General features: G+C 55.4%; 11 protein-coding genes across 27 annotated transcripts in view; 6 read left to right on the top strand and 5 right to left on the bottom strand.

Annotated features, from left to right (window-relative positions):
- Positions 1 to 6110, top strand: part of TCOF1 (treacle ribosome biogenesis factor 1) — a 20202-nt gene extending 14092 nt beyond the window's left edge. Inside the window, exons 12-18 of one of the 3 annotated variants that reach the window (XM_021552113.2) lie at positions 1 to 105; positions 323 to 408; positions 1114 to 1342; positions 2342 to 2980; positions 4021 to 4115; positions 4615 to 4651; positions 5091 to 6110. The exon at positions 1 to 105 is cut by the window's left edge and continues 127 nt beyond it. In XM_021552113.2, coding sequence (XP_021407788.2) covers positions 1 to 105; positions 323 to 408; positions 1114 to 1342; positions 2342 to 2980; positions 4021 to 4115; positions 4615 to 4647 — 1187 coding nt within the window. In that variant the 3' untranslated portion in view covers positions 4648 to 4651; positions 5091 to 6110. Of the gene's footprint in view, positions 106 to 322; positions 409 to 1113; positions 1343 to 2341; positions 2981 to 4020; positions 4116 to 4614 lie in introns of all 3 variants that reach the window. The other 2 variants (XM_021552114.2, XM_021552112.2) reach the window with 2 other exon arrangements.
- On the bottom strand, positions 5920 to 9924 carry CD74 (CD74 molecule). Of its 2 annotated transcripts, XM_021552115.2 has the most exons (9): positions 9791 to 9924; positions 8449 to 8624; positions 8234 to 8325; positions 8091 to 8144; positions 7819 to 7914; positions 7509 to 7599; positions 6964 to 7152; positions 6563 to 6655; positions 5920 to 6448 (listed from the first exon to the last, which is right to left on the bottom strand). In XM_021552115.2, exons 1-9 carry the CDS (start codon positions 9859 to 9861, stop codon positions 6441 to 6443), a joined length of 870 nt encoding a protein of 289 aa, XP_021407790.1. In that variant the 5' UTR covers positions 9862 to 9924; the 3' UTR covers positions 5920 to 6440. The 2 variants fall into 2 exon arrangements, with proteins under 2 accessions (XP_021407790.1, XP_021407791.1); XM_021552116.2 differs by lacking the exon at positions 6964 to 7152.
- Positions 9925 to 14108: 4184 nt separating this feature from the next.
- RPS14 (ribosomal protein S14) lies at positions 14109 to 16958 on the bottom strand. The gene is made up of 5 exons (XM_021552139.3): positions 16838 to 16958; positions 15550 to 15700; positions 15119 to 15280; positions 14859 to 14935; positions 14109 to 14217 (listed from the first exon to the last, which is right to left on the bottom strand). Exons 2-5 carry the CDS (start codon positions 15696 to 15698, stop codon positions 14150 to 14152), a joined length of 456 nt encoding a protein of 151 aa, XP_021407814.1. The 5' UTR covers positions 15699 to 15700; positions 16838 to 16958; the 3' UTR covers positions 14109 to 14149.
- Positions 16959 to 21787: 4829 nt separating this feature from the next.
- NDST1 (N-deacetylase and N-sulfotransferase 1) lies at positions 21788 to 42567 on the top strand. The gene is made up of 15 exons (XM_021552172.2): positions 21788 to 21848; positions 33005 to 33911; positions 34451 to 34933; positions 35142 to 35229; positions 35452 to 35606; positions 36613 to 36798; positions 37165 to 37293; positions 37450 to 37632; positions 37963 to 38059; positions 38205 to 38328; positions 38466 to 38640; positions 38847 to 39017; positions 39852 to 39961; positions 40699 to 40801; positions 40907 to 42567. Exons 2-15 carry the CDS (start codon positions 33402 to 33404, stop codon positions 41024 to 41026), a joined length of 2634 nt encoding a protein of 877 aa, XP_021407847.1. The 5' UTR covers positions 21788 to 21848; positions 33005 to 33401; the 3' UTR covers positions 41027 to 42567.
- Positions 42568 to 61291: 18724 nt separating this feature from the next.
- Positions 61292 to 74330, top strand: SYNPO (synaptopodin). Its single transcript, XM_031506026.2, has 3 exons — positions 61292 to 61766; positions 70152 to 72070; positions 73366 to 74330. The coding sequence occupies exons 1-3, from the start codon at positions 61292 to 61294 to the stop codon at positions 74125 to 74127; spliced, it is 3156 nt and encodes a 1051-aa protein (XP_031361886.2). The 3' UTR covers positions 74128 to 74330.
- A 1238-nt stretch (positions 74331 to 75568) lies between these two features.
- Positions 75569 to 82250, top strand: MYOZ3 (myozenin 3). Of its 9 annotated transcripts, none has more exons than XM_021552232.3 (7): positions 75569 to 75828; positions 76728 to 76810; positions 77116 to 77279; positions 77508 to 77582; positions 77685 to 77832; positions 78121 to 78298; positions 80767 to 82250. In XM_021552232.3, the coding sequence occupies exons 1-7, from the start codon at positions 75581 to 75583 to the stop codon at positions 80927 to 80929; spliced, it is 1059 nt and encodes a 352-aa protein (XP_021407907.1). In that variant the 5' UTR covers positions 75569 to 75580; the 3' UTR covers positions 80930 to 82250. The 9 variants fall into 9 exon arrangements, with proteins under 9 accessions (XP_021407907.1, XP_021407906.1, XP_021407912.1 ...); XM_021552231.3 differs by having other exon boundaries at positions 75569 to 75843; XM_021552237.3 differs by having other exon boundaries at positions 75721 to 75828; positions 76724 to 76810.
- A 1118-nt stretch (positions 82251 to 83368) lies between these two features.
- On the bottom strand, positions 83369 to 90697 carry RBM22 (RNA binding motif protein 22). Its single transcript, XM_021552217.2, has 11 exons — positions 90567 to 90697; positions 89798 to 89851; positions 88838 to 88867; positions 87659 to 87791; positions 87283 to 87383; positions 86950 to 87122; positions 86222 to 86422; positions 85604 to 85768; positions 85105 to 85193; positions 84469 to 84600; positions 83369 to 83804 (listed from the first exon to the last, which is right to left on the bottom strand). The coding sequence occupies exons 1-11, from the start codon at positions 90618 to 90620 to the stop codon at positions 83674 to 83676; spliced, it is 1263 nt and encodes a 420-aa protein (XP_021407892.1). The 5' UTR covers positions 90621 to 90697; the 3' UTR covers positions 83369 to 83673.
- Positions 90698 to 90883: 186 nt separating this feature from the next.
- DCTN4 (dynactin subunit 4) lies at positions 90884 to 103006 on the bottom strand. 2 transcript variants are annotated; one of them, XM_021552193.2, is made up of 14 exons: positions 102828 to 103006; positions 101484 to 101554; positions 100914 to 101092; positions 100003 to 100046; positions 99149 to 99256; positions 98545 to 98565; positions 97548 to 97621; positions 97095 to 97207; positions 95679 to 95788; positions 94632 to 94705; positions 94225 to 94279; positions 93645 to 93752; positions 93143 to 93240; positions 90884 to 92972 (listed from the first exon to the last, which is right to left on the bottom strand). In XM_021552193.2, exons 1-14 carry the CDS (start codon positions 102960 to 102962, stop codon positions 92759 to 92761), a joined length of 1404 nt encoding a protein of 467 aa, XP_021407868.1. In that variant the 5' UTR covers positions 102963 to 103006; the 3' UTR covers positions 90884 to 92758. The 2 variants fall into 2 exon arrangements, with proteins under 2 accessions (XP_021407868.1, XP_021407869.1); XM_021552194.2 differs by lacking the exon at positions 98545 to 98565.
- Positions 103007 to 104739: 1733 nt separating this feature from the next.
- On the top strand, positions 104740 to 105931 carry SMIM3 (small integral membrane protein 3). The gene is made up of 2 exons (XM_021552218.2): positions 104740 to 105024; positions 105751 to 105931. The coding sequence occupies exon 2, from the start codon at positions 105752 to 105754 to the stop codon at positions 105929 to 105931; it is 180 nt and encodes a 59-aa protein (XP_021407893.1). The 5' UTR covers positions 104740 to 105024; position 105751.
- A 5330-nt stretch (positions 105932 to 111261) lies between these two features.
- GPX3 (glutathione peroxidase 3) lies at positions 111262 to 114029 on the top strand. The gene is made up of 5 exons (XM_021552106.2): positions 111262 to 111461; positions 112463 to 112616; positions 112827 to 112944; positions 113104 to 113203; positions 113294 to 114029. The coding sequence occupies exons 1-5, from the start codon at positions 111375 to 111377 to the stop codon at positions 113519 to 113521; spliced, it is 687 nt and encodes a 228-aa protein (XP_021407781.1). The 5' UTR covers positions 111262 to 111374; the 3' UTR covers positions 113522 to 114029.
- A 652-nt stretch (positions 114030 to 114681) lies between these two features.
- Positions 114682 to 128688, bottom strand: TNIP1 (TNFAIP3 interacting protein 1). Of its 5 annotated transcripts, none has more exons than XM_077786670.1 (18): positions 128571 to 128688; positions 122688 to 122858; positions 121550 to 121672; positions 121153 to 121235; positions 120858 to 120926; positions 118966 to 119157; positions 118697 to 118791; positions 118534 to 118618; positions 118215 to 118307; positions 117904 to 117969; positions 117614 to 117749; positions 117405 to 117529; positions 116977 to 117093; positions 116558 to 116683; positions 116173 to 116253; positions 115868 to 116062; positions 115530 to 115620; positions 114682 to 115173 (listed from the first exon to the last, which is right to left on the bottom strand). In XM_077786670.1, the coding sequence occupies exons 2-18, from the start codon at positions 122818 to 122820 to the stop codon at positions 115148 to 115150; spliced, it is 1836 nt and encodes a 611-aa protein (XP_077642796.1). In that variant the 5' UTR covers positions 122821 to 122858; positions 128571 to 128688; the 3' UTR covers positions 114682 to 115147. The 5 variants fall into 5 exon arrangements, with proteins under 5 accessions (XP_077642796.1, XP_077642797.1, XP_077642798.1 ...); XM_077786671.1 differs by having other exon boundaries at positions 118215 to 118304; XM_077786672.1 differs by having other exon boundaries at positions 118215 to 118310; positions 118543 to 118618.
- Positions 128689 to 134356: the final 5668 nt, after the last annotated feature.

Genomic DNA, 134356 nt, shown 5'->3' with positions numbered 1-134356 from the left:
AGCCAAACCAGGCCGTGCCACCCACTCATGCAGAGGACACCTCAGACAGCAGCAGTTCCTCCGACAGTGACGAGGAGGAGGCACCCAAGCAGCCTTCCAAACCTGGTCAGTTCTCTGCAGAAGATGCTACTGGGAAGGGGACAGCCTTTTGTTACCCCATGGCAGGTTTGCTGTGGTTGGAGAGGCATTCCTCCTCTCCAGCCTGGCAGAGCTCTCCCCTTTTTTTGGAGGCAGAAGGGCTTTTGGTGGCAGTGCCTGTGCTGGGAAGGTGAGCTCAGCCCCAGGCAGCAGTGGTTTAACAGGAGGAACTCTGCTCTTCCAGCAGGCTCCCTACAGAAACCAGGAGGGACCCAGCCAGCCCACAGCTCCTCCTCAGAGTCCAGTGAGGAGGAGGATGCAGCATCACAGGTATGGTGTTGAGCAGGCTGGATCCTCTCAGGTCTTGCAGCTGGCTCCTAAATAGGACTGAGAGACTCAATTCTCAGCCATAGCAGAGAGGGTGCTGGGTGGGTTTGCCAGCAGAGAAGTGTGGGTTCCCCATTGCAATGGTGGGAGCAAGACCTTTTGGCAGAGAGAAGCTTTTGATCTCAGAATGCTTCCCCAGGCAGCCAGGCCTTGGGTCCAGGGTTCATGGTGCCTTCCCTGGGAGAAGAGACAGGAAGATATGGTGCCTTGCAAGGGTTAAACCAGAACTTGTGTACAGTGCCAATAGCAGCAGGGATATTTTTCCCCCACTTTAGTTTGTAACTTAAGCCGTGTCCAAGACATGAAATTCCCTTTGTAAGAAACGTGCAGGGCGTGCAGCACATCTGCAGTGCATTAAGTGTGCGTGGGTGCACGCTGATGGCCAGGAGCCTCCCCCAAGCCTGCCTTGCTGGGCGAGAACAAAGGAGAACCTCTGGCCACCAGCTTTCAAGGCTGTCAGCTCAGCTGGTGTCTGTCAGTGCTGGCCCCTCTCCTAGTAGCCCTGGACTCTCAGACCTGGCTCCACAGGTGGCCAAAGGTGAGCCCTTCACTTGAAGTATGAGGACAATAGCAGCAGAGACAGAGCTGCATGTCTGGTGTGTGGGAGGCTGCCCTGCTGTGACTCCTCATGTGTCTGTGCTGTTTCAGTCCCTCCTCACAGGCTACCCAGTCCTCTCCAAGCCCCCAGTAACATCCCAGGCACCAAAGACGGTTCCCCCCCAGCCTGGAGGTGAGGTGGGGCCGGGGAAGGCACCTCAGAGTGCTGCAAACTCCCTCGCCAAGCACTCCCTGAAAGCAGCCCCGGCCAACAGCTCAAGCAGTGACAGCAGTGACTCCGACACAGATGACAACCAGGTGGCTGCAAACCACAAAGCAGGTGGGTGTCCTTTGGCAAGGCTGGGAATTGGCTTGGCCCGGGAGCAAAGCCGTGCTGGCACAGGAGGGTGGCACTGGGACAGGCCCCGTTCCCAGTGTGTCTCTGCCATGGAGCCACAGCGTGGAGCACTGCTGCCGTCTGCTGGCTTCCCTGGCCACAGCACAGCCTTCTCCTTCGACACCCTGCGTGTGCTGCCTGCCTCCAAGCTCAGTGCCTTTGCCTCTTCCAAGATGTGCTTTAACCACAGTAATTAATAGGAGCAGGTAGGGCTCTCCCTGGGGCCAGTGCACACTGCATTGCTGGCTTCTGTGGAAGACTCAAACACTGCCTGAAGAACATCTGCTGCACAGTGCTGCTATTCAAGCCTCCCCTTGGGCTGTGTGGGCTCTGCTGCATGTCTGGAGAGCAGAGGAGGGGAAGCAAGCAAGAAGACCTGTGAGGAAACAAAATGTCCCACCATTTCCCTGGTTTGTTGGCAAATTGTAAAACTTGGAGATGGAAGCTACTTCTGCTCTGGTGTGACCCTGGCACCTTCAGATGAACTCTGGCCTGCTGTAGAAGTTCAGATGGGTCTGTTGGTCCTTTGGGCACATCATGAAATTGTGCAAAGGGCTATTTAGGAAGTCAGAACTATCTGTATAGGGGCTCAAGAGGGTCCAGGGGCTCTGGGCTTGGCCATTGGTAGTGATTGCAGGAGGCAGTGTGGAGACCCCCACCACCTTGGGAAGTCCCCAGCTTACTGGGGATGCTGTCATGGGGAAGGACTGCTCATCTATGCTCACTCATCTTGTCAAACAGCCAAAGCTGTTCTGGCTGTTGTCACTTGCTTCAGGCTGAGGCATCTTACTCCAACTCTGCTTCAGATGCCAACAAGTTTAGCTTTTTTTCGGGAGAAGACCTGGATGCTTCTCTTCAAATGCATATTTCTATCCTCCTGTGATTAGTCTGTGTAATGAATGCTGCCTGAGTTTTCTTTTCTGTTTTTATCTGTTTCTGCAGAAAACAACCCCACTTCGGGGCAGGAAGCTACAGAAACCTCCAACAAAGAGAAGGTGGCAGAAAAACCAGAGCCAGGTCATGCCAGCCTCAAAGCTTCCTCACTGAAGAAAACCTTGGTGATGAAAGAGAACAATGTTGGGGCAACAGGGGTGCAAGTGACCCCAGCATCATCACATGCCCTGCTCTCCGTCCCACAGTCACAGGAGCCAAGCTCAGGGAGTGAAACTGAGGTCACCACTGCTGCTGAAGTCCCTGCAGTGGAGGGGTTGGAAGTGAAGAAGAAGAAGAAAAAGGAGAAAAAAGAAAAGGAGAAAAAGGAGAAAAAAGAAAAGGAGAAAAAGGAGAAAAAAGAAAAGGAGAAAAAAGAGAAAAAAGAAAAGGAGAAAAAGGAGAAAAAGAAACCATCCTCCACAGCAGACAAGGCTGTGAAAACGTCCAAGAGCAAAGACAAAGAGAACAAGAAGCAGAAAACGTCTCAGAAGCGGAAGCTGACAGGAGAGGATGGGGCTGTGGGGCAGCCCAAGGAGAAGAAACAGAAAGGGCAAGCTAATGAAGAAGTACCCAAAAAGAAAAAGAAGAAAGCAGATGGTGACCTGGAGAAGGAGGCAGGCAGCAAGGAAACAAAAAAAGCAGCTAAAAGTAAGCATTTGCACTTGATGCCTAGTTTGCAATAGGTTTTTGATTGCACTTTAAGCCTCTGGTGCAGGGCCTTGCAAATAGCACCCACTTCCCATTGGCTTCCTGCTTGGCTGCCGCCCTCATGGAGTCAGTCATGTGGCTTGAAAAAGGTCTCTTAAGATCAAGTCCAACCATTAACCCAGGCCCATCCCCAAACCATGTCCCCACATACAATATCTACACATCTTTGAAATGCCTCTGAGGTTGGTGACCACATTGCTGCCCTGGACAGCATGTTCCAGTGTTTTAACAACCCTTTTAGTGAAGAACTTTTCCCTGATATTCAACTTAAACTTGCCCTCGCTCATCTTGAGGCTTTTTCCTCTTACCCTGTCACTTTTGACCCTTCTACAGCTTGTTGTTCTGTAGTGGCCTTCTCTCTGCCCTAATCCAAAGGCCATTTTTTTTTCTTTACAGTGCAGCCTGTATTTGCAAATCAGAGCTGGTTTTGTGCTGGATCTGGTAGGCTTTAAAAAAAAATGGAGAGAGGGGATGTGGATTGGCTGGGCCAGGTCTGATGATGTTCTGCTGAAACACAGCCCTTACTTCTGGAGGAGACAGACTTGTCTGTTAGCCCCTATTGGTGTGAGGTGTTTAACAGGGATGAGTGGAGTCTCTTGAGCAGTTGTGCTGAGCTGAACCTCGTGTCCACCCTGTGCCAGCAGCTCCCCTGGCTCTCATTTCTGGCATGTGCCCATCTACTCCAGCCTTGAAGCAGTTCCTTGGAGCAGGTGGGCAGCAGCAGGTGGAAAGAAGGGAATTCTATGTAGTTCCACCCATGTGTGTGCACAGATGTTGGGATCAAGCTGCTCTGACTCAGGGGTATTAGGGAAACATCCCTGGGTGGAGCTGCCTGTGGGTAGAGCTCTACTTTCGACCAATTCCTGCTCTGGAAATCTTGCTCAGATTTGAATGTGATCAAAAACTTCCTGGAGATGCTTCTACCAGTCTATGCTCCCTTAGAGTTCCTCTCTTAGTTGGCTTTTCTTTCCCACTCCTAGAAAAGAAGACTGAAAAAGAAAAGAAGAGCAAAAAAGCATCTTTGGAAGTGGCAGCTGTAGCAGATGGCTCTGCTGAGGTGCACAAGAAGAAGAAGGTATGTGTCACACCCTGGGCTGTGGTGCTCATCCCAGCAGGAGATGTGAACAGAGCCATGTCCTGGCCTTGCTGGCAGTATAGGGAAGCCTGCAGTTCACTGTGGTCAGTCTTAAAACACCCTGACCTTTGGTTGGGATTAGAACGACTCAAGAGGGCTTGTTCCTGCATTGCTGCCCTAGGAGATTCCTTTCCCTGGAATGGTCAAACCCAAGGACCCTTTTGGTGGCAAAGGACTTAGTCCTGTCTAAGGAGTAAGTGCTGCTCTCCAGCTGTCTGCTCATCTCATTCTCAGCAGAAGCTGGAGCTCCTGAGGGCTTGGGAGGCTTCTGCATCCCATCCCAAGGGCTTGAAGTGGTGGCAGAGGGAGACTACAGGATGTTCCTTGTGGTGGCTGCCACCTCTACAAGGACATGTCAGTGAAGCCTCTCTGGCTCTGCTGGGTCCTTCATGTCTGTGGTGCAAATGATACTGATGTATTTTTCCCTTTTCCATTTTAGAAGAAGAAAGGAGCTGAGCCTGAAGGATTGTGAGAAGGTATATGGCCTGTGGGGACGGGCCATTGGTACCCTGGCAGCGTAACCTTGGCCACGTTCAGAACTCCTGGGCCAGTTTTGGGAAGACAATGTGACCTCTAAGAGCTCACTGGGCCAGCCTGGCCTTGGATCAGAGGGCCAGGGAGTGGAGCAGTGTGAGGAATGTCATGCAGCCATGTGCTGGCTTCTCTGGATGTGTCTGACCTCAACTCTTTAGCTGCTGAGATGTCCAGCCTGGGTGTTGCTGACCTCTGTCACCAGCAGAGATGAATGGCTTCTGGCAGTGTCTGTCTGTCCCTGCTGACCACAGGGAGCTTGGAAAAGTGATGGGGATGAGATGGTGATGTTGTAGCCACCTGGAAGTGGACCAGATGCCTTTGCACAGCTGCAAGGCTGCTCTCCTCCTCCCCATCCCTAACTTTTAACTCCTCTCCCCAAAGGTACCGCATTCCTGTGCTTAAAGATTTATGGGTGAAGATCAAAGAGAAGAGAGGAAAAGGAAGCTCACCTGGAGAATTCCCAACTTTTTTTAAAATAATAATTTATCATTTCTTTTAACTGTGACTTTTAGAACAGAGTTGTGTAACCTTCTGCCTCCTCCTGCCCTGCTGAGGCCCAGAGATGTGTTTATAATCCCTCCAGATGGAATGGAACTGGAGGAGGCAGATTGACCAGAGCATAAACTGCTTTTCCCTTTGTTGACACCCAGCCATCCCTTTCTCTTACCACAGAGCTATATTTTTGAGAAAATCTTTTACCTTTTCTCCCTCCTCCTGTGACTTGTGGTGTCAGTCCTTTTGCTACTACAAAGAAAGCTCTTGGGTTTCCTTTTTATTCTAACACTGACAGTGGTGATTATCATGTCCCTGGAGTTGCACTGAACAGTTGTGACCAGCAGCTGTTCTCAACCAAGGCAAGAGTCAGTTTTTGTGGGTTTTTTTTTTTTGTTGTCTTTTTTTGTTTGATTTTTTTTTTTATGAAGTATAAAATAAAAAACAACAAACAGATTTTACTTCAGCTGCTTTCAGGAGAGGCCAAGGCTGACTGGCTCTGGAGGATGTTACGGGTGGGAGAGCAGAGCCCAGTGTCTGCCTGTCTGGGGGACCCCAGAGTATCAATGAAATCAAACAAGGAATGGGACACAGAACACATGGGTGGAGATACAGCTGTCCAAGTGCCTGCAGAGGTTTTTCTTTATCTCTTTTCTCTTAAGGTTAATTCATTTATAACCTTGCACAGCTGCAAACAGCACACGAAGCTCTGCTGGAGTTGCTTACAAGGCTTTCTTATTTAAAAGTTTATTTGAGATTATTAGCTTGTGAGATCATTTATAAAGGAACAATCAGATATATTCAGGAAAATCAAAAGCCCCTCTGCCCATGGTTACCCACTGCTGAGGCTGTAGGCGAATCTATGTACAAATCCGAGCACTCTGCAATAAAAACCCATTACTCCAGTAACTAACAGGGCTCCAGCCTACAGGGATCAGTTAAGAAGCTGCTTTTAATGTTTGTTCAGTCTAAGAAAGCTTAAGGTCTTCAGCAGGGGTGAGCTGGAAGTAGAGCCAAACAGAACAGGATTTATGGATCTGAGGTGGTTGAAATAATTTTCCAGCCTGGTCTACCCACCCTCTGAGGGGACATTGATGGTGGTGGCAGCTCTGCAGCCAGGGAAGGGTGCCCAGGGATGCCCACTGTTAACTACCTTGGAAGAGCAATGTAAGAACAGAAAAGAGAAAATGCAGGAGCTAAAGGGGCAGGGATGCTGAAGGCAACTGCTGCCATCCTCTTCTACTCTCCTGTGGGAGAACAAGAGGAGGTAGTCAGACAGCTCAAAGACTTCCCAAAACCCCTCTCCTCACAACCTCCCCCTCCAGCAGTCCTCAAGACTCTGGGGACACTTGGACACTCACCTTTGCCTGGGCTCAGCTTAAGCATGTCCACCCCAGAGAAGATCATCTCCTCTGGATCTGGGGTGCCAGCAGCAGCACTGGGAGCAGCAGTGCCTGCAAAGGGAGGGCAGGATGTGTGTGCAGGACCCTGGGGCTGCCCCATCACCCACCCCCATCCCTCTGAGGGCAGCAGAGGAGAGCCTGCACCCACTGCTGAGCAGGGGGCTCATGGAAAACCCTGACTGCACACCTCAGCTCCAGCTACCTGCGGGGGCTGTGGATTTTTAAAGCCTTGACATACTGGCACTGGATGGGTGAGGGGTGCTCCCTGAAGCCTAGATGCCCTCTCCTAGCTCTCTTCCTACTCCCAAGCAGTCCATGCACACTGCTCCTTCCTCTCCATCCCCTCCCTGGCGACCTACCAGGGCAGTCCAGCTTTTCCCGAGTTTCAGTGTCCTTAATCTTGGTGCCATTTTTGTAGCAGCACCAGCAGAAGCCGGTGGTGAAATTGCACTGCTTGGGCATGTAGTCACCATTCTCATCGCACTGGGGGCGGAAGTGGCCCACCAGATCAGTCCCAAAAGTGGCCTCTGCTTGGCACTTAGTTAGCACTAGGGCAACAGAAACAGAGGGGACACTGTCAGCCCCCAGGCCCTTCTCAGCAGGAGATCCTATCCAGAAACAGTTAAAGGTGAATAAGCTCCTGCTCGGTGACCTTTCTGAAGCTCTTGGTCTAACCAGGGATGGAGGATTTGGGGTGGGGTTCCAGCCTTTTTTTCCACCCCAAATGCCCTACAGGCAGTGGGCAGAGATGCCCTGCGATGTTCTAACAGCCACAAAACAGGGGCTTCCCACAGAACAAATTGGTCCATGACTGGAGGGAGGGCTTGGTTCCCTGTGAGACGTCCCATGCCAACACCTCCCTGATTGCCTGAGCTCCCCAGCTCAGCAGCCCCATCCCCAATACCTTTTGCTGCTGGGATTGCCTTGTGGTCCTCCGACTGGGGGTTCTTGGCCATCTCAAACAGCAGCCACTTGTGCATCCAGGACTCGAAGGACTACAGTGACAGGGTTATGGGTTAATGGGCATGGGGGGAGTTCACCCCAGGGGAGCCACGTCATGAGCTCTGGCTTGGACAGGGAAGGTGGTGAAGACCATCCCTTTCCTTTGGGTAAGAGCAGCCAGACTTTGTTTATCCTGATAAACAGATGTCCTTTCCCAGAGCACTCCTGGACAGAAGGCAGGTGGGGACAGGATGACAGTGACAAGCACTGACCTTCCAGTCCACATGAGTCATGGTGCTCCTCAGGCGCTTCAGGTTGTCCATCAGGTTGTCCTTCAGCTCCGGGAACATCTTGCTGGGGTCTGCTTGCTGCAGAGCAACCACCACAGTGAGGGCAAAGAAAAATGAGGTGGAGGGGTGGGGGTTGGAGCTCTGCTGGTATCAGCCAGACAGGTGCTGCAGGAGGTCAGAGCTCCCAGCAGCTCTGAGCACCCCGAGAGACCCCAGACCAGTTCAGGAGGCAGCTGTGGGCTGGGGAATCTTACCAGCAGCACGTGCTTCACTAGGTCCTCAGTTTTGTTGCTAGCAGGGGCCTTGGCCTCAAGAGAAAAGGCAAAGGGGCAGTGTGAGCACGGCAGCAAGGCCTGAGGGCAGCAGGCAGTGCCAAGCAGCAGGGATCTTCTCTTACCGAAAAGTCTTCAAAGGGTGCAGGATGCAGGGCACTCATGACCAGAGGTGTGTTTGCCTTGGCCATCTTCATCTTATTCACTGGTTTGGCATCTGCCAAAGAAGGAGAAGTGTGAGGGGACCCAATCGGCTTGGGTGATCTGGGAGGGTCCCGGAGGGATTCATCCCTTCTCCCCCTCCACCTCCCAGCACTCTGGTGCTCATGGGGCTACTGACTGGCAGGCAGCTTCCTCTGCAGAGCCTCCAGCTGCAGGTTCTGCGAGGTCTTGGTCAGCTTGCTGATCTGCCCACTCTGCTGGTACACGTAGTAGACGGTGACAGCCTGGCCGACAATGAGCAGGGCCACCAGGATGGAGAGTGTGGAGAAGGCAGCTTTGCGCCCCAGCCCAGACCTGCGGGACACAGACAGGGAGCTCAGCCACCCACCGTGAGCAGGAGGTGACATCCTGCTGTCACCCCTCCCGGCCCCAGACACTCCTGTCACGGGGGTTTGCAGCCAGACAAATGCAAATTCCCCCATTGCAGAGAGCAGAAGTAAAACCTCAGTGCCCCTCCACACCAGGAACTGAAACCCACTGTGGGGCGGGGGAAGTGGGGACAGGGGAGGGGGGACGAAGGGCACGTGGGTGGGCGCTGCCAGGGGATTTTGAGGAGCAGCATCACTCTGGGCATCGCCTTTTGCGGGATGATGAAGCCCCTTGGAGTCTCGCTGGTCCATGGGGCAGAGGACACGACTCACGGGGTGCCGGACTGCACTTAATTTTTAAAATGTTGTGCCAGATGCCGCCCCGCCGCGCGGATGTGGCACCGTGGAGGTGCGGCGCTGTCCCGGCTCAGCGCTGCCCCGGGCCCGGGACGGGCGCGCGCTGCCGAGTCCCGCGCGGGACGCGCCGCTCGGGCGTCTGCCTGGTGACGGGTGACGTCACCGCTCCGGGGCTCCTGATTGGCTACAAGTTACGGGAGGGGTGTCCCCCTGCGGGGTCGGGACGCGGGGACGAGCTGGGACATGGCGGGGGGGGGGGGCAGCTCCACAAAGACTTTTGGGTCCAGGGTCCGCTCCCGCCCCACGGCCACGTCATCGGCCTGCCTGTCCCGCAGCCTCTTCCCACAAAGCTTCACGCCATGGCTCCATGCCCCACCCTGTGAGCCCGGCCACCCCACCGCCATGCCTTGTCCCCGGCGGCCCAGAGGTGCAGCGACCCTTTCATCCCGCTGCCACTCCGTGCCCTCCCAATCCCATAGCCACCCGATTCCCCCATCCCACAGCCGCCCCATGTCACCCTCCCCCTGCCGCCCCATGCCTCCCATCCTACAGCCACCCAATCGCCCCATCCCAGAGCCACCCCGTGCCTCTGCCTTGCCTCACAGACCCTTCCACGGCCCTCTTAGCTCCACAGTGCCCCATTCCCACAGCCTGCGCCCCATCTTCTGCCCCATAGTCACTCTGCGCCCCCTTGACCCGACTGTATCCTCTTCCATCCCACAACCACGCAATACCCCCTGCCCCACGTCCCCACCGTGCCCACTTCACCCAACCCCGTGTCCCCAGCAGTGGCACCTCTGGGTGTCCCCAACACTGAGCACACCGCTGGCGCGGTCAGAGATGAGGTCCCGCTGCTCCTCAGCCATGGCTCCGCTGGGCTCCCCGAAGGCAATGAGCACCCCGAGAGAGGCTTCTGGAAATACCCTCGGGTCCCCACCCCGCCCTGACACCCGGGGGGGGGGAGCCAAAAAAAAAGTCCTATTGGCTGCTGGCACTCGCATCACTCGTTGTCAGGCAGACCTCTGCTCCAGAGGTCTCCAGTTCAGAAATGGTGCTGGACACAGGCGTGAGCTCCCCGGCCGCTCAGTGGGGTTCACTGCCCACCCCACACCACCAGCAGGTCACCGTGCCCAGCTGGTGACACCGGTGCCATGGGCCCAGAGGCTCTGGTACCCCTGCGGGGGCAGGAGGTGAGAAAAGGTAGGTGGCTGTGGGGAGGGTGAGAGGAAACGTGTGAGGAAGGAAGTGGGGCACAGAGCTGGGACAGGGGGGTGGGACACCATGGAGGGGACCCCTCTCACCAGAAGCTGAGCAGGACTTTCTGTGGGGGCACAGTGCCAGGATACACCCCGCCTCTTCCCCTGCTGCAAAAAAAGCTGCACTTGGGCTCAAGCCCTTCTTGAGGGTCACTCTGGACTCTCCCTGTGTGGGGGTTCTTGGCCAGCACTTCTCAGGCTGAGAGGGCAGTGACTAAAGGATCAAGGGCTTTCAAACCCTCCTCCCCTCTAGCACTATCCTCTCTGCTTTGCCTGCAGCAGCTTCCAGGGCTGAACCCCAGAGTCAAGACAGGAGGAACAGCCCCTAGATGTGAGTGATCCCAAAGCACCAGTGGGAGAAGGGCAATGAGGGTCTCCAGCCCCCCCACAGCCCCACAAGTGCTACATGGGCAGGAGCAGCCATCCACCCCATAATGGTGGTTTCTGGTGGTGTTACACAATGTCCCAGAGCAGCCCTGGGGTGACAGACCCCGATGCCCACGCTGGGCCGAGGGTCACACTGAACCCAGCACCAAGCTGGCTCCAGTGTCAGGACTCAGCACAAACATGGCCAGAGCTCAGCCAAAAGTGAAACTGCGAATGTGGAGTTAAAAGTCCTACCTAACCCTGCCTAACCAGGCACCACCTGGCAAACCCACTGGGGCGAGCAGGGACACCTTGTTTCAGCAACTCCATTTCTTTTCTTGATTCAGTCCTGAGCCTCCCAGCGGGCAGGACAGCCCTGGGAGAGCAGACAAGGGATCATCTTACAGGGGGTAGGGCAGGGACTCCTGGCAGATGCTGTTCCTGGAGGAAATGTGGTGGCATGATGCTCCTGCTTTCCAGGTGGGAAATTGCAGTTCCACCCAGGGCAAGGGTTGTGGTGCCTGGAGCCTGGTCCTGACCCTGCAACCCAGCTGAGAATGGCCTGGGTGCCCAGGGGTTCACACAGCACTGCCCCAGAGCATCCATCAGCCTCAGCCCAGGCCCATAACAAAGTTGTGTTTAGAAACCATCAGAGGGGTTTGAAAAGAAAATAAAATGGGAGAGGGGATTGAGAGAAAAGGGAAGAAACAGAAGTAAGAAAATGGGAAGAAAAAAGGGGGGCAAAAGGAAAGAACACAAAAGTCTTCCATGCATTTTTTGCCTCTTCCCTCATGGGCACTGGGACTTTTGGGGGACACACAGGTTTTCCTCACAGCCCCAGATCCCACTCAGCTCCTCATTTTGGTGCCACAATCCCTGCCTCGAGGCCACGCTCCTGGTGCATTCCGTGACCAGCCTCAGCCATAAGGAGAACCAGAAAAAGTCTGAACAGGAACTTCATAAACAAAACCCCAGCAATTCCATGGAACTAGGCTGGCTGTGCAAACCACAAACGTGGGTGATAACTCGGGGGTGGGGAACTGCCCCTTCCCAGGCAGGCTGAGTCCCTTGAGTCCCAGCCTGGAAGTCTGTCTGCCCTAATTCAGCCCCTGCTCCACACACAGATGTCTCCAGTCAGCTCTTCAGTGCTTCATACACAACTTTCTGCCCAGGGCTGACACCCAGTGTGTTCTCAGTCTGCAAATTGACTTTCCAGGGAAGACAAAGACACTTTCAGAGAGCAACTTCCATCCTGTCTGACCCTCCTCACTCTCCCACTGCCTGAGGCTGGCAATGAATTGTCACTGCCCTGTTACCCCAAGGCTTTGTATTTGGTGTTGCCCATCAAAAACTTCACAAGTCTTTTTTGGGGAAAAAAAGCCATCTGGAGCAAGGAGTGATTTCAGGACTCTGATGAGGACCAGGCCAGCAGAGCAATTATTTCAGGCAGTGAGGTGGAATAACCCAGCAGACATTCACAGGAAGACATTCATCACCAGTTGGGCCTCATCTCACAGCCCTCAGCCCCCAGACCCTGCACAAAGGTTTGGAGAACAGACACATATTTCCCACAGACCCTGAGGTGATACCCTCAACAGCACAGGATCAGCCCTGGGCAAACCTGAGGGGAAATGCTGAGCCACAGAACTCACCAGTGACCACTGACTGTCTGGGGATTGAGCACAGCCCCCAAACAGTGCCATGCCCTCCACACGATGAGCATCCCTGCCAGGGTGAAACAGGGTGGGCAGGCAGAGTGTCCCACACCCACACAGCCCAGAAGGCATCAGCCAGCTACAGCTACAGGGTGGTGCAGGTGATTCAGTTCCTCACTGAATCACTAAAGACAAGCCAGCTGGATCAGGCCAGGGACTGTCAAGAGCCAGGAGCCCCATCCATGCCCCTCTGACAGGAGGGCCTTTCCCTCCAGAAAGCCCCAGAACATGGGCCAGGAAGCTGCCCTTTGCTGGGGCTTTGGTTTCTCTTCCTCATTCATCATTTCCTCTTTGGCATTGAGCATCAACACAGGAAGCTGCTTCAAAGACATCACGTCGGCTGAGAAATCAAAGCAACTTTTACCTTTAATTGTGCAGTGATCCCAGGCACCAGCTTGCCCATGGCACAGCACTGCCAGGGCAGCACGTGGCACAGGCTGGGTGTACAGTGACTCAGCTCAGCCAGCACTGTGTGCAATTGCACAGCTCCAGCTTCCAAGGATTAAGGGTTAATAGAGTAACTCCACCTTCCCATGGAGCAGACACCTTCCCCTTTCTACATCTGGTGTACAAACCAGCAGGGCTGAACCGGTCTGGACCAGGGTGGGCAGCAGCGGGAGCGAATGGAAACACCTCCCTCTGCACCGAGATGAGCAGAGTCTGCTGAGCGTCTGCCACAGCAAAGGTCCTGCGTTGGATTTGTGCTGTAGAGCTCTCCCCACATGTGCCCCATGAAACAGCCATGGTGACGTCCCCTGGGACAGAGTAACTCACACGTAACACAGAATCACTGCGTTGGAAGCGACCTTTAAGATCGAGTCCAACCCATGCCTTAACACCTCAACTAAACCATGGCACCCAGTGCCACATCCAATCTTGTACTAACTGTGGCTTTTCATCATGTAAAAATCATTACTAACAAAAAAAACCCCAAACCAACCAATCAACAAAATTACAACAAACCAAAAAACCCCACTAGCAGGAGAAAACTGCAACCCTGCCTACTTGCCCTGCCTGTGTGGACTAACGTGCAGTGCCCTCAGAAATGCCACACTCCCGCGGCACTCTCCAGAGCCCTCGTAGTCACTGCGGCTCCCTGGAGTAAAACCCCGCCCTGCACCTGTGTGGCTAACGAGAACAGCAACAGCTTTCACTGTATCCAGAGTATCAAAAGCCACAGTGGAGCTGTTGGTAACAGCACCCCACTCCCTTCTCTCTCTCCTCTGTCCTGCCCCCTTCCTCCTTCAGCTCCATGTCGTCTGAGCTGCTTCTGGTTTCATGCTTTTGACACCTTCTGCACAAGGGAATTCAACCACCACTTTAAGTACAGGAAAACAGTGATCCGAATGGCAAATGGGGCATGTTTAAGACAGTAAGGGAAGTTTATTCTAACATTTTCCATGGCTGCATATAAAATAACAAATAAAACACTATGGCTGTGCCAAGGGAAATGCTGGCTTAGGAACAGATGTCCAGGCAGAGAGGACTTTTTCCACAGAAAGGGGAAGTGATGCATTAAACAACATTTTGCAGAAAGCCCAGCAGTAGTTGCTCACTCCCAGCCCAGCTTTCTTTTCCAGGAGATGCAAAAGATCGTGACTCATTTTAAAAGTAGCTTTTACTGTATGAAGCCCAAGACCCCTGTGGCTTTGGATCAGCCAGCCTGGTTCCTCTCCAAGCAAGAGACCCTGCTCCAGAGTACAAGCCATCTGTGGATGGAATTAACTGAACCTTGGCTTCTGAGCACACCCCAGTAAGAAAACACAGAGTTGAACAGAGGTTTAAGAGAGCTTTAATAACAGAAGGTGCTGCACTGGTTACAGACGACGTCCACGGCGACCACCCTTCCTGCGAGTGCTGTCGGAGGGGATGGGGGTGACATCCTCTGCAGGGAAAAAATCCAGAACAGTTACCCCCCAGATACCCCCAGAAACCACCTGGACACAGCCATCAGCCAACACTTCAGCACCTGGACACCACAGGAGCCGCTTGTGCAGAAGGAACTCTCTGTGAAGGTATCTGGGAACGTGCCACAGGCTGTGTACCCAGGGCTTTAATGCTTTGCAAGCAGAAATTCCCATCTCCTATCCCACTTAAATCAAGCAACCAAAGCAGTTCAAAAGAAATGGGATGCTTGAAGAATTTTCAGCATAACCACCACCACTGCATCTTGTGACTTCCCCTGAAGTTCAGGACTCTCCCTACAACAGCTGGAGAACTCCATTATTACTGATTACTGAATCACCGAGACCAATAAGGTATTTTTAGATGACAGAAGAGCTGTGTGACACCAAAGGAGCAGCAGCATCCTGCTCCAAGCTGGGGCTTGCCCTGCACACAGAAGCCTGGGTTCTGAGTACTGCTCTCACCACCTACTGGTCAATTTGTCAATTTAAGGATCTGTTTATATGAAATCCTTTCATTGGTGCCATCTAAGCAGCCATGAATAAAGTCCCCAAGTTAAGATCAAGCAGCACAGATGCCTACAAAGCTCATTTCACTAAATAATCTCTTTTCCTCACTCACCAATGCGGCCGATCTTCATTCCAGAGCGGGCCAGAGCTCTCAGGGCTGACTGGGCACCAGGTCCAGGAGTCTTGGTCCTGGAGGAGAGTAAGAACCAACAACCCCTTTAATGACCCAGAAGCTGAACACAGTTTACAAACAGGCAGCAATATGAAAGCCACATTTTTCCCACGCCAAACCACTGCCCTTGTCTTCCACACCCATTCACCACCAGCCCCCACAGGCATATCCCCATCAGTGTCCCAACCTTCCTGCTGTACCTGTTGCCCCCAGTTGCACGCAGCTTGATGTGCAGGGCAGTGATGCCCAGCTCCTTGCACCTCTGGGCAACATCCTGGGCTGCCAGCATGGCTGCGTAGGGAGAGGACTCATCTCTGTCTGCCTTCACCTTCATCCCACCGGTCACACGGCAGATGGTTTCCCTACAGAAGGAAAAGATATTCAAAAGAAAGCCATCTTCCCCCAAACCAGAATATAGGCACAGTCAGAACCTATTATAAGCCACACAGTACTCTGAACACCATCTTGATCAGAAGAGCTCACCAAGCCACCCAGTTCATGTATATGCACCATGCATGAAGCTCAGCAGAAACTCAGGGATTTTGGTGGAACCTCTTGCCAAACCCAGTTTCTACTTTCACACCCGAAGGAGCTGGGTACTGCAGTGAGGTGACGCCTGTCTCATACTCACTTGCCAGAGAGATCAGTCACATGGACAAAAGTGTCATTGAAGGAGGCAAAGATGTGGCAGACGCCAAACACATTCTCTCCTTCAGCAACCTGGGGTCCCAAGCTGATGACCTGCTCTTCCTTCTTCTCCTTGCCCTTACGAGGTGCCATTTCTGAACAAAAATGAAAGAGATGTCTGAGCATTGGTAGTTTGTCACCATTTGTAAAGAATTTTATTAAATTCCTGCTAATTCAACATTTTACCAAGCAAGAAAAAATTATTTACCACTGGCAAAACACATGTACATTTCTTATAAACCCCATGATTCCCAGTTTTGCTGTATCCTGGCACACAGGTCATCATCTACAGCTGTTTAGTGGAGTCTGTTCTGCTGCACTTCATGGTAGCTGACATCCCCAAGTCTCACCACAGCAGTGCACAAGGGAGCTCATTTCCTTGATAACCAGCAATGCTGAGCATTTCCCCTTGTTTATGTGAGTTTATGGAAAGAAAACACCAAACCAAACAATTACACAGACTCGGTACTGCCAGTAAGCCGTGAATCTACAGACTTTTTAAGTACTAGCTTGGGTTCGTCCATATTATTGGCCTCCCAACCACATCCTTGGGACTAGCCCAGCTAAGTCTCCCGCCCCCGAAGCCCACACCCAGTGATGGGAGACAGCAGGGGCAGCGCCAGCTGTGCTTGGCTTCACGGCTGGGGATCCTGTGCATCCGCTGCCAAGCACAGAAAAACGGTTCCCTGTTGCCCTCTCCTGCCAAACTCCTGCTACAACCAGCGCCCCGCACACGGTAGATGTCCAGGCACTGCACGGAGGTACCCAACCCCAACACAACCCACGATCACGCTCGGTCGTGCGTCTCCGCCAACTGCCCTGAGCACTCTAACACCAATTTACGTCAGCGTCTGCGCGGCCACTTCGATAGCACCACATCCCCTTCTCGGCACATCCATGGCGCACGGGCCACACGGGCAGTGCTCTCTCCAGCCCAGCGAGGCCGGCACGGAACGCGCAGCGCACGCTGTACCGCCGGCATCGAGCTCCGAGCTCCGAACGCGCCTCGTTTCACCGCGGCCCCGAGCGCTCAGGGTCCGAGAGAGGCCCGGCCGGGCCCAGCAGCCCCAGCCGGGCGCTCCGCCACTCCAGCCCGCGGCTCGCCCGCGGCCCCCGCGCCGAGCGCGCTGCCCCGCGCAGCCCCGGTGCCGCGGGGGCGGGCGGCGGGCGCGGGGGCCGCGGCGAGGCGCGGGCGGGCGGATGGCGGCGGATGCGGCGCGGCCCGGACTCACCTGCCCGTCTGCTCCGGCGGCCGCCGCGGAAAGGAAGCGGCGGGGCAGGGGGCGGGGGTCACCGCCTCACCCGGAAGGGATGGCGGGAGGCGGCGTGTCCGCTGCCGCAGGCGCAGGGCTGTGTGCCGGTCCCAGTGCCGGTCGCAGTCCCGATCCTTCCGGGCCGGCCAACCCGTGCCCGTCTGTCCCGGGCCCGAGCCGCGCTGCCCGGGACGGCGCGGCCGCCTCTCCCCTCACTCAGCTCTCCCGCCGGCCCGACCGCCCCAAGATGGCGGCGGCCTCCCCCCGGCTCCCTCCCCAAGATGGCGGCGGCCTCCCCCCCGGCTTCCTCCCCAAGATGGCGGCGGGCTCGGGGGTGTTCGCGCTCCAGACGGAGGCGGCCCGGGAGAGCTTTGGAAACGAACCGGTTGAAAAAACAGCTGGAGGGAGATGGGTGTAATTCCAGAAACATCCTGCTTCCCCCCGGCTTTCCCTTTCACCCCGCTGTCAGGGCTGAGCATGGCGAGGAGTCCCGGGGGTCTCCAAGGCAGCTGCTTGTCCCTGCCCCTAGCTGAGGCCGGAGCCCTGACTGCGGGGAGGTGTTTGGGAATTCACCCACAAGAGAAAGCATGCGGTGGTTTAATATGTGTGAGTGGCATATTTTTGTCAAGGAGCTGATGGGAGAGGTTTCAGTTGTAGTGATTCTTGCAGGAGCTCTGGCAGCTGATGGGAGAAGCAGAGACTGCAGCTGTGAGCGATGGCACAGGAACACCTCCCTGCACTCTGGGGGAGGTTTGTTCTACCTCAACAAAGAGAACGCAAGTTTTTTTTACATAAAGGTGGTCCAACAAGGCAGTATTTTCTGTTTCCAAGTGATTTAAAATGTGCTCAGGAGAGAAGGATGGGGAACACCAAAAACCTTCGGAACAGAGGCACAATGAAATTGAATTTATAGTGCTGTGAAATGCTTCCTGGGCATGATCCTGCCCTGCTTCCAGCTGCTTCACCTGGTGCTGAGCTGCCTCTGGGACACAGAGAGCTCTGAGCCACATGGGCTGGGGTGTGAGTGACAGAGCAGGAGCACCTGTGGGTCTCTACATGGGAACGCCTGACAGACCTTCAGATCTGTGCCCAGAACTGTGCTCAGAGCTGGGCTGAAGGAGGAGAAGCAGCTGGAAAAGGGAGGCTCCTTGTAACAGCACTGCTAGTGAGGCTGCGCTGTCAAAGGCCTGGAAACATCTGCAGGGAGGGTCCAGCTCTTTTGCAGGACTGAGGGTGTTTGGTACTGGCCTGTCAGAAACTTCTGCCTCCCTTCTCGTGTCCATTTCCTCTGAAGCTGTGGGGTGCTATGTTTTTTTAGGGTAGCGTCCACTTGCCCATATTGCCCATCCAGAATTCCTATACCTTTTTATTTTCTCTGGCCAAGTATTCCAGGATGCAATCCTCTGGGCTGCCACCAAGGAAAAGAGGTTTGGTCCTTCAGGCTCCTTGTTCCCTTGCACCCCTCCCACCTGTGCTGGGATTTTTCCCTGGTAAAGCGCTCTGTGCTCAGGGATGCCATTGTAACCCCCATCTTGACCTTGTGGAACACCTTCACTTGCTCCTGTGTTCGATTTGCCACTGCATCAGGGATCTTCCTGTTTGAATATTGAAGGAGAGGCTTTTAAAAGACACATTGGCAGAGCTGCTGTAATTCCAGCCGGGAGCTTCAGTGACAGCGGCTGTGGCCTGATTTGGAGGAAAGGGGAAGGAAAGAGTCAGCAGCAGGGAGTGCTGCAGAGGTCAGCCTGTGTCAGGGCATCTGTGCCGGGGGTACTCTGTCTGAGGAGGAGCCTGGGGATGGTGAGGGGTGCACAGGCAGCCAGGCAGGGTGGGTTTGTCCCCTCGGAGCCACGTGTGCTGCTCTGCCTGTGACAATCCTCCAAGAGGATTGTATGAGCCTGTGGATATTCCCCTGGAATAAAAGCAAACTAGAGGCAAGGAAATGGACAGGCCTCCACTTATGGGCAACAGGCTGAAATAACCATATGAGCTGCTAAAAGAATTAACCCACTGGTTCAAAATCCTGTGCTGCCCTCAGCCCCAAAGTTGCTGGGAGACAGACTGCTCCTTATCCCTCCAGCCTCTGAGCAGGATGGAATTTTCTCCACTCCGTGGGACACATTCTTCCCTTTCACTTTGCCTTGCACTAGTTCTGGTGTGTCTGCAAGGGAGCTGCCTGCCCTGCAAAATGTTCCTGGGGCTTGAATGCCAGCTCCAGCCAGGCTGTCCTGCTGCTGAGGACAGCGCTGAGAGCGTTCCCTGGCTGGGAGGAGAAGGGAGGGGCTTCCAGCAGGGGCTGCAAGGATTGTGTCCTCCAGCCTGGCTGGGAAGGATGCTCAGGCCACTGTGGGGTTAGTGCCAGAAATGATGTGTATTTGCTTTGAGAAATCCCCCAGATTTAGTTCCTTAATGGGTAATTAACATTCCAGCTGCTCCTTGGTAATAGCTTCTCCAGCCCATGGGAAACCCACAGACACGGTGACGCTGCAGGCGGATTTCATAACTCAGCTGGTGACTAAACAAAAAGGGCAGGCAAATGAGAATGCTGCTCCTAACATCTTCTCCTGCAGGGCTTTGGCCTTGGAGTAAACTGGTTCAGGCTGAGAGGGGTCAGTGGGAAGTGACTGGCCTGACCTGCAAAGGCCCCAGCTCCAGACTTCCCACAAGAAGGAATTTTTGGTGCTCACATATCACTGTCTTCATGGCTGTGACTTGTTCCCACAAGCCATGGACCAGTGGCCTTACTGGTGGCCTTGAAATAGAGACTGGAACTGGAAGAGGCCAAAATTCCCCCTGTAGCAGGCTGAACGGAGCAGAGTCTGCAGTTGTGGCTCTCTAGCAGACCCCTCAAGATGGCATCTCTCCTCTAACAGCTATGCAAAGAGACATTCAGGGTCCCAATTGCACCATTCACAGGTAAAAAAAACCTGAAGCTTTTCTATTTGCTTTTAAGGCCATTTTTAGTTCCAAGAAGGGCAGTTGGTGTATGCACAAATGTAAAATGATGTGTCAGAAACAGGCGTAGGAAGATTAAAACAGAAATCTCCAATGCTGAAGTTAAAGCACTTAAGGAATTGGCAGAGACTTCAAGAGCGAGTTTCTGGTCCTAATGAAGTTGGTGGAAGTGCTGCCATGGACTTCAAGGGGACCATAATGTGGCTGTAACTCAGTAGGGAGCTGGAAGTGTTGATTAATAAATTGGAAACAATGCGGAGGAAAGCCGCTGAACTGCTTTCTGACAGATGTGCTGAAGAAGAGCCTGTAGCTTGAAGCATGCAGGAAAGGAATTGGTTTCCTTTGTGTTTGCAAACAGAAGACAGGCAATAAAAAAATCTACCTGATACTCATGTAAAATGGCAAAGCTGGTATTAATAAATCCCAGTGCCTTCCTGAGCAGATTTCTGTTTCCAGTGGGTTTTTTTTTTTTTTTTTTTAAAAAGTATTCACAAATGCCAGACCTAGAATTCAACAAATTCCTTTTTCTCAGAAGAAATTATTCAGTGGAAAACTTTACCGCTTGAGATTGTGGATTCTGCAGATTGTTCTTAGAGTTTGGTGCGTGCCTTTGATTACTCATTGTTGGCTTTTTGCTCAATGATTTGTGCATGAATCTCCTCTGGCGGAGGTTAGTATGGCCTTGGAATGCTGTTCCCAGGGGAGATATTTTTTTCAGGCTGAGTTTGCAAATCATTTAAGGCTGAAAAAAATAATCCCTTTAATACCCTTTACAGCAGTCCGCAGTTGAAAAACTTGCTGTTTGTCCCTTTTTGTTTTCTGAGCTTTCAAGTAACTTTGGCATTTGCAAAATAATTCAGGGATCTTCAGAGAAAATGCTTGTGAGGAAAGTGAAATGTTTAAGGATAAGAAGTCTTTGACTTCAATGAACACTTAGAAAATTTGCAGCCATAATAGTCTGCCATTCTTTGTCTCTCTTTCCCCTACAATTTCCTTTTTTGTTTTCCTTTTGTTTGTTTATCTGCTTGCTCCATTTGATTGAAATTGCTTCCTCGACTCTTGTTCAGTCGGAAGCTCTCCCAGGGTATGCTGCCTAAACCAAACCCAGCAGACCTTCTGCCACATCTCATCCCCACGGGCTGGACATGAAACTTGTCCCCACGGGCTGGAGACGAAACCTGACAGGGTTGTCTTAATGCACCACACCGCTTCTAACGTGGGCAGTGAGACAGACCTGGGCTGCTTGTGTGGGTGATTAACTCTGGACCGGAGCGTGTCTCCACATGCCGGCACAGTCCCCAGCAGCCTCCGAGGACAGGACAGGAGTGGAGCAGCTCCTTTTCCCCCCGTCTGAGGAATGAAGGGAATTTTGTGCGTGTTGGCTGGGGGCAGCCAGCCAGTGACTTGGATGTGGCCCTTGAGTTTATCTTGGAGCAGGGGAGGAAAAGCTGAAACGATGTGTACCAGCACCCTGAAATGACACCAGGGTTCTGCAGATGGGCAGGAGGCTGGGGACCTCAGGCTTGACCGGCTTTAGAAATCTGACACAAAGGGTGTGTGCACATTGGGGAAAGGATAAAAAGGCTCTGTGTAGGATCCTGACATCCCACTTGTACCAAACACACAGCCTGGGCCGTACCCTTTGGACACCCCACCGTGTTCATCCCAGGAAACAGTGGGAATGTGGGGGCCTGGTGAGAGCATCGCCGAGCACGGCGATCATCACAGCACCGCGGGCAGGGGATCTGAGCCCTCCCGCCGGGGACTACCGCTGGGCTCACGGTCACGCCGGGGCCGGAGGGGGCGAGGAGCGGGGGCTGCGCTGGCAGGGCACGTGGGGCGGGGGCAGCCCCGAGCCCCGCGCGGCCCCGGCCCAGCCCCGGCCCAGCCGAGCCGCGGAGCCCCGGGGCGGTGCTGGCGGGGGCGGCGCCTGCCCGGGCGGCGGGCGGGACGCGCCGAGCGGGGCCGGGCCGGCGGGGCGGGCGGCGGCGGCCTGGCGGAGCGGAGCGGAGCGGAGCGGGCCCGGCGGCGGCAGGTACGGCCCGAGCGGGGCGGCGGCGCGGACAAAGGGCGGGCGGGGGAGCGGCGGGCGGCAGCGCGGGCCGGGCCCGCCGGGCCTCGCACCGCCCCGGCCGGGCTGCGCCGGGGGCCGGCCCGCCGGGTCCTCCCGGCCCCCCGCCCGGCCCCGCGGCGGAACGGCCCGGTGCCCTCGGGAGGAGCCGCCCCGGGCGGAGCGGGGGTCCGGCGGGGAGCCTCCCCCCCGAGCCGCCCCGCGGCCCCGCCGGGCCGAGGGGGTCTCGCCGCGCGGGGCTCGGGGGAGGCGGCGAGGCCGCGCTCCGCCGCTCCCGGGCCCCGCCGAGGAGCAGTCGAGGCCAGGCTGCAGCACGGTGCCGGGCGCGGGCTGCTGGGCCTGGGGCGTCCCCGCTCGCGAGGAGTGCGAGTGGTGTACCTAAACCCGTGCAGGACCAGGGAGCCGGGGCAGCGCGGCCAGGACACCTGGAGGTGCACACCTTGCGCATGGCACGGCTTGCCCAGCCTGGCTGGCGTTCCTGTGCAGCGCCTCACCACCCCCTCTTGAAGAGGTCCTGGCATTTTCTCCCCCGCTGGTGAGCTCCTGGGCCTCTCATGCATAACTGTGTGTATTATCTCCCCAAGTCTTTTGGGTTTACCTCTACCACCGCACAGGCGGGCTGTCCCTTGCAGATGGGGTCACCCCTGATGCCCAGCGGCACAGAAGCCACACCAGCTTGGGCGACCTTTGGCATCACCTGGAAGACTTTGCTTCCCATCCAGGCTGGTGCTCCCTCCCAGCACTGCAGTCATATCCCAGCACCGGGACTCTTGCATCTCGTGATCGAAGCCAGCTGCTGCCACAGCACACCGTGGGGATGGCTGTCTTCCCACTAACGGTGCTTGCAGGGTTGGGAAACCGGCGCCTTGCAGTGCCCCTTTGTCACCGGCAGCCTTGGAACAGCAGCTCTTCCTGCAGCAAAGCAGCACCTTTGTTACTCACATCTCGACAGTGGTTTTTACTGGGCTGGGCTGGTGAAGATGGGGAGGTGAGCAGCCCTGTGCCTGCTCCCCTCAGCTGCACATGGGGACCACAGCTGAGGAAGCTGTCCTTTTCCAAATAAAACAAGCAGGACAAATTCAATAGGAAATAAGTTCCTCTCTTCTGAGTGAACTTGCCGTGGGTGGAGAAGAAGGAAATTGAACAATAGAAAAAACGTGAGGAACTTGATATGGAAGGAAAATAAACCCCAATGCTGGTGCCCTCTGGCAAAGTGGCCGAGCATCTTCCCTTTCCCTGTGTCAGTTTTCATTTTGGACAAGGATAGTGAAGGCAAAGCTCATGTTTCCCAGTGCCCCTCCAGGCCTGGGGCATCCATGTGTGGGTATGGGGAAGCCAGGACTACCCCATGCCACCCATTATGGTCACCTCACCCAGCCCCAGTACATGCCATGACACCCCATCAGGTGTAGCCACCCAGATTTGCCCCTTCCAACCTGGAGCTGCTGGTATAGGACACGGATGCTGGTGGGGAAGGTCACGCATGCAAAGCCCTTCCCGCTTCCTGTGCCTTTGGGAAGCTGGTGGGTCTGATATGATTTTGTATGGTTTTGGAAAATCCATGCCATCAGCATACTGACTTTTCCTGACAGATTGTTTTGGGTTTTTCCCCCCTTCCTGTGTTTCTCTGACAGTACTGTAGAACAGGACATATTTAATACGCTGTTGGTGGTAATTTAAACTGAAGGAAGACGACACCTCATAAGTCAAAACCCAGGCTGGAATGAAGAGGGAATGATTAATACTTTCTTCAATAGTGTGTCATGGTGAAGTATGGCATAGTCGAGTGTGTCCCTGCTGCAGAGTGTCACCATCAGCACCTGCTTTTATAAGCAGGTTTGATTTTGGGATATTTCTGAGTGCTGGGCTGAGGATGGAGGGCTGTGGTCTCACCAAGTTTCCCATCTTGGCCAGCTTCTGACTGCATGCTGGAGATGGAGCTGCTCTCTTGGCTCTTTGTACTCTGGGGCAGAGTCATGGATGGTTTTGCTTAAAAGGTTGGTTTTTTTGGTTTGTTTTTTTTTTTTTTTTTTTTTTTTTTTGTGTAATTCTGCCTTCTAGATGTACCTTAATGAGTTGTGGTTCTATTTTTGGCTGTTGAGGTAGAGCTTGCCAGAGTAAGGTTAGGACTCCAGACAAGAAAAGCAAGATACTGTGTTTCTATGTCTTGTATTTGCTTCATGGCCTCAGAGGACCGGGGCTTCCAGTCTGTCTCACTGATGTTTCCAGCCCTTCCAACTTCAGGAACTTGTGACATCCCTTGACTTCCCTGTGTGTTTTAGGCTGAGGTGGTGGCATTGCTTTGTGCCATGTCACATGTATGCTGGTGGTATTGGAGCTTGACACAGGGGCAGGAGGACCTGGGTGGAGGGAAAATGGGATGCTGCTTCCTTGGAGACCATCCTGCTTGCCTTGGGGGCTGTGCCTGGTCTGCAGGTGCCAGTGGGAGCTGGTGCCCCCTGTGCCCACTTTGTCCCCAGGTGTGGAGGAGTAGGACAGCCCTTGTGCTGACCCCTGGAAGGGCTGGATGAGTCACACCCTGCAGACACGGAGAGATGGTGGCCTGAGATTATGATTCATGTTGTTTTCCTGCAAAAGCCACCAGCTGTAATGGCAGAGCTTGCAGAAGGTTAATCAATATTGAGCTGTAAATCCCATATGTGACTGTGGCTGTCAGCAGGGGGCTGCACCTGGGGGCGCATTGGTTCCCATGTCCTCCCCAAAACCAGCAGGACCTTGCTGCAGCCTTTTGCCCCCAGAATGGGACACGATCCTTTGCACTATCTTCAGGTTGCATAAGCCTTCCTAAAGGGATCAAGTGATTCCTAAATGGGAGGTATCCCAAGAGGAATTGCCCTGATATTTATGTGTGGGCATGTCCTGAGCTCAGCCCTGCTACTGGTCTGGTCAGAGCAGTGGAATTGGAGATTGTCTTGGAGAGGTCAAGACTCTTTTCTAGGACCTCTGTCCTGTTGTCCTGCTTCTGCCAGGGAACCCAAAATATCTTGGAATTTACATTCACTGATGTAAAGCAGGGAAGAAATGTCTCCTGTCTCTGAGCTTGGGCATGTTGAGGGTTGGATGTACAGTGAGGATGTCCAGCTCAGCTCCCTCTGCCACACGGGGAGATGTGTGTCTCACCCCGAAGCTCTAGGTATGCTTAGGAAGGATGGCAGTCCCTAGAATATTGCTGCTCCTCAGGGAGCCTGCTGCCCTCCTGGCTCTGCTTCCCATGTATTGGCAAAACCCAGATTCCTGGGTGCAGGTATCCAGATACAAAGCTACAAGCAGTAGCCTTTTAGCTATTTGTCAGCACCCCACCAAGTATTCCCCTTCCTTCCCAACACTGTCTGCATCTTCACAGCCTTGTACAGCTCTGCAGCCCCAGGGCTTGGAGCTCTTAAAGAAAGAGGATGCATTAAAAAGTGTTAACCACAGTTCTGAAGTATGGCTGTGAGTGCTATCAATACCTGGACAGGTGGCTCAGGCCATTTTCAGTCTCCTCCATCGGCCTTGATCCATCCCTTGCTGTGCTGGTGCACTGCTGGTCTCATGGATTTGCGTCAGAGAGTGGGATTGAGGCCAGGAGGGAAGGAGCTGGTGCAGGTGGGGCATGACAGGTTGGTTCCCCAAGCATTTTCTTGCCTTGGAGCCCCTGCAGAGGAGAAGGAGAGCACAGGGCTGATGCTAGAGCAGAAACAAAACCAAAGCAACATACTTTCCCTGGACATACCATTATGTTCCTGCAGCCTCAGACCTGGATCTGGAAATGGGAGAGGCAAGAGGCAGCTCAGATGCCAGTTGCTGTGCTCGTTGGGGGCAAGTGTGGCCTTTGCCAGTGCTGTTCTAAAGGCTGAAAACAAAACAAATCTTGCAAGTGTCCCCTGTGTCTGTTCCTGCTCCCTGTATTTTCCCTGGGCTGCTGAGCCTTGCAGCCTCTGGTACATTTTAAGGGTGACAAAGTTTACATGCAGAGGTAATGTCTTTTATTAGCCTAACTAATACCTTTAGGAAAAAACAGATGCGCTCTTGGGCCTGAGAAATGCCTGCGCGGCCAAAATGTGTCGCTTTTTCCAACTGTGTCCATTGGTCTAATAAAAGATCTGACCTCCAGCCTGTCCCGGCCATGACCTTGGAGCATGCTGGCCCTGAAGCGTCCTGCCTGTGCGTCAGTGTGTGCTGCCCAGCCCTTCCCAAAGGATCTGCCACCCCGGGAGCCATGGCAGGAGCACACCCACGTCACACAGGGGCTGCTCTGACCTCCAGTTCAATACTGGCTGCCAGACCTGGCCCTGCGGGTGCTTTGGGCTCCTGGCAGACTGCAGGGAAGTGGAGGTCAGAGGCAGCTCAGCAAAGCACTGGGGCACCAGGCAGGATGGATGTGGTCTGACAGGAGCATCCCGGGGAGCCCCTGGGAGGAGGGAGCAGCTCCATCCTTGCAGGGATTTCTCTGGAATGTGGGCACTGGCAGGGCGGTCGGTTGCTCTGTGTGAGCTGGTTCATGCTGTGGTTTTATGGATTCTGCTTGCAAAACTGCTGGTTTGGGGCCAGGTTAGCACTCGCAGGGCAGCCTGTGCTCCCCAGAACAGCTGGCAGGATGGCTCTGCTCTCTACCAACTTGGGAAGCTGTCAAGAAAAGGAAGCAGCTGGCCCATCCCGTGGGGCTGGCAGTGCTGCCGTGGCTGAGCACAGGGAATCGCTGCTGCCTCAAGGCTCTCTGAGATCCAATGTCACCCTCACACTCATGGCAGGACCAGCATCTCTGCAGGAAAAGTCCGACCAAGACAAGTGTCAGAGGCAGCAAAAGGTGGCATCAAGGGGATTTCAGTCCGTGTTTTTTGGGTAGGAGTCCTCATGCGACCCGCTTGTGAGAGGGCAGGCTGCCACTCCAGTGAATATAAAAATGTGTGTGAGATTATTTTCCCCTCATCCTTTTCCTTTTTAAAATACTTGGGATTCAGACCCTGATTATCCAGAAAGGCTCTTGGGTGCTTGGAAAGCCACAGGAACCGACACGGCACATTTTGAAGCAGGAAAACCCAATTCATTGAGTGGATGTTTTCCCCCTGCGAACCCACTTAAAATTCATAGAGAGTTTTGTTGGTAAGAACCTGTTTCAATTAACAGACAAAAGAAACTCTCCTCGTTAAGCTCCTCTTTCAATTAGGGTTTGGGAGAATTCCCCAAGCTCTGCTCTGACTGTTCCCAAGGATTCAAGGACAAAAAATCCCCCTGACGAAGAGTCACCTGTGAAGGGCTTCAGCTTTTTTGGGGGACTGCAGTGGCACAACCCAAACCATAACCTGGCTGTGGGGTGTTGGGGTGTTTTGATGGTCTGGTGTTGGGGATCATCAGTGCTGAGAGATCAGCTGCCCAACCCTAGTGTCCCTGGGGCATAGGAAAACTAATGACTGCTGCTAATTGCTGGCCTAATTTGTGGAGGAGACTGATTTCATGTGGGTATTGGGAGATTGTGAGGTGCTCTTCCAGATCAGGATGCTGAGGACAAGGAGGGTGGGATCCTGGGTGCTCTGCAGAGGATTCCTCTACAGCCTCACTGATGGGGCTGGGGTACCCTGGGGCTGGAGAACGGGGTTGGGAGATGGGGATTAGCGGGGACAGGACCTTGGGATGTGGGTTTGAGATGTGGGGTTTGCTAGAAACCCACCAGTTGGGCTTACCAGCTGCTCTGCATGAGAAGTTTTAATCATAGGCTTTCAGAAATCTAACCCAGTTTTTAGGGATTTAGATTTTTTTAAAAAAATATTCAGGTTTTTTCTCCCCTAAAAATTCAGCATATACATGTCACACACACAGAACCTTGCTTTTTCATCCCTCTGCAGGCAATGAGCTGTTCTCATGATTGTTTTTTTGAAGAAAACCTGAGAAAAACATGACTTTTATCTTTTGCACTAAAACTGAAGTGCTAACAGGGCTTTGTGGGTGAAAAAATGCCTCTTCCAAGAGCTGGACACTTTGACTAAAAATAAATTTTTAAAAGTGAAAATTCTTACCCACTTTCACTGGTCTCATTGCTTATATTGGTTTCTTTCCCCCAGGAACAGGAAGGTGGTGGGCAGGCAAAGCCAGAGGTTTATTTCCAGAGCAGAGTGATGTGTCAAGGGAAGCTTGATTTAGCAATCCAGGTGAATGATCCAACTGCTCTTTTCTGACCAGGCTCTATAAATCAGATCTTAACAAAAAAGAGCTGAGAAAAAGGGAGGATTTTCCTGCTGAGGTCCTCCTGGGGTGGAAATTCTCCAGACTTTATAAATCATGGATGAGTTTTCCTGATACTCCCTTGTGTTTGGTCTGTGCATGAAGGGGAGAAGCCGAGCAGGTGGGTTTGCAGTGGGAGCAGCACCAGGGGCTGCCTGTCACTGCCTGTCCCAGGGTCAGCTGCTGGGGCTGCCCTTGTCCATTTTTAACTTGGCACCTCTTGGGCACTGGTGGGAGGCTGGTGTCCTCAGGAAAGGAGCACTGGGATTGTCCCTCTCCCAGAGCAGGGTGTTTTTCTCCCTGGTAGGTTATAACTACTGTTTGCAAAGCACTTAAGCAGCCTGTGTAATCTACTACTAAGATACTCCTTATCTGGCATTACAAAGCCTCTGGCAAGTGGGTGACTGGGACAAGCTCCTTTCTGCTCCTCTGTGTCCTTCTCTGTGTTTTCCCCTCTCTGTCTGCTCCACATGCCTCTCCCCTGCCCAGACACCCAGGCTTTGCAGCTTGGCAAGAGGCAAATGGATGTTCCTACAGCTGTCCAAGTCTCTTGGGCCCATCCTAAAGGCTCATCCAGGCTGTCAGGAAGTGGGGTTCACCAGGAAAAAACTCTTGGTTTAGCAGTGGCTGAAGTTTTTATGCTGAGTTTCTCTTTCTGTGCTGCTATGGCTTCATCTCCTGTGGCACAGGGATTATGCCCCAGCTCCAGGAGCATCCTGGTGGGATCATCACACCCCCATGCACCACAATAGAGGAGATCATCTCCTGCTTGTACCTTCTTTTGGTCAGTGGGTCCAGCTGTGGCTGGGGAGGAAGGAGGTAGGGACAGGGACAGACAGTGGTCCTTCACACCCTGAGATAGCTCTTTTCCTTTGCCAGTGTTCCCAGCTGTCTGCAGATATTTCCAGTCATAGCTGGGATCACTGTCATTTAGAGCTGATAAAGGCTGTGGTGCAGAGGTGGGTGTTTAAAGGCCATTTTTTCATGCCAGTTACTTTTTCATTTTCAAAGCAACCTCCCCTGTCTTGAGCTTGCAGTTGTCTCTTGAATAATGTGATGGCATTAATCTCCTCTCTAAGGACGTGCTTAGCTCAGTGGTTTTAGATCTGTAGCCCTCTAAATATTACCAGTGAGTGAAGGGGATTCCCTCTAGAGGGAACTTAAACCTATTAATAATAATTTGGCTGCCTTTTGTGCATTTTTTACAGGTAGTGCTGGTTCCCAGGGCTGCAGGGCACCACTTGGTCATTGCTGGGGATGCTGGTGAGGGTGTCTAAGGTGTGGGGGAGACAGAAGGTGGGGTTGGATGAGCACTATCCACATGCTTGGGGCCTGAGTCCCAGCCTGGCCAAATTTAGACCTTCCAGTAGCCTTTTGCTTTCAAGTGGGAGGTACAGCAGATGTGTAGGTGGGGCTGATCCATCCACATTCCCTGCAGTGGTCAGAGAGGGGAAGGGAAGTGTTGGAGCAAGCAGGAGTGATTGCAAATCGCTGAGCTGTGCAATGCAATTTAGCATCCTGTCTCTAAATCCTCCTCCATCCATGCTTAACCCCCAGGGCTGGCTTGCATGGAGAAGTGGAGCTGGCATGGTGGTGAGGAGGTGATTAATCAGCAGTGGTGGGTCTGTCCCTGCAGTGATGAGGAGTAAGAAGCAGGGATGCCCACCCAAAGAGTGCCAACAGGAGAGAAGCAGGGTGACCCATCTGGCTGTGATGTTTTGGATGTGGCTTCATCTCTGTGGGTTGAATGGGGGAGATTTGGGAGCTATGAGAATTGGAGACCAAGGTTCTTGCACAAAATCTTGGAGTGTCTTCTGCATGACAGTGGATGACTGCTCCTCCCCTTCCACCCTTTTCAAAGTGGTACCAGGGAAATGTGTGAGCGATTTCTTTGCTCTGTCACACCCGTGGTTTTGAGCTCACCTCTTGTTTCTGAGCTGTGGGCTTGGGACAGTTGATTTATCCAACAGATGGGACTTGTGAACTGCCTGATCTTCACTGCTTGCACCTGCAGCCAGACATATTCCACCCCCCAATAAATCAAACCCTGTGGTGATTGTCTTTTGGGATCGCTGACCCTTCCCCATCCTCCGGATCTGTTTGCACTTCCTTGCTTATATTCAATCCTTCCATTGCATCCCTGCAAAATCTCACTAGTATTTAAAGGAAGAGTGCTGTAAGCCACTAATGGAGATGGTTTCATTCCCTCTCGTCCCTTCTGGTGCCTCCCTGCCTTTCTGGGGTGCAGTGGTACCCCAGACAGCATTTGTGGAAAATAACTCTGGGCAGGGGGAAACCACCATCCCCAAACTGCACCAGGGGGTGTGTTTTGAAAAGCTTTTCAAACATTTTTCCCTTCCTCCTGCAGCTGTCTTAGATTTGAAAAGTAAAGGGCTTCCCTGTCCCCTGGTTGCGCTCCCTGCCTGGCCTGGGGTCGGATCTGGCTCCGCAGGGCGCTCCGGGCTCCCAGCCACGCCGGGAAGCTGCTTGGATGCTGATTGTGTTTGTCAGGGCAGCCGGATTAAGAGCACAGTGGCTAAGCCTCCTCACTGAGCCTCCTCTCTAGAGGAGTCTGTGCCAGGGCATTGCTCAGAGACCCACGAGAAAAGAGCATTTTCCAGGGCTCTTTCTCCCGGGCTCCTTGGTGTGCAGCTGTGGCTGAGCACCTGCCCAGTGATGGGAGCCTGCCAGCACCAGTTTTGGGGGCTTGAGGTCTGTGTGTGAGACTCAGGCTGACATTTCCAGCTGGTGCCTTTTAAATAATCACTGTGGTTTTAAAAGGCACCTTAGCAGCATCTAAAAATCAGGTTAAAAGGAAGTTTGACCCCGGCTGTCACCTTGCCAGCTCTTGTGGTTTTTTAAATTTTACCATCTTATTTCCGTTTTTGTTTTAGAAAAGCTGTTGGTCTCAAGGACTTGTGTTGTGCTTTTGGGCATGAACATGCTTCCTTCTCTGGCAATGAGCTATCAGCTCTCCCACCACTGCCGGGGCTGTGCAGGGGTTTGCTGGGCAGGATGCAGCACCCACTTGCACAGGGAAAGCCCTGGGCAGGAGCATCCCCACCCTGCAGCATCGCGCCAAAGCCCTTGGCATCCTCCCCATGGAGGGTTTGCTCTGGCAGTGAACTGGCAGAGCAGGATTCCTGCCTGCTTCCTGCCACACTGGCAGTGCTTGGGGCGGGATGCTGCTTATCCCAGCCCCAGCTCACACCTGGCTGCTCCGTGGTCCAGCGCTGGCCCCCTGCCTGGGCAGGACTTGACGTGGCAGCCTGGGGAGACTCAGCCAGAGTCTGGCCCGAGATGCTGTCTCCAAAGCCTGGTCATTAAGTACCAGTAATTAAAAGCTCTTAGGAGAGAATGGACTAATGAAGCGCCCTTGAAAATGGCAGGTGATGTAGATGCAGAGCCCTCTTCCCTGTTTCATGGAGGGTGGAGCAAGGATGGATGCACAGTCCTGTCCATCAGCTGATGGCTCTGGCACTTGGCATCAAACCCACTGCTGCCATTTACCCCTTTCACTGTGGGAATGCAGCTGCCAGCACCTGCTGCTCCTGGCAGATGAAAGAAATGGAAAGGGAGTGGGAGCTGGATAATGAATTTCCAGCTCTCTGCGTCCCTAGGCAGGGAGATACAGGGAAGCCCTCCTCAGCACAAGCACATCCCTAAAGTCAACAGACCTAGAGAAGTGCCCTGTCCCAAAACTCCAGGGGGGCTGTTGTCTCAGGGATGCTGGAGGGTCAGAAGGAGTGAGGTGGAACGGAACAGACAAGACACCCCTCAGGGGGGCTAAGGAGAAAAGGTGCGTCTCTCTTGGTCGTGCCTGGAGATCATCCATGTGCACAAAGATAAATTACAAATCAGTAAACCCAGGTGTTCCACCATGCCCAGCACAGCCAACAAGGGGAGGTTGTTGGTGTGTCCTGGAGATGGTGAAGGAGGAGACAGTGATGGAGGCTAGAAGGAGACTGGCTGCCAGCAGCACCTACAGCGTCCTGGCTGAAGCAGTGCCATGTTGGCAGGGTTGGGAAGCACTGCCTGGAGCAGGAGTTGCTGCTGGGAAGGGCAGGGATGACAGGATTACCCTGCCAAGCCCCAGCCTATAATCCATAGTGCCGCTCAGCCAGCCACGTTTAATCCTGTTAGGAGCCCGGCTGGTGTTAGCAGCGAGGGTGCTCAGCCACAATGCTGGCAGGGCACGGGGAGCTCTCCCTGGGAGGAGCAGGGACTCCTGCCCTTGTCCCCAACACTGGTATTGAGTCTGAGGTCAGTGATGTGAGTCACTGCTTTTCCTTAGACACATTGGCCTCATCAGTCTGTTCCCTAGTTGGCTTCACCTTCTGGCAAACAGTGCTTATTGTTTTCTTTTTTCAGACGAGCCTTTCACAGGCAAGACAGAAATACTCCCAAGGTCCCTTTGGCTCCACGTGGACACTCCTGCATTCCCATCTCGGTGACCTTGGCTGGCAGCTCCTGGCTTGGCCTTGAGCCACCCAGCTGGCGGACTCCCCGTGTCCCTCCCGTGTCCCTCCCTGCCAGCCGAGCTGGGCCTTGGGGCTCAGACCACCCCTCATTCTCCTCAGCAGAGTGCAGCTCCTGCTGGGCATGGGGAAGAAAGGGGCTGCTTCTCCAGCTGCTTGAGGTACCAGAGATTCACAGGGGGCTGGGGGCTCCCCTCCATAGCACCTGGTGATGCACCTGCACTCCAGGCGCACCCACAGCTGGGATACCCTGGCACGGCTGCGTGCCGCACTCTGCTGCATCCCTGGTGCCACAGCATTCTTGTGGCAAGCCCTGGCACGCCAGCGAGCTTGTGAGGACTGTGCTGGGGCCGTCAGGCTGGCAGAAATAACAGCGGCAGGTTGGCACTGTCCCTGCCCTCTCATCCCACCTCTGTCCCTCAGGGCACCGTGTGGAGCCGGGGAAGCAGAGATCCGCCATGCCCACATCCCCACCGCGATCCGCGCCGAGGCCGCCCGCCGCCCCCTCGCCCTGCTGAGGCCATGGAGCTGCTGCTGCTGCTGCTGCTGCCACCATCACCACAGGAATTTTGGCTCGGCGAGGGGACTCTTGGTGCCTCTGCCATGGTGACATGAAGCAGACGGCGAGGGACGTCGGACTGCTGGAGGGGAGAGAGCCTGCACAGGCAGCCTGCTAATATTTTAATTTATTAGTAGTTTTCAATTTGATTTTACCTGATTTTTTTGTTAGTTGGTTGCTTGCTTCTACCCCTCCCCGGGGCTTTTGAGGGGAGGGGGCGGGCAGGGGAGAGGGACCCCACCTCACCCAGCGGATGCAAGGATGACTGTGCTGGCCAGGGCCCGGCGGGGTATCTGGCAGCTCTCTCCGCAGGTGGTGTTGCTCCTGCTCTTTGCCTTCTGCCTGCTCAGTGTTTTCGTCTCTGCTTATTATTTATATGGGTGGAAAAGGGGCTTGGAGCCCTCTGGGGACGTGGCAGCGCCGGACTGTGACGAGCCCAAGGTGGCCCCTTCCCGCTTGCTGCCACTGAAGACCCTCAAGGTGGCTGACTCCTCCCGCACGGACCCTTTGGTGCTGGTCTTCGTGGAGAGCCTCTACTCCCAGCTGGGCCAGGAGATTGTGGCCATTTTGGAGTCGAGTCGCTTCAAATACAGGACAGAGATTGCCCCAGGGAAGGGGGACATGCCTACGCTGACCGACAAGGACCGGGGACGCTTTGCGCTCATCATCTACGAGAACATCCTCAAGTATGTCAACCTGGATGCCTGGAACCGGGAGCTGCTGGACAAGTACTGCGTGGAGTATGGCGTGGGCATCATCGGCTTCTTCAAGGTAAGGGGGTACCTGGGGCAAACCAAGATCCAGATGTGAGCCCTGGTGTCCTGCTGCCCCACCGAGATTTTGCTCTCCCCATGCTTTCTACAAGCAGTGTGAGTTGGTGTGGGGCACAGGCTTCTAGCAGAGGACACCATCTTAGCTCTCTCCCTTTGGAAGGGCTGTGTGGCCTTTGGAGATTTTGAGGCAAAATAAGCCCACTTCTGAGATTAGTCCAGCTGTTTTTAGGACTTGTTTTCCAGCAGTGACCCTTGCTGGGGTTTGCCAAAAGCATGAACAGATATTTTGCTCAGCAGCCCTTTTCCTGCCCAGGGCTTCTAGCCTTGGGGCCCTTTGCACATAGGACATGAGCAGGACTGGATGTGTGAGGGGGATGGGAGCACCCCATCCTCCAGAGAGGAAGGGGAGAGCCCAGAACCTGGATCTCAAGGGGTGGTGAGCTACTGCCTCTGTTGCCGTGGCTGTTGGTATTCCTTGTGAGCCCCTGACTTGTCCCCAATGTCCCATCTCCTGTAGCTCCAATTTTCTCCATGCAGGCCAATGAGAACAGCCTTCTGAGTGCCCAGCTGAAGGGCTTCCCACTTTTCCTCCACTCCAACCTGGCGCTGAAGGACTGCAGCATCAACCCCAAGTCTCCCCTGCTCTACATCACACGGCCCAGTGAGGTGGAGAAGGGTGTGCTCCCTGGGGAGGACTGGACTGTCTTCCAGTCCAACCACTCCACCTACGAGCCCGTCCTCCTGGCCAAGACCAAGTCAGCTGAGTCCATCCCGCACATGAGCGTGGACGCTGCGCTGCACACCACTGTGATGCAGGACCTGGGCCTCCACGATGGCATCCAGAGGGTGCTTTTTGGCAACAACCTCAACTTCTGGCTGCACAAGTTGGTCTTTGTGGACTCTGTCTCCTTCCTGACGGGCAAGAGGTTGTCTCTGCCCCTTGACCGCTACATCCTTGTGGACATCGATGACATCTTTGTGGGCAAGGAGGGCACACGCATGAAGGTGGAAGATGTCAAGGTGTGTCTGTGCTCTCCTGGCTGGGTGGGCAGGGCTGGACACTTGTGCTTGCTCAGGGATGCTCCAGAGATGAGTTTCCTGCCCTCAGAGTCTCCCATGTCCCTCTGAGAGTGCTTTGCAGAGGGGCAGGGACATTGGTGCCCTGATGTGGCAGCTATCCCTGAGGCCACATGCTGAGGACACCTCGCTTTCTCTCCCCTTCTCCCAGGCACTGTTTGACACACAGAATGAGCTGCGCACCCACATCCCGAACTTCACCTTCAACCTGGGATACTCAGGGAAATTCTTCCACACAGGTGAGGAGGGCAAGGGCACCACTTCTCCTGTGGGTGCTGTACCGCTGGTGCTGGGGCACCAGTTGGTGCTCAGAGAGGGTGCTGTCAGGGCTGTAGGAGAGTCCACAGACAACCCACCCTATTCTTCCATCCCTTGGCCACCAAGAGGGGCTGCCCTCCCCCTGCCCCAGCTGCTCATACAGCTCTCTGTGCTCAGTGGTGACAGCAAGTGTCATGCCACAGGTACTGATGCTGAGGACGAGGGTGATGACCTGCTGCTGTCCTACGTGAAGGAGTTCTGGTGGTTCCCCCACATGTGGAGCCACATGCAGCCTCACCTCTTCCACAACCAGTCGGTTCTTGCCGAGCAGATGACCTTAAACAAGAAATTTGCTGTCGTGAGTAAGATGCTTCTGGTGGGATTGCTTGTGATGAGGGGAAGATGGTAGAAAAGGAGCAAAGAAGATTCCAGCAAGCCCTGCTTGCTGGAGCAGAGGGACCTGGTCGTGTCCCCCATGTTGCAGCCGTGTGGGTAAATCCATTTATGCTCTAGTACCTAGAGCTAGAGGATTTATCTGCAGCAGCCAACTTGTTGCTGTGGCAGTGAGCTGCCCCAGTGGCTGTTCAAGGGGAGACTCTGTCCTGCAGCCGTGCTCACCTGGCCTGGCCCAGCCCCGTGGGCATTCAGAGGTGCAGCCCAGGGGGATGCTCAGCCTGGCACGGTGTGAGTCTGTGCTGGGTGATGATGAGGGGTCCTGGAGCCGTGGCTGTGCTGGGAGGCTCCAGCTGTTGGAAACTCCCTCTACAGGCTGAACTGTCAGGGACATAGTTGGTTGTAAAGGCAGGCTCTGACCTTCAGTTTGGTCTTGGGCTGTCCTTTATGTGGTACTGACACAGTTCATGCTGTGATTGACTGACAGCTGTCTTGAGTCCAAACTGGTAAAGCCAGACTTATTAATTCTGGTTCCTTTGGCCTAAGAGAAGCATCTTCAACCTAACTTGAATTGTGCTTAATTAGAGAGAGACCAGGCCTTTCCTACTTAGGATGGGCAGTGTTCCAGCTCAGAATTTCCTGGCTGTTTTGTATCTACTGATACAAACCAATCTGCAGACCTATATAGCTGTATCTCCTCATTCTTCACACAACAGCTTGCCTGTGGCGGTTCTGTGGGTGACATGAGGATGGTCTGAATGAAGCAGAGGAGTGGTTGTCCACCCAGCATGGCTGCTCCTGGGCTGCCTTTTGTGGAGACAGCCAGGCTTAAGAGAGGATGCAGAGGCACAGCCTTGCCCTGCTTGCTCTACAGAGGCACAACTAAACAGTTTGTAGCTGGGACTTGAGAGGGATTGGTTTGTGATTTTGGGGTCTCCACAGTCAGCCATTCCATGCTCTCTTCTCTGCAGGAGCATGGCATCCCCACTGACATGGGGTACGCTGTGGCCCCCCACCACTCGGGCGTGTACCCTGTGCACGTGCAGCTGTACGAGGCTTGGAAGCAGGTTTGGTCCATCAGGGTGACGAGCACGGAGGAATATCCACACCTGAAACCCGCTCGCTACCGCCGCGGCTTCATCCACAACGGCATCATGGTGAGCGCTGGGCTTTGTCTCTGGGCTTTCTCTTCTGCTGCCTCCCCCACCAAAACCAGAACTTCGGGATGTGGTTTCTGTGCAGCTCCAGTTTGAGGGGGTTGTTCCCCCTTGCTCATCCTGCATGGGTGAAGCTTGTTTGAGGACAGTTTTTGGTGTTTCCATCTGTCCACATCCTTCCCTTCTGTGTATGGATTAAAGTCAAGAGTGCTGAGGGGCAGTGGAACTGGAGGGGCTGAGGTCAGATTCCCCCTTTTTTTGGGAAGGAAAGGAGACCCAGCTCTCAAAGCCTGGAGGAGGCCATGTGGCCATTTTATTGCCCTGGCTCTTCCACCTGTTCCATCCATATCTTTTTTCCTGCCCCAGGTACTCCCCCGGCAAACCTGTGGCCTGTTCACACACACCATTTTCTACAATGAATACCCTGGTGGCTCCAGTGAGCTGGACAAAATCATCAATGGGGGTGAACTGTTCCTGACTGTCCTCCTGAACCCTGTAAGTACTGCCCAGGGAGAGCCAGGCAGACATCTTGCAGAGCTGTCCTGGCAGTGCTGCGGGAGATGGCCCAGTGTCCTCAGTCAGGGTGGGGCTGTTTGTGGGATGGCTGCTGGGTGAAGCTCCACTAACCCCTGCTCTGTCCTCCGGCTTCAGATCAGCATCTTCATGACCCATCTGTCCAACTATGGCAACGACCGCCTGGGCTTGTACACCTTCAAGCACCTGGTCCGCTTCCTCAACTCCTGGACCAACTTGAAGCTGCAGACATTGCCTCCTGTGCAGCTGGCACAGAAATACTTCCAGATCTTTTCTGAGGAGAAGGACCCACTGTGGCAGGTACCCCTGTGCCTATAATAGGGGAAGTGACCCTTTTCATTGTGCTGGGAGAGGGTACTGGGGTATAGCTGGTCCTGCTTTGAGCCTCAGGCAGCTTCCAGGCTGAATTTCTTTCTGGTTCCCTGGGTAAGCCATGGTTTTTCACCTCTCACTGGTTCTGCAGGCAGTGCCAGAGAGGGGTTTGTCCTGTAGACCTGGAGATAAGCCCAGTCTGTGTCCTGCCTGCTGAGCAGGGTGGCCTCTCCTGTGTCTGCTCAGGCTGGAGGGGCTGGGCAGTGGTCAGGTCCCGTCCAGGCTGCTCTGTCTCTGATCCTCCACACTGTGTTTCAGGATCCCTGTGAAGACAAACGACACAAGGACATTTGGTCCAAAGAAAAGACCTGTGACCGATTCCCAAAGCTTCTCATCATTGGGCCTCAAAAAACAGGTGCTTCCCTTCACCTTCAGTTCTGTGAGCATGCTAGGAGGCTTGACAGGACCTCCCAAAGAGCCTTTGTCAGCCCTCCTGCTCTGAAGCAGAGCTTGGAGGGAGGTTTGGCCTGTGTCAACTCCCTCTTTCTGTCTGTCCAAAGGAACAACTGCCCTTTATCTCTTCCTGGGGATGCACCCGGACCTGAGCAGCAACTACCCCAGCTCAGAGACCTTTGAGGAGATACAGTTCTTCAATGGACACAACTATCACAAGGGCATCGACTGGTGGGTCTCTGCAGAGTGGGGACTGTGCTGGGAGTGCCCATAACTCCCTTCTGAGTGTCTGCGATGTCACCTGTGAGGGCGGTGCTGGGGCCATCTTGTGGTGCCTGTCTGCCAGCCTCACACTGTGCCTCCCCCAGGTACATGGAATTCTTCCCCATCCCCTCCAACACCACCTCTGACTTCTACTTTGAGAAAAGTGCCAACTACTTTGACTCTGAAGTGGCTCCCCGGCGAGCTGCAGCCCTGCTGTCCAAGGCCAAAATCATCACCATCCTCATCAACCCTGCAGATCGAGCCTACTCCTGGTATCAGGTCAGCCTCTGCCTCTCCCCTGGGTTGGGCAGTCCTGTGGGACAGTGGGCTTGGTTTGGGATGTGGGGTGACTGTGGATGCCGTGCCAGCTGGCTGAACGCGATGCGTGAGGATGTGTCACGGTGTCCTGGGAGCCACTCACCTCGTGGGCAGCCCAGGATTTGGGTTAACCCTGGGGACAAACCTGCCTTGCTCCTGCCTGACAGCACCAGCGAGCTCACGACGACCTGGTTGCCCTGAAGTACACCTTCCACGAGGTGATCACGGCGGGGCCCGAGGCCGCCCCGAAGCTGCGGGCGCTGCAGAGCCGCTGCCTGGTGCCCGGCTGGTACGCCACCCACATCGAGCGCTGGCTCAACAGCTACCATGCCAACCAGGTAGGCATGGCAGCACCCCAGCCCTACCTGGCAGCCCTCACCCAAGCAAGGATGTGGGGGAAAGAGATCTTGGATCCAAGGTTTGCCGTGGAGCTGTTCCCGTGGGAGCTGTTCTTCTTACACCCTACAAACTATGGGGAGAGGAGTAAAAGTACTTGGAGAAGGGGCAGAGGAGAGGTGCTGTGCAAGAAGGGGACCTGGTGGTGGATAACACATGAAGATGGCCTTGTGTGGGTTGTCACAGCAGGGTTCAGAGGGAGTGGGGGCAGAAGGCTCTGGGTGGCTCTGCAGGGTCACCCAACACTCACCCTCACTCTTGGCCACAGACCCCTGGGGCTGCCCTGTCTGGTGTCACCATGGCATCGAACAGGACAAAAATAGCAGGTGAAGCTTCCCATAGTTCAAGCTGTCTGCAGGGAAAATGGGAGCTGGATGCCAGCCCTGCTGTGACCCACACAGTGCAGCACTGCTGGAGAGTATGGGATCAATCCCTGAATGATTTTTCCACTGTTGATTAACCTTATAAAGTCTTATTAGTTGCCTGCTGCTAGTGTAATTGCTGTGTTGCAATCCCAGCTGCCTGGGGTTGGGTAGCCCTAAGCAGAAGCTCTGATGTTGTCCTGGGTGGGTCCTGGCCCTGACTTTAGTTGTATTTCATTTTCCAACATCCAGTGTAAGGGAGCACCAGGGCACATTGGTATTTAGCAGGTGTCCTTGTGCAGGGTGGGGGCAGATTTGGCTCCTAGATGACCAAAGGTGTGGTAAAGGTGTCCTCTTGCCTCGGGAGAGCAGGGCTGGGAGCCAGTGACACCTCACCCCTCTTGCTCCCTGCAGATCCTGGTGCTGGATGGCAAACTGCTCCGAACAGAACCCGCCAAAGTGATGGACACAGTCCAGAAATTCCTCGGCGTGACCAACTTCATTGATTATCACAAGACCCTGGCGTGAGTCCTTCCCTCACCTTCTCCTTCCTCCACCCTGCCATTGCTCCCATGCAGTGTGTTGCCCTGGGGATGCCCAGCACTGTCCCAGAGCAGCCCCCAGCCCTGGGCCTCTCCACAGAGCTGCTGTTGAGTTTGGTGAGGCTGAGCTTTCACCTGAGACTTACCTGGACATTACAGTGAGGTCACTCCAGGCAGCCCAAGAGCAGCCCTGAGCTCCTGGAGCAGATTTCAGGAGTGCATTTGTGACACAGATTATGGTAATGAGCCCTCCATCTCTTCGTAAATGCTTGAGAGCAGTTTCTGGCTGTGTGGCACTTCTGCAGGTGTCACCTTGCTCTGAGCTTTCCATTAAACCCCACTGTGGGAAGCCTCCAGAGCTCCTAGAGAAATAATAATTTACCTCTGCCAGGGCTTGCCTATGTAGGTGTCCACCGAGGTGCTATGGGGCACTTGGGGGCATCCAGGGGCAAAAGTGAGACAGAAAATGGTAATTAAACCCAGATAGACTGTGCTCCCTCAACAGGGCAATGAATGAGCCTTGGTGGACTGCTTATTGCACAGCTGCAGGGGGAACCTGTTGTACCAGGGGGTTGATGACAAGTTGTTAGCTGGGTTGTGGATTCCAGAGGTGGAGAAGTGCCCTGTGCAGGCTGGACAGCAGTGGGACCTTCTGGACAGGATGTCCATGGAAGGTGTGAGGAGTATAAGAGGGCTGAGGCAGAGCTCTCACTTTGCAGGTTTGATCCAAAGAAAGGATTCTGGTGCCAGCTTTTGGATGGAGGGAAAACAAAATGCTTGGGAAAGAGCAAAGGGAGGAAGTACCCTGAGATGGATTCAGATGTGAGTATGCAGAAATTCTCCTGGGCTGGTGCTGAGCAGGGCTGTGCTGGGGTGGTGATCCCCAGGCTGGTCCCCCTGACGCTCCTCTCTGCTCTCCCCTTGCAGTCACGCTCCTTCCTGCGGGACTATTACAGGGACCATAACATAGAGCTCTCCAAGCTCCTCTACAAAATGGGGCAGACTTTACCCACCTGGCTGCGGGAGGAGCTGCAGAGCACCAGGTAGCTGCTGCTGCCCCCCCCAGCAATACCTGAGTGGGGCTGGCCCTGTGCCAGCAGGACCTTCTCAGCAATACCTGGCCTTGGAGGGGACCCCAGGAGCACACAGCATCACTGGAGGCTTGGAGGGGATCCCCAGGAGCATATGGCTGCACCAGAGGCTTGGAGAGGACCCCCAGGAGCACAGGGCTCCACTGGAGGCTGTCTGAGCAGTGATCCGACTCTGCAATCACTGTGCTCCCACATCTCTGCCTGTCCCACACCTGTATCTCTTTCATTTTATTTTTCCTTTTTAATTCCTCGTCCCTTCCCACCCTGCTCTGGCATAGGGAAGTGGCACAGATTCCCCCTTTCTCTGCTCAAAATGGGTTCCAACTGCCTTGGGCCTGAGGGCAGAACCAGAGCTGTCCCTCACTTTCTGGTTTGAGGGTTGAGGAGCTGTTCTGGGTGCACTGGTGGTGACTTTGCTGAGCTGGAGCAGAGGGATGGAGCTGGTGGAGGGAGACCCAAAGAAGAGAGGAAGACAGACCCACTCCTGCCATCAGCCCCATGGCAGGAAACAGGAGAGTTTGCTGGATTCCCCCAGCACCTACTTGGAAAAGCTGAGAACAAGGTGGATTTTTCTTTCAAAGACTGGGGCATCATTTGTTTTGTCATCTCTGTCATCATATTCCAGCTCCTCAACCTCTGGCTCCCCTCCATGGGCAATGTGGTGTGAATGTGGCCTAGCAGGAGAAGGGGCTGGCAGGCTGATCTGGGCAGACTGGTCCCAGTATGCTCATGACCCCCAAGCCCTTCCTGCACTCTTGTACACATGTGGTGTTTCCTGTGGTAAAGCCAAGTGGTGCCCAGCACACCCTGGCATGGAGGAGAGCTCAAGGACAGAACAGACATTGGGATAACGGCAATCAGAAGAATGCTGAGAACTTCAAACTTCTTGAATATTAAAAACAAAAGTATTTTAATAATGTTGGGTTTTACGGGGTGGAGGGGGGGGTGTTAATTTGGTTCCCATTTTGCAGGGAGGTGTTTTTCTTCAGTGCCAGAATTTGTACCTAAACCCCGAGGGTTTTACATGGTCTCTGTGGTGGTTAGACGTGACATGGACAAAGGTCAGTGGGGAAATGGGACAATTTCCCAGTGGGAGACACATCTTTGTACCAGTGGTGCCGTACAGAGCTGCAGCCTCTCCCACGCCCTGGGGTTGTTGGCAGAGGAGGCTGAGCCGTCATGAGTTATCGGGATAAGCGCCCACATTTCCCTTGGATGGGGATGCCCGTGGGATGTGGGATGGCAGCGGTTCCACGGCAGGGATGGGTGCAGCAAAGCCCAGGTGCTGCCCGAGCGGGGCCAGGGCAGTGGGGTGAATGTTTCACTTCCCACGTGAGGGTCCCCGCTGGCAGCAGCGTTCCCACCTGGATGTTCCACAGGAGCCCCTGTAGCCACATGTGGGGCCATGGGGGCTGTGCTGGAGGAGGCTCCCAAGCACTGGTTTAAGGTCCTGTTGAACCAACTGCTAATAAATGGGGGGGCTCTGGTTTTATTTGCTGTTGTTGCCTGTGTCTCTCCTCGCTGGCATGACCCAGTCCTGCCCCTGGGGGTCCTGGCTGCCTTTGGGCCCATTTTTGGGGGGTTTAGGAAGGGGTATGTGGGAGCAGCTCTCCATGCACGAGGTGGCAGCAGCTCTCCAGTGCTGGATCCATTCACGCTGCACAGCGCCCGCAGCCTCCTCCTCCCGGGACAGCATCCAGCACCGACTGCCTTAGCGCTGGGGAGGGACTGGGGGGCCGGGGGGTCCCTGCTTACCTTCTGCCCCCTGCCCCATTATCCATTCCCTGCCTGCCCGCCCGTCTGCTGCCTCCCCGCTGCCTTCTGCTGCCCGGCCCCTGCGGAGCGCTGCAGGAAACCAAGACGGAGCCTAATTAATCCCAGACGGGTTTGTTTGAACCTGTCGGAGTGACAAATGATGTGTGGTGCCGGATGGAGGAGGGGGCGCTGGAGGGGGAGATCTGGGGGGAACGATGGAGCTGCTTGCCCAGAAGAGGAGGCTGCTAATTCCCGGCCGTGCTGGAGCACATCCTCGTGTCCCCAAGCCCAGGAAGAAACAGTGTCAGGGGCTGGCCTCCAGCCCCAGATGATGTGCAAGGAAACCTCCATCTGTCCCAGGTGGACCCAGCTGGTGCTCAAACTTCGTCCTGAATTAATTGTTTGTTAATTAAAAGGATCATAAGCACAGTTCAGCCCCATGCCATGGCCATGGGGTGCCTGGGAGTATGAAAAGGTCTCTGCCCTCCCACAGCCACAGGAGAGCCCTGTGTGAGGGTGGATGTGTTCCCCTTGCCTGTCACCCGCCTTGGCACCTGTGATGTTTACTAGCTTCTGCCAAAAATGTGCAAAGTTGGCAAAATCCTTTCTGGGCTGAGCAAGGGCCAGAGGCTGGACAGCTGCAGCCAGCAGGGCCCGAGGAGCAGTGGGACCCCAAAGCTTCCCTGCCTGGGGCTTTTACCCTCACTGCCCCTGGACTGCAGGGCTTGCTGGGCTGTCCCTGCTGCAGCCTTGTCCTGAAGCCTCCTAGCAGAGACCCCGAGGCAGCCCCTGCCCAGCTCTGAGTTTCCATGAGCTGCATGGGGCAGTGGGTGGCAGTCAGCAGCCTCCTGGGATTCCCAGAGGAGCAGTTGAGGATAGTCCTGGCAGCCCCAGCCTGCAGGCAGGACCACAGTGGCCATGGTGAGGGCTGGCTTTCCAGCCCACAAACTGCTGTGGGGTTGGGTCCATCCCTGATGGCTGCGTTCTGTACCTTGATTCGTCCTGCAGCGTGCCCTGACGTGTCCTGTATCCTCGTCCTGACACATCCCATCTCCATGCCCCAACATGTGCTGTATCCTCCTGGCTGTTGGGGACGTGCCAGTGAATCCCTGCTGGAAATGTCTGCAGGAGGGATATGGGACCCAGCTGTGCCTGGGCTGCTCTTCCCATGGGGTCAGGGAGTGCTGGTCATGCCACAGCCCACCCAGCTGCCAGGAGGGATGCTGGCAGCAGGGATGCAGGGAAGGGATGATGCTGGCAGCAGGGATGCAGGGAAGGGATGATGCAGGCAGCAGGGATGCAGGGAAGGGATGATGCTGGCAGCAGGGATGCAGGGAAGGGATGATGCTGGCAGCAGGGATGCAGGGCTCACCTGGCTGGGCACAGGACTGGAGGCTGCTGGCCACAGGCAGTGGGGTAACTCATGGGCATGTGCCACTGAATGCAGTGACCTGTGGCACCCTAAACCCTTCCCTTGTCCCCAGCACAGTTGTACAGACCAGGCCTGGATCCCACCCCTGGGTGCCTCAGTTATGTAAGAAGCCCAGCCCTGGGAAGGAGGGGTTGGAGAGGGGTTTTGCCAGGGAACGAGGTGGCAGTGGCAGCAGTTGGGATGCAGGTACACCCCAGGCAGCTCCTCCTGCCTGCTGCCAGCAGTGCCCTGGCTCCTTGGGACTTGGGATGCAAACCCCTGCAAAGGGATATTGTGCCTTCCATCATCTGGTGAGCAGGGTGGGCCTGGGGAACTCTTGGATGACTCGAAAGCCTCCTCTGTGTTGGCTGCCCAAAGCAGATGGAGGTGGGGGTGCTCAGCAGTTTATGGGTGGGATGGGTTCCTCCTCCATTTGCTCTGTGCTGTCCCCAGCCTTCACAGCCTGTTGAGCCTCGACATTTAAATTAAGCTTTACAATGAGACACAAAGAAATCAGAATTATTTCAATCAATGTCTATACCACGGGTTTAGGTTGAAGGAATCTCATTGTCACTCCCCCATCTCTGTAACCACCTCCCATCTCTGCTCCTCCAGAGATTCACAGAAGGGCCAGAGCCCAGCAGGCACTGACCTGTCCAAGACCTTGGCTCTGAAATCCATGGAGGGGTCAGGACAGGCCATGGAACTGCTCTCTCACAGGGAGAAGCAGGCTGTGTTTGCACCCTATCAATAACAGAGATCTGTGACCATGGAGGAGTGCCCTGCTCCCTGAGAAAAGTGTCCCCAGCTCAGGTGAGGGTAAAAGCAGATATTGCAAATTTTTCATATTGTGGCAGGACTGTGAACACAGCAATGCATTGCCTTCTTCCACAGCCCTTTGCTCCAAGCTGGGGGTCTCCCAGGGGATCTTGTCACAGACAGGGAGTGACAGAAGTGCTGCTGGTGAGGCTCTAGCTGTGGTCATGCTCCTGCTGGGAGGATGGGACCCTCATGGAAGGTCAGATTTGGGGCAGTGGAAAGCCTCCTGGGGCTCCACGTGGTGTTACACAGTGCTGTGTGCTGGGAGGGGACTGTGGCCATGCCAGGCCCTGCTGGAGAGCTGTGTCCCTTTGCGTCCCCCCACGGCTGCTGGGATGGGACCTTGGCTCTGCAGCCCTGACACTGCTGCATCCTTGTCATGGGACCTGTGACTGGAGGGGGATGATGCCTAGGAGTGGGACACAGTGCAAGTCAGCAAGTCCTTGAATAAATGCCATGTAAAATATTTCTTTTAATGCCTTTCATGATTTTGAAATGACATATTTACCCTTTGTGATAAAACAAGACTAAATCCCAGTGTCTGAAAAAGTCAATGTATTTCTGTAACATGTTCATCTACCCTGTGACTACAAAGCTGATATAAATGGTTTTGTAGATCTATATTTTCCTGTAAAGATTTATAGCTCTTGTTTCAAAGATACAAATGTATAGAATGTCTCCTATACATGCAAAGACATTTATATATAAGGTATTTACAATGCCTAAGACTGTAAACACAAATTGCCCATTTAAATGTCACAGCCCAAATCAGAAAATGCTGGGGATGCAAAATAGACTTGAAATGTCAAAGGACAGATGACTAAAATATGTTTCTTCCATCTGGGAAAATTCTTAGAACCAATTTCCATTAATCCCAGCTTTCCGGTGCCTGCAGTTAACCCCGTTCTGTGAGAGCTGTTTCTTCAGAGATGTGGTGATGGGCAGCTGGGCCCCTCCAGCCCCCAGAGCTGCAGGGCTGGTGCCCCCCTCAGCACTGCCCTCATCCCAGCCCTGCAGCTCCCCTCCTTGCCCACCTGCCAGCCCCGCTGCCCTCCTGCAAGGCGCCTTGGTCCCTTCCCAGGTGTGGGAGCAGCTCTGAGCCTGGGGGGAGCAGGGGTTGCTTCCAGGGCTCTGGAGACAGGGAGCCCGTGGGCTGATCCCCCCCGAGGGGTTGCAGGGGCACAAGGGGATGAACTGAGGGGTAGCACCAAAGGGGTGACCCAAAGTCCTCTGGCTCCTGCTGGAAGTGCTGATGGCTGGCAAAGCTACAACCAGGCAGGTTTTGCATGAGTGGAAAAAGATAAAGGCTGATAAGCAGGATCTGGTTTAATAATGCAGGGGCCAGCTGGGAGGCAGACTGGGAGGCAGGCTGGGGTGTCCTCTCACATCATGAGGCTGAGGATGAGGAAGGGCTCTGAGGGGATGCTGAGCCCCAAAGAAAAGTGAGGGCAGACACTAAACAAAGCTCCAGACTCTGGGGGGGACAAAGGGTGACAAGATGTGTGTGATTCCGGCTGTTCTGGCAACTTTTCCTTGAGTGAATCCAGCCTTCTGGCCACGTCAATGCGGATGAAACTTGTCTGAGCTCACGGAGAGGCAAATCCCATGCTGGTACCAGCACATTCCCACTGCCAAGGGGCTGGCACTGCTGTGGGGGTGGAACTCAGCCCACGCAATCTGTAATTTTCAACCATTTTAATACTTGTCATTTTAAGCCCCGTGGGGACTCGGTGCTGTTTGTTTGCTGGTGCTTTTGGGTTGCTGCCTTCCCCAATGATCCTGGCACTGCCCAGAGCTGCTGGAGCATCCCCCGTGGGTCCCTGCCCTTGTTCCTCCCTGGGACAGCATCTGCAGCTCCTTTCCAGGGCACACTTGGGGAGCGAGAGAGGAGAAACGCGGGAGCCAGGGCTGTTGGAGGGGCTTTCCAGCTCCAGCACAGGGCAGGGAGATGTTAAAGGGTTCCCGCTGTTGCACATCTGGGTCGAGTTTCACCGCTGGAGCCTCTCCGCGCATCTTGGGGGTCGCCGCTGCCGGAGCCCCCGGGCTGGGAGAGCGGTGCCGTGGCTCCCAGCGCCGGGCAGGCAGGGCAGGCTCCGGGGTGTCCTCTCCCCTCGCACTGGGGGCTCAGAGCCCATCTCACTCCATCTTCCCAGCCCATCCTCCGCAGCCAGGCTCTGCCGACCACCCAGGCGTGCTGGGATCGCCGCTGCCACCCCCGGAACCCTCCCCTCGTCCCTCCCTGCCACCTCCACCCACCTGCCCTCACCGGGGTGCTCTCCCCCGTATTCCTTCCACGCAGGACATCACTTCCACCCTCCCCTGCCCCATGTCCGGCAGGGCTGGGCTTGCTGGGATTGCAGTAGGAGGGGGTGAGGAGCCGCACGGCGAGCTGGACCCCCAATCCCGGCTGCCACCAGGGTCTCTTCCCCGGGCCACACACATCCATATGGATATTTATACAGGAAGGGAGCGAGCATCCAGCCCTGCGCGGCCGCGTGGCTCCCCCTGCACACCCCCCCCCAAGCACGGACCCAACACGAATCAAACGCCTTGGAATGAGCCAGAATAAATATTTTACGGTAAATTACCAAGGCTAATAATTATAAAAATCTGTTCATATAACCCGGAGCCAGGGAAATGTTTCCAAGCAGCTGGTGACCACATGGGTGACAGTCCCCAGCTCCCCATCTGGGCTGATGAACCCCCCCGCTCGTGGGGAGCAGCACAAGGGTAGGGATGGGGTGGATCTGGGGGGGTGTTCTCCCTGGCTCTGGTGCTGGGATTGCTGGGGGGTCTGTGAAGCCCCATGGAAGGGCTGGAAGCAGGATTTCCTGCAACAGCGATTGCTGATGGGGTTTGAGGAGGGGACAGTGTGGGGAGGGGAGGCTCAGCTGCCCATGGGATGGGCTTGTTTTATCCATTTGACCACTCAGAGATGACTTTTGGTGTGCAGCCATCCTCCCCAGCCAGCAGGATCCAGATCTGCCCTTGGCCCGCAGCTCTGTTGGGATGGGACCGTCCCTGGGGGTTGTCTCAGATTTGGCCACGTGCTCAGAGCTGGACCAGGCACATGCCGGGCAAGCATCCCCATTCCCACCCAACGGGAACTGCAGCTCAGGGAGGGGACCTGGCAGAGGGGGTGGAAAGCTCTTTCTCTTTCTTTCCTTCTTTCTTCTTCCTCCAAGGATTAGTTGGGATGAGCCCAGTGAAAACATGGGCACACATATGCCTGACATCTCCCAGCCCCTTCCTTCTCCTTGTGTCTGTCCTCATCATGACTCACTGCAGCCTCCCTGCATCCCTCTGGCACTGCCTTGGCCTCATCTCTCTCTGGAGCAGTTGGAAAAAGGGGAGATTTGAGCAGCCAAAACCCACTCACTGCTCCCCTCCTTCCTCCAGCCTTTTTCCCTTCCTCCCTGCCCTGATTCAGAGAAAAGAATCGGCTGCACTTCAGGTCAGCACCCGGCTCTGCCGTGCTGAGCTCCCGCGGGCGGATGAGCCAGTTGAGAGTGGCAGGATGGATGTGCAGCCCAGCCCGGCCCGGCCCCGCTCCCCGGCACGGCTGCAGCAACAGTGGTGCTGGCCTTGGGCTCCAGCACAGCCCCAGTGGGCCACAGCAGCAGGGAGGCAGCGAAGGTGGGGACCCAGCACTCGTCTGGGGCTTGGATGTGATTGCTGAGCACCAGGGGATGAAGGGGTCATTGCTGGAAATGGGTGGGCATTCCCAGCCCTGGATATCTGCAGGTGTGTAGGAGCATCCCACCCATGCCCCCTCGGTGTTGAGTAGCCTGAGGAAGAATTCCCAATTACTCCATGCCCAGAAGGACTGGGGTTTCTGTCTCACCAGAGAGCTTTGATCAGCTCCCAGGGGACACTCCAGCCCCCAGGGCTGTCACCCCGTTCTGAGAGCTCCTGAGCTGCCCTGTGCTCAGCCCCTTCCTCTGGCTCACAGCGAGACGTGCGCGGGCGGCGGCAGCCCTTGGCTGAGGGGCCTTGGCTCCCAGCGATCAACAGGAAACGGGAGATGGATTTCTCGGCAAACTGGGCTTTCCATAAACAGTCTGAGGGGCCGACCCGCGACGGCGGGAGCAGCACAGAGCCAGGGCTGGGCTTTACAGCTGTTTATCACATTTTTCTGCTCTCGTTTCCTCTCTGGCTCAGCAGCTCAAGGTTCCTCTTCTCCTGCATGCAAATCTGGGATGAGTTGAGTGCTGTTGGATGGGCTGCTGCCATTCCCAGCTGGGATGCTCCTGCTGGAGCAGGATCAGAGCAGACGTCGTCCTATGGGTCCTGTGCCCTGCTCAGCCAGGGTGCAAAGTGCCAGAACAGTCTCAAATCATTCCCAAACCTAAACCCAGGTCCTGTTAGGCTCCCTTTGCTTTGGAGCACACCAGAACCCACTGGCACACAAGCCTCCAATTTTCTCTGCAATCAGGACTTAAGAAAATACAGGCTGACCCCGAGGGCTGAGAGGACTGGGTAGGGGGGCGACGCCGGGCTCTCCACCTGTTTCTCATTAGCAGCAGCTTGTTCAGCGCCAGCCCCGCTCCCCATCCCACCCTGGTGAGCTTGGCAGCTCCACTATTTCCCAGTGATTTCTGCCCATCTCAAAAAGCATGAGATGAGAGGTTTGGCTGTACAGCATCCCTCCATCCATCCATCCATCCCTCTTGGCTCAACAGAGCAGCTCCATACCCTTGCACCCTCTGTGACCCATGCCCGTGTCCCGGGGCACTGACCCTGACCCAAGAGGGGTGTCGGGGGCTGTCCCTATCCCTGTCCTCATGCTTGCCCTGACCCATGGGACAGCAGGGACTGTGTTTTTGGGTGGTGGAGGTCAGTGGGGCCAGCGGCGCCTGGGCCCCTCTGGCTGAGCTGAACAAAGGGGCTTTCTTTGGGCTGGGGCTGGGGTGAGCACCACCCGTCTGCGAGCGAAGCCGCCTGCGTCAGAGGCAGACGGGGTGGGATGGGGGAGTCTTCCAGAGGGCAGGAAAAGCAGTGGGGCTGCACTGGAGTCCAAGGGGAGCTGCTACTGGGCACTTCAGGGACGAGAGCCTGGGACCCTCATGCCCACACCCCCTGGCAGGAGGATGCTGCGTGCCCGGGGCTGATGCACGGTCACTGTCCTCATCCCACAATGCCATCGTGGTGCCAGTGCTGCTACCAGTCTGCCAAGCAATGCCCAGCTTTACAAAATACGTACGATTTTGCCTCTGAATGGCACAGAAATGCCCCACAGCGAGGCAAGAGTGGCACACAGATGTCCAAGCAAAGAATGAGACACTTGGCACCACACCAATTTCAGCAGGTCAGTGTTGATGGCAAGTGCCAGCTCCTGGCTCCTCCCCACCACTCCAGGCAGAGCCAAAACCATCCCACAAAAGCCAACTGCGATCCACCAGCACAGCAGCAGCTCTGTGCAGCCGTGCAGGCGCTGCTGGCGCAGCCGGCCGTGCGTGTTCTGGCACCAGAATGCACATCCTCCTGCCACGTGATGGATGGGGAAGAAAACGTGTTTGCTGTGAAGAGGGGATGTGGATGGCGGGATGGGGCTGGGAGCAGGGCTGCCAGGGGGGGCAGGATGCTGGGATATGGGACCGGCCAAGGGGGAACGCTGCCTGGAAATGGGGTCTGCTGGGCCAGGGCTGTGTTTGGGAGAAAAGCTGGTATGTAGGTGTGCTGGTGCATGAGGATGTTGAGCTGGGAGTGTGTTGTAGCAGAAGGGTTTGATTTTTTCATTTGAAATGGCATTTCTGCTCTCTTGGTGTATAAAATGAAACATTACCAAAAGTGGAAAAAATGGAGAGGGGGGAAAGTCATCAATAACCATTCTTCCCACCCTGAAAAATCCCCTTTGCTGCCTTGTTTGTTTTCCAGCCTGGACGTGAAGCTGCAGCTCAGAGGCTCATGTGTCCCTGTGCTCTGCTGGCCTCAGGCTGCAGGGTGGGGTGGCCCTCAGAGAGCCACACGGTGGGGATGCTCCTATCAGGGATGCAGCAGCATGTGGTGTGCTTGCATCACCCAGCGCTTGGAGGAATACAGCTCAGTGCCCACACGTCATGGGAAGTGCAACCAGGCATTACTGATCCTGCAGAGAGGGATGCTCGTGACCCCCGTGCCTCCAGCCCTGCATCCCAGCCCTCAGCAGGAGCACAGGCATGGTCAGTAAGGGCCAGGAGGTTCGTTCCAAGGGGGAGTCATGCAGGATTTGCTTTTGCAACTGTAAATCCAAACAGCAGCTGGTCTGTAGGCCAGCTGGAAGAATGCTTCCAGCCACATGGGGCTCTGGGGCTTCCCTCTAGCCTCCCCATGGGTTCAGGCACAGGCAAGGAATGAAGATCCTGGAAGTGCAAAGACAAGTGGGGGTCCCTGGCACAGCCCATCTCCTGGGAAGCAGTCAAGAAGGATTTGGATTCATATATTTTCTGCCATAGAATTTGCAATCATATTCCCACATTGTATTCTCTCTGTCAGTATTTGGTTTATGTTGAAGCCTGCAGGATGAAGTGGCTGGAAGCATTCTTCCCAAGAAGAATGTCTCTCATAGCACAAGGGGCACCCAGGGGTGCAGATGCTGACTCCCCCCAGACCTGGGAGGGTGCTGGGAGAGTCTGCTCCAAGCATTGCCCAGTCTCCACAACCTCTCAGCTCCCTGCCAGCTCCAGAAGCACTCCAAGCCCCAGACCCTGCTGATTAGAGACATTTAACATTCCTCCCAATGCCAAAGGGATCTTTTATCAGCGAGCTTTTTTTCCTGCAGACTATTTTCTTTTCATGAAAACATTAAATGGCCTGAGAGATAAGGAACAAATTTATAGCAGTTCACACCGAATCAGCCAAGACACTGGCAAGGAAAAAATGCCTTCCCTCCTGCTACCCGCCTTCCCTCGCACGCTCCCCACCCGGCCACTTCCTCTTATTCTCTCCAAATTCTACAGACTCCCACGACAAGCTTGGCCAGCCCATCCCAGCTCTTCCTGCCCACAGCAGGGCTTGGTGCAAGGTTGCCCACTGAGCCAGGGGATTTGGCACAAGGAGGTGCTGGCACAGTCCCGTTGGTCATCTCCCTGGGATGCTGCTGAGGGCTGTCTTCATCCCAAGGTGATGCAGCCTTGTGTCCAGCAGCCCTGGACATGAGGACAGGATCCTGGACACGCACTCCCTCCTGGCACGAGGACGGATTCAGTCTATGCTAAACCTTGCCTTAAAAACGAGCCAGTCTAAATCTGGGTGGATGTTAACTGTGGGTCTGGGTGAGACCTGTCAGCCCCCCCCTTCCCTTCCCCAATAAAGCATCCCTTGTTCCATCCCTGCTGCTGGGAGCTGCTCAGCAAACCAGCCCCGGGGCTCACAGAGCTGTAATGTTTAAGTTACCAAAATCTGCAATAAATTTTCCTAGCAGCCCCCAATCATCTGGCCCCCGTCCGCCAGCGCTGCCGGTTTATGAGCTCTGAAGAGCTATAAAGGCCTTTTACTGGCTGTGTTTTTTATTTCAAATTAGAGTGTGACTGGATAAACACTGGACAAAGTAAGGATTTACTGGGCATGCTGTGTAGTGCAGGGCTGGGGGCTCAGGGACGAGTGGAGCTGTGGCTCTCTGGCATGGACAACATATCCCTTCACCCTGGGTGAGTGGGCTCATGCCTTCCTTCTCCTGACTGGCCAAAAACACGAGGGCTGGTGAAGGGGAGCCCACTTAGGGATCCCTCATGGGTGCCATCATGGAGTGGGCACCAATGAAGAGCCCCAGTGCTGAGGAATCCACCCAATCTGGTGAAAACAGAGCACACATGTGTCCCCCTCCATCTCAGACCACACTTGGAATTTTGCCACCAGTGTGGAGATGTCCTCTCCTGCCCAGAAGGTTGAAGCCAACATCTCTGCTATGGGAATAAGGGAGGGATGCAGTGCCAAGGACTCTAGGTGTTCCCGTCCCACATTGAGGTGGCTGGTGGGGGCTGCAGGGGGCAGTGGCAGCCACTGTCTGTGCTCAGGACCTGGAGATGTCCCTTCCCTACTTGCAAAGATGGTGTCACCCATTTTACAGGCACCACGATGGGACACAGAGGGGAGAAAATGGATAAACAGCATGAGGAGGATAGCCCATGTGGATATTTCCCAGCCCTTCCCTGTCAGCACCTTGCCTGCTTGCTGCTCCAGGGATGCTCCAGTGTCCCTGGGCTTCGGGCAGGGAGGGGACAAGCCAGCAGCCCTCCTCAGCCCCTCCCTGCCACTGTTAGTCACAGCTCCCGGGACCTCTGGGCTCTGCCACGTCCCCAGGCAGGAGGGATGTTTTGGGTCTCAGACCCCCGGGCATGGTGGGGTTAGTTTCCCCCACTTCACAGCATGCCCAAAAAACAGGGAAAGGGACATCCTTTGCTTGGCCTCGAGTCTGGGGGCTTGGTTGCTCTTTTGAGGGGGACAAAACCGTGCAGGGGGTGATCCTGGGTGAAGCAGAGGAGTTTTCCAGGCTGTAATTTAGGGTCTCCCCGCTTCTAGGGAGGGGTGCCCGGCAGAGGGGCTGCTTGCTGCAGCCTGCAGCCCCCCAGGGCAGGCGCTGTGCCCCGAGCTGAGCGCGGGGCTGTGCTCCCAGCCGCCGCCAGCGCTTGAAGAATATAGGTGGTTAATGCCTTCAGCATGTATGAAATATCCCATATGCTGGGAAACAAAAGGGGCTCTGTGCTATTAAAGTTTCATTTCCCCCCTCCCCTCCTCCCTCCCCTCTCCCCCGTTCCCCTGCCCTGCGCGGCTGGAGCGGAGCAGCCGAGGAGCCCCGGGCGCCGCCGGCCGCAGCTCCGGCCGGGACCCGGCTCGGGCACGGCGGGGCAGCGGGGACGCGACCTCCCCCGGGCTCAGCCCGAGCACATGGAAAGCAGCCGGCTTTACTTCCCCACGGGAGAAAAGGGGAAGAGAAAGAGGTGAGCGTGGCGAGTGCGAGCATCTCTGGGCTCACCAGGGGTGCGCTGGGCTCCGTGGCCATCCCAGCGGGATGCTGGCTGGGCATGGCTCTCGGTGACCACGGGGACAGGGCGGTGTCACAGGACACGGCAACCTCCGGGATGGAGAGGGCTCCCGGCAGAGCGGGGGGTGGAGGGGGGCTTCCCCGGAGTGCTTTCCTCACGATGGGTGTCTCCCGGCTCCTCTGTCCTGCCCAGAGTGAGGTGCCCCTGCCAGCACCCAGCCCGTGCTTGGCTGGGTGAGCTGGGAGCTGGAAGGGGGAGCAGCCCTTTTCCTTTCCCCAGGACCCTCCGGAGCTGCTGGGGAAAGGATGAGCTGTGGAGGGGAGAAAGGAGTGGGGGGAAGAAGAGAGAGCAGAACCACAGCCAGGGGACTTGAGGGGAGCAAAACCAGCCCTGTGCCCTGGGGCTCTCTGCTGTCCCGGCCCTTCCTCGGGGTCAGACTCCCAGGGTTTCATGGGGTTTGGCTCCAGCAGCTCCTAGGGCAGGCGGGCACAGGTCCCCCGGGCTCCTGAATGGGTTAAGAGAGACAAGGAAAAGCAGAGAAAGAAAAACAGAGTGTTGGGAGAGAGCAGCTCGGTCAGGGGCTGTTTGCACTGGCTTGGATGTGTCCACGGTGTGTTTATTCCTACTGCACACGCGGCTCTGCCAGAAGGAGAGCCAGACTGCTGAGCACACACACACACAGCCCCAGCCCAAAATGCTTGGGGACCCCTCTGAGTAGCAGGGTGGTGGTTGTGCCCTGGCCTCAGGGACCTCTGGAGCCCCCACAAGCAGCAGAGCTGCTCTCCTGCCTCGCCTGGACTGGCCGGGCTCTCAGCCTTGAGGGAGCTAGATGGGAAAGGACCTCATGTCCCAAGGCCACCAGCCTGCTGTGCTGCTGGGGCCAAGGCCTGGGAATGGGCATGTGCTGGGGTTTGGCTGCTTTCCTGGTCTGGAAAGAAAACACTCCCTTCCCCGGGATGCTCTTTGTTTCCCATGGACAGACCCGAGCCGCCCGTGGGGCTCAGAGGGGCCAAAGCCTGTACTTGTGTGCACTCTGTCACTGTGCTGTTAAAATGTCCTTTATCCTGCTCCTGGCAGTTCCCAGGCTGTGTGCACCCATCTCTGCTCCCAGTTCCCATCCTTCCCCCCTGGGATCAGAGCTGGGGGCCAAGACACTGGCCAGAGCTGCAGGTTTGAGAGGCAGCAGGGAGCTGCTCCCTGTTTGTTAGCAGCACAGTTCTGTTCTTCAGGGAGCTTTAGGGCTTCAGGGACGCCTGCAGATGACAGTGTTGGGGGGGTCACAGTGGGGAGGACAGAGCTGCTGGGCTCAGCAAACCTTGGCTGAGCTGTCAGGTCTGCTTTGACCTTGGATCTCTGCACTGGCAGGTCTCATGCCCTGATCCTGACAGCCCCAGGTCACGGCCCCTCGTTTGTCTGTTCAGGAGGAGCTGGGCAGAGTTGTGACAATGTCAAACACGGCTGTGAAATCCAGCAGTGGCTGTGCCAGCCCTCAGGGTTACCTGGGAAGTTCTGCAGCCTGGTTTGGAGCCTGAGGAGTTAAGATGCTCAGACTCAGTTGTCCCAGCTCAGGCAGCCCTGAATGCTCAGAGGTTGTTTAAACTGGATTTTCGAGCCCCTGTGGGGTTTTCTGCTTAGTTGCTGTTTTGTGCTTTATGTCTGCTGAGGCTGAGCTCCCTGGGGCCAGCAAGGCTGCAGGATGAGCCATAACTCCACTGCCAGAAATTCATCCCACTCATCTCATGGCTGTGGGATGAGTTCCAACCCCACTGCACGGTGAACCCCAGCCCCACTGCAGAGGCTGCCCTGTCCTCCCCACCCAATACGGTTTTTGGCACAACCATCAACAGGCATCTGATATCCAGGGGTGACACCATCCCCATAGTGCTTGCCTCCAGGAGCAGGATTTTGTTTAGTGAGAGTTCCTTCATTCCCCTCCCAAGCATTGGTATTGCTTGGGAAATGCGTGAAGGCGCCACTGTGCCAGCCCGCCCTCCCTTCTCTCCCTCTGGCAGCTGCTGCTGGAGCTCTGAGGGGAAATTTGGGTGTGGGACTTGCTATGCCAGAGAGCTGGTGGCTGCACAGCCAGGATGTTCCTGCAGGATGGGTGATGAAGGTGAGCTGCCCCAGGCAGACAAGGATGTGTGGAGCCCAAAACTGCCAGAACCTGGCTTGCCAACCCAGCTCACCTTGCAGCCATGGTGGTGCCAGTCCTGGGGACAGCTGTGACACACTGACCAGAGCTTGATTTTTCAATTCATCTTCTGTCTTGGACCTCTCTGTTTTTTGCATTTCATTTGAGCTTTGAAAAGGCTGAGCTGCAGTTTCGTCCCTGGCTCCTGTAGTGACCTGCTGAGGCTCCAGCTGGTCACCCTCTGTGCCACAGCAGTAGGGTCCAGAGGACCTTCAGGATGGCCATCCCCTGGTGACCATGCTTGCATCAGGCTGGGCTGGTGGGACATGGCAAACCTGGTACTTTGCTCCCCAGAGCTGCACTGAGAAGGGCTTGAGGCAGCTGGACGAGCCAGACTGGGGTGTCCTCATTCCCTGGAATGCAGCAGCTGGAGCTGGGGTCAGGGTTCAAGTTGAGCAAAGGGCAGGACAGGCTGGGACCTGCCCTGCGTGGGGCTTCTTGTAGTCAGGGCATGGGCAGCTCCCAGGATTGTCTGGTTGGGACCCTCAGGTCAGATGGGTCCCCTAGGGATGGCAGGAAGGGGTGGATTCACTTCTGAACCCAGCCAGGAGGGCAGAGCAGGATCAGTGCTGCCTGGCTGGAGTGCACAGACTGATGTTTGATGGATGCACATCTCTGTGGAGCATCAGGGTTTCTGGGATTCTGGGACTGGAACATGGGCTGAGCAGTGGCAGGGGGGGAGTGGGTGTGCTGAGCACCAAAACCTGACCTAAACCCCCGTGGAATGGGGGTGGTGGAGTGGGGCAAACACCCTGCGGGGCTGGGCTGGGATGGCTGTGCCGGGGTACAAAATACCAAAATACATTTCACCCTGAGTCCAGCCCAGCCTGCACCGTGCTCAGCTCCTCCCTGACCGCGGGGGGACAGGCCCAGGGCTGGCTGGGAGCCGGCAGCAGTGCAGAGGGATGCGGTCAGCCCACATCCAGCCCTTCCTTCCAGCGCGGGGTGGGGAGGGAGGGGACATGGTCCAGCTGGCCGGGATGCCACTGTCATCCTCCTCCTCCTCCTCCTCCCTTGCTTCGCTCACCGCTCATTCGCGCCCGCTGCCCTGGTGCCCGCAGCCCCCGTGCCCATGCCCAGCACTCCTTCTGCTGCCTCTGCCCACCCGCTGTGGGCACGGAATGAGGCACAGGGCACCCACCTGCCAGCCCGTGTCCCACAGGAGGGCTGGGGTGCAGGGATCGCAGGGGTTGCACGGGGACAGGAATTCAGGAATGTTGTTTTTTCCATCCCGGTTTCCGTCAGGTAGTAAATCAGAGCTTGCAAAAGGCTTTTGTTTTCCCCAGCCCGCTGCCGGCTGCTGTGCCTGCCTGCTCCGAGCCAGGAGCGGCCATGCCCGTCCTCACTGCCAGGGAGCAGGCATCCCTTGCCATGCCGGGGGAGCAGTCACATCCATCCCACTTTCCCTGCGCCCCTTCCCTGAGCACTGGATCCTGTCAGCTCCTCTCCCTCCGCCTGCACAGCCCAGCTGTGCCCCTGCTGCTGCCATCCCCTCTGGCTGTAAGCAGCCTTGCTCTCCCATGGAAGGATGCTGGGGTGGCACAGGTGACACCACCCCGGCCCCAGCCGTGCAGGGCTTTGGGGTTTAGCAGTGGGGTCCTTGTGCAAGGGAGATCACCCCACCGGCAGCTCGGCCGTGCCTTCCCCCAGCACACAGCTCAGCCGTGCTGGCCAGGTACCCAGGGAGCTGGGAGGGAGATTGGATTGCAGCAGACGGGAGAGTGGCTGAGCACAGGGCAGCCAAATGCTGCTGGGTGACACCCGAGGTGTCTCCGGTGTCAGCTGTGAGGGCAGTGCTCCCTTACACAAACACAGGGATGTGGGGCTGCCCTTGGGGGATGCAGCCACCCCGTCTCTCTGAGGGAAAGGGCCACGGGAGGAAGGTGCCACGTGGAGAGGGAAGGTGCCCAGCTCCCCTGAGGGGACATTCAGCTGCTGGCACAGGGGAGGTGTAAAGCTCCCCAGATGTATACATTGCAGCTGGGCTATTTTGGAAAGGGACTGGGTCGATCTTGTGACTGGAGCTGGGGACTGCAAGTCTGGGCAGCAGGGTCCTGCCTGAGTGACAGCGACCCGCTGCCTGACCCGGGGAAACCCGAGAGCCCCGCTGTGCCGGGACAGCTCTCGCACCCCTTCCCGCCTCGTTTCGTGGTGATGGAAACCCAGCGCGGGGCAGGGATGTGGCTGAGGACAACACGGGAAAGAGGGAACAGAGCCAAAGTTTGGGTGTGAATCTGCCCCCCCACTTCATGGCACTCCTGTGGCTGGGCCACTCACGGTCCCCAGGGCTGTCCTGGAAGTGCACCCCGTTTTTTTACAGCTGTGCCACCTCCTAGCCCTGCTCCGTGTCTGGGACAGAGCAGCCCAGGCACTGCAGACCCCCAGCCGGGTGCCGGGAGCAGATGGAGACAAAGACTTTCAGCAGACCCTGTCTCCCCCGGGCTCAGCAGCCTGAATGCCAGCAACGCCTGCCAAAAATATTTGTGTGGGACGTGGAAAGTTAACTTTAGTTTTCCTTTTTTCAATAGCTGGGGGGGGAGGGTGACAGGGTGTGAGAAAGGCAGGTGGGGGGGCTGTGCATCACTCGCCAGCGAGTGGGCAGGAAGAGAAGCTGAGCAAAAGATCTCCTTGCTGCCAGATTTCAACACTTTGTGAATTGAAGGATTTTTGTTGTTGTTGTTGTTGTTGTTGTTATTCCCTCCCCAGCACCATTTTGCAGATTCTCATAGTGACTTGCTGCCATCAGGAAGCATGGGGAGCCTCTCAGATGGGCACAGTGAGCAGCTGCTTCTTGGGACTCTGACTTGGGCACTGGTGCCCAGTTTGGGCAGCCTCTGGAGCTGCACCCCTGAAATACTATCTGAAATGACCCTCATCCCTCTTTACAGCCTTTGTTTGCAGGTGGGGGCAATCTCAGCCTGGTTTTGTGGCTATGGCTGGTGTCGCTGCTTGTTACTGCCAGCACAGTGATGCACCCAAGGAAATGATACCCATCCTACCTGGCTGGCATTCCAACAGACAGGATCAGCCCAGCAGCTTTTGCTAGAGATCCATGGTAGTCCTAAATATTCCCCTCCTGTGCTGCTGGTAGAGCCCAGGAGCTGTGTCCTGGGGAAGGAGGCTGCTCTCTGTAGCTCTGCTGCTGTTCCCCCAGCGCTGTGCAGGGCCCAGGCTGGCCCCAGCGAGGCAGCAGATTCCTGACTCAGTATTTGGGTGCTGTGGGTGGCCCTTTCCCAGCAGTGTGTCCTCAGGGAACACCACTGCTCGGGTCCCAGCAAGGAAGGGCTTGCCTGGGGAATGCCGGGGCCGTGGGCGTCACTTCCAGGAGATGCCCGTGCGTGGAAAGCGCTCCCGATTGGAAGAAAAATGTTTTCAGGGAAGTACCAACTCCCCCAGTGAATTGTCACAGCAGCTCTGGTGTTGGATGGACATGACTGGGCTGCCCCAGAAACCTGCTCCCTAGGGATAGGGTGAGGAAATGGGAGTGGGGAGATGCAGATCCACCCCAAGGGGTTCTCTGTCAACCCACGCTGGGCTGGGGCTATTTTGGGCAATTTTCTCTTTGTCCTCATTTGAGATAAGCCAGCTCCCTCCAGCTCCAACAACTTGCCATGTTTCTAAGGAAAGATGTGGGTGGCTTCCTGCAACTATTGATCCCCCAAATTACGTAAAGAGGAGGGTGAAATTTCTTTTTCAGACAGAAACATTGACATTTTCTCCTCAGGTTCTCTTTGCAAATCTGTGCTGAATAATTGCAGCAGAGAGAAGCAGGAGGAAGGATTTCAAAAAGGGCAGAAGATTTCCGTTGGGCGTCCTCCAAAAAATGCAGCTTTGTGTTTGGGAAATGCCCGAGCGCCTGCTTTCTAATCTGCCTTCTTTTCCAAAATAGCCTTGCTAAGGACAGGAAAAGTTTTGCAGAGAAGATGTGTGAGCCTTGAGGAAGCTGCAGGGTGTATTCCTGCCAGAGCTTAACCTGACTTGTTGACCTGGTGCTTTTTCTTATTTCACTGAGAACCTCTCAATAACTCAGGGAGGGGTTTGGGATGAGCAGGAAACCCTTTTCCTCCTCAGCTGGGCTGTTAGGTTGGGAAATCCATCATGGTCCATGTGCTCTGGGTGCTGTGGATCTCTCAGGAGGTTCTTCCCCGGGACCAGCCTTGCTGTGAGCAGGGCTGGGTGATGCTGTGCGAGCAAAGGACTCAAAGGAATTTCCGTACACTGTAACCCATATCCTGCCCTGGGAGAGATGACATCCCCCTCTCCCAGCTGATAACTTGTCTGTGTTGGTGCGTGGGTTCGTCATCCCGACAGGATTTATGCCTGGCAGGAGGGAAGTGGCTCTGTCTGCGCTCGTCCTGACGCCGCATGAGTCACTCAATGGTTAAACACGCTTTAGCTGGATGCTGGAACTTTTCCTTTTTTGTTCCTGATAACCCTGAGCAACATCCTCGGGGATCTGGTTCTTGGCTGAACACTCCCAGCTCCAGAGCAGTGGTGCCCTGGTGCTGAGCACTAACAGGGCTGCCACAGCCTCCTCTGGGCTGACAAAGCGAGGGGAGCCGGGCACAGGGCTCTGCCCATGGGTGCTGTCCCCAGGGTGAGGACGGATGGACGAGGGTGCTGAGGTGGTGAGCACAGTGTTGGGTTGGGGCATTTCTAAATTGCATTTCAGGGGGTCCTTCCTCATAGGAAGTGGTGCTGGAGCTAGAGTTGGGCTGGGGCTGCTGGGAGCTCCTTCGTGGCCATAGGAAATCAGTGCAAGCCCAAGCATCCTCAACGCTACTCCTTCCCTTTACACAGGTCTTTGGATGCTGATCCTCTGCCTGGAAAAGAGAAATTCCTGCAAAAACCTCCTTGTTGGCCTGCCTCCCCTGGACACATCCCTCCATCCGGGTCTCCAAAACCTGCCTGCTCCAGTGGCATCGTGCCCAATTTTCCTGCCTGCAAGAGCTGAGCTCGTGCCTGGCATGTGGCTGCCCTCCCTCATGGTGCCCATGCTCTGAGGGAGGATCCACCCTCCTGGCCATGCAGAGCTGTTTGGAAAGGCCGTGGAGTGCCAGTGAAGGAAACCAGTGAAGAAAGATGCTGAGGACAAGGCTCCAGCAGTTCTGCCTCCACCCCCAGCCCAGCTGCCCCATGCCTGGCGAGGCTGAGCAGCCCCCCTGTGTCCGTGGGACAGCCAAGGGGGACACTGAGGGGGACAGGGGCTGTTGGCAGGAGAATGGGAGCAGAGAGGGGCAGAGATGCCATCAGCTCTGGGATGCTTCGGCCTCCAAGCCAGGCGAGCAGGAGGCACAGACAGCACTGCTGGGAGGGAAATCAAGTGGGAGCTGCCAGAGGGACCTCAGGGGGCTCAATGGGGATGCACCACAACCCCCATTGAATGGCAGCAGCCTGGCCTTGGCAGAGGAGCCTGCAGCCCCTTCCAAGTGCCCTGGCTCTGCCCCAGAGCTGCCCCCCACAGCAGACAGCCCCACAGACAATCCCAGCCAGGAGTGGAAAGTGGTGAAGATCCAACGGGTCCTCATCAACCCTGACTTTGAGCCAAGGAAAACAGGTAAGAGAAACCCCCTTTGGCCACTGTCCCCCTGGGAAAGGCACTACTGTGCTCCTGGTGAGAACACCCAGCTCTTCCCAGGGCAGGACTTTCCCTGGGTTAGAGATCCCAGACATCCAGCAGAGCTGCTGGGACTAATTTAGCTTGAGATGATCTCTCTGGCCTTAAAAATAAGGAGGAATCTGTGGCTTTTCTCGGGAGGGGGGTGGGAAGGCAGCAGGCGGGTTCCCACTGTCTCCAGGAACTCAACACATCCCTCAGTGGGGCATGAACAGGATGGACTTCCCAGCCCTCACCCTGGCCATGGGGCTTGGTGGGTCCTGCCCAAGAGCAGCTCCTGTGGCGCTGTCTGGGACAGGGACACCTCTCCTCCACTGACTGGGCATGGCCAAGCATTCCTCTCATGGCTTTGAGCCACTTTTGTCAGCCCCTGGTTTAAAAACTAAGCGCTTTATTTCAGGCTGGTTGGTTCCTACAGTTCTCTCTGCCATCGCCTCACTTCACAGCCCGTGCCACAGCCGTGCCCATGACTGTCCCTTCAGCCATAGTGACACAACTACAGGCTCTTATCTAGGGTTACTGGGGCTGCTGCCATGCCTGGAATGCCCCACCTCCCTGTGGGAGATGCTCCCACAGAGCCCATCCTCCTACAGGCATTTTTAAACCCCGCTTCCACCCTCCTTTCTATTTTGCTCCTGCCCAGCTGTTATCTCAGCTGTCGCACAGTGCCAAGGCAGGTGTGTCCCTGTCCCCACAGGATGGCCTTATCGATGCTGCTGGTTTTCCCAAGGGTGGGGTGGGACCGACTGGGGATGCTTGACACAAACCCGCTGTCCAGAACCCACTCCCTGCCTTTTTGCAGTGTCAGGCATCCTCAAAACCAGCGGCTCCTGGATGGGACACAGGCTGGGAAGCTCAGCCAAGCCCTTTGGCTCACAGCTGCCCCAGCAGCATCGTGTTTCAGGGCTCAGCACACAAACCAGATGGACCCAAATAGTCTTCCCATTTCTCACTGCTCCGGGATGGCAGATCTGCGGTGGGGAAAGGTCAGGCCTGACTCTGTCCAGGCTCAGCATTTTCCTAATCCGCCCCGCCATCCAGCACTTTTGCTGCCAGCCTGGAATTTTAAAGTAACTCAACAGGTTTGTTGGAAAGAGTTTGTCTGTCCCGTTTCCTCCCCCTCCAAGTGAGATCACCACCAGCCACTGCCTGCAGGACCCGTCAGACTTTCCAGAGCCTGCAGGCAGGATGTCACTGAGGGTCCTGAGAGCAGGTCTGGGACCTTGCAAAAAGCCTGCAGGTTTGGGAAACAGAGGTTTGGTTCAGGGCAGGTGAGAGGAAAGAGCAGGTGCCCTCATAATTAACACTAGGGCTGTTCCTGATGCAGGCTGTCTGCAGGAGCATCCCTGGGAGATGTCAGGGACTTGCTCCTCTTCTCTTTAGCTGTGATGGGGTACAGGAGCCTCTTCCAGCTTCTTCAGGAGAAGAGGGCGCATCCATCCACACCCAGAGTGGTGCAGGGCTGGCCCTGGGAGCCGGGAGCCAAACGGGTGCCCCACCTTGAGCTGCGTGGGCCCACCCAGGCGGGTCCCAGGTGCCCCTTTGGTCCCCATCCAGCAGCCCAAGGCCAGGCTGGCTGCTCTCAAATATCCGGCACGGCGGCCCGGGCTGGTTGGCACCTCTCAGGGCAGGCTGGGGAGCGCAGGAGCCCCGGGAAGAGGCAGTGAGGCAGGACTGGTTTCTCTGTCTGGTGTGCAAATAAATGGAAGGTTTCACTCCCTGGGGGCTGCAGAGCCAGAGCCAGCCTCCCTCAAAAACCAGGAAAGCACAAAAAAGCACAGAGGGGCAGGAAGAAAGGAAATTAGAAAGGCAAAAAATCAAGCCAAGAGCTCATCCTGAGGTGTGGACAGGCATGGGAAGGGGGTGAGGCCGGTCTCACCTGCAGCCAGGGAGCTCTGCAGCCCCAGTGGGGTGATGGAGGTGGTGCTGGCTCCCCAGGGATCATCTGTGCTTCCCTTGTGGCTGGGAGCAGACCACCCCTGGCAGAGAGGATTCAGTACTGTTTCCAGGAGGTCCCCAGGGCACTGACACCAGTGCTGGATTTTTGTCTCTGGATTTTTGTCTCCCTCCACATGCCTCAAAACTTTAGGCACTGAGGAAACCTGAAGAAAGGGAAAGCCCTACACCCCCATCAGCTTCTGAAACGTAAGGTGCTGTGGGGGAAGGTGGGAAGAAGGGTGAAGGGCTGGGTAAGGGGATGTCCAAGGATGGGTAAGAGGATGCTCATGACTGTTAAGGGGAATGTGCAGAGCTGGGAGAGAGGGATCCCCCAGAATGGGATAAGGGGAGATGCCCCAGAACGGGATAAGGGGATACCCCGGAGTGGGAAGGGGATGCAGGGAGCTGGGTAAGGGGATGCCCCGGGCTGGGTAAGGGGATGCCCAGGCTCCCCCCCCCCACCCGCAGCGGGCTCAGGGCAGACCCAGCCGGGACGAGAAGCAGCGGAGCAGGAACATCGGGGGCGGCAGGGCGGCTGCCAGAGTGGCCGGGCGGGGAGGACCCGTCCCGTCCGGTCGGTCGGTCTGTCGGGGCAGGGGCAGTGCCGGCGGGACCCGCCACCCTCCGCCCCGGCCCCCGCCCGCCTCCCCCGGGCCCGCTCCGAGGGCGGAGCTGCCGCAACTTTCCTGCCCGCCGCCTCCTCCCCGGTGCAGTCGGGCTGCGCGGGGAGGCGGCACCGGCACCGGCACCGCGGGTACGGTCGGGCTGGAGCGGCTGGGGGGCAGCGAGCGGGGGGCTCCGGGCGGGGGTGCCGGTGCAGAAGTGACGGGGGAAGGAGGCCGGGCGGGCACGCAGTCGGGGTGCAGCGGGGCTGGCGGTGTCCGGGGTGCCGGGGGATGGCAGTGCGCAGGGGGTGCTTAGGGGTCCGGGTGCACCGGGGAACGGGAGTGCATGGCCAGGAGAGCCGTGGGTGCGGCGGTGGGTGAAGGGGGGGCGATGGGGCGCACACAGCCGCGGCTGAGCGGGGTTTGTCTGCAGGAATGAGCGGGGCAGGTGTCGCTTCCCTCTGCCGGCACCCGGGTGTCCGACTGGGGCGTGGGAGGCACAGCGAGGACACGCGGCGGGGACGTGGAGGGACGTGGGGTCCTCCTCGGGGCTCGCAGGGTCGCGGCTCCCACGTCTTCCCAGGCGATGTCCCCTGTCCCCTGCGTCAGGGACGTGACCTCCCCTGGCCATGCCACCCATGCTGGGACACGAGGTCTGGCCCTCGGCTTGGCAGCCAGCAGGATGGATCCTTTACGGATTGTGCAAGGGACAGGCCAGGGCCCCGCTTCGTTCCGCTGCCCTCCCCGCTCTGCCCACCCCTCAGGACACTCCGAGCCGTTTGACCTTCTCCGGCCGGGCCAGCGCCGCTGCCTCGGGGCACAGCCCGGCGGGGCTGTCCTCGGGGCCCTGCAGCCCGGGATGGGTCGCGGCGAGTTCCAGCAGCTTTGGGCACAATGGGGCTGGGACGCACTTTCCAGGCAGGATGGATGGAGTCCCCGTGGTACCCGGCCGTGGCACGGGCTGGTTCTGCAGGGCTGTCTGGCAGAGGTCTGCCCGGCTCCAGCTGCCTTTTCCAAAGATAAAAGCTTGATTTTAGCCAGCTGGGGAAGGTGCTGCCTCCACCTGTGTGATGGCAACAGCTTCTTCTTGCCCAGTGTGGGCACATGTGGGGCTGGGGCTGCTGACTGCATCCCCCAGGAACTGGGGATGGGCAGGGGCAGACAGCCCCTTTTGAACTTAACCCCCACCACCCCCTTTTCCCCCCGTGTGGGGACTGGGTGCCCCAGGACTCGCTGCTTGGAGACTGTGGGGCCATTTCAGCAGGATTTGGGTGCTGAGTGCCAGGCACGGCTGCGAGCCGGGAGGAGCATGGGGAGGCAAACAGCTCCAAATCCAGCAAAGCCCCTGTGAACAGAGCTCAGGGAAAACTTGCAAGCGCAACGAATTTTCTCGCTGTGCCACATTTTGTCACTGGCAAAGGCACCCGTGTGGAGAGGCCCAGCACAGAGTGTCTGCCAGGCAGGCGAGGTTGATCCCACCACAGCATCCACGACTTCAGCCAGATCTTTATGGAGCTGCAGGGCCAGCACAGATAAGAACTTCATGGAGGTTTTGTATCTGGGGCATAGGAGGGCTGGAAGCTGGGAATGAGGCAGAAAATTGTCATCTTTCTATCCATATGTTTGAATCATATCCGTTTCTAGCTAGCTCAGCTGCCTGTCTGTGCTAACCTCCGTGTTTTCCTAGCTGCAGATTATTTGGGATAACTGGGAGCTGGAGGGGAATATGTGCACAGACTTAAATGTGTGTGAGTTGGTACGCATTGCAAAAAAATCCTGCACAGCTGTAGCTGGGGCAAGGGGCCAGCTTGCTGCTTTGCCAAAAAACCTGCTTACATTTCCTCAGTGTCCAAAGTCCTCAATGTTTGGGTGAAAACACTAGATGTCCTCTCCCCAGCATTGCCTGGCTGTGGATGTGCACTGGGGTTTGTGTCAGGTGGCGCAGAGCGTGTCCCTCTGGAAATGGGGTTTGTCTTGGTTTTGCTCTTGGTTTTGCCAGTGGGATTTTCCCAGCAGGGTTTTTGCTGTTTGGGGTTGACCACAGAAGTCCAAGAAATGCTTGGAAATGGGGAAAAGTGCCTGCTGGTTGTGGATGTGGGTGCTGTGTCAGGGGTGGTCTGGTAGGACACCCTGAGCATGGCCAAGCTGGGCTGCCCACCAGGATGGCTGAGCATCCAGACATGGACAGGCCAGGAACAGAGCCCAGATGGAAGAACTTTGGAGTCACCTGCCAGCTCTGAGTCTGAGATTTCACATGACCTCTGGCACCCTGCAGGTCATTAAGATGTGGGTCTGCAATCATTAAGACTTGGGTACCTCTTCTGCATACAAGGACTTCTCAGCAGGCACAGCTTCCAAGTCACTCTTTTTCCTTCCTGTGACATCCCAGCCATGTCAAGACCATCACTGAATTCCACAGAATTCATCAGATCAGCGAAACTGCAATTTAAAGCCAAATCTTCATCCCATTCCAGCTCTCAGAGTCCATCTTAGGGCAGGATGGGTCACAAGCCATGTCTGATCCATCTTTCACCTTCATTTGGGGTCAGATGGTGAATCCAGCCTTTCCTGGCTGCACTTCAGACATCCTGCTTTAGCACCCTTCGGGGGGATCCATCCTTTGCATGGAAAGCTGAGATGGAAGGAATTCTTTTCCCCCATCTGCCCAGGAAGTGAGAGTAACAAAAATGCCTTTCATCACCTTCGTCCTCCTCACTCTGGAGGAAAGAGCAGTGCACATGCTGTGGGAAGGATGACTGACAGCTCGGCAAGAAGCTGCTATGCCCTGCACTTGGGGGATGTTCAGGAAGTCACCCCTGGAGCAACAGAAAACCTACAGAGCAAGTGCCTATATAAATATATAGATAGAGATCTACGGGCTTGTGTGGCCAGAGCTGGAGTGAGTTAAACCAGAACAGCACCTGGGGCTGCTCGGCAGCTCCATGGGGCACAGGGAGCACAGGGAGCACCTCCTGCAGCATTGGCACAGGGCCCTGGAGAGGGCTGGTGGGGCTCCTTGTCTTGGGAAAGATGGGACATCCAGAGAGGGGAAATGTTTCCTTCCTGAGGGACAGTGTCATGGGAAGGGAAGGAAAGGAAAGGAAAAGGGAAAGGGAAAAGGGAAAGGGAAAGGGAAAGGGAAAGGGAAAGGGAAAGGGAAAGGGAAAGGGAAAGGGAAAGGGAAAGGGAAAGGGAAAGGGAAAAGGAAAGGGAAAGGCCATCACCTGTTGGATTTTGGACTGGGCTCATGACAATGGGTGGAGAGCAGTTCCCAGTGCCCTTGGACACATGCATAGTTTTACTTTCACCTCCTTCCTGCACATCTTTGGCTGCCTTCAGCCCCACACCCTTTTCCTTCTCCTCCCCAGCACCTGGACATTCTCAGTGCATTCAGTTCCCTCCTGCCTGCCTGGGGCTGGGGAAAAGAACCAAGCAGAGCCCACCCAGGGCTACCAGCTGTCAGGAGATGGCAGAGAAGGATAATGGAATGTTCCCTGTGGCTGGGAGGGGAGTGTGTGGTGTAGAAATTGCCCCAGGTGGCAGAATCCCTCCAGACACCATGGCACATGGAAAAAGGCTCTTGCACTGGGTGAATAACCTCATCCCATGGCTCAGGCTGCAGCAATTTCCTCTGGACTGCCAGAGGCTTCAGTGCTCTTCATCTGTGTCATAAAAGTCGGATGTGAAGAGCAATTCTTACCCTCAGCATCCCAAGCAGTATCCTGAGGGTGCTGGAAGACTGGAGGGGATGGGCATGGATGGAAATGGATTACAGGTGGTGGATTAATGGATTTTAGGTGGTAGAGTCCACCCTGCAGCACACCCCGGGCCGGAGCGATGCCCGTGGCTATGGTGACAGCAAGGGATGGAGACACCCAGGGACAAAATCGCGGTGGGCAAATCCCGGTATTGTCCCGGCTACGTGGGAGCGTATCTGGCGGCTAGTCCAAGCAGGAACGGGCTGGCCAAGAGCTGAGTCATCCCTCCAGCACGGAGGAGATCCCCCAGGGCCCCTCGTTTGCTGTTCAAAGGCAGTAGCAAGAGCAAGAGGCTGCGAAATGGCTCCGCCGAGAGCTCGGCTTCTTAGGCAGCCCCGGCCGCCGAGGAAGCGGGGATGCTCCTCCCGGAGCACGAAACCCGCAGACATCTGGAGCCTGTGGCTTGTTTCTCAACGGCTCCTTGGCCGTGTTTCTGCTCCGTTTCGGAGATAAAGGCGGCGAGGGTGACCCCGCGGAGCGGGAGCCGCGCTGCTGGCCGCCCTCCAGGCAGCGCGGCCGGAGGAAGCAGCGGCCCCGCTCCGCGCCGCGCCAAGGCAAACACGGACCGGCCTGAACAATGCCGGCCGCGAACCGGGCCGGCTCCGGCCGCCGGCGTCGCCGCTGCCGCCGGGCTCCTCGTCTCCAGCGGGGTTTCCACTGGCATCTCTGCCTCCTCTGCCCCCCGCCCGGATAAATCCCTCCTGCTGGCAGCCTGAAGACTTCATCCCGGGCACCCTGCACACCTGAGCTGTGTGCCAGGACTTGCTGGGTGCTTGCTGAGGGAGGTAGGAGGAATGAAGGGTGAGGAACAGGAGTTGCCCAGCTTCCTGCAGCCCTCCTGCTTACCGTGGGCTTGCTGGAAGGATTTGGCTTAGTCATCCATCCCTTTCCCGCGCTGGTAGGCTGAGCCACTGCTGAAAATATCCTGGAAGACTCCCAAGCAGCACAGAAGGCATGAAAATGAGGAACACATGAAGGAAGGGAAGACGGGAAGGCATGGGATGGGAAGGAAAGAAGAGCAGGGCTGGGAGCTTGGCCACCCACCTCCCTGCTGGGGCCAGAGACAGAGCAGAGACACCCATCAGAGCCATCCCGGCAGTGCCTTTGGAGAGGGGCTGCACCCTTGCTGGGCGCAGGGGTGGTGCTGATGGTCGGCGCTGGTGTCTGTGCCCAGCAGTGGCCTCGGCAGGGTGGGGGACACTGCCCTTCCCACGGGTACTTTCGGGGGGGCAGGCTCATAGGAAATTGCTCACCCTGAGAAAATGCATTCCCGGCAGCTCCACATCCTTTCGGTCTTAGGGAAGGGCTGGTGCCCTGACCTTTGTCCGGCACAGGAGAAGCCCAGCGGCACTGGCTGCTCGCCGCGGGGATCGCGCCAGGCTTTTAGCACATTGCTTTTAGCGCTTGTCTGGAGTGCCGAGGCGTGAGGGTGGCTCCTCGCTGTGTCCGTGTCTGTGACCAGCTGGGCAGGATCTGCACAGCTTCTGTCGGCTGCTGCCATCTCGTGTTGCTCCACAGATGAGTCTCCCACCAGGGCTGCCCACCGGCCCTGCTGTGAGGGCGGGGGGGGTTGGCACGTCCCCGCTGTCCCCGGGTTAATGTCCTGCCCGCTGGGGGCTGAGCACGTCGGGGTTCGGGGCAGGGGGACACACGCTGGCCTCTTCCCTGCCGCTGCCTCTTTGAGCCGGGGCCCGAAGCCATGTGAGCTGCAACCGGAGACCTGCTCCGAGAAATTCCTTTCCCGTGTGGTCAGCGCGGTGGGTGCGCAGAACCCAGCAGAAATACGGGGTGGGATGCTGGAAACGTCCTGAGCGTCACTAGGTGTCCCCTGGGATTCCATCACATCTTCGTGATGGCTGTGCTGGGTCCCCGTTGCCCCCGGACCGTGTACCCCAGCCCCGGTGCATCTCTCCTGCCTTCTCCCACCTGCCAAGGAAAAAGTTGGGATGCCTGGAGGAAGGGCGAGAGGACTGGCACCCCACATTCCCTCTGAGGGCTCTAATCCCCCTCTCCTCTCTGCCCAGGTCTCTCCCGCAGCGCCAGCCTCTCGGAGAAGGAGCTGAAGGAGGCGAAGGTGCGGAGCCAGCGGATCGCGGCCCAGCTCACCACGGCGCCCGGCCCCAGCTCCAAGGGCGTGCTGCTGTTCCACCGGCGCAGGCAGCGCGTGGAGGGGCTCACGGGGGCCGGGCATGGCGGGGGGCTGCCCCTGAGCCCCGCGCCCCAGCCCCGCCAAGGCGCCATGGAGGAGAGCCAGCCGCAGGGCATGAAGCCGGAGCCTGACCAGCCTGGCAAGCCAGGAGAGGGGATGCTGGCAAACGCCTCCCCGTGCCAGGAGCTTCCTGCTGAAGCCCAGCAGGTCCCACTCAGCGTTTACCTGAAGGAGAACATGGCATCGGCCACCACCAACGGCGTGCAGGAGCAGGCAGCCAGGGGGATGGAGAGAGGGCTGGAGGGGCTCGGAAATGCAGGAGCTCCTGCGGGGCCGAACTCGGCGGCGCTTGTCCTGCCACGGAGCCCCGAGGAGGGGAAGAACATCAAAGTGCCCGGTCAGGTGCCCGGACAGGTGCCCAGCGAGGTGCCCAGCGCGCCAGCGGGGACAGCCACAGGGATGGCACCCCCAGCCGGGCAGCAGCAGAATGGGACACAGGGCCGGCAGTACTACGAGGTTCATCTCACCCTGGCCAAGCCCAAGCCCGTGAAGAACCGGACAGCCAGACCCTTCGGCACCCAGGCATCCCCTGCCAGTGCCCAGCCGGCCGAGGAACCTCCTGCCCCCGAGCTGCCCCCACCACCAACCTATGCAGAGACCCTCAGCAGCCCCCCACCCCTCACCCGTGTCCGCTCCCCCCCTGCCTACTCAGCCCTGTACCCCACGCAGGAGCAGAAGATGCTGCCAGATCCCCTCCTGGCCTGCGGGGTGAGCGGACCAAACCCCTTGCCCAAAACAGGGATCCTGGAGGAGTCGGCTGCCCGGAGAGCCAGCAGAAAGTCCATGTTCACCTTCTTGGAGAAGCCAAAGCTGAGCCCAAACCCCGACCTGCTGGACCTGGTTCAGAGTGCAGACAGCAGGAAGAAGCAGAAGGAGCAGGGGGAGCCCAGCGCCGAGGATGAGCCCTTTGCCCTCGGGGCTGAAGCTGCAAACTTTGTCCCCAACAGCACAGGCAGGGGTGTGCAGCACCTCCCACCGGCTGAGGATGCTCCGGCATGGTCCTCCTGCCTCAAGTCTCCCACCATCCAGCCCAAGAAGAAGCCGCAGCCCAGCCACATCCTCACTGAAGCAAGAGGGAAGGGGGCTGAGCTCTTTGCCCGCCGACAATCCAGGATGGAGAAGTTCATCATTGAGGCTCCCTCCCAGCCTGAGCTGCTGCGGTCCCCATCACCCACCATGTCCCTGCCTCCCTCCTGGAAGTATGACAACAATGCTTACCTGTCACCCATGGTCTCCAGACACCCCTCCAAGAGTCCCTGCAGGCCCTCCAAAACCCCTCCTGCATCGCTGTATGGCAACAACCTCACGGAGAACGAGGTGTCCCAGAAGGAGCTGGAGATCTCCAGGCACCAGCCTTACCAGCTCCAGTCTTCTCTCTTCATCCTCTCCCCATCCAAGGTGCCAGCAAGGTCCATGCCTCAGGAGGTGCCTCCACCCAGACCCTCTCTTCCCGACTCCTACTCTTACCCCCAGCAAGCCTCCTGCCCGGTCTCTCCGTTGCCTCCTTCCCCGGTTTGGCATCCCCCCGTGGCGCCCAGCCCTGCCCAGAGCGCAGCCAGCCCGTTCCGCAGCGCTGCCGGGGCTCCGGCCCCGGCCCACGAGAGCCGGGCCAGCGCCGGAGCCGCGGCCGAGGCGCTGCCGGCCTCCCCGTGCCACCCGCTGCCCCGGGCCAGGCCGGGCTTCCAGGCACCCCGGCCCTCCTACTCCACCAGGAACGCCGGCATCGAGCCGCAGGTGTGGAAACCTTCTTTTTACTACAAGTAGTGGTGGCAGAGATAAAAACGCAGCGGTGCTAGGCTGAGTCCTCCCTAACTGCCTGTGGGAGTGCCAAAAGCCACACCAACCACAAAAAAAAAAAAAAAAAAAAAAAAAAAAAAAAAAAAGAAAGGTGAGGGGGGCGGGAGGAATAGAAAATAGAAATAAGAAGTGGTTGTGAGGCTGCAGCGCTGGGACAGGGGGTGACAGGCGCTGCTGAGCCCCCGGTGCAACAGGAGCTGAGGAGTCCCGGGGAGGCAGCAGGAACTGGGCACAGAGCCTGCAGGATTCCCAAAGAGCCAGCAGGAGCCTGCCTGCCCCACAGGGCTGCTCTTGCTCTTCTCTCACCTGGAAACTGTACGGAGCATCGCACCTCTGGCTCCCTCCTTTCCTCGCCTCCGGCTTTTCCAGCTCTCGGAGCTCTGCCTGCTCCTTCACATCCCCTCTGTCCTGAGCTCTTCTCAGCTTCCTACCAAAGCAAACCTGGAGGGGACACACTGCCTTTCTGCCTCACTGTGCCTGCTCCTGGCTCTTCTGTTGCTCCTTCAGGATCTGTCCTCGTTTGCTTCCTCACTGTGGAGGAAGAACTGCATCCCTCGGGGAATGACAGAGTCCAGTGGCACTGGGCCCAGGGTCCTGGTGGGGTCCCTGTCCCCAGCCGGGCTCAGTGCTGGAGCTGGGGTGGGCAGTGCTGTGTGGCACAGCTGGAAGCAAGGGACGTGCTGGGATGAGGAGGGTGCTGAGGGCAGGGCATCAAGGCTTGTCATCCAGCTGTGCCTCTGCCCATGCTCTCTCACCACTTTCCCCATGGTGCCAAGTTGCCTTTTGACTGTGCTTTACTTCTCCTGCATTTTTCTTTTTTCCTCTCTTTCTGAATACACTCTCTGCGCTGTCACACCTGGCTCTTCTCTTTCCTGCCGTCTGGGGAGCAGTGCTGGGTGATGGATCCTGGGGCAGTGCAGGGGGGGCTCCGAGCATCCCCCAGAGGGAGACTTTAGGAAGCTGCAGGTAATGACAGGTCCTGGGACATATTCTGGGCAAGGATGATTAACGGCAGGCTCAGCCTGCTCCCATCTCCTTGACGGGCGAGGGGGTGTAGGGTCAAATGCGTTTTGGGGACCCCTCGCAGGGGTGCAATGCCCGAGGAGACATCCACAGCTCCTGGGGGCTGTGCCGGCATGAATCTTACCTTGTCACCCTCCTGCCGCTGTACCCCTGCTCTGCCCTTCGTCCCCCCGAGCGGGGTCACTAACCCGCTCTCTGTCCCTCTCCAGGACAGGCGGTCATCCCTCCCTGCATCGCCCACCTGGACGCCCCGGCTGGCGCGGCGCCCGGGCAGCCTGGACGGCTGGGCCAGCCCGGCCTCGGTGCCCGAGCTGGACGAGGGACCCCCCACGTCCCCCCCGTGGAGCGAGAGGTCCCTGTCCCCGCTGCGGCAGGACGCGGAGCCCCGGGCCAGCCGGCAGATGCAAGCGCGGCTGGCCAGGAACATCATCAACGCTGCCCGCAGGAAGAGCTCCTCTCCCAAAGCCGGGGGGCTGGAGAGCTGCCGGCCCTTCACCCCCATCTCTGCCGGGTCCCCCAGCCTGCCCCAGTCGCCCCGGCTGGGGCCGAGAGCGCCCCAGGCTGCCAGCGGCGTGCTGGGGAGCCTGGGCAGCCCCTCGCCCACCCACAAAAGCCCCCTGCGATCGCCCCGGGCAGGCAGCCCCCAGTTCTGTGCCTCCCCCGGGATGCCCCGAGCCGCTTGGGCAGAGGGTCGCCGGCTCCTGCTGCCATCCAGCGCGTCTTCCTGCCCCGTGCCCAGGCTGTCCCCCGTCCCCAAGAGCCCCCTGCCATCCCCCGTGGTGGGTGGGCGGTCTCCGGCCAAGCGTTGCACCTCCCGGTCCCCGACGGACTCGGACGTCTCCCTCGACTCCGAAGACTCGGGGACCAAGAGCCCGGGAATCCACAGCTTCAACCTCTGTCCCCGGGGCTGGACCAGCAGCCTGCGGCTGAAGACGGGGGGTCTGCCCTCAGGGGCTCCCTGCACCTCCTAGACAAGCCAGCCCCCGCCAAAAAACCCTCTCCCTCGACAGGTCAGCCCGGGTGATGCCACCCGCTCACCCCCGCATCGGGAACACACCAACCCCCGGGGCTGAGATCCCCAAAATTGTCCCTTCGGAGCTGCCACGACCCCTGTGTGTGCCAGAGGGGTCAGGTGCCTCCCGCCCGCCCGCCATCCCATGGCCCCGCTCTATTTTTACCACGCTAACCTTTCGGGGCAGGACTGCGTGGTCAGCAGGCAGGAGCGGCCAGAGTGGGGGAGCCGGCCCCCCACGGGCCCTCCCTCAGCAGCCCCTGCCTGCCAGCCAGCCCCATCCTGCACAGGATGGGCTTGGTGGTCCCCGTGAGCTCTTGTCCCCAGCTCCCAGGTGTTATCCTGGGGTGCCACTGCAGCTCTGCTTCCCTGGGGGGGTACATCTGCTGCGGGTGGGCTGCATCGATTGGATGCCAGGCTCTCCCAGCGTCTCCCAACCTCTAGATTTGGCTGGTGTCAATTAAAACCACATTTTGGAGAGGAAAATTTAATTTTTAGTTGCAGCCCCCCAGTTCTTCACTGCCTTCATTTTTGTTTTTTATGTTTTTTAACTTTTAACTCCTTCTCAAAGAAATTCTCCCAAATCCTTATTTCCCTAAAGACCAAAAAGAGCCGAAGTTATTTATTGCCATGTTAAGGGGGCTGTTTACAGGTGCCCTCCTGCTCTGCCCAGACCAAGAGGGAAGCCCCATCTTGTACCTGTCACTGTCCCCATACCCAAGTTCACCACATCCCCATCCCCACTCCGGTGGGATGGAGGCACATACAGGAACCAATGGGTGCTGTGACAGCCAGGGCAGGTGGGGAACTGTAGGAGCTGAAAGAAATGGCAGAAGTTGCGGAGAGTTTGAGGGAGGTGCTGGCACAGAAGGTGATTCTGAGAATGTCGGTGTCTCCACACCTGGGGGCCAGCACTGGAAAAGAGGTTGTGTTTGGGCTGCCAGGGCTCTAGCATATTCCCATTCACGGAGCCCATCACCCTTTCCCCTTCCCCAGGACACGCTGTTGAAGCCAGCCCACCCCTGATCCCTGGAGCACCTCCCCTCTGCAGCTGCCCCTCCTGGAGCACAGCCCCCCATTCCTCCAGGACACATCTCCCCCCCTCGCTCCAGCAGCCACCACAGCCTGCCTTCACCACACCGCTGTGTACAAGTTCAGAAATAAACCACCATTATTCCACCCAGGCTGGCTCTGATCTGTCCCCAAGGTGGCCTGGGCACACATGGCGCACGGCCACCTCCTGCTGCTGCTACATGTCCCCAGGGGTCGGCCCTGCTCTGTGCCGTGTCTGCATCCCTGTGGGTCGGCCCTGCTTCATGCTGGGTGGTGGTGTCCTGGTCCCCAGGACCTGCTCCATGCCAGGATCGTGGCATCCTCATCCCTGTGAGTCAGACCTGTTCCACGCCGGGGTGATGGCATCCCAGTCCCCAAGGGTCACAGCCCTGCTCCGCCCCCTTTCTCAGCCAGAAATAACTTCTGTCCCGTGGCTGGACCTTGGCATCTGGGCTGGAGCCCAGGACGGGTTGGGGCGAGCAGCAGGAGCCCAAGGGTGCCGTGAAGGGCCAGCAAAGGCCACCGAGTGCTGGTGGCTGCAGCTTGGCTTCAGCCTCATCCCCAGCACAGCAGGAGAAGCATCTTCAGTTCCCCAGAAGCATCTGAGGTATCCCCTGGCCAGGTAGGGAAGGTGAGGTCCCACGTGGGGCTCAGCAGTTGGGTGGGTTAATGGAGTTTGGGAATGTCCTTGGAAAAGGGAACACCACCACTGTGGGGGTCAGGGAACAGTCTCCCTGGAGGGGGGCAGAGGGAAGGATGGGGTGCAGGTCCCTGGCTCGTTGTGTGGATGGTTAGTGCTGAGCTCAGAGCTGGCAGGGAGCTGTGTGCCAGGCACCCCAGCCCCACGGGAGCCCCAGCACCGCAGGGCACTTAGGAGAAGCTGCCCTGCATCAGCCTGAGCTGAGGGGTGCCAGAAATACCAAACAGGGTAGAACAGCACCTGGGGAGCCGAGAGTCCTGGCAGCACAGGAGGGCTCTGCTGCAGGTGGCAGCTCAGGGGGCTCAGACTGGAGCTGGTTTCCAGCCACCTCTCCACAATGGAGCAACCCAGCCGAGTGGTGCCGTGACCCTTCTTGCTGCTGGCTGGGCTCAGCAGCTCCCTGCAGGTTCAGGGCTGCAGCCCCTGCACCCTCAGAGCCAGCAGCTGAAAATAGCTCTGCTAAGGGGGGGTGGTAGCCAGGGCCCCTGCTCGGCCAGCACCTGCTGCTCCGAGAGAGCTTAGGGCACAAGGACAACAGCTCACCGTGGGCAAAGACAGGCAAGGACAGTTTCTGCCCTAAAGAAAGACAGAGAGGAAGAAGGACAGGCAGAGGCCGAGGGGTAGTGTGATTTGAACATTCCCTGTGTCTGTTGAAGGGGACAGAGAGCGGTGCAAGGAGATGATTGTGGATGATGCTGACCAGGAGAGATGCTCAGCTGAATCCTAACATCTCTCTGGGGCATGCCTGGGGCTGACATGTTCCCATTGTTGGTGTCACTCCTGGAGTGCCTTTCTCTTCCAGCCAGACAGGATCCATCCCTCTTCAACAGAGCTGCCCCAGGAGCACGGCAGCAAGTGATGGCCATCATGAGACCAGGCCCTGAAGATGGTAAGGGGGGGCAGATGTGTCACCAGCCCCAGGGCAGTGCTGCCTTCCCTGCCTAGGGGCCAGAGCCAGCTCTGGTTGAGGCCACTTGCCCTGTTTTTGCTGGAACAGTCCAGGCACAGGGTGGGAGAGGCTGCTTGAACCTCTGGAGCTCCCTGACAATTCCTCACACTGAGGAACTGCCAGTCCCTGGCATGGGCAAATGGCCCAGCCACAAAACAGCGACCCCAGCGAGGCCATACACGGTCTGTGCTGCCTTAGGGGTCCCCAACACTGCAGCATCCTCAGCTGTAGCTGTGCTCTCCCAGCCTCCCCAGAGCCCCAGCTGGACCTGGGGAAGAAGATGAGCACAACACACGACCTGATGATCGAGGAGCTCTCCCTGCCCCACAACCGCGGCTCCCGGCTCTTCCAGCAACGCCAGAAGCGGGTGCAGCGCTTCGTCCTTGAGCACCCCAGTGGCCCCAGGCAGGTGGGTCTGGGGACAGCCCTCCCCTGGCTCTCGCAGCCTTTCCTGGTGGGGTCAGTGGTCTCTCTGCAGGGCAGACATGGTTGGCTGACTGCTATGCAGAGGTGAAGGGAGAGGAGAGATGTCCTGGTGGGCTGGGCACTGAGATGGGCAAACATGGGGTTTAATATCCACCAAAGAGGAGGGGGATGGTGCTGATGCCCCTCTGCACCCACTCACTGTCTCCTGCAGCTCCCAGGGCAAGGGGCAGGTGGCTCACACCACACTGGGAAAGGTGATCCAGAAGGAACAGTGAATGAACAGATGGTGAGTAGATGGAGGAAGCTCTGAGGTGCTTTCAACCACCCCCTGAGTCCCAAATGGGGCAGGGGGAACTCCCCCTCTGCCTGTTAACTCTCCCCTCCACAGTCAGGTGAGAATGCTGGGGGCCAGGAGAATTATCACTCTGAGCTCCATGTAGCAGCATCACCCCAAGGTGGCCCCCCAGAAGTACCCAAGAAGTCAGAGAAGGTCTTGCACATGAGCAAAGTCCTGAACCCCAGTGCCCTGGCCCCAGGTAAGTCAATGCTTCCTGCACCTGAACCCAACCCACTGTGATCTCAGCAACATGGGGCTGGGGGCAGTGAGCTGCTGCTTGCTCAGGGGTCTGCCCAACCCTCCTCCAGAGATGTTATGTGTACAAATGTGTGTGTGCGTACACATATACATACATATGTAGGTATGTATGTTATAGATACTCATTCCTGCCCCAGTAACAGGCCATGGCCATGCAGAGGCTGCTCCCAGCCCCCTACCTCAGCCTGGCTCTGGCCCCCACAGCCCACACTGTCTCTCCCCTGCACAGGGTACTCGAGCCCCCTCAAAGAAATCCCCCACGAGAAGTTCAACGTCACCGCCATCCCCAAGGGCTACAGGTCCCCATGGCAGGAGCTCTTTGGTGACAGGGACAATGCCAATGCCGTGTATGGCAAGAACCCACCGCCCATGAGACCCCCTGCGTGGGACTTCAGGAGCTTCAACAGGTAACAGGGCAGACACCACCAGCCACACCAGCCCTTGGCCAAGCCCTTCAGCCTCGAGGAGCACCCACCATCCTGCCAGGGAAATGCAAACATTGATGCTCTCTTTATACCCCAGAGGGGCACAGCAAGGGCTCAGGCTGCTCTTTCCCTACTCAGGAGCTCCTCTGTGGCTCCCTGCAAAGGTTCCTGCCTCCTGCAGATCTCCCCCAGATCTCCTCTCAGCTCCATTACTGGGCTCGCACAGCCTTAAGCAGCTTGATCTCACTGGGTAACCTCAGGGATGAAATTTGGGAGGACCAATTCTTACAGACATGGCCCTGGAGTAGGAATCACTCCTGTTCCCAGCTGGGCTCAGCTCTGGGCTGCATGGAGGAATGACAAAGTGCCAAGTCTCTTTCCTAATTTCCTTAAGGTATTCAAGCAGCTGCTGGAAGCAGTGGGGGTATAAGGTTAATCTTCCCACAGAATGCCAAGAGGTCACCAGATTCCTTCCAAACACCTGCTTGAGCCCAAAGCCTCCAGGCCAGGGAGTTTCTGGTGGCTCAGCCTGGCAAGCTCCGTGCCCTGTGGCTGCTTCTGATGGAGCACGGCTGGTGCCTCCTCACACCTCCAAATTACACTGGGGTCAAGGCTGGGACCCTGGGGCAAAGACTGCCAAGACAGATCTCCTTTCTGGAAAGGTGTTTGGTGGGGACCCAGGAGATGGAGATCTGCTGGTAGCAAAGCACCAGCAGCCCATGGCAGAATAATGAGAACTCAACTTTTAAGCTGAACATCGTCCCAGGCAATCAGCAAAAGGAGTCCTGTCTTCCTTCCTGAAAGCCTCTGTCATGAGGATGGAATTACATCGGCTTTGGTGGCCTGGCAAAAGTCATCTTCCAGTAGGCAAGTTCCCACTGGAGTTTGCCCCGGGACACAGCACTGCTCCCCAGAAGCCCATGTGCTAACAGCAGCAGCTCCCCTGTGCCCACCCCAGGGCTGGATTTGAGGCGGGGGACACGACTGCTGTGCTGTCAGCACTTGGCAGAAGGGGCTGTGGGGGACCACAACCCCTCCTTGTGGGAAAAGCCATCCTAAAGGGCAGAGATGAGCCTGGCCACAACCTTCCCTTTGCTGCTCTCCTCCCCCTCAGCCCTGGGGCTTTGCCATGTGGCTCTCCTTGAGGAGCTAGAGCCAAGGAGGTGCTGCAGGGGGAGAGCAAGGGGCCGCTGCAGACACTTGGCTCTTTTCTTTCAACATTTAGCCATGTTTCTGCCTCAGGATTTATTTATGGACAGGGACTGAAGCAAGGGCATGTTTCTGAATAATACTCTACCCTGTACCATTTCTCCCCTCTCACACACTGCCTTTCTATTTAAAGTCTTCAACTGTAATTTAATACAGATGGATGCTAATTTAACTCCAAGCCTCTTGCCACCTCCTCTAATTCTTCAGTGAGGCAGGAAGATTCAGAAAGCCAATCTGCTTCTAACTGGGCTTTTCACAATCTTCCAAGCTTTTAAATCACTTCTCAGTTCAAATATCAAGCACAGGAAACCAAACCTTTTGGAACAAACTGGCTATCAAAAAGCCAGTGGTCTTGTCTATGGCTGAATCCAGCACAGCTCTCATGGGTCACAGAGCAAGGGCAAGTCCACCATCTCCACAGTAACTGCATCAAAGCAGGCTCATTTATCCCCAGTTTTGAATATTTAGACTGTGATGCAAAAACATGGGCCACCCTGCTAAGTTGTGCTGCCTTAAGAGAGTGAAAACCAAGCTTTGACAAAGTCTCTCTTTTCCCAAAAGAAAGTTCTCAGAACAAACTTCTCTCATTTGCCTTTCCCCCTCTTATTTCTCCTCTGTTGCAAAACAATGCCACATTATTCATGTTCTAGCTGTGCTTCCCAAAGCAAACATTCCCAGTTTTGCCTCACTGATAGCTCAGCCCCTATGTGCTGCTCCAAAACCAACATTCTTGGCTTTTTGGGGGCTGGCACACTCTTCCCCAGTCCCTTTCCACATTTCTCCAGAAAGAGATGACAGCTCTTGCCCCCACACTGCTACGCCTGTTAGTCATTGTTCAGGAGGAGCTGTCCCAAAAGGCAGGATGGAGCCAGGGCCAATAGAGCTGCATGTGCTGCTGTGACCCTGAGCAGCATCAGCCTCAGCCCTCTGCAGGACACAGGGGTTTGTCATTGTCACTGGTCTCTGAATCTAAGCCCTTCCATGTGCAGAACACTTCCACCAACACCCAGGCATCAAACCCCACTCTCCAGGCTTGCCAAAGCTTGAGGTGAGGTGAGATCTGTACCAGAGAACCACCTCGCTGGGCTGGTAGGGCTCTGCCGTGGGGAGGGAGAGGAGGGTTAGGCAATGCAACAGGCATTGCTAAATTGTGCTGGCCTCAGTAAATCCAGCCTTGTTTTTTCTAACACCTTCACAACAGCTTCTCCTTGTGACTAAGTGTGCTTCTCCTTGTGCTGCAGGACTCCAGCCCCGTTTGACAGGGCGCTGGTTGGTGAGCTGTTCTCTCTGCCCACCGTAGAGCTGGATAACCTGAGTGTGCTGGAGGTGATTTCCCACAGGCCCAACTTCAACAGGGTGGCCCAAGGCTGGGTGCGGATCCTGCCGGAGAGTGAAGAGCTGTAGGATGTGTGTTCCCTTCCCCATGGCCATGGATGGTTCCCTCACTGGACTCGGACACACTCGCAGGGGAGGGGAGGGAGGGCAGGTATCCTTTGTGGAAGCTCAGCTGGTGGGCTTGGGTTGTCATCTTCAAGTGGGGTTTGAATGAGCTCAAGTGTGGGACCATTCTGAATTCTCCTTGCAGTCAGTGCCAAGCCAACCAGCCAAGTCCTCACTGTTAATCCAGCAGATCCCCACAAGCTCCTGTACAAAACATCCTGCCTCATGGAAAACAGCAGCACCACCAGCTGCAACACACCAAGCTGCCTCACTGCATCCTCACTGGCACACGAGACCTGCTTGAACAGCTGGTGCTTTCGCAGAGAAATTCCATCTTCAGGACAGCTCTGCATCTGTCCTTCCAGTCTGGATGCAGAGGAGGTGATAATGGAAGAGCAGTAGCAAAACAAGTTACTTGAGGCATTGGCATGTTTAAAGCAGCTACCTTGAGCTTGGCTGGACAACAAAAACAAACAAAGGAGTGGGAATCTACCTGTTTTCCAACACAGCACAGCCCAATAGAGGCGAGAGGAACACAGGAGTTGTGCTCTGTTTTCCAGAAGCTACTGGCTAGCACTTGGCAGCTATTTCCCCTTTCCTACTGCTCTTTGCATGTCTTGCTTGAACATTTAATTAGGCTCTTAGAGTGACTTATGACAGATTTGCTTCATGTAGTTGGTCAGTGATCAGGCCCTGCCTGGACCCACTGCCTGCAGAACCACACCAGTGTGAGGATGCTGTTGAGGGTGTTCTGGTAACTTCAACACCAGTAGGAAGGAAAAGCAGCACAGCTGTGCCTCCAGAGCAAGCACAGGCTTCCCAGGGAACATGAAAATCAGCAATGAGGATCCAGCTACACCAGCATTTCCAGCAGTGACACACAGTGGGACATGCAGCTAACAACAGCCTACAGTAACTGGAATACCTGGGGAACCCCATTCACAAAAAACTGACTCAACACAGGCTTCCTTCAATTGCTTTTGTCAGGTTCTTAACATTAACTTTTCTTATCCTCCCAAAAGCACCAGGATAAAAGTTCCTTTTTCCAGCACTGTGGTTAAATGGGGCAAGTAAATGTTGTAGTAGAAATGCAGTTAGCAGCTCCCTCATTTGTGAAGTTTGTAACGCTGTGCAGAGGAAACCCCACGCACAGATTCTGCTGCCTCAACATATTCAGGTGGGAAGCTTTCATTACTCTGTTTCCCACAGAAGCAGGAGGGGGCAAGCAAACAGAAAGATAAATGGTTTGTTCCTTAGAAACAATAAATCTATGATGCTTAACTGCTGCCCTGTTCCAACTCCATTTCTCTCCTCTTTGTCCAGCATCTGCAGAACCTAGGCACCCTGGGTAACTGGCTGGAAATAATAAATAAATCGGGATTATGTGAAGCCTCCTGCATGCCAAATCTCTTACAGCATTCATAGGTCCTGGCTACTCTGGGCCAGAGCAGTGGCAAATGCCACAGCCCTCTCCCAGCCACCAGCAGCCTCTGCTGTCCAACACCACCCTGGGTGAGCCCTCCCCTGACAAAAACAGAATTACCCACACCCCAAGCCCAGCTCTTTCTCCAGAGAAAGCCAGCCTGTGGTGCCACAAGTGCTACACCTCCTCTGACAGCCTGGCAGGGCTGGCACCATGATGGGACCCACTGTCTCTGTACAGGACAGCACATAAAACTAAAAGTGGATGTGCATGCCCTTGCCCATGTAGGATCTTGGCTGTGGCAGCAGTCACATAAAAATCAGATAAATCTAAAATCCTCCAGCCACACATACAGAGACCTCACTCAGCTGCAAGCTCCAGGCAGGATGCAGTTGCTCCAAGGTCACCACTACACTTGGAGCACAGAAAGAAAAGTTTCACAACTTATCAAAGCAAGATGAAGTGGGACCCATGTCACATTAAGGGGATGCTGTTTCACAGGCCCTGGAGAGCCCCACATCTCCCCAAGAGCAGCTGCAATTGCATTCTGCCCTGCCCTGCAGCTGCAGGCAGCACAAGCCCAGGCTCTGGGCAGAGGGGGCTGCCATCTGGCTAAATCAGGAACTGCTGACCTGTCACTCCACATCATACCCACACTGCCTGGGGGCTGCTCGCTTGACCCAGAACTTGTCTTCCTCAGGATGTGAAGGATTAGAAGTGATGTGCTTAAAAAGGCTTTGTTTTCTTGTCTTTTTTAAATCAAGAAGTCAGGAAAAAGGAAGGAGGAAAATTCTGTGTAGTGGTAAAATCAAGCCATGCATTTAGCAGGTCTGATGAACTCGTTTTTCAACTCTTATTCAGTGCTGGTTTAATACTCGTTAGAATAATACATCATTAGTTACCTGACAGAAAAGAGTCTCTGTTTACATATAACAGTCCATAACGTTCCAACTGAGGATATCAAAAGGGCTTGAAAAGCGTTTGGTTTTGCTTTTCCAGAAGTTTATTTCAAAAGTGTGCCAATGGGATACATAGACAGCACTGTAATTCAGACCCACAGACCCCTGACAGCCCTTCTGTCTGTCCCCCACCCACCCCCCACACTAATAGAAAGACCTGGGACATATCAAGAACCCGATTATAAGTGGAGACATGGAGCTGAGCTTGCCCTGTGGCTGCAAGCAGGGAAATAAGGCGTCTCTAGCTCACCCACAGCTCAACATATGCTGCTACCATGGTAACTAGAAAATAACATTTACTTGAAGGATGAGGGTGGCAGGACGTGCTAGGGGCTGCTGTGCTTTCCTGCGTGGGCACCCATCCTCTGGGGATCCTGGGACGGGTAGTGGATGGGGCCTGGGGCTCTCATGAAGGGAGGTGGGGGCCCCATGGCGTGGAACATGTGTGGTCCAAAACCTGCAGAAACAGAAGTTGGCAGCTTCAGACAAAGTAACAGAAAACCTGATGTGTGTGTGTACTGCTGCTTCAAAGTACTGACACCACAGCTGGCTGACACCTGTGCCTCACCCCAAACTCCTGCCCCTCTTTTCAGTACAACTAGGGCCAATCCCTACCCAACACACATCCTTAAAAAAAAAAGCTGGTGGGGGCACTAGGCAAGTGTCTGTAATGCCCATCTAAATATTTTCTACTCAACCACAGAGCAGAGCAAATACATCGGTGAGAGTCCAAAATTCAATTTAAAAAAAAAGCACCTCTGGATAGATATATAGAGAGTCAAGAACATGCCAGCATTCAACCATCTGCAAAATTACCCTTTGAAGTTCGGGTTAATGTGGCATTGACACAGCCAGCAAAAGCACTGAGCAGGTCTCAGTACTAGTATCAGCGATCTCCAACATGCCTGGGAATTTGCAAGCAAATACCAACCACAACAGGCAGCTCAGTTTAATTAAACTGTGCTGACAGCTCAGTTTAGATCATCCGTTTTCACTGTGTGATCAGGGATGAGGAAAATCAGCTCAGGGCATGCATCAGCACTGCAGCATGGCCTGGCAAGGAGGAAGAGACCGTCTAACACTGAATTTCACACCCCCACTCGAGGGGGAAGCACAGGTACCTGGAGGCGGCGGTGGAGCGATGCCAGGAGGAGGTGGTAGGGCAATGTTCACCACGGCTGAGGGGCCACTTGGAGGTAGATTGAAGTAATTTGCAGAAGCCTCCTCTTCTGCAGCTGGAGGAGGGGGGAGGGCTGCAGAAAAAGTATATATGGTTATGGAAAATCTCTCGGGCAAAACAAGCAGAGGTGTCTGCCTTCAGAGATGGAGCACAACACATGTTTTCAAAAGGGTAAACTGTTGCTACTATTTCATGTATGAACTGGAATGAGAAGCAGAACTGCCCTGAAACCCCAGTTACCAATTTTCTCCATCTGAAACCAGCTTTGCTGTGTCCATCATACAACATTCAGTGGACTAAGAAAACATTAAAAACGTGGGTTGCCAGTATCTATGATCTAAGTAAGTTGAATTCAGCTTTAAATTTTCACTCATCACATAAAGAACTCTCTTTTCATCAAGGATCTGCTCCTAGACAAAGCTCATCTCCCATCCAGCTGGATCTGCTGCAAACCTGCTCTGGGCTCATCACTGCCTCTACCATCCTGAACTGTAACTACTCCTGGAAGTTTAACAGCAGTCTTACTCCTGGAGTGGGTCAGCATTAAGTGTTTCAGAGATGAATACAACTTCCTTACCTCCAGGAAGTCCTGGAACTGGCTCCAGCTTTATTCCTGATTCCGTAGTGCCTTCCTTGTCCTTTTCTTTTCCTCTTGCTGCCTGGGACCTGAAAAACAGGCAAAAGTTGGAGAACAAGGATAAGAAAAGCAGGATAAGGAGCTATTTACACCACAGTGGATTCACATTATCTATTCCAGATCCATTTCTTCAGGCCAAAGATTAAAAACTTGCAGAACATCAGACAGATGGTACCAAGTTTTCAAACAGTGTTTACAGGAGATGGACTAGGAGCAAAGCTACCAAAACTCATCCATAATCCTCAACCAAGAAATCCCTTGTGTTACTTGTGTCATCTCCAAGCCAGATCCCACTGTAAAAAGAAAACCAAAATGCAAGAGGACCCCAACTATTTACCAAACAACTATCAACTTCTGCATTATACCAAATCCTGCTGATCAAGACTAAACTGAGAGAAGAACTTGCAAATCCTCCAAGCTTCCTCCCCCCCACACTCACCTTCCCCATTTGACGTTGAGCCTGCGGCCGTTGACAATGAGTTTGTTGAAGGATTTCTCAGCAGCCACCTCTGCAGCTTGCCTGGTGGCAAACTGGATGAAAGCACATTGCTGCCTCTGCACCACTGTTATCGTCCGGATCTCCCCAAACTGGTAAAAGTGATTTCTGCATGGGACAAAAAAAATTATTATGATACCCCACTCCTCCTAGTCACAGGGTATAGGGCAGGTGAAATAGGCATACTCAGAAATTTTCTCTTCTCCATTCCTAGTTCAAACTAATCATTAGAAATCAAGAATCAATCAGTTAATTTGCCCACTGTGCAATTATGGAGCAATAAAAGCTCTGCAGCAGCTTGCTAGAGGATACAGGACCTCCTTGTAAAAAGGGTTACAACAGCTCAAAGGGATGACTCATTTTTAAAGAGATAAATTTTAATCCAAGCATTTGAAATGTGCCTGTTTGTTCTCCAACAAGCTGGCACTCCTCTGCACTTGCCCACCAACCAGTTCCCCATTAAAAAACCTGAAAGCCAGATTTATTTTTGCTCCTCACTTGAAGAGCCATTATCAAAGTGTCAAACAAAAAGGCAAGGGGAATACAAATTCACCAACACACCTTAGATCTGATTCAGTGATGGTATCTCCAAGGCCTCCAACATACAGTGTAGTAATAGTCTTGTCTTCAGGAGGATCTAGACGGGGCATGGTTGATGCTCGTTTCAGAAGCTTGTCAGCCACAGGATCATTAATTCCATAGTAACGATCTTTGATGTTCTGGTCAGCCAGAGGATCATCTGGATCTGTAGGTTTCTCATGTCTAAGGTTCAGTAAACAAAGCATTTTATAGCATCAAGGATGACTGAATGGATTAAAACTACTGTAGCTGCCAGTTTCCCTTCTCAAATCCTCAGGTCAATTATACTCTTAACCCTGTCCACATAAACATGCCAAAATGGAACAAAGCCCTGAAAACTTCAACTGCAGCCAGGACTGCGTCAAGTTCTGAATGAATGGTGCTTCTGACAGCTCAACACTCAGCACTACAAAACACAAGAGCTGGGTTTGAAACAGCCTCTTGTTCAAATACAAAGATCTCTGCTTGAGGGGACTGACGCCACAAAGGGGAAAAATTGACTACACAAGAGCTGCAGTCACTGCTTTGGCAAAGGACACAGCCAACTTCTCACAAACCAAATGGCTACCACAGAGATTCATTTGCTGGCACTGGATTCAAGTTTTGCCCTGACCCAAATCACTGCAGTGTCTCCTGCCCACTGCAGCATCTCCAAGGGAAGCTGCATCTGACCGTGGTGAACAGATGGACTGTCCAAGCTGTGTCTGTACCTGTAGGGACACTCCTCTCCTCTCTTGCACTCTCCTTTTACCCAGAAGGAACAGATGTGAGGACGGTTGCGTTTGTAGTATGGAGTGGTTCGGGCCAGCTTCAGCAGCATGTCACTGGTAGAAGTAGCTTTTCCTAGTGCACCAACTGGTCTAGTGCCATCAGAATTGGCTATCTAAAAGCAGGTAGAACACAAATAATGTGTATATCAGCACTGAACACTAATGCACAGAATCAGAGCAAGCATGAGGTTTTAAGAGAAGCTAGGTCATTGCTGCCCTTTCCTCCCCACACACAGCCACCCAAAAAGCATGATCATGGCTGGCTACACTTACCTCTCGCTCCATGTTCTGGGTGTAGTATTCTTTGTTGACGTCAGATTTAGGCATTTCATCCTTAAGGGAGAGTCCTGCATCCCGGACTTGGATAGGCAAACCTAAAATGAAACAAAAAAACCCCAACCAATCCATATGAAGAACAAGCTGAAAGAGCAGAAACAGTTATTTCTGCAACCTGCAGTGACCAGAGGTAAATCATCTGCTGCTCAGGGAAACAACTCTGCACTTGAACCTCTGAAGAGATATGACCACCAAGACCTGTCCTTCTCAAAGACTGTCCAGTGACAATAACATGCACACATTTAAAGTGATTTCACCAGCTCCCACTTCAGAGGGCAGCCCCCTGTCTTGGATCAGGTTTTTGGGTACACACCATATTCCAGGTCGAGCAGGCAGGTCTGACAGACATTCTTCAGCTTGCTGCAGGTCTGGCACACTTCTGTCTTCTTGAAGCGCATCCGCACCCCGGGGCACCAGCGGAACACCGTGAAGGGCCTGGCACAAATCTGGGACACAAGGGTGGCACTGGGTTCACTCTACACAGAGCTGCCATTCTGCTTCTTGCATGGAAACAAACTCCAAACTCATCCAGCTTCTCCAAACCATAAATACAACTCCTTTGTCCTAAAGCTAAGACTCGGAGCTCATAAAATATTTGTTTTTATTTGGGGTTTTACTTTGACAACAAAAAGTTTTAGAGAAATTTTTGTTTTGTTTTGGTTGGTTTTTTTTTTGTTGCTGCTTTTCTTTTTATTTAATGCAATAATCCAAGTGCAGATCTACTCAAAGATCTACAAATTCTCTTTGATTCCAGGTGATGTCAGTGTGGAGCTTCTAGAGATGAATTACAACAATGGGTATATCAGGCACCAGCACAGCAGCAACCTGGAAGAGCTTATGACAGCTTTGGTGCAGAAGAGTGATGCTCCCTCTTATCTCATGGAATGAGGCATTTGCTTCCTCTGCATGTACACCTTGAGTACACAATACAATCTCAATATGTACAGACTCCAAATTATACCTTTTCTCTACTACCTCAGATGGAAACTGATAAAAGGGTAAAAGCCTCCTTTAATTTCCCTCAGTCCAGGCAACACTGATTGTTTCTTGCTCTTGGAAATAATTGTGGCTTATTTCTTGGGCAGACAACACAAATCACCAAATAACATGAATAACATACATAGTAAAACCCAAACTCCAGGTATTTTGCACTTCTCAGTAAAAAAAAACAAACTCACCCAAGAAGACATGGATCATTTTAAATCCTGCAATAACTTCACATATAGTACAACAGTATTTGCAAAACCTCATTCTGATAAACATCAAGATTTGTTTACAGACTCAGGATTTACTCAATAATTTTACTATTTTAGGACCAACTGACTCTAACAAGCACAGCAGACTAACCTAAAAATGTATGTAGTTACATAAACATTTTAAGTTAACCCAGATAAGCACTCTTCTGAAGCTGACAGGTTTTTAATCTTTAAGATGAATTGTTCCTAGATCTGCACTGATTTTGACTATCTTTCGTCAAAACACACAAACATACCTTGCATTCTTTTCCATATTTTTCTTTGGTCTGAAATATAAAAAATAAAAAACCATGAAGCTTCACCAATTCAACGTAAAACATGGAACATATCATTGATGTTGTAACACAGTAGGTTTTTTCATAATTATGCTGCATTTAGACTCACTCATCCCTAAGTATTTGGCTTACACCTTGGACAGTCAACAGGACAAAAAATACAAATCCTAAATACTCTCAATACACTTTTGGTTTAGAAACTTCAATTAAAAACAGAGTACTTTAAGTCCCACCTCCTGTACTGATGAAAGGTGAGAATGAAAAGGAGCATTAATAGCTCTTTTTAAGGCGAGATGATGCTACATTGAATAACTCATGGAAACAAACGGGTTTAGAAATATCCCCTACAGTAGCATCAGGGTTATGTTTCACAAGAACAGCCCAATCTCCCTCAGCAAACTTTGTGGAACACGAATGTGAAGGAGATAATGTCAATGTAGGTCATGGGCAACCCGGGCAGGCAGAGAAAAGCAACAGAACATGGACTGACTCACCCTGCACAAAGCAAACCCAGGAAAACAAGCAGGAACTTAAGCTACCTTCCTAAGTTACCTTTAACTTGACTTTAGAGGTGCATGTCTGTCACATTTTAGAAATTGCACTGATTAGAATTTGAGCACCTCACAGCTGTCCATGTTGGAGCTTGCCAATACAAAAATTTCATTTTCTACTGTTTCCTGTACTCCAGACATTGGGCTGGGTAATCTCCTCACCTTCGTGATTGATTTGTTCTTAATTCACACCCTAACTGTGAGATTACACACCAACAGCAGCTGGAACCAGACCCTGCTGTGCAGAACCAGCTGTTCAGGAGTGTGCACAGCATCTCCTCCTGCACCCAGCCCGATTTCAGTCCCAAGCCCACAGTTTTAGGGCCACCACAGAGAGAGGGAAGGACTGCAGGCTCCAAGAGGCACATACCATCCGGATATAGGGATTTTCTCCAAGACACGTCTGGCACAGGATAGGGAAGTCCTGAATTGAGCAAGAAGAAAATTGGGAATTTGTCACAAGCTCTGCCATCACAACAGCATTCAAGTTACACTCTGAAAAATGATCTAGTTTAACTCATCAGATGATTAAAAGATGCAAATGGATTCAGAGACACCGGGAGAGCTGCAAGCCACGACCCAGACCGAAATTAATATAGAATCATACTATGGTTGTTATTGCAGCTTGTTGTAAAACTTAAAATAAGCAAATAAAAAGAGATTATTAAGATCTGAAGCTGTCAGTGCCTGGACTGCAGCAGGTGACATGGCCCCCGTGATGCCTCAGCAGCGACTGTATGCACTGGGCCCACTCGGGAAGGGCTCCAGCTGGAGGGGACGCGGCCAGGGGCACTCGAGGGGCCCAGCTCGGGCCCCGCAGCTGCCACAGCCCCTGCAGCGCGGCGCGGGGGAGCAGCTCGTCCCCTCTGCCCGAAAGGAGAGCCGGGGAACCGCGGTGGAGCCCTCCGGGGCGGCTCGGCCGCAGGGGGCGGGTCCCCAGGGAGGACGGCCGGTCCCCAGGGAGGACGGCCGGTCCCCAGGGCCGGTCCCCAGCGCGGGTCCCCAGAGAAGGTCCCAGCCCCGGGGCCGCCTCCCCGCGCTCTGCTCGCCTCGCGGCGCTGCCGCCCCGCCCCTCCCGCGGCGGAGCAGGGCCCCGCCGGGCCAGGCCCGCTCCTGCCGGCCCCCGCGGCGCCGCTCACCGCATCCTCCCAGTTCTGGCGGTTGTAGGTGTTGGAGCCCAGCGATGTGGACATGGCGGCCGCGCTCCGCGCCGGCAGGCGGCGGCCGGAAGTGACGCCACACCCCGCAGCGCCGTGACGGAAAAGGCGGGCTGAGGCAGCGGTGACGTCACCGCGCGCGGCGGCAGGCGGCGCTCCAGGCGGAGCTCCACGGGCGAGACCACGGGAAAGGAGGCGGGGGGAGCACGGGGACGGGACCATTGGGAAAAGACGGGGGAGCTCCGCCCTCTGTTTTGTTTAAATAATGATAATTTTGGAATAAAAGCCAGCGCAAAGAATCCAAGAGCCACGTGTGGTTTATTGAAGGTCACTACACGACGTCAAGCATCAGGCAACAGGCGCCTGTGGCGGAGCAGGGACAGACGCAGGGAGACGCCAATGCCTTTCCTATGGCCTAGGAGAGAAGAGCTCGCCCAGCTGTCAGAGCGACACAACCCAATGCACCTTTTGTTTGCAGCGAGAAGGGCGCAGGTCACTGCCTGCAGCAAACCCCAGCCCCAGGCACAGCTCTAGGCTTGGCTCCTGGGAGGTCTTTCTGTGGTAGCAAGTGCAGCAGCTGTTTTGGCTACTGAACCGAAGTTGTGGACAGAGGTGAAGTGCTTTGTTATCTAGACAGGGAAAGCCGCAGCAGGCACTAGCACTACACATTAACTACTAACTACAAGTCTCTAACTCATGCTGTACATCTGTGTGTCACCTACACAGAGCTGTAAACTGATGCCTCGCTGCAGAGACCCGCTGTGGGACCAGGCCTGTGAGCTGTGAGCCCCTCCAGCACACCACAGCAGGTTCCTTGCGCTAGGGGAGATGTTTTGGGATGCTGCACCACCCCCCCAGAGAGCAGGCAGCCTCATCCTGCCCCTCCACGCAGAGGATTCGCAGATGCAGGCTGCCAGAGCCATGGCACAAGCATCATGACACGGCCGTGGCTGGCTGGTATTCAAGCCTTTCCCAGCACAGCAGCACGTCAAAGCCCCTCAGAAATGTTTAACAAAGGTCAACGTCTGAAGTGGGAATGCTCTGCAGGAAGAGCCATCTCACCTGCCTGCACCAGCCATGCACTTCTTGGTAAGCCAGTCTCCTGGATACACAGCTCTTAATCACTCATTTTAGCTTGGACTGCAGCCAAATTATACCCTGGGGTACATGACCTTCTGGTACAGTGTGTGTAGTTAACATATAATGAGTTTCCACCTTTACACCTCCCTCCCACCCGCCCTAACTGGAAAAACAAAGATTACAACCCAAATCACTGCTGTAGCTTTATAATTACCAGAACTAATCTTAACGCTTCACGTTTCATAACCTCATTGCTACAACCCCTAGCAACACAACATTTACTGAGCTGAGCTCTGCCAGGGAGCCTCTCTGGAGCATCCCTGCTTCTCCAGAGCATTCCTGCCTCAGTCAAGAGCTGCAGCAGAACCTGAATTCCCAGCTTTCAGCACATCCTGTGCACATCCAGCTGAGATGCAGCGGTCTGATGGTGGGCTTGGTTGCCAGTCAGATCCATGAACACTACAGTACACTATGTTTAAAGTTTAAAGGCAAACTGATCAACTCCTTTGTGAAAAAACCTCTACCACCTTGGCTAAGCAAGCTACATAGGCCAGAGGGGTAGGGCCCTATGGCCCAGCCCCCACAGTTGAGGTATTCTATGACAGAGCAGAAAACCAAGAGAAAAGATCATGCTGCTGGCAGTAACTTGCCAGAATGCAGAAGGCAGGGACACTCCTTAAACTGTTTGTTTGGTCAGGGCATTGCCCTTTGTGAAAGAGAAGCTGTTCATTGGGTATGTAACATCAGCTTTGTGGGCTGACACGGGGAAAAAAAACAGTATGGGTTCTTTTCTGCTGCTAAATCCAAATTCAGCCCTAATCATCTGTTGAGGAAGATCTTCTGTGCTCTAAGACGTGCTGCAAGTTACTCTAGCCTGTGGCAGTGAGGGGAAGTGGAGTGGTGGTTAGTGGGCACTACGACAAGGGGAGAGAAAACAAACCAGCCCAAACCACGGCAGCCTCAGCCCCCTCCTGGCAGCTGGCCGGGCCCGTGGCACACCCACACATCACAAAGGAGCTCTGGCAGAACCTTCCACCAGGTGCTTTCTCCGGGTGCCAGTCCATCCAGCCGTCGGGAGCGAGCGCTGGGAGCCGCTACGGGAGCACGGGGCCGAGGCTGAGCTCCACGTGATGGGTGAGCCAGATCACCTCCGACGTGTGGTCACCATCCTCGTTGGGCCGGATGGGAGCAGTGAGGTTTTTGAACTCGTGCTTCATCTTGAAACTCACGGTCACTTCACCCTCTTCTTTCTGTGGGGTGACCTTGATGAAAACTCCCACTTTATTGGCTTTTCTAAAGGCAATAACGCTGCAAGGCAGAACACACAGGAACACTGGGTCAGCCAAGTTCTCAAAGCATTGTTCTAAGCAGAACAATGCTCTCAAAGGAACTCAAACCACACTGAAGGCACACAGGAGGAGAGGGAGTTACTCAAAGAGACAAGTTTTTAAGGGAGAGGATCCCCACGGGACACTCACTCAGGGTCATCCTGGAAGTCTTGAGGCTCTGCCAGCTCATCATACTCTGCTGCAGCATCTTTGCCAGCCAGAATAAGCTCCTTGGGAGGAACTGCCACCTGAAACAGAGCATGGAGAGAAAGAAGCCTTTCAGCACTGATCATCAGCTGCACTGCAAGCAGGAGAGGGCTCTTCTCTTCTGAGTTCTGCTTCACTGTGGTTTAACAGAAAAGTGATTCATCCTCAGCTTTTCCCTGCTTCAGGACCGCTTGATTACCATCCTGACAGTGAAATAATAAATTTCTCCCTTCGGTTTTAGATATCAACAAACTGACACAATTTCAAAATACTTAATGAGCTGCTGTCACAATTGTGACAGTCATTTAAGCTCCAAGGAGGGAAAGGCAGCACAGTTAGCAGGGGCTGAAGGACATATGAAAAGTGTGTCCTGTGGAAGGACAAATGGGAGTGGCAAACCCTGGAAGAGGCTTGGACTTACCCAGCAGGAGGGTACAATCAATACCTTGGCAGTGCTGTTGATGTTATCAGGGTCTCCCTCCTCACACTCCAGCAATGTGACATGTGTGACGTTCTCCACGGGATTAGTCAGAGTCAGAAGGACTTGGCTCTCCTGAGGAGATTCAGGAATCAAAGTTCAAGAAGCAATTGTATGAAAATTCATTGTTACTGTAAGCATCTCCATCTTCTCTGACTCATCAACACATTCAAAAACTGCATCACATCCTCTCAATGGATGGACAGAGACTACCCCCTGTTCATAAAACAGGCACCAATGCCATGCAAAACTCTTAATTAATATAAGAAATATGTATTTTGGGAGTCTAGCTGAAATCTCAGTTTCACACCTTTTATTCTTCAGACATTGGCAAGTGATGATGTCACACTGCACAGCAATCTACTGCTGCAGTGACAAGTACATACAGTGTTACTCTGGCCACTCCCTTAAACCCTGTACCCTCTAAATGGAGTGAGTGGAGCCCTCAGGGAACAATCATCACACCATGTCATCTTCCTAAAAGATTCCCACATTCACAGCTCCTGGCTATGTCTCAGCCTAAGACACTTCTGGAAAAGCTACTGACCTTCATGTAGCGCAGGTTGGGAATAGACATGATTCTCACTTCAGGGATGTAGTTACTACAAAATAACAGAGCAAATGACTGTGAGGGACTCTGCTGCTGTCTGTAAAGCTATTAGAGCTTTCCTAAAAGGAAAAATGAAGGGTCATTTTGCAGCATAACCCTAATCCTACAAAACCCTGCTACAGTCTGCGGCTGGCACAGCATGCAGTATTTTTGTCAAACTGCTGAAATCTTAAGTAGATCAGCAAGCCAGCCTATTACAGATAAGCTAAATATAATTAAAAAAGGTGATTACATGATCCTAAGGGATGATACAATCCCACAACAGGTCAAAGGAAATTTAAATAGAAGGCATTAACTAAGCATAAGCAGGGAGTTGCTGTCCCCAGCCCCCATTTCCTACTTACACAGCAACCAGCTGGATCTTGAATTTGATAGATGTTGGATTGAATTCTGGTTTGCTCAGGTTATGTTCACATTTCTAGACAGAAAGGTATTAAAGTCAGCACCAAAAGACAATGTGCAGTCACACACTGCAGAATCAGAGCCACAAGTGCTGTGTCACTAGCCATTATATTACAGCCTCCAGCACAGCAGATAAAAACTATCTGGGGTGCATGTCCAGTGTGTTCAGCTGTTGATACTCCAAAATGCCATATCCAGCACTACCAGCACAACCTCAGAAACACAAGACTTGGAACAGTCTTGAAAACAGCTGGACACTGACTGCAGCACAAATAACTATACTCCAGAATCCATTAAAAAAATGAAGCAGCTAGACCCTATGATCTCCTCATAGGCTACTCTTCAAACACAGGATCAGTCTGACATTACTTATTTCTGAGAAAATACTATGCATTTGTTAAGCATCCTGCATCTTAAATACTTACAATAATATTGCCCTATTACTTTAGGGACCAGATAAATAAATATCCTTGTATGACTGAGAAAACAAATCATGTAGTAAGGTCCATGCAGAAAGCCAACAGCAGAACTTGGATTTAACTCTTGCTTCTCTTCATTTCCCAGATCTCTGCTTTGCTTCTCTGAAATAGCCTCTTCCTTCCTTCACTCTAGTGACATCTTCAGTATTCTGCACTGCCTCTCCCTAATATTTTGTTTGTTGACTTTCGTGCTTAGTAACAGCAACATTTGTTTTATTTCAACTGTACTGGCAGTCCTCTTTGCCTCTCGGCTAGGCAGAGCACTAGCACAACCCACCTTTGTATCTTTATGCATATTTGACAGTATTGACCCCCTTTCACAACTGTCATCACACTAGAGACATGATAACCTCCCTCACCCTCTTAGTGCTGCTACCACTAACTTGGCTGAGAACTTTCAACAACCTGAAGCATTTGAGCCATTTCTTTTAAAAGAGAAACACATCCCATTTCCCAGCACCCAAGTGCTGCGAGCCTGGAAAAGGCACTTCTCTGGATGGAATTCCCTACCCGGCAGCGCAGCGAGCGTTTGATCAGGAGGTGCTTGTGACGTGGGTAGAGCTGGGAAGCACAGATGGGCTGGAAGTCAGGCTGCAGCAGGCGCTGGCGCAGAGTTGTCACTGGGAGCACAACAGAAAGAAGACAAAGAAACGTCTCAGGAACTGAAACTCGACCTGGATTCTACATATGCACCTCACACTGTGTGGAGATCTGCCACCATCTCTAAGACACTTAATTTCACCTGCATCTCGTAATTCAGAAGCCACTGGCAACATCACATTTCTACAAATAAATAGACAGGCAAAAGCTGAGTAAAGCTGTCCTGACTGGGAACAGTTACATGAGAACAACATCAGTGCTAGCCCAGGAGAAACAAGGGACCCACATCTTTCTTCACAGCTGTGCTGGGATGGAAACAAGAGTTTTCTCATCATCTAGAACATAGTTCTTTCCCTCACCACAGCAAATGAGTTTCACAGCTTTGTTACCCTCACAGCTGGGTGCTGCATGAGTACAATACACAGCTTCATAACAAGGAGTTTGCGTAACTCAGACTCACATGTAGAATTAGACAAAACATAGTTCCCAAAGCAAGAAACTCCCAGCAGCCAAAACCTCCCATAGGTTTCTCTCAAAATGCAGCTCCTCACTGAACAAGTACCTACAAGGCAAGTGAGCTACGTGGCAGCCTTTCCCTCACTGTAAGGAACCAGGTCTTTTTCACCAGCATCAAACTCACAATGCCAGCAGCCTCATGAGGAAGGGAGACCAAGAAGATCTACCCCTTTCCATAAACCTTTCATGAACCAATTGATACTGGCAGACTTCGTAGGTCTGCAGAACTATCAACATCATCCGTTCCACTTGGAGCTACCTCAGCTGGAAGCCCACATTATTCCTGTACCTGCTGGTCTATCCTGTTCACACCAAGTCTTACTAATCAATTTACAGTATTTGTGGATTAAATTTATGAGTCAGCTGAAGAACTGGCAAGTGTACACAGGCTTTTCCAAGCTGATGTCAAAGCAATGCGTAACTGTTGCTCAACAGCCCACTTTTGGTTCCAGATCCCCAGCAGCTGCTATTTCCTTATTTCCTGCTATTATTTGAAAAAGGACATCAGCTTTTTTCTTCATCCAAAAATTGATGCCTTATATACAAGGAAATTAAGGCCAGCAAGAAAATGAAATAACCCTTCAGGCCTTCTGGCTCTGAAGCCATGCACAACATGACTTCTTTCCATGTACACCATGAAGGTGAGGCTGCATTCAAAGTTACCATTTAAAAAGTCAAATATTTCCCAGTATTTCAATCCCAGCACAAAAATGACCAGGAACTTGGGTCATGAGGAACACCACAAACTTGTAGGCAATGCCCATGTTACAAAATGTAAGGCAAAAAAGTGACAGAATACTAAGGTTTTACCTTCTGTCAGATTGATTGGTCTTGTGTAGTAATCCTCAGGAAGAGGCTCCACTTCTTCCACTGCATCAGCTGGCTCAATCTTGATCTCCTTCTGGTCTTCTCCTTCTTTCAGCCTAAAGCAAAATAAGGGGCAACTCAGTCATGAAATAGGGCACGTGTGCTCTGACAGCAACTGCATTATAGCACAGAAGGCAGCAAGAGCTGAGATTGCACAACAATAATTACAACAAGGGTGTGAGCAGTCCCTTGTTCCTCTTGGGAGAAAGCAGAACATCTGGAGCTGCTGCAGACAGATGCCTGAGGACCTGACACCTCTCCAGTGCTCAAAAGGGGAAATCTCCTCCCACTGCTATCTGCTAATTGTCTATCATCTTTCAAGAGTTGCTTTACTCCTCTCTTGCCTACACCTCCAATGCTCCCCCAAAGGTAACCAACCCCACCCCTGAGACTCACGAGAGTCCAGCGAGGGCACTGATGGGAGTTCCGGGCCTCTGGCGCTGAAGCCTCGTTCCAAGGCTGTATTTGTCCTGCAAGGAAAAAAGGAACTGCCACCCTCAGGTCTGCCTCCTGATGGGACACAAAGACCTGCAGCAAACTCATCCTATGAGCTGCATGACAAGCATGGGGGTACAAGCAAAGGAAAGCAAAAAGGAGAAGGTATTCAATGCTTCCTAAGATACATTCTTCTGCTTAAACTGTTAGCAAGGAGAAAATAATTCCCACTGCACTGCAGATGGGGAAAGACAGATGTGTGTGGCTACTGCTTATAAAACTTTTTGCTCCTTCCTGAAATCACCAGCCTGCACTACTGACACATCTTCCCTGGATATTCTCTTCAGAGCAACTCCATGTCAAGTAGTGTAGAATGAGAGCTCAGCTGCCAAAAAAAGTGGGTTGATGTGGTTATGCATCTGTCTGAAAGGCTCTGTAGCACTACTTGAAGCAGCTGAAAGGCTCAGACTCCTACAAGCCTCATTACCTACAAGTCTCTCTCACCAGCAATAGCTGAGCTACTCCTCAGCTTTCCACAGCTGAGCTGTACCCAGGGTGCTTGGAGGCAGACATCTTCCTTCTGGGCAGGGCTCAAAACCTAAATTCTCACCAAACGAGAAATGTGAGCATCAGCCTATCTCTGGTGATTTTTCAAGAATGAGATGATTCTTGTTAGTGGCACTTGCCTTGACCAAGCAGACAGCTGTGTTTCAGCCAAGCTTGGTGAAGGACTGCGTTTCAAGTTACATTACTTACTCAAAGACACCGCTCTGTTTATAAACTAACACAAAATATTTTTTGTAACAAATGTTATCCTCCGAAGAGTTGGCCTGGCCTTCACCTCTGTTTGTTCTAGGCACACCTAAGTCAAAGGCCCCGAAGCCTGGTGTAGGATCTGTTACTCCCCTTCAGTTGGTACCATGAGAGCTTTAACACCAGAAACTGTGAAAAGACTTACCACTACGTGTATAGTGTGTTGCTGTGGAGAGCCCCCAAAATAGCAGCAGGTAGCAACGGAGACAAAAAATGCAGCCATAAGACACAAGCAAGGGCACAGAGCAAGCACAATTCATTGAAGTAGCAAGCATATGCAGTCACCCAGCTAAACAAAGTGAGCATTTCCCTGCCAGGTACAATAAACAAGTCATTCAAGCCACAACCAAGTCTTAAGGTCAACTTCAGTAGAGATTTCATGCAGAGAAGTGTCAGACCATGCTGATCTATCTGTCACTAAGCTGTGGGATGAACTGTCCTGAGAAAGAGCTGCCACTGGCACTGTGACTGCAGTTGCACTGCACTTCACTGCTGGAGAACATATTCCTAGGCATGGCAAGTATAAACCTTCTGGCACTGCTGGGGAGGACTATCAGAGAGAGAGGCAATGGAATACACAGTAATGAGTGTTAGAGTATTCATCCCTAAAGAAAGCTTCATTTTCTTCATCTTGTCCTCAATTAGCCAAAGCTGGGCAGCCCTATCATGCTACCAACAATCTAATTTTCTGGGCTGACGCTGTTGTGGATCACTTTTCTTGCTCTGAGAGGATGGTACAACCAGCTCACCGAGAAGGCCAGCGGGACGTAGTTGCGGCGTCGCGCCAGCTTCTTCCTGTCACGCTCAATCTTCTCCTTCTGGGCCAGCTGCTGGTAGTACTCAACCAGTTTGTTAATCTGGAAGGAGGAACAGGGAGCACTGTCACCTCAGCTGCAGCATTTGCTTGTGAACTAGCTGGGGTTCCTGCTACTTGTTTCACTCTGCTCCTAGTACCAGCTGTATTGTGCAGGATGTACTTCAAGAAGCCTGTGTACCTTACCATGTCTTAATCCACACTGTGGGTGACAGAATGACCCTTCCTTGGGAATGGTGTGTGCTGAAGGGCAGTGTCCAATTCTCAGTTTGCAATTCAGCAACTGAGACTTCATTCACAAATTGGCCATGACTGCAGAGAGTAATGTCATGTGGCCAACTCTGAGTAATTTGGACTGGCAGAGCAAACAGCATCTTTAGCATCTTTTCCCCCCTCCCCGAGGCTGGTCACATTTAGAGTGGAGCCCTAACGGGTAAAAGGGAAGGGTGTTAAAGGTGCAGTTGTGTTTTCCAGATCCTGGACACACTTTTGATTGGAAAACAGCTCTTTTCACATACATACGGAGCACATTCACCTTAACAGCACCATTAGATAGGTTGGTTTCAACTGAGCTTCTTCTCAAAAGGAGATTTTATACTGCGATATCCTCAGGGGAGCCTCTAAGAGGCCTTCCCTCCATTGAATTCAGTCAAGGTGCAGATTAGGAACTGGAACTGGTATCTGAAGGATTATATAGATGCAGAAAAAGTGATTGAGAGGGCCTGACACTCCAACAGTTCTTTCTGGCTGATGCATTTCAGCCCAAGCACAGCTTTCCCCCTCACTCACCCTCTGTGTGTGAGGATTCTCCGGCTCCTGCCAGCCGCCACTTGCTGCACAAGAGAAGAGAAAAAGCAAAGTCTATAGGAGATGCCACACAGAAATCACACCCAACACTGAACTATCTTGGTGTTATTTATAAATTATGACATTCCCTATTTTTGCTACTGCTACACCTACCATTGCAATTGTTTAAGTTCATGTCTGTGCAAATATAAACCTCTGAAAGAGTTGCACAGGCAGTTTTGGAATGAAAGAGCTCTGACAGCTTTTATACTGTGTTTTTAAACAAATGTTGCTTGAGAGATACTCAGGACAGCACCTAGGAGTCACTTCAGCAGCAGGTACAAGTGTTTATATGTGTCTCTTATTGCTGGCTGCTGCTGTCTCTGCATCCTCAGCTCCATTTTAAGTCACATTAACACTGGAAGTCAGCAGATCTACTTGGCCTACTCAGCCCCACCTGACAGATATTTTCTGTACATCTCACATACCAAAAAATAGATGAAACCTTTGTTCTAGTGCTCTTGTGAAGAGAAAAGCCAAGTTCAAAAACTGACTAGCAACTCTGGAATAAGTCTAAGTGAACAAAAGTGATGGAAAATAAATTAGGTGTTTATGCTGTCAGACTGAGCAGCTTCAAAGCCTGTGAAAGCACACAAACAAGATTAACTGACTAAAACAGTTTGACAGTTTTCTCACTAGTCAGGTAACACAGGCATGAAAGTGGGTCACACATTTCACTAACTCAGCTCAGCTCTTCAGAGGAGTCTTCAGCAACAAGGAGATTTCCTGTGAATTTCCAACTACAACTCCTATCCTCACCAGGTACCAAGTCTACAGCACAGTCTGGATTCTCTTCAAAACACAAACTGGGCTGGTGCTGTAACCAAGCTGTGTGTCTTTCAACCGTGCCTTACCAACAGACTTGTCTGCCATGCCCACGTCCCGGGAAGTCCAGCGGCAGAAGCCGCAGGCCAGGTAATAGGCTTTCTTCATGGTGGTCTTGGCCGGGTCGTCGGGCAGCGGCGCAGGGATGCTGGTGGCGCGCGTGGAGAGGGTGTGCATGCAGCAGGGGCAGTCAAAGCAGTTGGCACACCTGCAACAACAAGGCAGCGCCCTGAGAAGGGTCCCAGGCTGAGAGAAATGCTCCCAACTACCACATCAGCACTAAACCAACAGACCATCAACTCCTAGGCAGCAGCACTAGGGATAACGAGCTGACACGGGAACTTGGGGGATTCAGAGTCAGCAGTGAGAAACGTAATGTGATACTAAAAAACATCTGTATTATGAGCCCAAGTCATAAAAATGCACCCAAAAGTCATGAACAGCACATGGTACATCATGGAAAGACTCTTACTCACCAAACTAGACTCAAACACAACAAGCAGCCATGTAGTTTTTGAAGAATTTCAGACAGACATGGGAAGGGACTGTTTTAAATAGGGAGCCTTGGTGGGGAAAAAAAAAATCCAAAGCAATTTTACCTGTTCTTTTTCAGCTTGGCTTCAGCTGAAGGCATGTTTTCCAGGCAGCTGGGGCAGTAGTGAGAGTCAACCTGAAGAAGACACAGCCACATCACAAACATTATCTGGCACACCTTTGTCCAAAAAGCCCCAAACTGCCACATGATACAACAAGGATTCGTGTCTTGCAACAGCAGGGTGAAACCAGGGAAGGCTTGAGATGTTTATTGGTATGCAAAACCTTAGCCCATCTCAGCCAGATTTTGATCTTTAATAACATAAATTATAAGGTTTCTTATGTCAGAATGGATTAAATTACTCCACCTTGTAAATGGGAAAAGATCAGCTGGGTGTTGACCTTTAGCAGTTACCAGAATCTCATTTTTCAGCTTGAACAAAAGTTTTAACATTTTATTTTTTATTTACACCTAAATTTATTCTGTCCTTGCAGTTACACAGGTCAGATACATGCGTATTTCAGAAGATGCTTTGTATTTCTCTGCTGTCACAGTGAATTTTGTCAATTAAAACGACAGCAGCAAGACTGGGGCCCTTTCCTGATGAGGAATTCAAACTGATTATTAAGCATGGCCACGCACAATGACTACACTGCTCACACCACAGCGAATGCGTGACAGATACAGCCAGGTCACAAATCCACTCTTCAGAGACCTTAACATTTCATGAGAGATTCTGAGATCTGGGCTGCACAGTCATTCTTTCAAGGCTTCCCAAATCTATCACAATTTCTCAATTCTACCAGGCTTCACAAAACCAGGCTTGGCGATTTTATTATGACAATTTATGAAGCAAATTCCGCCTCCAGAAATCGCAGCTGCAAAAAACACAATCCCTCCACAGAAAAAAAAAACAAAAAAAAAATTAAAAAAAAAAAAATCGAGGAGGGGGGAGAGTCTTGGGGGGGGTCCTTGCCCCTCCACGGCCGGGCCCGATGGGCACGAGTGTGGTGTGGGGGGGGGGAGTCTTGACCCAAGGGCTGGGTCCCCGTGAGGGTGAGGGGTCCCCGCGGCCCCGGCCGGGCCCGTTTTGGGGGGCTCGTCCCTCATGAGGGGAATCCGCCCTGTGCGCTCGCCCCAGCCAATCACAGCCCGAGCTCCGCCGACGGACAGCCCGCTTAGCCAATCCACCGCGCAGTCCCGCCCCATCCGTCACTCACCACCAATCCCCGCGCCCCGTGCAGCGTTGCGCCCACCCGCCAGTCGCGCCAACAACCAATAGCAAAGCAGAAAGCGAGTGAGTGGCAGGAGAGCGACCCAATCACTGCGCGCAGAGAGAGCACCGTCCCGCCCGGGGCCGCCCGGTGCCGCCCGGTGCGCGGGCGCGGCGCGGCCGGTCCGCCGTTACCTCGTGCGAGACGCACTCGAGCGAGCGGAGCTCGCTGCAGTAGCGGCAGAAGTACAGCTGCGGCAGCGGCGCCCGCAGCTCCTTCTCTCCGCGCACCAGGTACAGCACCCGCTCCGACTGCAGCAGCGACGCCATCTTGGCGGAGGGCGGGCTCCGCCGCGCCGCCGCCGCCTGACGTCACCGCGCCGGCACGGTCACGTGGCCCTGCGGCCCGGCCGGCCCCTCAGTCCCGCCCGCTCCCGCCCGGTGTCACCGAGTGCTGCCCGGTCCTGCCCGGTGCCACCGAGTGCTGCCCGGTCCCGACAGGTGTCACCCAGTGCTGCCCGGTGCCACCGAGTGCTGCCCGGTCCTGCCCGGTGCCACCGAGTGCTGCCCGGTCCCGACAGGTGTCACCCAGTGCTGCCTGGTGTCACCGAGTGCTGCCCGGTGCCACCGAGTGCTGCCCGGTCCTGCCCGGTGCCACCGAGTGCTGCCCGGTCCCTCCCGGTGTCCCCCGGTCCCGCCCGTGCCGTGGCAGCGGCACGTTCCCCGAGCCCGCCCAGCCCGGCCTTGGGCACGGCCCGGGCTGCGGCGGGCACAGCCGCTGTGTGCCCGTGCTCGCCATCCTCGCAGAGGATTTATTCACCGTGTCCCATCTGTCCCTGCCCTGTAGCAGTGGGGAGCGGTTCCATCTCACCCCGTCACTCCGAGCCCCTGTTCTAAGTCCCTCCCCAGCTCTCCTGGAGCCCCTGTAGGCACTGGAAGGGGCTCTGAGGTCTCCCGGAGCCTTCTCCAGGCAGACATCCCCAGTTTTTCCAGCCTGGCTCCAGAGCAGGGAGCTCAGCCCTCGCGACATCTCCATGGCCTCCTCTGGAGCCACTCCAGCTGCTCTGTGTCCTTCTCACACTGCGGTTGGACACAGCTCCAGGTGGGTCTCACCAGAGCAGAGCAGAGAGGGTGATCTTTTCACACTCCAAAGGGGGTTTCTCTTCAGTCTCATGTCCACTAAGGGTCCTGAGAAGAATGAACATTCCCATGTGTGGGATCAGCAGGAAAGCACGAGGTCTGTGGATGCTCTGCTGTGTGCAAGGAGGGCAGAGCTGGCATCAGCAAACCGCTGCCAGTCTGCTGCTGGATAAGCCCAAAGAAGCACCAGAGCCCGCCTGGCCTGTGGCATGAATTCCCCATCCTCAGCCCGGGATCCATCCCCACACAGCGCCTGCAGTCAGTCCCTGCCCTCGGCCCGCCGCTTGCAGCTCCCCAGGAAACCCCTGCCCATGAGGATGTGCCGCTGCTCTGCTCACGATAAAAACCCCACGGTTTTTATCCTCCTGCAGCAGCTGGAGGGGAGCTCTGCTGGGAGGGCAGGGAGGAGGCTGCCTGTGAACTGCCCCTGGCAGAGCTGCATGCCCAAGGGTGCCTGGAGGCCAGGGGTGCTTGGAGAGCATGCGGTAGGGTTTATCACCACCTGAAACCCAACAGGTTTCCCTGGGAAAAGGCAGGAGTGAAAGGCAGTGTGTGGCTCTCACCCTCACCGTGACTGACACTGAGCTTGCGTCCCAGAAGGAAAGTCGGAGCATCCCATCTTGCTTTTGCCATTCAGCATCACCAGTGGAGTGGAATATTCAACTGAGCAGCAGAAACAGCGTTCCCAGCCGGCGGGCTGAGCTCTGTCCCCTCCCTGGCGATGCTCTCTGCCCGTGTCTCTGTACATCACCCTGCCCGAAGCCCTGGGGAGTGCGGGCACCTCGCTGCGGGCGGCTGGGGAGGCTCGGGGTGCTATTGCCCTGGGCCTCGGGGACAAAGTGGGTGCCTGTGAGCCCTGCTGAGGCAGGAGAGTCACAGTGTGGTTAATAATCCTTTATTAACGACTGTGAAGTTAAATGTCCCCACGGTTCCTCCCTGAGACCTTCGGGTTCAGCTCCAGAGGCACTCTCCCAGCGGATCTCCACTGTGGGTGGGATGAGACGGAGCGTGTTCTTATTTTTTCCTGCTGTAGAAAAAACGTCCTGCCGTGCTTTGCGTTTCCTTCCTTCCTTCCCCTTCCTCCTATCCCCTTCCCCTCCTTCTCCTCCCCTGCCGTCCCCCGCGGGCCGGGCGGGGCCAGGCGGAGTCTTTCTCTCCCGGCGGGAGTCTTTCTCTCCCGGCGGGATCTCCTCGCAGGAGCTGCAGCCGGAGCCGGGTTCGGAGTGGGTGCCGGAGCCTGGCAGCGCCGCAGGTAAGGGGATGCGGGCAGGTGGGCACGGGCAGGGCACGGGCAGGGCACGGGCAGGGCAGGCAGAGAACAGGCAGGGCACGGGCAGAGAACAGGCAGGGCACGGGCAGGGCAGGCAGGGCACGCACAGGACAGGCAGGGCAGGCAGAGAACAGACAGGGCATGCAGGGCACAGACAGGACACAGACAGGGCATGCAGGGCACGGGCAGCTGCCGCCTCTCCCCCTCGTGTCCCCCAGCCCCGAGGGGCCGGGCAGGACGGGGCCACAGCCACGGTCCCCGGGAGGGGTCCCCGCTCCCCGGCCCCTCCGTCCCTTTCAGCTGATGGATAACTCCGTGACTCAGCACGAGGTGCGGGTGGGGGGACACGCACGAGGCTCCCCAGAAACAAGGGGGCTCCCGGCTGACCTGTCCCCACCATTTTCCCATCCCAGTGATGATTGACCGGGGAGTGACCAGCGGGACACCCACCCGGTCGTGGCTTTCCTTTATCAGTTCCTATAACAAACAGTAGCAATTAATAGGGAAGTTTTTCCCTGGGCTTTTATCCAGTGCCTTTAAAGCATGCTGTAAATCCTGCGGGTAATTGAAGGAGCCTTTACCAAAGGCTCTCGAAGGAGCCCAAGGTGAAAGCTGGACCTGGCCACAGGGGTGTCCCTGGAGAGAGCAGCAGGGGACTAGGAAGGATGGAGGGGGCTGCCCCACCACCCCTCTGCCTTTTCCTTGCAGGATGGACCTCCCTCACCTCACGAGTCCCACCGACCTCCCCAAGCACATCCTGGATATCTGGGTCATCGTGTTGATCATCCTGGCCACCATCCTCATCATGACAGTGCTGGTGCTGTGCCCGGCCACTGCCGTCATCATCTACCGAGTCCGAACACACCCCACGCGCAACGGCATCGTGTGAGCCACGGGCACTGGGGGACGGCCAGCTCGCTGGGCTGGGGGCTACAGCCATGGGACCCTGTGCCAGGCACCTTGACAGGGCACCCTGAGAGCTGGGGAGCCTGGGCAGGAGCTGGGCTGGGCCAGCACCCAGACCTGCTCCTGTACCGGGCTCTCACTGCTCATTTTGCCTACTGAGTGCTCAGGGACTGTGGGGGAAATGACAGCGTGGGCAGCAGTGGGGAGAGGTGTGACTTTGAGGACATGTCCAGCTGGAAATATCTCACTCCCATGAGGGAGGCAGGCTGGTCTCACCTTCACTGGTGACACTGTCTCCTCCCAGGCAAGCAGCAAGGAGTGGAAATGCCTGGAAAAGTTATCTCTTCTTTGGAGTCCCAGCTGTCAAGGTGGTTGGGGAAAAAAGAGTCAAAGCAAGATGGATGTGGCTTCTGGTTATGCATTTAGTGCTTGGCTAAAAGCATCAGTGACAAAGCTTGTGCTGGCTGCACAGCAGACGTGCAGCTGGCACCAGCTTCTCCTCTACCCATTATCTGCTGAAATGTAGGAAAATCCTGCAGGGCTCTTGGCTCCTCTGGGTCTTGTGGGGCAGAGGAGTGTGTGCAGTTCCTGCCAGCCCTCCTGTCTGCACTCCCCACTCCTGACAGTGAGAGCTCCCACTGTTTCCTAGCACACCAGCCTTGCTGGGGAGTCTGTGCATGCCTCACCTGGGCAGGTGAAGCAGGAGGAGCAGGTTTGTGCCCAGCCAGTGGCAAGGGATCATGTAAGCTGTTGTATTGCCCTTTGTTATGAAATAAATGGACTTTATCCTTTATGTGAGTGTGTCATGCAGCTCTGTCCACACTACAGGTGGTGTCTGGTTCTGCAGGATCTGAGATACTTTGCAGCCTCTCCAGGAACTCTCCCTGCCCTGACCTCCTGCACTGCCTTGCCTCAAGGTCCCTGGGGTTCTCCCCGGCCTTGGAGCCCAGCAGGAAGCTCACTGCCAGCCCAGCCCCATGCTGCAGGAGGGCAAACCTCAGTCTGCACAGAGTGGGTGGCAAGGATCCCTCAAGACTTTCTGACAACGGTTGTGGCTGTTTTTCTCCCACTTGGGTGACAGGCACCACTTCCTTCACACCAGCCTTGTGCTGGGTCAGTGTGGCAGGAGCCCTGGAGCTGAAACAGCGGCGTCTTGGTGACTCACAGCAAGGAAGGTCACAAACGAGCAGCATGAATCAGGAAGGATGTGGGAAACACTATGGTGATGCTGGTGGGAATTATTTAAATCCTATTTTCTGTGCTGAAAAGAGCAACCAGCCCTGCAGTGTTGGAAACTCTGTGTGGCTTGATCCACAGCAGCCAGATTTGGTTTACACTGGGTGGTGGGGCCAGAGGGGCAGGAGGTTTCCAGAGAAGCAGGACCTTGGGCAAACACCTTCCACCTTGGGAAAGGAGCCTAGCACCAGGATGCAGACCCTGGGGAGCAGAAGTGCCTGCACTGGAGCCACTGGCTGTGGTTGTGCTGGGAGGGAGCAGACACTTATTCCTTGCCCAGCCAAAAAACATATTTCTGTTTCGAGTTGTCAACTCTCTCTTCCCCTCTCGAGTTGCAGAGTTTGAGGAAAATAACCAGCGTTATTTTCCTGTTTTTCTTCCTCTCTCCCTCCCTTGCTGGCATGGTGCAGCAGCAGCTGGAGGACATTACAAATGTGCAGGGTGGGAGCAGCCCTGGCTCTGCTCTCCCCCGTGCTCCACCCAAGCACTGCTTCCCTGGGGACTATGTGGGGATGGCCAGCAGCACCAGGAATTAGATCTGAGCAGCTTTGGTATGAGAGGAATAGGGGAAAAGCCACAAACATTGGAGTGGTTTGGGAAGGAAGCCTGGTTTGGAGGAAAAGCATGGAAAACCTCTCCCCCTATCCACACAACCATACATGATTGCTGTTCCCACCCCTGCCTTCCCCTTGTCAAGAGCAGCAGAGGGAATTGAGAGATTTCCTTTCTTGGTATGAATTTACTGGGAAGTTTCAAACCCGTGGCAAACATTTCCAGGAAAGGCCTTGGAAAGATGGATTTGCTCGTAACAACAACAAACATGGAGCTAAATGGCAGCAGTGGTAAAGCAGAGGGAAGCCACGACATTTTTTAAAGCATTAAAATGGTGGAGAATGAATTTAAACTGGATTTTCAACACTGTCAAGTTAGAAATTCCTCCTCCAGGATGAAGCAAGATAACCAAATCCCCCTGTGGCCCTGGCTTCAGTGTCTGAACAGTGCTGGAACTTGGAGGCAGTGTTTGCATGGAGTTTTGCCAAGGAAAAATGCCTTTCTGTTGAGAAGCGGGTCCTGCTCCGGTGACGCTGTAGCAGGCAGGGTGATGCGGGCACTGAAGTGATTCAGCATCCACTGGGATGCTTCCCTGGAGGTGCTGGCATGTGCCAGGAGCTGGCTGCTGGCCCGTGGGGGCTGCTGCTGGGAGAGGCAGATGGGGCAGTCGCAGAAGGGAGAAGGGGACACACGATGCTGGCTCTCACCTTGCTTCTGGGCAGACTCCCTTTGCAGGGGGGAGGGGGGACAATGGACCAGGGGCATTTCTACAGGGAGCAAATCTTCCCCTGGAAAAGGAAGGGATGGCAATGCTGGAGGGGGCAGAGCACATAGCCAGGGGGCTGCAGGGGCACTTGGGAAGAGGGACCCCCACTCCAAAGGGTGCTGGGCACCGTGGCCAACAGGGAGGCTGCTGCTGAACCAAGGCAGTGTGTGGGAGCACACGGGCTGGGGCAGAGCAGTGAGGGCTGGGCAGGCTGGCAGCCTGGTGCTCAAAGAACTGGGGCCTCTCGCCTGGCAGAGCTTGCTATGCTTTTGCTTCCGTCACACACTTAGAACAAACGTTCAGAGGTTGCCCTGGGATTGATGCCAGGCCAGGCTGCCAGAGGGAAGCTGCACTGCTGCTAGCCAGGGCAATGCTGCCTGCTGCTCCCCAAGCTCCCTGCCACGCTGCTGGCACCATCCCTGTCCCTCTGCATGAAAATACTTCTCAGTCAGCTCTGGGATAAACCCAGCAGGCAGCACTGGATGGTCCCCACCACTGCTTTCACATTTCCTCTCCTCAGCTGGGGCCCTGCAGCCTGGCACAAGGTCTCTGCAGCCCCTGCATGTGGCTCAGGGACAGCCAGGGAGGCTGGTGGCAGTGGCAGCATGGTGGCCAGGGAGCTGGAAGCGCCTGGCCTCCCACCCCGGACTGCTGCCAAACATCTGCTGCAGGCGTGAGCTGGCTCCCGTCCGGCTCTGCTGGAAAAACAACCGAGCAGGACGGTTCGTGCGAGGGTCAGCCCGCCCTGCTCAGCTGCTTTTTGGGGTGGGGGACCCCAATCCTGCAGCGTGGAGCAGCAGAGCCTTGGTGGAATCCCTGGCCCCCTTGGCCCTCCCATGCAGCCTCCAGCATGACGTGGCACAGCAGGCTGGGAACACTGGGTGACATGCCCGGGATGCCATGGAAGGTCAGTGGCAGAGAGGGAGTCCATTGCCTGTGTCTCATTAACTCCTTCCCCATTCCCAGCCTCCACCAGGGCTGATTTGGCACTGCAACCCAAGGAGGCAGGACTTGGATAAACTGTCACTTATTTTTGTTTTGGTTTTAGGAAAACTGAGTTCAGGAGTGACTCAGACTTTCACTGCTCGTGGCAGGGATTAGGGACACGTGGAAGGGACACAACCACACTGTGCCACATACCACTATTACTAGATGTGGGTGAGAAATAGTAGGGTAAGGAACGGAGTCCTGAGCAGCTCCCCAGGCCTGTCCTAGCTCTGTTGCAGGAGGCAGCTCAAGCCCTGGTCAGGCTCTGAAGTGCGAGCTGTGTTGCGGAGCACAGCACTGGGCACACACTGGTCCTTGTTGGTGGCAGAATGCAGAGATGTGCAAGCCAGGAGTTGCAGCCCCAATGGCCTCAAACCTCCCGAGAGCCTGGGAAGCAAGTGGGGAGGGTCAAACCCTGGGTATTGGCTCCTACAGGTTTTGGCAAGGAGCCACTCACAGCCATATCTGTGAGAGTCAACCGGAGCACCCCTGTGGCTGGCCTGGTTCTTGGCATGTTGTGATGGGCTCTGTGCAGTCCCCAGGCAGTGGCTGAGCACCCTGTGAGTTTGCCTGGGCCTGGGGGAACACCCCACACTGCTTGGGGTCTAGGCAGGACAGTAGCAGTGCAGGTTTAAAGCTTTGGGAAATGCTGCCAGTGACAGAGAAACCCACAGCTCCCCTGCTCTGTGGCTTCCCTGTGTGCCTGGGAGATGGACTCAACCCCAGCCCTCCCACGCCAGCTGAGGCTGCAGCTGGAGCCTCACAACACCAGCCTTTCCCAGGACGTGGTGTTCCTTCTGGCAAAGAACACTGACTGGGAGATTGGTTCCAGCTTCCTCTTAACCCGTGGCCTCACTCCCCTTCCTTGGTGGCATCTCCAGCAGCTGGCTCAGTGACAGTATCGTGGCAGGGCTGACACTGCTTTCTAGTAAAGCTAAACCTCATGCTGGCACTCATGGTCCCCCCAGGGCTCACCCACTGCCACCCCATAGTGTCCTCCACCCCAGGCCAGCCTCACCCCAAAACCACAACTCCCCCAGCTCCCCTCCAGCCAGTTAACTCTCCCACGGAATAATTTTCTGGGGAGATTTCAGGGAATTTACACCTCACCACCGATATTTTCCTTGGAGACAGCCCAGGGTAAATGTTCACATTCCTTGGCTAAGCACACAGGACCGTGGAAACTCCTGCCCCATGGGACACCCTGCAGTGCCCTGCCCTTGATCCCAGCAGGGTCACCGTGGTGCCACAGCCCCCGAGCCGCAGAGCAGCCCCTGGCAGGAGGGATCCTCCTCCAGAGCTGCCTCTAGCAGCACCTTCCTTTACCGGGCACAAAGGAGCGGAGCAGGATCAGCCTTCCCCAGCCCAGCCCGAGCAGCCATTGGGGGCACCCACCGAGCCCCAGCCCGGCCTCCCCGAGGCTGCTGCTGGCTTTGTCCCTGCTCCTCGGGTGCCAGCACCCCGCTTGGAGCGGAAATGTCACCTGGCTGGGTGACCTGCGCAGGATGGGGCACCCCGCCACCGCCACCTCCGTCCCCCCTTTCCCCCTAAACCTCTCCCCCCACCTTGCGGTTTAATCCCGGCTCGGGTAACACGTTGCATAAACCCTGGGCACATGCCGCTGCCCCGTGTCCCCCCGGGTGCCCCGGTCCCCGCCAGCCCGCGGTGCCACCCCCGGGCGGTGTCTGTCCGTGTGTCCGTCCCAGAGCCCACACGGTTAACGCGGCCCGGCCCGGCCCCCCCCGGCCATTGGCTCCCCCCTCGCAGCCCCGCAGCTATTTCCCGGCCGCCGGGCTCCGAGGTGACAGCAGCGACAGCGGCGCTTGTCCCGGCCGCTCGCCCGGGCTGCCAGGGGGTGCTGGCACCCCGCACCCCGCGCCCCGCCATGGCGGGCTGCTCCCGCAGCAGCTGGATTTTGCCCCTTGTCTTGGCTGGGCTCGTCCAGCTGGGGCGAAGCGAGGAGAGGGAGAAGGTAAGAGCAGGGGGACACCCCCACGGGGCGTCCAGGGGGGTCTAGGGGCTGTGTGGCACCCAGGGGACGCGCCTGTTCCCCAGGCTCTCTGCAGGACTCCTCCGGGCAGGGGAGGGGCACGGCGGCCCCAGAGTCCCCCTCCTTCCCCCTACAATCCCGGTGCCTGGATCGGGGGAGATTTGCTGAGTTGGTTCTTGCCAAGGGCCAAGAATCGCTGTCCTAGGGTTGGGGACAAAGGGGGACAGAGCCATGTGTCCCCCAAGTGACCTCCCCAGGGGCAGAGCACGGGGGCTTTTCCCTCTGCAATGTCCGGGTGGGTTTCCCCATGTCGGGAAAATGTGGAACCCACCGTGTCCCCACAGCCCAGCGGGCAGGGGCACTGTCACCCCCCAGCCAGGGTCCCCACCTTGCCACCGGGACCCCACAGTCCCAAGGAGCCTTTATTCCTCGAGTACAACCCCTGTGATTTCACCTCTTGCCAGCTCCCGAAATAGCCCCTCGGTGGCACTGGGCTGAGCCTGGGCACCCCGGTGGGGACAGGAGGTGGGCTCCTCTGGTTAACCCCTGTGGTCCCGGATGCAGGGGCTGCTGCAGCTCGACCCTTCCCAGCCCGTTCCCCATCCCACCCAGAGCCCCCTGTCCTGCCCCTGTCCCCCAGGGCTTCCAGGGGCGGTGGGTCCTGCTCACTTGCCCACAGCCTCGGGATTCTGGAGCTGGCCTCCCCCGTGCCCGGCTGTTTTGCAGCCACTCGCCTTGTTCGGTGAACATTCCCCCAGCTGCAGCCAGCCCCCTGTGCATCCGCACGCCCCAGCCAGCCTGTGCCACCACCGCGGCCTTGGCACGCCGGAGCGCAGCCGCTGCCAGCGGCGCTCAGGGCAGGGGACACAACGCTGGCAGCGCTCCCCGCAGCAGGGCTGGCCCCTCTGCCCTGCTGCCCGTGCCGTGGGGAGCAGGGGGCTCGCAGCCCCCAGCCCGCTGATGGGATGCTCCTCGCCCCACAGGTGGACTGCTACCCCTCGGTGAATGACACCATCTACAGCTATGGGGCCCTGACCATCGATGGGGATGAGTACATCCCCTTTGAGAGGTACAAGGGGAAGACAGTGCTCTTCGTCAACGTAGCCACATACTGAGGCCTGACCCTGCAGTATGTTGGTAAGGGTCCTGTGGGGCACGGGCACCTCGGGATCAGGGCAGGGCCCAGGAGTGCGGCCCCATGGTCCGTTCTGCTTTGGGGAGCTGGGGAAAGGGTTAATGCCTGCTCCCCAGGGGCCGGCCTGACTGGAATGGTCCCGGATGGTAAGTGCAGGTGTAGAGGTGTGACCAGTCCTCTGCTAACCTGCTTCTGGCTCTCCTTGAATGCAGAACTGAATGCACTACAAGATGAGCTGAGAAATGAGGGGCTTGTGGTCCTTGGTTTCCCCTCCAACCAATTTGGGAAGCAGGAACCCGGCCAGAACTCAGAGATCCTCCCTGCCCTTAAGTGAGTACTGTGGGACACCTCTCCCCCAGTAGTGGGAGCAGAGGCTGCAGCTGCTGCTGGCTCTGGACCCAAACAAGGGTTTTGGGGTCCAGCCACCACCCCTGTGCAAGCAGCCAGAGCTGTCCATTGCACAACATCCTGTTTCCCTGCCTCTCCTAGGTACGTCAGGCCAGGAGGTGGCTTTGTTCCCAACTTCCAGCTATTCCAGAAAGGGGATGTGAACGGGGCCAAGGAGCAGAAGATCTTCACCTTCCTGAAGGTGGGTGCTATGGCAAGAGGAGATAAGGGGGACAGACCCAGTTTGCTTTTTGGAGGGGCATGGCAGTGATGCATTGGCTCCTCATTGCAGAACGCCTGTCCCCCGGTGGCGGAGGACTTTGGGAACCCCAACAGGCTCTTCTGGGAGCCTCTGCGGAACCATGACATCAAGTGGAACTTCGAGAAGTTCCTGGTGAGCCCCGAGGGTGTGCCCATCATGCGCTGGTACCATCGCACCAACATTGCTGTCGTGAAGAAAAACATCGTGAGCTACCTGAGGCGGCGGCAGCAGAACCATGATGAACAGCAGGACCAGTAGGGCCTCAGGCTGCTGGCACGAGGGCCAGCACCCCCCTCAGCTGCTTCCCATTCCATTCCTTCCCCAGATGTTCCCCAGCAGCAGGAATCACACCCTGTTCCCTCCATTGCTCCCGTCTCTGGCACCCTGCAGTCAGGATGCTGGGCTGAGTATCTCATGGCAGAGACCTCAGTGATGGCAGTACTTGCAAAATCCCTGTGTCCCACCTCCACCCCTGGTGGTGACATCTCCTGGCCTCCAGCCTGCCCTCTTCTCTTCACCATCCCGGGCAGTGGGAGGATGCAGGGGCTGGCTGTCCCTGGAGGAGACCACATCTCCATGAAGGCTTGGCCCGAAAGCCCCCGGCTGGGGCGGGCCTGGCCTGACCGTGCCGAGCACGGAGCAGCTCTTCAGTGCATTCAGGCTGCCCGTGGTCCTGGCACACAGATGTGCTGCTCTCTTGGTCGGGGCTGGCCGGCCCCTCACCGCCCACCACAGAAACACCAAATAAAGGCTCTGCAAATGTGCAGCACCACGTGTTGGCCGGGGTAGGGGAGGCAGAGTGGGGCGCACAGTGACCTGCCCGGGGGTAGCAGCGCCTGACTGGAGAAACTTAATTTTTTCCACAGTAATTGCAGACATGGACTTATCATCACAACCCTGAATTTGAGGACAGGATGGGGAATGAGTGCAGAGCACAGGTGGGCAAAAGGGGTGGGAGGCAGGACCGGGGACAACCCCCAGTGAGGAGCATACTGGCATCCTGTACCTCCTGCTGTCACAGCTGTGACAGCCACGCTTAGAGAAACTGGGCTGTGTTTGTTTTTTCCCCTCCAGACCTATTTTGTGGAGCAAGATTTGCTGTGTGCAGCGTCAAAGACTGTCCCCAAGGCCACTGCTGCATGGAAAGGCAGAGGGGGCAACAGGGTCTTCCTTGCCCTGGCAGAGGTGGGGGGCAGAAGGGAGGGTGAGAGGCTGAGCTCAGCACACAGAGGGAGATGGGAGCATGCACTTGGGGCAACAGATCCTGTGGTGCCCAAGGAAGGGCTGGGGTCCCCTTGCACTCAGTCTGTCTCCAAGCACACGGGGACCAACAGCCCCGGTATCCCTCCCTCTCCCCTCCCCATGCAGAGGCTGCCCCACAGGAAGTAGCTTTCAGGACAAAACCAGAGAGACTCAGCCACACTTCAGTCCTTAAATAAATACAAAGACACCAATCACCCTCAGGCTGGGCCACAGCTGCGGCCAGCACCTGCCTGTGAGTGTGGGGTCTCCCACCACCGGGAGAGTCCCCACTGTTATCCACTCCTCCAGGGGCTCTGCATTGGGGAAGCTCCTGGGAAACACTGGCTCCTCTTCCCTGAAGACCTGGCTCGGGTCTACAGCGCTGCCAGGCCAGGCCTGGCTCCTCGTGGGATAGGGGATGGCCACAGGGGACTGACCCCATGCTGGCTGTCACCACGATGGCACCTTCAGTCCCTCCTTCATGATATCCTTGGGGGAAGGCGCTGCTGAGCCCCCCACGTGCAGCACATGTCCTTGCACAGGCATTGGCGGCCGGAGGAAGCTCCTGGACACACACACACGGGCACACACACACACCCTACTCCTCTTGCACTGGTGTCGGAGCGTGGCCGGTCCTTGGCGTTAGGGCAATCCGGGACCTGCCTGTTCTGAGACACAAGAGAAGGGTGGCACAGGGTGAGCACACTTCTTCATTCTCACACGAGCCCCACAGGAGGAATGCCAGCCGTGGCATGGCTGGTATTCCTGAGCACCAAATGCCATAACTCCATGAGCTGTTTGGACTCAGCCTGACTTTATGCGCCATGGGCATGCTGGCAGGGATGCAGCAGGGACCAACCCCACGGCAATACCATCCCCTCAGCTGATGAGAGGTGGGGGCTAAGGGAAAATGGCCACTGCCTGGAAAGTTGTGCCCCCATCCCTCCCCCATGTGTTTAGCCATGTGCCCAAAAGTCTCAGGGTGAAGGATGGGCACCCCTGTCAGGGAGGGTCTGAGCCTTACCCAAGTCCTTGGGGACTGGTTTCACCCCGGCCACTGGTTGGGCATTCTGGCTGCGAGCCATGGCACAGGGCGGGCGCCAGGGGTACTCAGGCTGTGGGAGGAGATGGAACAGAGACAGGGAATTACCTGGCATGTGAATCATGAGGCTACATTCTGATAGACTGACAGTGTGTGAAGAGGAGAAGGAGCAGGAGGAAAGGGGCTGAGCAGTCACATGCCACCAAGACCCTGCTTGGCTCCCTGCTCTGGGACTCAGTGGCCCTGGAGGGCAGGGAGCCCCAGACCTGCCCACATGTCACCCTCTGCTCCCCCTCCTGCTGGCACAGGTGGAGTCTCACCGGGGGGAAATGGTGGAAGTTCTGTCCTTGCGTGTGCTCGGCTGGCATGGCTGGCGGGTACCGGATCTGCTGCCACTCCTCGTAGCCGTGGTACACAGGGTGAGCCACGGGGGGACTGTACTGGTACTGGTACATGGGGCAGGCTGGGCCCAGCGGCCCCGGCCCTGGCTCGGCATGCAGCCTCTCTCCAGAAGCCTGCAAAGAGCCAGGACAGATGCTGGGGAGATCCCAAGGACAGCCCACCACCACCCATTGCCTGCAGCCCCCAGCCCCTCTGCCCAAGGAGGGTTTCCTCCCATCCCTACCTGTTTGTGCTGTTTCAGCAGCTTCTTCAGCTTCTCCTTTTCCTCCTTCTCCCTCTGGCAGTCATCTTTGGAGGCTCGCAGCTGGAGGAAGAGGGATTAGTACAAAGCCCACCCTGCCACCTCCCATCTTCATGAGTTAGAGTTGCTGAGGGAATGTCTGCACCAGTCTCCCTCCATTAGACCCCCAGGAGAGGTGTAGAATGAAAGAAGTTTCTCTGGCAGTGACAAGCATCAGAAAAAACACCCCTCTGGGCTTCCTGTTCTCCTTCAGCCCCTACTCTTAGTTATGTACAGGGACTGTGACACTGGAGGCAAGCATTTCTGAGACACATGGGGTTGACATGGGGCTCCCAGAGTGCTGCTAGTAGCACCCAGTGCTGCGCACCTGGTTGCTGGAGAGGACCAACTGCTTCTGCAGCTTTTCCAGCTGCTGCTTCAGCTCTTCCTTCTCTTCATTCATCCTCTCCCTGTCACTCCGTTCCCGCTGGAAATCTTCCTCGAAAATTTTCACCTGGCAGGAAGGAACAATGTGGATGCACCTGGCTGAGAGCAGACACCTCCCCTAAGCAAGCCCATCACTGACTCCACCAGTCATGCCAAGCCCCAGGCATGTGGGCTGGCCCCACTGCCCATGGCTGTGGTCCTTCCAGATGAATGCCTGGAGGATGCTGAGCTGGGTCCCCAACCTCCACCACGCCAGCCCTGAACCTGCCCATCTGCTGCTGGCACACAGGGCTCTTTGCTGTGGAAATTGAGGACATGTATTTCCTTGTCCATCCCCAGTGGCTCTGTGTTCTGCCCTACCTGCTGCTTGAGCAGCTCATTCTGGGTCAGCAGCTCCTGCTGTGGCAGCTTCCCTGCTGGCTCCATGGCAAAGATGGGTGGTGGAGAGGCTTGGACGTTCAGGGCCTCTTCTAGTGCCTAGAGAGGAAGAGGAGGGAGTAGGGTCAGAGCAAGTTCAGTGCCCAAGGTGCCACTGGAGGACCCCTGGCATGTGCCCAGAATGGGAAGTGGGTGTAATGGCACAGGCAAGAGGGACAACAGACCCTGCTTGAACCCCCGTTCCTTGGAGCCAGAGGGATGTGGTGGGCCTCACACAAGTGGTGGGCCTGACACAAGTCTCTGCTTGAGCAAGAGTAGGTTATCAGGGTCAGTTTTGGATTTGAGAGAGGTGAAGAGACTGGAGAACATTAAAGACATTTTGCAGTGAGGGGTTGTGCCCTGGTCCCCACCTTGTTCAGCCTCTGGATCTCCTTTTCCTGGTATTCCCGCTGCCTGGTGACTGGAGCCAGCTGCTCCTGCAGGAACCGCATCCTCTGCTGCAGGTCCCTCACCTCCATGGCCAGCCTCTCCTTCTCTGCCTGCAGGACCCAGGGTGGGGGGAGATCAGCCAGGGTAGGGCAACAGGGCTGGCAGCTCCCTGTCACCCTTCCCAAGGGACTTGCCTCCTCTGTTTCGATCCGTGACTTGGCCAGGAGCAGCTTGCGGTCAAAATCCCGTTGCTTTTGCTCCCGCTCCGACTCCAGCTCGGTCACTGCCCTGCGGGCCTCAGCCAGCTCCTGGTGTAGGTCCGTGACCTGCCAGGAGGGAGGGGGGACGTTGGCCTGGAAGGACCCACACTGGGGGAAAGGAGGCACGGGCAGCCCCCAGACCTCCCTACAGTGTTTCCCCTGAGTCCCCACAGCAGGAATGTGCCCCCCAAGCATCCCAGCCTTGAGCACCCAGCCCTACCTTCTGCTCGTACTTCTGCTTCATGGAGCGGAAATGTTGATCCCATTGTTTATTCACCTCCAGCAGCTGCAGGGAGAGAGGGATGGCTGAACAGGAGCCCAAATCCTGCTACGAACCAGCTGTGGTGGTCCCCAGCAGACTCCTGTCATGAAAGCACTTTGGAGACCAGCTGGATGGAGATCCCAGCTCCCGCAGTGCTTCCCTGCAGCTCTGAAGCCCTGCTCCAGTCTCTCGGTGCCATCCCAGCCCTGTGCCCACTCTGCCCACTCCCCGCCTCCTTAGTGGTGCCTCCCTCCCAGCCTGGTCCTCACCTCCCTGCGCTGGTGCTCCAGGATCTTCACCTTCTTTTCCTTGGCCTCCAGCTCTTCTCTGCCCGGCGCCTTCTCCACCATGGCCCCGCTCTGCTGGACGCGCACGGGGGGGACCCTCAGGGCTTTTGTGGAGGCTGTGCCCAAGGCCGGCTAAACTCGAGCCAGTTCCCCTCCCACTGCCTCCCCCATCCCCTTGAGACCCTGAGAAGTCCTGCTGGTCATACTGGGGGCTCAATTAAAATGAGGCCATCTTTGCTGATGTGTCAGCGGGCTCCCTGCCTCCTTCCCAGCCCTCTCCAAGGAGATGCTGCCTCCTCACCTGCTGCTGCTGCTCGGCAGCTTCCCTCTTCCCACTGTCCTGGCTGCTCAGTGTCACCATCCTCCGGAGCTCCTGGTTCTCACACCTGTCGGCAGGAAGAGATGGGTCAGCAGGAAGAAGCTTCCAGGACAACCCTGTCTCCATCCACATAGCCCATCCTCACCTGAGCTTCTCCAGAGCCTGGTTTCTCTGCTCCAGGTCATGCTCCAGCTTGGTGCGCAGCTCCTTGTTCTCACTGTGCAGCGTCTCACACAAGGTCTGGAGGGTGAACACTGGCAGTGTGAGGACCATGGCCAGCCCTGGGCCACCCACACCTCCCACCAAGCCACGCTAAGGAGGTGGGTGTCCACCTCAGGGTAGGCATGAGGGGTTTGGAGGGAAAAAACACATGGAGGAAAATCTCCATGAAGTGCCAGGCCAGCCCTCGCTCACCTGCAGGAACGATGTTCTCTGCTCATTCTTGTGCACCTTGGAGGCCAAGCGCTTGAGCTCGGAGGCCATGTAGCCCATGCGCACAAAGACCTGGTCCTTGCTGGCCTCCTTGGCACAGCCACTCAGCGTGTTCTCCAGCTGCTGCAGCTGGGGCAGCAGGTTGGCATCCTCGTTTAGTGGCTGCTCCAAGTCCTGGGAATGGGGAGGGGATCAAGTGTGGTCAGAGCAGTTAAAGGAGCATTGTAAAGTCCCTCTCAGGGCAGATCAACTTCATGTCCCATCCAGGGCTGTGCTGGGGACCTTGATCAGCACCAAGACACTCTGCAGCACCTCTCAGTATACTGAAAAACTGTGTCAGCTTGGTAAAGGTCTGATTCCCAGCTGCTGGATATGGCACACAGAGTCCCTGGGTAGAGGAGGATATAGCAGCAGCTCATGGATTCCCTGTGCCCCCTGGCAGTCTGAGCAGAACACACTCTCAAATTGCTGACAGCAATGGAGGCATCTCCACCCTTGGTCTCCTCCACCTGAGCTCTTCCCATCTGCACCAAGACTAAAAATCCCAGTTCCTGAGACTGTCCTCTCTACGTACATCCTGCTCTGTGCTGGAATGGATAGTGGTCTTACCCCAATTCCCATGTTCTCCTTCCACCTGTCCTCCTTCTGTGCTCCCTGCTGCCGTGGCACACCAGGCACCAGGAACCTGAGCCCTTTGGCAGGTGACAGCCAAGTGGGTGATGCACCGATTTAAACAGCAGCCGGGAAAGCCCAGGTCAGGGCACACCCACCAGTGTCAGGGTGTACCCTGCCCATGGGGAGTGTCCCCAGGAGGTTTATGCTCCTCTGGTGTGGTTAGTTAACTCCATAGCCTAGGAGGTGCCACTGGCACAACAGCTGGCACACGTGGCACTGCTGGGAGGAGCTGGGGATGTGCTGGCACACCTATGCCTGCTCCACTCCCAGCCCCACTGACTCACCTGCTGCATGTGGGGATGCCCCAGATTGCACCACAGGGCAGCCCAGTGTGGCCCCAGCACCCTGACCCCAGAGTTTACAGCCCCAAACCTGCTGTGGGAGGGCGTGTGTGGGGCACAGCCAGCTCCTCCCACCCATGTCTGCTGGCAAGGGAGGCAGTGAGGATCCAAGCTGGGAGAATCCGGCTGTGAGCACAGGACTTGGACTCGGCTCAGGCACCAGCAGCTGGTGGCCAAGCAGATCCCATTCTGTTCTCCATCACCTCATAGCCACACCTCAGGAGTGTCCAGTAAGACCTGACCCCTCCAAGAGTCTCTCTGGGCAATGAGAACAGGATGTACAATGAGAGCATGTCCTCTTACTGGTGTCAGCTGATGTTCATTCCCCTTGGGCTCACTGTCCTTTCTCCCCTTCATTCCAGTACACAAAAAACCAGAGCAGGACAAGATGGTGCAATGATAGTCAGGAGGGCATTCAGGTGACAGCAAATGGAGCACACAGAGGTGCTTTGGCTAGGGCAGACCCTGTCAGCAATGACAGGCCTTAAAGGCCTGGTCCTCCCACCCAGTGTGGGCACCAGCTGAACTTCAGACCATCGCTGACAGCTACCTGGGTTGTCACAGCTCTTCCTGCCACTGTTGTGTGGCATCTGCAGATATTGGCATCCCCATCTGGCTGGGGCTGCTTCACAGGCCCCTCACCCAGGCCCAGCCAGGCCAGTTGTGTTTGGGGGAGGACTCTTGCCCAGTTTATCCCTCCACTGTGCTTTGCCCAAGGGCTTCCTTGACATGGGTCATCCAGCCCTGTTAGTGCCTGCCTAGGCACAGAATTGAAGCCCTGCACACCCCCAAACCCCTGACACTGACCCAACTCCCCACCTGCCAACACCAAATCCTGCAGGCACCAGGGCCACTCACCGCTCTCCTGCCCTCCTGGGGAAACCCCTGCGCTTCGATGGCAACAATCTCAAACTCTGAGGAGGATCCCTGCAAGGGGAGGCAGCCAGGTCAGAGATCCCCAGGGAATGGCAGCCCAAGATGCCCATCACACAAAGAGAGGGACCACCAGGAGTACAGCAGGGGAGCTGACCCCTCCTTTCAGGTTCATCCCTGTTTCTAGAGGCTAAAGGCTTCCTCCTTTTGCTTTAATTAGATGGACAGCGCCTCCCTCTCCAGCCATGCCAGCAGCAGCTTCCACACTGAGCAGACTTACACTGGGAGGTGATTTCCGTGCTTCCACGTCCGTCTGGGCACTGCCCGGGGCTGCCCGTGCAAAGCTGGGATCAGGGCCGACAGCTGCAGAGAGGGGAGAGGATGCAGCCATGAGCCTTTTGGAGAGCAGGGCCTCTCTCCACCTGGCACAGGGATGCAGACAGCAGAGCCCTGCAAGGTCAGGCACCGATGGATGATTTCTACCCCACTTATGGGGATGGGATAGAAACCTCCTTTTAGAAGGGAGGATGGAAGTGGTTTGATACACTGCAGAGATGACATAGCTTTCCAACAGCAGGGGACCTTCATTAAAATCTCTTGCACAGCCTTCCCTTCCCTCAAGCTCAGAATTCTGAGCCATCATGTGATTCCTCCCCCATGAGCCTCCCATCTCCTACCTCCGGTTTCCACCAAGTCCTCCAAGGAAGATGATCCAATCAGCATTTTATTGTCCTTCACAAGGTCCTCTGCCTTCTGTCGCAGCTTGGATGCCTCGACCTGAGACTCCTCCAGAAGCTCTCCTGTTGTGGGCAACAGAAGGATACTCAGCCTCCTTCCCCCAGGGCCTGTCCTGCAGTAGCCCCATCCACCAGCACCAAAAACCCCATCTGGCTGGAAGCAGTACCCAGAATAGTTCTTCTTCACCTGGAAACAACTATTCTGGGATAAATCCAATGGCAAAGCTGGATCAGTGGCTCACTGGTTTCAGAGATCCTCATGCTGACACATAGAGGACTGGTTATAAGAGGCAGAAGGCACCACTGTGGCTCTCAGAGGTCTCCTCTGCTTCCAAGAAGAGACAAATTTAAGCCTTGGTGGTGGACTTACAGGTCCAACCTCTCCACTTTGGGGTCTGCCATGAACAATGCAATCCTCCCCCAGTGAGGGGGGGCTGCTGTCACACCAGTGAGTCCCTGTCCCAGGTAAGAGCATGGTGACACAACAGGAATCACGAGGCAGGTGGAAATTCGGCTGCAGAAGCAGGAGTCAAAGGAGGAAGCTGGCTCACGAGACAGAAAGCAAAACTGGGGGTGGGAGCGGGGGAAGGCTGACAAGGAGAAGAAGGAGGGTGGCACAACTCAGCTGGAACATTTCAACACTGGCATGTTCCTGCTGCTGCAGGGAGCACTCAACATCAGGTTCCTTGAGAAACAGCTGGGAAAAGCTGGGAAAAGCCCCTGGCCCAACAGTGCTTGCAGGAGGTTGGGATTTTTATCAAAAGCAGAACTGATCCTAGCACCCATGAACTCCAAGGAACTGTTCTTGCTTCAGCACTTGTCTTTCCAGCTATTTATTCCAACATGAAACACTCCAAAAGTTCAGCAAAATTCTCGTTCCCTCTGCATCACCATGTGAAAAAGCTCAGACATCCTGCTCAACCCTCCAGGACAGGGAGAGCTTTGCTGCTGCCCCAGTGCCAAGACCCCCAGCTTCTACCATCACCCTTCCTCAACCAAGCAAGCAAGCCCTGGCTTTGTGGGCACAGGCTGGGCTACCCCAAAGGCAAATCTCATCCCCCTGGCACACAGCAGTTACCGATAGACTTGATCCCTTGCATCTTCTCCTTCAGCCGGGCGTTCTCCTCCACCAGCCGCTCCAAGGCCGTGGATCCATTCTCCTCTGAGCCCCCACCAGGGTCATAGATATGATAAGGTCCTCTCCCTTCCATGCCTGCTGTTCAGTCACCTACCTCCCAGCCAGGCATCCCTGCAAGGCAACGGAGCACGGTGTCACCTTTTTCTAGCTCCAGATGGTGCCACAGTCCCCGGGTCCCAATCGTATGGGGGTCTAGGGTGCTGTGCTGGTGCCTCACTGCTTGCCAGCCAGCCAACAAGTGACCCAGGTGAAGGCACTTCCCCCTCCAAGCCTGCTTGTCGGGGTGACTCACGGCCATGAGAACTGTCACACGAGCAGGCATCACCAGCAGCCCCACTTGGGGCTGGCTCTCACCCATGCAGGGCACTGGAGTCACACAGAAGGCTGCAACCCTTGGTTTGCTGCATGCCAGGAGAGATGGAGATGCAGCTCAGGAGCATTCACCCACACCAGAGCAAACCTGGGCACTGTCACCAGGGCATCCTGCTCAACATGTGGTATTTCTGTGCACAAAGGCTTGTCAGGGCCTGTCTGGGGAGGGGCAGTGTCTGCAACTCCAAAAGCCTTAACCAGCAGCTGAGGGGAAGTTTGGGCAGTATTGAGGGATGACCCCCAGAAACCAGGCAGGGATCTGCTCTGTCCTCCTGCTCAGCCAGAAAAACTGGCTTCCTGAATTGGGCACAGGAAACATCTGGGCATGTGCCTGGCTGGGAGCAAAGCCCAAGGAGACAAAACACCCACAAGCACTATGCTAATTGCTTTTCCAATCCCTTGCAGTTGTGGGTGGCCTAAGGCCTCCCCCTTGCTGAAGTCTGCCCTGGGGACAGCTGGGCAGGATCCTGGTTCCAGGTCTCACCCATCTCCTGGGGGGATAAAGCAGCAGCTGTGAATCACAGCACAGCTTATCAGAACTATGCCATATGATGCCATCTTGCTAGGACATGGAGCAGAGCAGCAGCTGAGAAGGTCTTGGTGCCAGCTGAAGCTGGGATGCTGCCTGGGGGCTCAACAGGAGCACCCCAAAATGCTCTTCTCTCAGCCAAGACAGCTGGTGAGGAGGAGAGGGCTGAGAGGCAGCATTCAGAAAGGGGAAGGGGGTAGTCTGTACCCGAAACTGTCTCAACCTCAGGCTAATGCTCATGTCATGAGTGATCCAGGCTGATCTCCAGTTTGAATGACCTGCCTGCCAGGGAGCGGCAGGGACTTTCCAGATGACAACTGTCACCTGGCAGCATCCACAACTGGAACAGCTCCTTAATTAATGCCAGCCTCAGTGACCGGGAATTAGGCCTGGCCTCAGCAGCACTCTGCTTCTGGAAGATGCACTGGTGCCTTTTATCATTCTCCTGCTCCATGGGTGCTGCCAAGCCCTCCATTGCTCTGTCCCCTTTATGGGGAGCCAGTGACCCCATTCCAAGCAGCTGGAAGTGCCACTGGGAGCTGCCCAGCTGTGGTGGTGTGGGGTGAGCTGAGCAGAGGCCATTCCTGGAGCCCAGAGCAGCTGATAGGAAGTTGTGGAAGAACCAGGGCCATTTCTGAGCTGCGGGTCCCAGGGATGGCAGCACTGTCACAGCCTTAAACAGAGGGCAGGTTTGGATTAGGTATTAGGGAGAGATTCTTTACTGTGAGGAGGTGAGGCACCAGAACAGGCTGCCCAGAGCAGCTGTGGACGCCCCATCCCTAGAAGTGATCAAGGCCAGGTTGGATGAGCCCAGTGGGATGCTCGTGGCTGGGAAATGCCATCACCTGTGTCCACTCTACCTGCCTGGCCAGCCTGGCAGAGGATGGGCATGGTGTCACAGGCTGGCTGGGGACCTGAGCCTGCTTCTCACTGCTCTCTAGTCACCACAGGCTGCTCCAGACCTGGGGCTCTGGGAGGAGCTGGGTACCAGTCCCACCCTGCAGACCATCTTGTGGGGCATCTGCATCCTCCACTGGGACGAGCCCAGGTGTGTGTCAGGGGAGGTAGAGAGAGGAGGAAGAAGAGGGAAGAGCTGCCCTCTCAAGGGCACCATCTCCCCATGTGGCTTGGAAGCAACATGAAATACCAGTCCTCATTCTCTTAATGCCAGACCCCAAACCTAGAGGTTTTCTGCCTTGTCCCTAGCACATGGGAGGTACCTGTCCCCTATGCACCCCTGCAGGAATCCCTCAGAGTCCAACTGCACCGACCACTCTGCCAAAGAGCAGAGCTCACTCAGTGATCCCATATTCTCCCAGCTGGATGGAGCCACTGCAAGCCTCTGATATTCTCTGTTCTCAAGATTCTATCAAGAACTTTTCCACTCAAGGTCTGTACCCAACCAGGGAGATTGTAGCAAAGGGACCACAGGAGCTGTTTTCAAACAACAGCTGGGGAGAGGAACTGGACTATCTCCAGCTGACTGAAGCCAGACCAGCCACAAATTCACCAGCAAACAATAGCCTGCAAGAGGGAGGGGTTTCCACAACATTCCAGGCCATCAGCAGGAACAGGGTGGGCTTTCTTGGAGCGGAGGCACAGTCCAACTTCTGCAAGGAGCTGCTGAAACAGAGAGGTCACCCTGGGGACCAGAGAGCAAGTCACTGATCCCAGTCTTGGTTTGTTGTGGTTTTTTCTTTAAGAGTTCTGACAGGTGAGATTTACAGTAAAAAATCTCATTTCAATAAAAACACAAGTGGAGGAGAGAGGGACATACACCAGCACCTAACACAAAGAAACATGATACGCAAAGAAAACATGACTACCACAAACTCCAGCAGAAACCACCAAACCACCAGAAAACACTTCCCTCTTTGCCAGTCAACAGTTCCTAAGGTGATGTGACAATATTTCACAGCCCTGAGGCTTGAGGGCCAGGCTTAGACCGTTTCTGCTCGGCTGCAGCTCACTGGCTCCATGCCCAGCTGTCATCAGAGACTGCCAGATGGGCACCTGTGGGTGTTGCTGGTTCCATGCAGGACACCAAGACCTTTAGGTAGCAAATTTTCATGGCAACTCAGCAAAAGTAGAGAATGAGAGTGTGAGTGGGCATGGGAGACTCATGGGCAAAGATGAAAGCAGAGTGGTGTTTAAATAGCTGTGCTGTGGCTTGGGAGTGAGCTGGAGCTGTCACTGCTGTCACCCAGAACAACACGCACCACTGCCACAGCCATCACTGTACCAGCCATGCAGAAGTGGCAGAAAGATGTGATTCCTACTTTAAAATTACTGAACACTGAAGATACTAAGGCTTAGGATGTGAAGCCTGTGCAGGAGGGGGCTGGCATTGCTGGGGGTTTGCTTTGGGCAGTGACTCCAGGGTGGGGAGCAGCATCCCTGAGCTGCAGGCTTGGCAGCCCTTCAATTCCCATCCTGTGATGGGAACCCCCTAAGGAGAAGGGGTTTTTCCTTACTCCAGTGCACAACACTCACAGGAAGCCTCCTCCGCACCAGGATCACAGGAGGTGAAAGCAAATCCCTGCAGGCTGCCAGCATAATTTTCCCATGACTGGGGCTGCTGGGTCCCCAGCATGCCTCCTCAGAGGGAAAGCAAAAACCACTCAGACACCATGGAATGATTTTTTCTGTTTGTTTGTTTGATCATTTTACTGGAAAACACTGTAGCCCCCAGACTGGTTTTCTTCTACACATAGCTCCAGCAGCTTCCCAGACAAGGGAAAGCCATTCCTGGGCTGCTGCACTGGTCTCATTTGCAGGAAAGCAAAAGTAAAGTTTGCTTTAGGAGGCAGCAATAATGAGACTTTTTGGCACCGCAGTTCACTGGTCTGGGAGTAATAAGAGAAGAGGAAAGCAGGCATTGCAAGGCTCAGGTCTCAAAGGGAAAGGTCTGAACCTCCCCTTGCAGTGTGCTCCTTTCCAGCCAGTTTAGCCACAAAGAGAGGGCGGGAAAGGCAGGAGCCCAACCCAAAATACAGCAGGCATTAAAGACATCCCCTAGCCAGAAATCCCACTCTTGTCTCAAAAACCCACCTTCTAAAGAGGCTTCATAAAACAACCTGCTTCTGATGAGGCTGCTCACAAAGAAAATAAAGCATTTCCCTGGGTCTGCCAGGTTTACAAACACAGCTAACCACACACAGCTGCAGAGCTCCTCAGGATTCCCTCAAGCTTCAATGCAGGCAGGACATACAGCCAGGCACGGTGGTGGTGCTCTCCTGGCAGCATGGGGTGGGGGGGATTTATGCAAGACTGTCTTCTGCTGCAAAGACATCTGGCTCATCCTTCCTGCTCCACTTCTCCCTGCAGAGCTCAGCAGCATCATGGCTGCTTGTCACAGCACTCCAAAGCAGAACAAGGCACAGCCACCCTTTTCCTTGTAGCCTTCTCCTTGCTTCCAAGCTACTCCTGTCCAGCTTGGTGTGCTACAGCCAGCAACAACCAAGCTGACAGGTGATAGCAGATAGTGACACAACAAAGCTACACCAGCAAAGTGCCACCCAAAGTGTAAGAACTGCTTCTTTAAAACAAAATCTGCAATGCCACAAGAGTAGATGGTTTGGTTTCCTCCACCCACGAGAGTTTTGTACCAGCTGCTGGCAAGCAACAACCCACCGCCCTGTGCTAAATAGGTCTGCCTGGCATAGGTCAGGCTGAAAGGGCGTCGTGGGATTTCTTGCAGAACCAGGAACGATGCCAAAGGCAGCAAAAAGCCTCTTCTGTTTTCTTCTTGCTTACTTCACCTCACCACAGAAACAGCTCTCAAGGACGTGCCTGGTTGGAGCCTTGCTGTCTCCAGAATTCACCCCAGTGCCCAAAGTCCAGTCTGCGGAATGCTTCAGCTGACAGCACTCCTCATGAAATGTGCACTCCAAAAGCGCTTGTGGCAGCAGAACAGCTCCCATTCCCCCAGAAGGGAATAACCCACCCAAGTGATGGGAATAACCAGCTCAAAGGAAAAAGCTGCATTTGACTTCTTGATAGAGGGGGCAACCTGTGTGCCAGGCTCACAGGAACAGGATGGCCAGACCTCTGAAAGGATGCAGACCCCCATGAGTCCCATCTGAAGCTACTCTCACCCAAAAGCAGCAGTGACAGGCAGCATCTTTTCTGTTTTTCTCTGCCCTGCTGAGGGTCTTGAATGGAATTGAGGGAGCAGAATGAAATTGAGGGGGTGGAAAGGGGGAGACAAGCTGTGCCTCCCTCCCAAAAGAGGAGGATGCTGCCAGACCTACTCCAGCTGGTCGAACCTCTGGATCAATATCCGATGCGGACACACACGGTTGGACCAGAGGGAAAAAGTCAAAGGGAAAAAAACCCAGCACGGACAGGAGGGTCCTTGGGGCCGCGGCCGCCGCAGCCCCCCGAAGGGGACCCTCGAAGCGGCCGTGCCCGGGGGCGATCGCAAACCGGGGAGCAGCTGCGGGCCGGGGAAACGCCGGGGTTGTGCAAGGCGGGGCGAGGGAGGAGCGGGGCCGCCCCGGGGCACCGGCAGCGCCCGGGGACCCCCACCCGCACCCCGCCGAGCCTCCTGCTCTCCCCGCGGGCAGCGCCGGCAGCACGGACACCCCGCCTGTGCCCCGCGGGGGGCGGCGGCGGCCCCCGCCCCGGCCGGGAGAGGGGAAACTGAGGCACGGCACGATTACCGCCACAGCCCGCGACACCGGGCGGCTCCGGGAAAAATCCCCGGGGCACGGCGCGGCCCCGGCCCCCTCCAGGGTCTCACCCCGACCACCCGAGAAGCGGCCAGATACGGGCAACGCGCAGCCCCGATCCCGGCAGTTCCCTCCGGGCCGAGCCCCTTCGCTGGGGCGGCGCGACCCCGGTGCCCGGGAAGACCCCGGTGCCCCGGGCAGGGCTGCTGTCCGCGAGGGCGGCGGGGCCCCGCAGCGCTCCGAGCTCACCTGCCGTGCGCCCCGCGGCGGGGCCGCCGCCCGGGTGGCGATCGGGGCCGGGCTCGGGGTCGGGCTCGGGGTCGGGGGTCTCGGTCCGGGTCCCTCCGCTCCGCCGCCAGCACCGGGCTGGTCCCGCCCCCGGGAAATTCCCAGCCTGACGGACAGGCGGCGCAGCCAATGGGCGCGCGGCGGGGGCTATAAAGCGGAGGGCGGGGAGCGGGTGGGGAAGGTGCGCGTCATGGCGGGTCGCTGTCTCTGTGTCCTTCGGGGTCCCCGGGGCCACACGGGGGTCCCGCCCGGCTTAGTGGGGCTTTGCTCAGCCGGCCTGTGCCTTCTTCCTGCGGGAGGCTGCGCTCGTAGGGCAGCGGCGAGGCCGAGCCCTGCAGCGGCTCTCACGGCTTGTGCAGACACAAAATGGCGGGGCCGAGGGGCTCCTCGTGTACCCCTCAGTGGCTGAGGGGAGGCTGTGCTGAGCCGCTCTGGTCGCCTCGGCCCCGGCAAGGAGGAGGGTGATGCTGCCGGCTGGCCGAGGCTGGCGTTCCTCTGAGGCACAGAGAATTCCCCACCGAGCCTCTGAAGTTAATGTTAAATGAGGGAATTCCATCCTCTAACCGGAGCATGCATTCCAAGGATCCTTTATCTCTGTGCTGCTGCTGGAATTGTGCCGTGGTGAAGCACCCAAATCAGCCAGACGGGCACCAAGCACAGCGAATATCTTGGTTCACTCTGCTGTTTAGGACTTCTGTTCGTTTTGCCACAAGGAGAAGGTGGTGGGTTTTTATTAAATGTACGTGTAAATAAAAGCAATGAACCAGGAGTGAAGAAATCCCACTGTAAGCAGCTGTGCTGCTCTTCGCCTGTACTCCAGATGTGTCCTCATTTTAGGTGACCTGGTGCTGGGTTCATCAAGGTCCTTCAGTGGAGATTGAGCTGTTTCCATCTGCCCCAGTACTGGCTTCTTACTCAGCTGCATTCACACAGCTCCACCACTTCTTGGGAATTTGATGTTTTGGGTCGTAAAAATTAGAACCCCAGAAATTTCTTTTCCTGACTGCCCTTCACTGGCAGCAGAACGTCACCCTGGCAGCCTGGCTGGGTTACGGGAGCTCAGCCCTGATGGGACCCTGATGTGCTCTTTGTGCTCGTGTCTGAAGTCTCAGCTGGAGATGAGAGAGCAGGACCCCACACATGCCCAACATCTTCTCTTTTGTTCCCTGAAAGTCGTGCTTTACCCCCTTGAAAGGCCCAGTGCTGTTCTGTAACCCCTCAGAAAACCTGTCTTCAAAGCTAAATGCAGTCCCACCAAAACAGAAAACACCTTGTTTATAAATTAATGCCTCAGCCTGCATGAAATAACAAAACCCTGCTTATTTCTTCTAGGAGAAAAAGGGTTTTGCAGCACCCCAAAAGCTGCCTGCCTTCCCCTCACTCCACTGCGGGAACTCTCACACCAAAAAAATCATCGTACTACTCACCAGGCTGGGTCCTGGAGGGGCTGGGGGGAGGGAGAGCCCTTCAGAGCAGGAGCTCTGTGCCTGCAATCCCCAAATGCAGGAAGGCTGGCCCAGCTGAGCTTACTTTTAGGCATGGAGAAGGGGAATTCCCCATGATGGAGGTCCCAGACAGCCTGTGTGTGGTTTTGATAGGGAGCCAGGCACCACTTAAAGGGCTCTCCTGTGCTGTTCCTCCCAGGGGCCCTTCGTGTCAGGTATTAGTCAGCAAAAAGGTGGGGGGGAGCTGTCGTAGAGGCTGTGATTCACTTTTAGACAACTGGAGAGCCTTGTTACATCATTTTCCTTGCCTGGTTTCTGGGCAGCTTCACTGGGATTACAAATGTACTTTTCCTCAGAGAAACTGCTGCATCTGGCAAGAGGCATTATTGTTCCATGTGTATTTCCACCTCATCCTTCTCCCTATCTGGAGTCACAACAGAATGCATCTTCCTGGGAGAGCAGGGAAGAGCTGGGTCTGTTGATGGAGGTGCACAGGTGATGGTTTTCCTGGGTTACAGAGAATCCCTGGAAACCATCCACCAGGAGAACTGCGGTCAGAACCAAGGCTGGAGCCAGCTGGTGCTGGAATAAACAACAAAGCTTTAAATGTTTCTATTTTATAGAGGCTGATTCCAGCTCCCCAGCTCCTTGCCAGCAGGTACAGTTGTACCTGACAGGGCGTTTGGTCTACACTTGCCAGGTGTGAAGAGGGCCCGGCTTTAGTCCATCTGGTTTGGGTGGCAGGAGTGTGAGTATGGGGCAGGAGGGTGAGGAGCTGTGGGTCTGGGGTCTGCTTGTGCCTGGGAACCTGTGGCTGGCACTCAGTGCCTCTCCACCTCTCTAGACAACTTCTCTTTATGTTTTTGCCATCTTTATGAGGTTGCCATCTCAGGCTGGCCCAAACGCCAGCATGAATTTCACTATGAAAATGAAAGGCTTTTGGTCCTGCTGGTCCTTCTTCATTCCTTTGGTCCCACCATGCTCCCAGGGGAGAAAACTCCCCTGATGGCAGCTGGGGTTTATGAGCACGCCTGTGTGGCTGTGAGGGTGTGTTCACAGCTGACAGGTTGACACACTAGGTTTTTTTTTTACACAGAGAGTTGAGTTCAGCACCTTCAGTTGCAGCTTACTTCAGTGAACATGCCCTGATTGCTGCTGTGCTGTGGGAAATGGGCTGAGAAGGAGCACAGGCTGCAGATGGAGGGTGGTGGAACTCCCCTGTCCTCAGGTCCTGCTTGTCTCAGATCAGGTCTGGCTTCCTTCAAGTTGATTCCACTTCAGAGTGAGCAGGCTGAGCCCAGTGGTGTGAACTCAAAGTGGCATTGGCCCAACAGCTCTTATTGCCCAAAAAATGCCCCTGCCCTCTGTGCTGCTGGGCAAACAGAGCTCACTTGAACCCTGATGGGGCGATGGGCCAGCCAGGATCTGTCATGGGTGGCTGAGCCTGGAGCTGGCCTTGGAGCAAAGCAGGAGCAGAGCAGGCAGCGGATGCAGCTGGTTTGGCACAGCATTCCTGGGCCACTCGTGGGCTCAGCTCTGCAGGGGGCTGCCCATGGATCCCTCTTGGCATCAGCAGTTGGCAGCTGCTGTGTGTGCAGTGCCAGTCGGATGCATCCCGGTGCTCCGGCAGCAAAAGGAAGCAGGAGGCTGACAGTGACGCTGTGAGAATGAGGAGGAAGCTCTGGCTGCAGGAGGGGATTTCCAGAACATTGTGATCTGCTGCTTATGCAAATCTGAAACTCAAATTAACCTGGCAGAATGGGAGGGCTCTGGGATGGAGGGCAAGGGAGAGGCAGGGGAGGGAGCCTGGGATAGTTGGCTGCTGGGAGGGCAGAGGGCAGTGTGGAAGGGATCAAGATAGGAGAGAAAGAACATATTAGGGAACATTCCTGCTCCAGCAAGACTCTGCAGTACCCTGCCTTCATGGGGTGGATGGATCACACCCTGGCTTTTCAGGGATGCTGGGCTGCTTTACCCTCTCACTGAGTGAGGGCTCACATCTTCCTCTGCCTCTGGCATGCGAGGCCAGACTCAGTGTCCCCATTCACAGGAGATCACCACCTCCTGCCATCCTCTCCTTCCTCCACAGTCAGAAAAGAATGGGTTGTAGTGGGACCTGGTGCAGTCCCATAGTGAGGCCAAAAACTGTGGGAACCAGCTCTGGGGTTGCTCAGAGGATTTCCTTGCATGCCTTAAGCTTTGAATCATTCAGAATCTCATTGTACAAAACCAGCAATAGGCACAGAGGGGATTTTCCCCTCTTCCTTTTCCCTAGGCCGTGTCTCATCCAGTGGCAATGCCTGGGAACAGGGCTCAGCAGCAGTCATCATGTCCTGTAAAGCTGCTCCGGAGATATTGGAACAATCCTGAAGAGCTCAGATGTTTCCCCAGCCCCAGCTCCTCTCAAGGCTGAAGGCTGGGTTTCTCCCTTCAGAGGAAGGAGAAGACAGCAGGTGGGATGGAAGTGGCTCGTGTTGTGTTAAGGATTTAGGCCAGCATCCCATCTGCCTCTGTAGCTCCTCCTCTCCAGGGGCTGGCAGCGAAGAGGATCTGCAGTGGCTGACTCAGAGCAGAGGTCTGGCCCTCTCTGCGCAGCTCGTGGGGTTTTCTGGATGTTGCAACCTGTGAAATCTGGCCTTGGCTTTGCCTGGAAGCAAGCCCTTGCCCCCGACATTGCTGGTCAATGTGTAAAATGTAAATCCCAGGCTCTACCCTGCAGTACCCCTGAAAGCTAAAGTGTGGATGGCCTGCACGGACCTGCCTCCAGCCCTTTAACCTGCTCACAGCCTTGCTGATTTTCCCCTCTTTCTTTCCTAGCCTTCCTTGAAATGCTCACCTCCTTGCTGATTGCAGAGGTTAGGCAAGAGATTTGTCACTAATGGCTCTCGGATTGGGTGGGTTGGAGCCTGCGCAAGGAGCAGAGGTGTTCATGGACAATGGTGCTATGAAGTGAATTTTCTCTGGAGACTGGGGTGCTACAGGGATAGGGATGAAACTGCTTTATGAGTCCCAGAGGCCATGCCAGTGCTTCCCAAGATCCATCACCCTCCTGGCATTGCCTTAGGATAGGTAGCTCTGCTGAGCTCACGCCAGTTTGTCATTCTTTATAGGGCAGACCCAGCCCCACCATGGGGCAGGTGCTGAAATAACCTGTGCTCAAATGGGGTACTGACTGTGCCGAGTACTTGCAGCAATTAAAATACCAGTGACTGTTTTCTGCTCCAGCTGAAACAGCAGCTGCTGCAGGAAATGGATTACCATGGCACTGGGGCAAGACAGAGGATTTTTGCCAGAAGAGGGAGTTGCTCAAGGAAGAAACTCCATTTCACTCTCCCTTCCTGTGCCCAAACATTGTGTGACTGCTATCTTGTCTGCATTGTAGAAGCCTGCAGCAGGCACCAGGAAATTCCTGGCCTTGGGAAAAGTGTGCTCTGGTCAGCCAGCCCTCCTGGTGGTTGCAACACCCTGCGCTGGGCAGGGGACTGGCCCTGAGGGGCTGACTTGTCGTCCTGCCACTCCGAGACATCCAGGCTGTGGGTGGTGAATGGCCCTGGCCATTGGCATATAACAACCGTGGTACAGCCAGAAAATTCACTGGAGTGTTTACACCTGTGCCCAGGGAACATCCCCCGTGTACAAACCCCTTGAGTGTCTGTTTTGGCACCAAGAACAAAACAGATGATGGCTCACATGTTGTGCCCCTGTTCTTACATGTGAGCAGGGCTTCCCCCTACTCTGGAGGAACAAAGCTCCACTGCTCCAAATCTTTCTCTCCCAGGGGTGATGGGCTGTCACCCAAGCCTCAAAACTTCCTTGTGCCTTCTCACTCCTGAGCCCTGTTCCCAGCTGCAGGGAGGTGGCCAGCTCTGCTCCCTGCAGTCTCTGTGCTGCCCTTGTTCCAGAAGCCTCTGCTGCAAAGCTCGGAGCTGCAGTGTGGAGCTGCAGGAAGACATGGGCGGATGAAGGTTGGGGTTACATCCTCCCTTCAAAACAACTTCTGCAGCTGCTCAGTCTTTGCAGCAGGTTCCTGGCCAAGCAGGTGACGCGTAGGCTGCTGCAGGTGTGGGGTATGTTGAGCCCCCCAGATATTGTTTGGACAGGGATGCCCAATCCTACTTACACACAGGGGCTAGACATAGGAACCCAAATCTCTACGGGGAATATGGGGAGGGTGAAAAAGCTTCAACCAGACTGTTTTCCCCCAATAAAGGTTATTTTGTTACAAGGGGATATTTTACAGGAAGGCATCAAGGGAATTTTTAGTGGGATAATACCCAGCTGAGTTGTTTCAGCTTCCCTGGT

This window comes from Lonchura striata, chromosome 15 (assembly GCF_046129695.1).
Source record: "Lonchura striata isolate bLonStr1 chromosome 15, bLonStr1.mat, whole genome shotgun sequence".
In the NCBI taxonomy this organism is placed as follows: domain Eukaryota; kingdom Metazoa; phylum Chordata; class Aves; order Passeriformes; family Estrildidae; genus Lonchura; species Lonchura striata.
This window is presented reverse-complemented; position numbering and strand designations above follow the sequence as displayed.

Bases quoted from the DNA above. Each gene is read 5' to 3' on its own strand.
- RPS14 (XM_021552139.3), bottom strand. From the start codon at position 15,698: ATGGCACCTCGTAAGGGCAAGGAGAAGAAGGAAGAGCAGGTCATCAGC. The intron at 15,281-15,549 runs GTGAGTATGAGA...TTCCTTCTGTAG, and splicing joins GTGACTGATCTCTCTGGCAA to GGAAACCATCTGCCGTGTGA. The intron at 14,936-15,118 runs GTACAGCAGGAA...ACTCTCCTCCAG, and splicing joins CGTGCAACTGGGGGCAACAG to GACCAAGACTCCTGGACCTG.
- DCTN4 (XM_021552193.2), bottom strand. From the start codon at position 102,962: ATGGCGTCGCTGCTGCAGTCGGAGCGGGTGCTGTACCTGGTGCGCGGA. The intron at 97,622-98,544 runs GTAAGTCTTTTC...TTTTCCTTGCAG, and splicing joins AACACACTATACACGTAGTG to GACAAATACAGCCTTGGAAC. The intron at 94,280-94,631 runs GTAAGTAGGAAA...GTTATTTTGTAG, and splicing joins AAGATCCAGCTGGTTGCTGT to TAACTACATCCCTGAAGTGA.
- CD74 (XM_021552115.2), bottom strand. From the start codon at position 9,861: ATGGCTGAGGAGCAGCGGGACCTCATCTCTGACCGCGCCAGCGGTGTG. The intron at 8,326-8,448 runs GTCAGTAGCCCC...CTTCTTTGGCAG, and splicing joins GCAGAGGAAGCTGCCTGCCA to ATGCCAAACCAGTGAATAAG. The intron at 7,600-7,818 runs GTCAGTGCTTGT...CTGTCACTGTAG, and splicing joins TGACTCATGTGGACTGGAAG to TCCTTCGAGTCCTGGATGCA.
- SMIM3 (XM_021552218.2), top strand. From the start codon at position 105,752: ATGGACCTCCCTCACCTCACGAGTCCCACCGACCTCCCCAAGCACATC.
- TNIP1 (XM_077786670.1), bottom strand. From the start codon at position 122,820: ATGGAAGGGAGAGGACCTTATCATATCTATGACCCTGGTGGGGGCTCA. The intron at 118,792-118,965 runs GTGAGCGAGGGC...TTCACCCTCCAG, and splicing joins AGAGAACATCGTTCCTGCAG to ACCTTGTGTGAGACGCTGCA. The intron at 118,308-118,533 runs GTGAGGAGGCAG...GTGCGCGTCCAG, and splicing joins CTGCCGAGCAGCAGCAGCAG to CAGAGCGGGGCCATGGTGGA.
- MYOZ3 (XM_021552231.3), top strand. From the start codon at position 75,581: ATGGCATCCCAGTCCCCAAGGGTCACAGCCCTGCTCCGCCCCCTTTCT. The intron at 75,844-76,727 runs GTAGGGAAGGTG...TCTTCCAGCCAG, and splicing joins CTGAGGTATCCCCTGGCCAG to ACAGGATCCATCCCTCTTCA. The intron at 77,833-78,120 runs GTAAGTCAATGC...TCCCCTGCACAG, and splicing joins CCCCAGTGCCCTGGCCCCAG to GGTACTCGAGCCCCCTCAAA.
- RBM22 (XM_021552217.2), bottom strand. From the start codon at position 90,620: ATGTCCACATCGCTGGGCTCCAACACCTACAACCGCCAGAACTGGGAG. The intron at 87,792-88,837 runs GTATGTTTGTGT...CTTGTGTCCCAG, and splicing joins AATATGGAAAAGAATGCAAG to ATTTGTGCCAGGCCCTTCAC. The intron at 86,423-86,949 runs GTACAGACACAG...ACTGAACCTTAG, and splicing joins GGAGAGGAGTGTCCCTACAG to ACATGAGAAACCTACAGATC.
- SYNPO (XM_031506026.2), top strand. From the start codon at position 61,292: ATGCTGAGGACAAGGCTCCAGCAGTTCTGCCTCCACCCCCAGCCCAGC. The intron at 61,767-70,151 runs GTAAGAGAAACC...CTCTCTGCCCAG, and splicing joins CTTTGAGCCAAGGAAAACAG to GTCTCTCCCGCAGCGCCAGC. The intron at 72,071-73,365 runs GTGTGGAAACCT...GTCCCTCTCCAG, and splicing joins ACGCCGGCATCGAGCCGCAG to GACAGGCGGTCATCCCTCCC.
- NDST1 (XM_021552172.2), top strand. From the start codon at position 33,402: ATGACTGTGCTGGCCAGGGCCCGGCGGGGTATCTGGCAGCTCTCTCCG. The intron at 34,934-35,141 runs GTGTGTCTGTGC...CCCTTCTCCCAG, and splicing joins TGAAGGTGGAAGATGTCAAG to GCACTGTTTGACACACAGAA. The intron at 39,018-39,851 runs GTAGGCATGGCA...TGCTCCCTGCAG, and splicing joins ACAGCTACCATGCCAACCAG to ATCCTGGTGCTGGATGGCAA.